General features: G+C 36.6%; 5 protein-coding genes across 11 annotated transcripts; 3 read left to right on the forward strand and 2 right to left on the reverse strand.

The window, feature by feature from the left end:
- The first annotated feature begins 17,481 nt into the window (after positions 1 to 17,481).
- LOC107781478 (condensin-1 complex subunit CAP-D2-like) lies at positions 17,482 to 26,241 on the forward strand. Its single transcript, XM_016602184.2, has 16 exons — positions 17,482 to 17,764; positions 18,217 to 18,566; positions 18,947 to 19,107; positions 19,204 to 20,392; positions 20,502 to 20,693; positions 21,632 to 22,273; positions 22,369 to 22,545; positions 23,025 to 23,092; positions 23,184 to 23,406; positions 23,489 to 23,588; positions 23,760 to 23,875; positions 23,952 to 24,009; positions 24,728 to 24,879; positions 24,988 to 25,189; positions 25,717 to 25,875; positions 25,950 to 26,241. The coding sequence occupies exons 1-16, from the start codon at positions 17,617 to 17,619 to the stop codon at positions 26,048 to 26,050; spliced, it is 4,038 nt and encodes a 1,345-aa protein (XP_016457670.2). The 5' UTR covers positions 17,482 to 17,616; the 3' UTR covers positions 26,051 to 26,241.
- Positions 26,242 to 27,395: 1,154 nt separating this feature from the next.
- Positions 27,396 to 35,992, forward strand: LOC107781475 (cystathionine beta-lyase, chloroplastic-like). 2 transcript variants are annotated; one of them, XM_016602175.2, is made up of 13 exons: positions 27,396 to 27,551; positions 28,257 to 28,419; positions 28,517 to 28,665; positions 29,136 to 29,206; positions 29,292 to 29,383; positions 29,643 to 29,730; positions 29,807 to 29,918; positions 30,039 to 30,135; positions 30,222 to 30,303; positions 30,923 to 31,040; positions 32,483 to 32,590; positions 32,708 to 32,810; positions 35,569 to 35,992. In XM_016602175.2, exons 1-13 carry the CDS (start codon positions 27,483 to 27,485, stop codon positions 35,742 to 35,744), a joined length of 1,428 nt encoding a protein of 475 aa, XP_016457661.1. In that variant the 5' UTR covers positions 27,396 to 27,482; the 3' UTR covers positions 35,745 to 35,992. The 2 variants fall into 2 exon arrangements, with proteins under 2 accessions (XP_016457661.1, XP_016457662.1); XM_016602176.2 differs by having other exon boundaries at positions 27,530 to 27,649.
- A 101-nt stretch (positions 35,993 to 36,093) lies between these two features.
- LOC107781476 (uncharacterized) lies at positions 36,094 to 42,469 on the reverse strand. Of its 6 annotated transcripts, none has more exons than XM_016602180.2 (8): positions 42,333 to 42,469; positions 41,492 to 41,611; positions 39,688 to 39,793; positions 39,017 to 39,190; positions 36,954 to 37,442; positions 36,806 to 36,874; positions 36,636 to 36,712; positions 36,094 to 36,448 (listed from the first exon to the last, which is right to left on the reverse strand). In XM_016602180.2, the coding sequence occupies exons 2-7, from the start codon at positions 41,537 to 41,539 to the stop codon at positions 36,651 to 36,653; spliced, it is 948 nt and encodes a 315-aa protein (XP_016457666.1). In that variant the 5' UTR covers positions 41,540 to 41,611; positions 42,333 to 42,469; the 3' UTR covers positions 36,094 to 36,448; positions 36,636 to 36,650. The 6 variants fall into 6 exon arrangements, with proteins under 6 accessions (XP_016457666.1, XP_016457665.1, XP_016457663.1 ...); XM_016602179.2 differs by having other exon boundaries at positions 36,788 to 36,874; XM_016602177.2 differs by having other exon boundaries at positions 36,636 to 36,715; positions 36,788 to 36,874.
- A 5,131-nt stretch (positions 42,470 to 47,600) lies between these two features.
- Positions 47,601 to 49,573, reverse strand: LOC107781474 (two-component response regulator ORR9-like). The gene is made up of 5 exons (XM_016602174.2): positions 49,115 to 49,573; positions 48,914 to 49,002; positions 48,727 to 48,804; positions 48,357 to 48,427; positions 47,601 to 48,246 (listed from the first exon to the last, which is right to left on the reverse strand). Exons 1-5 carry the CDS (start codon positions 49,218 to 49,220, stop codon positions 47,919 to 47,921), a joined length of 672 nt encoding a protein of 223 aa, XP_016457660.1. The 5' UTR covers positions 49,221 to 49,573; the 3' UTR covers positions 47,601 to 47,918.
- Positions 49,574 to 54,997: 5,424 nt separating this feature from the next.
- On the forward strand, positions 54,998 to 55,750 carry LOC142178405 (uncharacterized). Its single transcript, XM_075247745.1, has one exon. It carries the CDS (start codon positions 54,998 to 55,000, stop codon positions 55,748 to 55,750), a length of 753 nt encoding a protein of 250 aa, XP_075103846.1.
- The last annotated feature ends 88,429 nt before the right edge of the window (positions 55,751 to 144,179 follow it).

Consider the following 144,179-nt stretch of genomic DNA (forward strand, 5'->3'; position numbering starts at 1 on the left):
GACCCCACTCACGAATATACGTGTGAGTTATGAAATTTAAGGAAGCTTTTTGATGAAAACGCACAACGCTGGAGAAATTCGTAGGGGAAGTACACTTATTTTGCGGCTAATCAAGTAGCCCGTCAATTCTCTACAGTAGCGAGTCTATCACTCTACGCAAGCCTAGTCTCGGGTCATAACGCGAAATCAAGCAACTAAGCAGGCAATAATAACTTAACTAGTACAAATAAGGCATGGCGTGAATCCTAGTCTACCCGGACATACTCATGAATTCTAGCATGCGCACAGACACTCGTCATATCATTCGTGCGCATCTCCCACAACATGTAGCATATAATAAGAAATAACACCCATGGGATAATTTTTCCCTCACAAGGTTAGACAGGAGACTTATTGTCACGACCCTAAACCAACCTGTCGTGATGACGCCTATCATGATACTAGGCAAGCTGACTATTCAAATATTTCCAACACTTTAAATCTTTGAAAGATACTAAAACAATTTAAATTAAGAAAAATCTCTTAAAACATGATAGGAAATCATAATTCAATACATAATTCTTTCCAAAACCGGAGTGTCACTAAGTACATGAGCATCTACGAATTTACAAGGTCTAGTACACTGTCTCGAAGTAAAGATGGAATAAATAAACTGAAAGATAAGGGAGGAGAATCAAGGTCTGCGAACGCGAAGCAACTACATCGATGATCTCCGAAGGTTTGGCCTCTGCAAATCAACAACCGCTGAAACCGGAAGTACCTAGATATGCACACGAGGTGCAGGGTATAGCGTGAGTATAACCAACTTATTAAGTAACAAATATAACTTTGGACTGGAAGTAGTGACAAGTCCAATTATTACGGTCCACTTTCAATATTTAACGGTACGAAAGTTATAGAAAACATAACAATGATATCTCAGATATTTATATTCTACAAGTGAAGGTACACGAAATTTAGACATGCTTTCAACAAGGACCTAGACATGCTTTCAGATTTCACAGCAAAACTTAACAAATAACAGGGTAGATCCAGGCCACATACAAATAAAACAAGGCAGATCCATCGTAAATGCAAGTAAACAAGGCACATCTAGTCCAAATGTCATGACTGCTAGTATTGCACCCACTGTGGGTGTGCAGACTTCGGAGGGGTTGATCCAGCCCAAGCGCTATAATAAGCCAAATTCTGGCATCAATTAATAAAGCTTGTTACGACATGCAACCCGATCCATAAATATCACTCACAACAAGCCCTCAAACCCACTCAGCCAATAACCTCTCAAGTCTCTTGGGCTCACCATAATCATGATAATCAGCCCACAATAATGATATGATATAATATGTAAAGACATCAGAGGCTGAGACATAATATGCAAGTTATAACTGTGACTGAGTACAAATTGACAAATTAAGCAATTAGTTCTACATATAAGAATGACTATTGTGGGTCCCAATAGTACCACCATATAGCCTAAACAAGGTTTCTAACATGATTGGTTGTTCAATAGATCTAGCACATGGTGAAAATACGGGTAACAACAAGATTTAACAACTATTCAGTTCCATGGAATCGACCAAGTCATAATTCTTATGGTACACGCCTACATGCCCGTCACTTCGCACGTGTGTCACCTCAACACCAATCACATAATGCAAAATTCGGGGTTTCACACCTTCATAACTAAGCTTAGAAGTGTTACTTACCTCAAACCATGCAAATCTCTACTCAAACACGCCATTGTCTCGCGAATCGAACTTCAAAATGCCTCTAATTTAGCCACAAATAGTTTGATACAATCAACACGAGCAAAAGGAATAAGTTCCATATGAATTTACTAAGCATCTAATTAAAAGTCAAAAAGTCCGCTCAAAAGCCGACCCTTGGGCCTACGTCTCGGAATCCAATAAAAGTTACAAAACGTGGAAGCCCATTCAACCACGAGTCCAGCCATACTAAATTTACCAAAATCCAACACCAAATCGACACTAAAATCCCCAATTTAAACTTTTCAAATCTCTAACCTCAAATTCCTAAATTCCACCTTAAATACACACAAATTAGGTGGGAATTTCAATGGGAAAATATAATTATTGAATAAATTTAACCACAAGTGATTACATCAAGAAACCCCTTGAAAATCCTCTCAAATATCGCCAAATACTAAGCTTGAAATGTTTTAAATGAAGAAAATCTCGGAAACCCTCGAATTTAAACAATGCCTAGGCATTTTCGCACTTGCGGAGCCTAGGCTCGCACATGCGCTCCCGCTTTTGCGGAGAAAAACTTACTTATGTGAAACTCACTTCACATCCGACCAAGCGTACCTACGATCCAGCTTCGCACCTGCAGGACTGCATCTGCGAACTATTCATTGCTTCCGCGACTCCCATGATGTCCGTCCAAATCCGCTTCTGCGGTCGACCCCGCAAAGATGCACATCCGCATCTGCGAAAACTTTTCCGCGCCTGCGACCCCCAGTGTCTTTCCTCCTCTTCGCAACTGCACAAGCTTAGCCGTTTCTGCGGCCAATCCCACCGCAGGTGCGATGACACCGCATCTACAACACCTCAGTATAACACTTAAGCCAAATTCGATCTGTTAAGTATTTGAACTCCACCCAAGGCCCCCGAGAACTCAACCAACACGTACCAACAAGTCCTAAAACACGATACGCACTTAGTCGAGCCCATAAATCACATTAAACAACATCAAAACATGAATCACACCCCAATTCAAGTATATTAAAACCAAGGAAATTCCAACTTCTACAAACGACGTCGAAACCTATCAAATCACGTTCGATTGACCTCAAATTTTGCACACAAGTCACAAATGATACCACAGATCTACTCCAACTCCCGGAACCCCAATACAAGCCCGGTAACCACAAAGTCCACTCTCGGTCAAACTTCCAAATTTCTAACTTTTGTCATTTCAAGTCTAATCCAACTATAGACCTCCAAATCACAATTCGGACACGCTCCTAAGTCCATAATCACCCAACGGGGCTAACAAAACCATCATGACTCCAATCCGAAATCGTTTACACGTAAGTCAACATCCGGTTAACCTTTTCAACTTAACCTTCCAACCTTGAGACTAAGTATCTCAATTCATCTTGAAACCTCTCCGGACCCGAACCAACTGCCCGGGAAAGTCACACAACCAAAATTAAGCATGGAATAAATAGTAAATAGGGGAACAAGGCTACAACTCTCAAAACTATCGGCCGAGTCGTTACCCCCCCCCCCCCTCTTAAACAAATGTATGTCCTCAAATGGGGTATAGAAATGTACATGGAGTCTCAAATAGGCATGGATATCTGCTCAGCATCTCCCGCTCGGTCTCCCAAGTAGACTCTTCAACTGGCTGACCTCTCCAGTGCACCTTCACTTAAGCTGTATCCTTTGACCTCAACTTTCGAACTTGCCGATCCAAAATGGCCACCGGCTCCACATCATAAGTCAAATCACCATCCAACTAAACCATGTTGAAATCCAAAACATGAGACGGATCACCGACATACTTCCAGAGCATAGAAACATGAAATACTGGATGCACACTCGACAAACTAGGTTACAAGGCAAGCTTGTAAGCCACATTTATGATCCTTTAAAGTACCTCAAATGGACCAATATACCGAGGGCTCAACTTGCCTCTTTTTACGAACCTCATAACACCCTTCATGGGTGAAACCTTGAGTAGTACCTTCTCCCCCAACCACGAAAGCAATATCCCGAACCTTCCTATCGGCATAACTCTTCTGTCTGAATTGCGTCGTGCGAAGCCGATCCTGAATCAATTTAACCTTGTGCAAACATCCTGAACCAAGTCAGTACCCAATAGCCTAGCCTCGTCGGGATCAAACTAACCCACTAGAGATCAATACCATATCTCATACAAAGTCTCATACGGAGCCATATGAATGCTCAACTAGTAGTTGTTGTAGGCGAACTCCGCGAGTGGCAGAAACTGATCCCCCCACCTCCCAAAAAAAAATCTATGACACAAGCGCGTAGCATATCCTCCAATATTTGAATATTGTGCTCGGACTGTCTGTCCGTCTGAGGGTGAAATGTTGTACTTAACTTAATCTGGGTGCCCAACTCTCGCTGCATGGCTCTCCAAAACTGCGATGTAAACTGTGTGCCCCGATCTGAAAATGATCGACACAGGCACACCGTGAAGGCGAACAATCTCGCGCATGTAAACCTCAGCCAACCGCTCCGAAGAATAAGTAGTCCCAACTGGAATGAAGTGCGCGGACTTGGTCAGTCGATCCACAATTACCCAAATAGCATCGAACTTCCTCGAAGTTCATGGGAGACCAGCTACAAAATCCATGGTGATATGCTCCCATTTCCACTCTGGAATCTCTAGCCTCTGAAGCAATTCACTCGGCCTCTGATGCTCATACTTCACCTGCTGACAGTTAAGGCACCAAGCTACAAACCCCACTATATCCTTCTTCATTCTCCTCCACCAATAATGCTGCCTCAAGTCCTGGTACATCTTCGTGACACCTGGATTAATGGAATACCGCGAACTGTGGGCCTCCTCAAGAATCAACTCACGTAGCCCATCTACATTAGGTATACAAATATGACCATGCATCCTCAACACCCCATCATCCCCAATAGTAGCATCCCTAACATTACCGTCCTGAACCGTATCCTTAAGGACAAGCAAATGAGGATCATCATACTGGCGCTCTCTGATGCGATCATATAAAAAAGACCGAGAAACCACAAAATCTAGAACCCGGTTGGGCTCTGAAACATCTAATCTCACGAATTGGTTGGCCAAGTCATGAACATAAACTGCAAGTGGTCTCTCACTAACATAAATGAATGCACGGCTACCCATACTCACCGCCTTTCTACTCAAGGAATCGGCCACCACATTGGCCTTCTCGAAATGATACAGATTAGTGATATCATAGTCCTTTAGCAGCTCCAACCATCTCCGCTGCCTCAAATTTAGATCCTTTTGTTTGAACAAGTGTTGAAGACTCTGATGATCCGTAAATACCTCACAAGACACATCGTATATATAATGCCTCAAAATCTTCAATGCACGAATGATGGCAGCCAACTCCAAATCATGAACATGGTAGTTCTTCTCATGAGGCTTCAACTGACGTGAAGCATAAGCGATCACTCTACCCTTCTGCATCAAGACACACCCAATACCAATCCGAGAAATATCACAATACACTGTATAAGAAACTGAAGCTGAAGGCAAAACTAGAACTGGAGTTGTGGTCAAGGCAGTCTTGAGCTTCTGAAAGCTCACTTCACATTCATCCGACCAAGCCGAGAAAGCTCTGAATCTCCGTAGTTGAGGACGGTCCGGGCCAACTCTGAATCTCCTCAATCTTCTTCAGTTCCACCTAAATCCCCTTACTGGACACCACGTGCCCTAGGAACGCTACTAAACCAAGCCAGAACTCTCACTTGGAGAACTTGGCATAAAGTTTCTTTTCCCTCAACCGCTGTAACACAATCCTTAAATACTGGGCATGATCCTCCTATCTACGAGAGTACACCAGGATATCATGAATGGATACTGTGACAAACGAGTCGAGATAAGGCTGAAATACATTTTTCATCATATGCATGAATGTTGTTGGTGCGTTGGTCAGCCCAAAAGACATCACAAAGAAATCATAATGACCATAACGGGCCCTGACTACTGTCTTTAGAATATCCGAGTCCCGAATCTTTAGCTGGTGATACCCAGACCTAAAATCAATCTTAGAGAACACCTTCGCTCCCTGAAGCCGGTCAAATAGATCATCAATACGCGGCAAAGGATATTTGTTCTTGATTGTTACTTTGTTCAACTGCCTATAGTCGATGCACATCCGCATAGTGTCATCCTTCTTCTTCACAAACAGGACCGGTACACCCCAAGGTGACACACTAGGCCTAATAAACCCCTTATCGAGAAGTTCCTGAAGTTGCTCTTTCAATTCTTTCAACTCAACTAGTGCCATATGATACGGAGGAATAGAAATGGGCCGAGTGCCCGATACCAAGTCAATATCCATATCTGGCGACATGCCCGGCAAGTTTTTAGGAAACACATCCGGAAAATCTCGTATCACCGGAACAGAATCAATAGTATGGGTATCAGCATCATCATCCCTTACAATGGCCAAATAAGATAAACAACCCTTCCCAACCATCTGTTGGGACTTCAAATATGAAATCACTCTGCTGAGTAGTCTAGAGAACCTCTCCACTCGATCCTTGACAACCCCGACATCGCCAACGTCACGGTCTTAGTGTGGCAATCTAGCATAGCATGATATGGAGACAACCAATCCACACCTAAGATCACATCAAAATCAACCATACTAAGCAATAAGAGATCAACTATAGTCCCCAATCCCCCAATAGTCACTACACATGACCGATATACACGGCCCACAATAATAGTATCGCCCACTGGCGTAGATACATGAACATAAGAGACTAAATACTTACGGGGCATATCCAGAGAATGAGCAAAATACGATGATACACACGTATAAGTGGAACCATGGTCAAATAATACAGAAGTATCCTTGTGGCATACTGAGACAATACATGTGATCACTGTATATGAAGCAACTACATCTAGCCCGATATGAATAATATATAATAGGGCATGTCTGCCACATGATCGGCCTCCCCCTCCTGGGCGACCCCTAGCTGCCTGAGCCCCACCCCGAGTATGCTGGGCGGGTGATAAAGTAATGGGTATTAAAGTCGTGGCCTAACTCCTATGCTGAACTGGACATCCCGTAAGGCGGGGACAAAACCTCTTCACATAAACCAACTCTCCACACTCGAAACATCCCCTATCGGAAAATGGTGGCAAATACTGAGGCGGACCCCGAGAACCGGAATAACTACAAGAAGAACCTGGTGTAGATGAACCCTGAACTGAATGTGCACAAGATTAACTCTGAGCCGGAAGAGCATTGTGAGATGAATGGCCTGGGCGGTCATTGTATGAACCATGGCTAGATGATGTACCACGGTGAACTGGACGAGGCATCTGAGCGGGCCTATAAGGACAACCCCTACCGTAGTAGAACTGACCCTAGAAAGAACATCGCAGAAACTACCCAATCCACAAGGCTTCTTGGCCTCCCTCTCCTCGCACTCCTGACTACGGACCATCTCTAATCCCCGAGAAATATCAACCACCTCGTCAAACTGAACACCATATACACTCTCCCGAGTCATAGCAAAACCCAACTAATAGGTGAGGCCATAAATGAACCTCTTAATCCTCTCCCTCTCGGTGGGATCCAACCGAACTGCATGATGATTAAACTCTAAAACTCTCATCTCATACTGGATCACAGACAGGCCATCCTAGTGTAGCTGTTAGAATTGCTTGTGCAACTCCTCCATACGGATCGGTGGCACAAACTTCACCTAGAAGAGAATGGAGAACTCACGGCATAATAGTGGTGTAGCATCGACCAGCATACTCCTCTTATAGGCCTCCCACCATCTGAAGGCATTCCCAGTAAACTGGAAAGTAGTGAATGAGACCCTACTGGTCTTCAGAATACCCGTCGTGTGAATAATCCGCTGGAACCTATCCAAGAAATCATGGGCATCCTCAGACTCAGCCACACTGAATGATGGTGGCAGGAGTATCCCAAACCTCTCAAGTCTCTTCTACTCATCATCAGTCATAACAGGACCCACCTGGTCCTGAGCAGTTGTAACCGGCTGGGTTGGGAATACCCCGGGCGTCTGAAGTCCCTGCATCACATGCTACGGAGTACGATCTGCGGGAGTCTGAGTACCTCCCCCGACCTAAGAAGTGGCTGGCGCGGTATGAATAGAAACTGGCTGAGCAAGGCTAGTGCACACTGTCAAAATCTGAGCCAAAGCCTCGTGAAGTCTTGGAATCACAATGGGCGCAGCTAGTGCCTGGGGTGGCTCCACAACATCCGGGACCTGCTCTTGAGCTGGAGCAACTGGTGGATCTGCACGTGTCACTCTAGCTGTTGTACGAGCTGTATCTCTACCTCTACCGTGACCTCGGCCTCTCGTGACCCTGGCTGGTGGTACTGGTGGATATCTGTCCTGTCCAATAGCACGTGTCCTCACCATCTGTGAGAGAATAGAATAATATAAGTTTTAGTTTCCAGAATCAACAAATCCGCACGACAAGAATACAAGAATGTGAAATTTCCTAAGGGTTTGGCAACCTCTCGAAGATAAGTACAAACGTCTCTGTACCAATCCGCAAGACTCTACTAAACCTGCTCATGACTTGTGAGACCTATGTAACCTAGGCTATGATACCAACTTGTCACGACCCTAAACCAACCCGTCATGACGGCGCCTATCATGGTACTAGGCAAGCCGAGTATTCATACATTTCCAACACTTTAACTCTTTGAAAGATACTAAAACGGTTTAAATAAAGGAAAATCTCTTAAAATATGATAGGAAATTATAATTCAATACATAATTCTTCCCAAACAACCAGAGTGTCACTGAGTACATGAGCATCTACGAATTTACAAGGTCTAGTACACTGTTTGGAAGTAAAAACGGAATAAATAAACTGAAAGATAAGGGAGGAGAGTCAAGGTTTGTGAACGCCAAGTAGCTACCTTGATGATCTCCGAATGTCTGGCCTCTGCAAATTAACAACCGCCGAAACCGGAAGCATATGGATATGCACACGAGGTACATGGTGTAGCGTGAGTACAAACAACTCAATAAGTAACAGATCTAACCTTTGGACTGAAAGTAGTGACAAATCCAATTATTACGGTCCACTTTCAACTTTTAACAATACGGAAAGTTACAGAAAACATAACAATGATATGTGAGATATTTATATTCTACAAGTGAATGTACAAGAAATTTAGACATGCTTTCAACAAGGATGTAGACATGCTTTCAACGAGGATGTAGACATACTTTCGGATTTCACAACAAAACTTAACACATAACAAGGCAGATCCAGCCCACATGCAAATAAAATAGGGCAAATCCAGCCCAAATGCAATTAAACAGGGTAGATCCAACCCAAATGTCATGACTTCTAGCATTGCGCCCATTGTGGGTGTGCAGACTTCGGAGGGGCCGGTCCAGCCCAGGCGCTATAATAAGCCAAATCTTGGCATCAATAGATAAAGCTTGTTGCGACGTGCATCCTGATCCCATAAATATCACTCACAATAGGCCCTCAGTCCCACTCAGTCAATAACCTTTCAAGTCTCTCGGGCTCACCATAATCATGATAATCAACCCACAATGATGATATGATATAATATGTAAAGACATCAGAGACTGAGACATAATATGCAAGTTATAACTGTGACTGAGTACAAATTTACAAATTAAGCAATTAGTTCTACAGATAAGAACGACTATTGTGGGTCCCAATAGTACCACCATATAGCCTAAACAAGGTTTCTAACATGATTGGTTGTTCAATAGATCTAGCACATGGTGAAAATACGGGTAACAACAAGATTTAACAACTATTCAGTTCCATGGAATCGACCAAGTCATAATTCTTACGGTACACACCTACATGCCCGTCACTTAGCACGTGTGTCACCTCAACACCAATCACATAATGCGAAATTCGGGATTTCACACCCTTAGAACCAAGCTTAGAAGTGTTACTTACCTCAAACCGTGCAAATCTCTACTCCAACACGTCCTTGCCTCGCAAATCGACCTCCAAATGCCTTAAATCTTGCCACAAATAGTTCTATACAATCAACACGAGGTAAAGGAATAAGTTCCATATGAAATTACTAAACTTTTAATTAAAAGTCAAAAGGTCCACTCAAATAGCTGCCCCCCGAGCCCACGTCTCGGAATCCAATAAAAGTCATGAAACTCTAAAGACCATTCAACCACGAGTCCAGCCATACCAAATTTACCAAAATTCAACACCAAATCGACGCCCAAATCCCCAATTTAAACTCTCCAAATCCCTATCCTCAAATTTCTCAATTCCAACATAAATACACACAAACTATGTGGGAAATTCAACGGGGAAACATAAGTATTGAATAAATTTAATCAAAAGTGACTTACCTCAAGAAACCCCTTGAAAATCCTCTCAAATATCGCCTAATCCCGAGCTTGAAATGTTTAAAATGAAGAAAATCAGTGAAACCCTCTAATTTAAACATTGTATAGGCATTTCCGCACCTGCGGAACCTGGGCTCGCACCTGCGCTCCCTCTTTTGCGGAGAAAAACTCACTTCTGCGAAACTCACTTAACAATTGACCAAGCGCACCTACGGGACCGCATCTGCGACTCCCATATGGCTCGTCCAAATTCGCTTATGCGGTCGACCTCGCACAGATGCGCATCCGCATCTGCGAAAACCTTTCCGCGCCTGAGACCCCCGGTGTATTTCCTCATCTTCGCATCTGCACAAGCTTAGTCGCTTCTGCGGCTCCGCACCTGCGACCAATCCCACCGCAAGTGCGGCGACACCAGATCTGCAACACCTCAGTATAACACTTAAGCCAAATACGACCCGTTAACCATCTGAACTCCACCCGAGGCCCCCGGGACTTCAACCAAACATATCAACAAGTCCTAAAATATGATACAAACTTAGTCGAGCCCTCAAATCACATCAAACAACATCAAAACACGAATCACACACCAATTCAAGTCTATTGAAACCAAGAAAATTCCAACTTCTACAAATGACGCCGAAACATATCAAATCACGTCCGATTGACCTCAAATTTTGTACACAAGTCAAAAATGACACCATGGACCTACTCCAACTTCCGGAACCACAACTTTCATCATTTCTAGCATAATCCAACTATAGACCTCCAAATCACAATGTGGACACTCTCCTAAGTCCAAAATCACCTAACGGGGCTAACTGAACCATCACAACTCTAATACGGAGTCGTTTACACATAAGTCAACATCCTGTCAACTTTTTCTACTTAAGCTTCCAGCTTTGAGACTAATTATCTCAATTCATTCTGAAACCTCTCCGGACCCGAACCAACTGCCCCAGCAAGTCACATAACCACAATTAAGCAGGGAATGAACAGTAAATGTTGGAACGGGGCTACAACTCTCAAAACAACCGGCCGAATTGTTACACTTACCTCAATCTTAAACTCCATAACCGGCTCCAACACCTCTCTAGCACCTCAAACCAATGCCCATCGATCCGAAACTAGTCAAACAATCATGAAAACCAATAAAAATATACTCAATTATCATAATTAATTAATTTATAACACTTTCCAACTCCAAACATACGCCCAAGTCCGAAATCATCATACGAACCTATAGGAACCTTCAAATCCCGATTCTGAGGTCATTTACTCAAAAGTCAACCCCTTGGTCAACTCTTCCAACTTAAAGCTTATGAATTGAGAATTTACCTTCCAAAACAACTCTGAACTTTGCGAAATTCAATTCTGACCACACGTACAAGTCTTAATACATGAAGTGAAGCTACTAAAGGCCTCAAACCGCTGAACGATGCGCTAGAGCTCAAAACGACCGGTTGGGTCGTTACATTCTCCTCCACTTAAACATACGTTCGTCCTCGAACGTGATAAGAACTGCTCCAGAGTTGCCTCAAAATCACTACTCAACACCTTGTGCATCTACTCGTGCCACCAAAACATAGGTGAGCATATTAGCTCGAGCTAGACTGAAGATCCTCCCTTTTATTTTACCCAACAACCCTTAGGACCAAATTCCAACACCCAGAATTCTCTACTAGGTCTGATTCCAACATGTGATCATTGTATCAATCTCAACCAGTTGTACCAAATATGATCATACACCCATGCTGAAACTACTCGATGCAACGCATAATTTGTATGCCCATAATAACATCCTCAAACCGTGGAAGCTGCAAATTCACTAATTCGATGCCCGTAGTATACCTCATATGCGCATAATCCCTAATCCAACCCTCGTGATACCGTAACGATGAAAATGATGCATAGAAGCTCATAACCACCCGCCAAACCAATAAATCGTGGAGTCCTCCGTTTAACAAGAACTCTTGCCTCGTTCTGAAATGAATAATGATATTTTCCCTCTAATATACCTTATATAAATCTGATTGCATTGATTTCAGGTCAAATAATCTCGTCTCACCCAGAACAAGCTACTCAAGTAATAAGCCACTTCAAACATTGACCAAAATCTCATATGACTCCATCAATGCGCCAACAAGTTATAACTCGAATATGACATATAAGGAATAACAGACTTTAGGAAAAAAAACTACCCAATCTGCGTAACAAATAAAATGGCCAAATAGATGCTATAAACCTTTCTCAAGGATTAAGAAACAAAATACACAAAAGTAAGTATAGGGAATCGTACTCAACATCTCACTGTTGCGGCGTGCAACCCGATCCACACATGATATCGTTGCGGCGTGCAACCCGATCCAAGCATCATACCCGTGGCGGTGTGCCACCCGATCCATACATAAAAATAAATAAAGAAATACCCCTCGAGTCATAATGCTCATACCTACGGAATGCCCGAATATCGACCACAAGCACGCCAGGTGCATAATGCGACCCTGGGGAGAAGGATATCACCACGCGCTACAAAAACTCAAGCACGACTAAGGTGCAATAACGACAAGCTACACAAGACCACAACACATACATGCGAATAATCAAGCCTTCTCGCAACCCACATGGCATAATATAGTATTACATAGAATGGTCGAGGACATGTATAACATCCAACACCCGAAGACTCCTCCATAAGCAGTGATATGCTGAATAAACACATCTGACCTGATCTAATGCAGAGCACCGTTTACATTAAGTCTACTAGAAGACCTCAAGCCGATCCCGATCATCCCATACTGGGCCACTAACCTTCCAAGGATCCACAATGACCATATTCATGACACCTAAGAGCAGCCGTCAAATCTTGACATAACTCACATAGTCCGCAACCAAAGGAATAGGGCGCCTCTCTGTCATTACCTCTCCCATTAGCGACAGTACCCAAATCTGCATATCTGATTTAAATCTCTAACAATCGAATGACTAGCACGTCACACTTATACGATCTTCTCGTGGGATATACCCCCACAACCTTCTGCACCATGTAGTAAAATCTAAACATTAATGGTCATCAACCATGCTATTTCTATAGTGCTAGTCAATCATCCGCGTTTCAATACCCAACACTTCTTCCACAAAACAGACCATCCTCTGGTCTCTCGAAAATGTTGCCAGTACATTCCGAACATCTGAAATATTATCGTGCTCCTCCGAGCTCGTGGCATTATTATCAAAAGCAAACCGTAAACCTTGATCCTCACCTTCTAATTATTGTACCACTCACCGCACCTATCATGCCGATATGCGAGAGCACACAAATCTGATCATACTTATGAACCACCAATAGAATAAATACTTCATCATCTAGAACCCTTTCACTCAACACATCTCATGGGAAAAATTGCAACACGTAACCGAATTCCCATAACCGCGAAAAAGCAAACCTCAAGTCGTAGTTCAAACTGCCATAACTCTCCCGGGATCCATTTACACGTCACATAACCATCAGAATCAAATACCTCCAAATCAATCAAATCATGGAGGTTGTTAAGCTCGCACGTACAATCACAAATCACATGTATAGTCTTACCACATCGAAGGAACTGACCCTTCCCTCAACCATGCTGGTTCAACCCACTACTAACTCACTAAACTATTTCCAATTTACTCTTGACTTTCTCTTGAAATAATAATTACATTCAAACACATAAGGGACCTCAAACAACACTCATTCCGAGTGACCCAAATCACAAGACTACCTCGTCTTCATACCCATGAGTCATCTCATACCCTCCCCATGCACTAAATAGTATCTGCAATTGATAAACCTATTTTGAAAGAGCTCCTGCTAACCCGAAGTTGTTTCCTTCATCTCTCGAACATCACACCGTAGACCTGGTGACTTTCATGGAAATAATCCAAGTCTCTTTCACACTTCGCTGCAAACTAATTCCTTAGCCACACGACGAACTCGAAGGTCCTTTGGGAATTGCACTTTACTTCTTGAACCCACTAGAACCATTATTAAGAGTCACACACTCTGCCCTGGTGTGAATCTTAGTCTATTCGGACATACTTATAAATTCTAGCACGCACGCGGACACTCGTCACCTCATTCGCGCGCATCTCCCACAACATGTAGCATATAACAAGAATAACACATACGAGGTAATTTTTCCCTCACAAGGTTAGACATGAGACTTACTTCGCTTCGAAGTTCCATAACTGGCTCCAACACCTTCTTGCACCTCAGACCAATGCCCATCGATGCGGAAATTTTGAAGATAAACATTATCCATAATATTACGAACTCAAATATATAATTTATTCTAAATTCCATGTCTAATTTCGTGGTCAAAATTCAAAAATACCAAATTATAGGTTTTCTTCAAGAACCTCACAATTTTTACAAAATTTTATGAATTCACAAGCCTAAATTCATATATTTAACTCACAACTTGTAGAAATCACTTACCTCATGATTGACGATGAAAATGGCACTCCAAAGTCGCTTTAAGGTCGGCTCCCATGGAAGAAATAAAATAAAAATGAGCCAAATCCCCCGTTATTAAAAACATTCTGCCGAGGCTCTTCCCCTTCGTGATCGCGGAAATCCCCTCACGATCGCGAAATCCAACAACCAGCTGCCCAAAATTCCTCAATCGCAATCGCGAACCTCCAAACGCGATCGCAAAGCTTTACCTCCCATAACTACGCGTTCACAAACTAAACGTCACGTTCACATAAGGCAAAATCCCTAGCCCATCATTCCTTCTCCGCAATCACGGTTCCCAAGTCGCTATCGCGTAGTATACACCAACATCCCCCAAATTCCTTTTTTGCGATCACGTACATCACCTCACGATCGTGATGCATAACACCAGCACCAACAACCAACAACATCCAAAGCACCCAAACTTGGTCCGAAATCATCCCGAAACACACCCGAGGCCCCCGCCCAAATACACCAACTAGTTCCAAAATATAACACGAACCTGCTCGAGGCCTCAAATCGCACCAAACAATGTCAAAATTGCAAATCGACGTTCGAAACCTCTTTTTAAACTTTCAAACTTCCAAACTCCGGCGAACGTGTCCGAATCATATCAAAACATTCCAGAATGACGCCAAACTTTGCGTACAAGTCATAAATCACGATATGAACCTATTCCAAGACTTAGAACCCCAAACAGACATCGATAACATCAATAATCACTTCAAATCAAACTTAAGAAACCCTTAAACTTTTAAAATGCCAACCTTCCATAATAAGCGCCGAAATACTCCCGGGCGACCCGATACTCAACTCGAACATACGCCCAAGTCCGAAATCATTATACGAACCTATTGGAACCTTCAAATCCGGATTCCGAGGCCGTTTACTCAAATGTCAAACCCTTGGTCAACTCGTCCAACTTAAAGTTTCCGAATCGAGAATTTTCCTTCCGAAGCAACCCCGAACTTCTCGAAATTTAATTCCGACCATACGTACAAGTCATAATATGAATTGAAGCTACTCAAGTCTCAAATCGCCGAACGACACGCTAGAACTCAAAACGACCGGTCGGATCGTTACAATACCACTTCAAAGTAACATATTTACAAATCGTATGACATTAAGGGATCTGTTAAGAGAGGTATGAGATTATACTGATGAGGTGAGCCATACATTAATCAGATTCTCTGCCAGCTGATGTAATTGATCAACCATTATCTGATTCAGGCAACAACAAATCTAACTAAAAAAAAGGCGCAATGCTTTGTCGTCCAGAGAAATTTTTAGAAAAAAACAAACAAGAGGACTAACGTCTCTAAATTTATTTATGTGTAATATAGTTATTAACATCTATATTATATTTGTCTTACTGAATATTGTTTTTGGTGAATTTATGTACCTGCACTCACATTACGTACACATATTTAATGTGATGGAAAATTCTTTGACTTATTATGACCCAAAACGACGTACTTTTGACTAAAAATACGTTGTTTAATCCATTCCTGATAAACCATTTGGTGTACCAGATGGTAAATGTGTTTAAATCGAATCGGAAAGCCGTACCAAGTCGAAAAATCAAACAAAATCGATTAAAAAACTCGACTAAGTTTGGTACAAAGTAAAAAAATCGGAACCAAATCGACATATAAATATATAATATAATATATATATATATATATATATATATATATATATATATATATATATATATAAGACCTTATATTGAATTTTCTTTAAAAATTATAGAAATATTTGGGATCCTCTCATGTGTTAACCTTTAAAGCGTACATTGAAGGAAAATTATTGATAGACGAAAATAACTATCATGTGTTACTAACAAAATTCTCCCATTGAAATATTTTAATAGATCATATGTTTGTTAATTTTTTTAATATTTACTAAACATATATTCACTTATCAAAAATTTATCTATAACTTTAACAAAGTAAGATTCGAATAATATTCATATAACAAAAAAATCCGAAAAATTCGACAAAACCGAACCAATCCAAACTGATATAGTTAGTTAAAATCGAACTAAACCGGTCCATATACACCCCTACCAGATTGTATTGAATTTCGGGCCTTCGCATTGTCAAACTTGGCTCAATTTCACCTGAACCCTCGGACAAAACAGCCCTATCACCTTAATTTCTCTTCTACCACTAATTAATTCTAAAAATACACAAATAAAAAGAAAAATCTTTTGGTATATTATTACTATTAATTTTAAGATATAAGCTAAAATACATATGTAAAAGAAAATATTTTTTTGGACTTTTGTCAATTAATGATGCAACCAAAATACAATTAGTCAAGAAAAATAATGAAAAATAGCTAAAATTTGGCAACAAATATATACTTTAGGAGAAATTAATTATGTTCAAAATTAGATGTTTGCAATATAAATAACCAAACTGCGGATAAATACAATTCTGAATTTATGTAACCGAACGACCCCTAAAGGGTGGGGGAGGGCGAACATAAAAGACGTAAAATTATTTAGTTATAGAAGACTAGACGTAACACTTAGTTAGGAGTATTGCGGGAAAATAGAGATGTTTGGTCTGCGAAAATTATTAATTATAATGTAAACTTATAATTCGAGATTAAATAATAACGAAATTACGTGTTAAATATGACTTTCTATTTGATTGTTTTGTTCAAAGATAAGTTAATTCAAAAAATATTATTTCATGCTGAATATGATATGAAAATATTACAAAAAAAATTATGGTACAAATAATTTTAAAATTAATTATATCGAAAAAAGGTCAAAATGGTACACTAAACTCTCGTTATGCGTGAGATCCGGAGAAAGGCCGCAACACAAAATATGAACAAATAATTAGTCCATTTTGAGTAAAAGCTCAAATAATTTTGTGCCTTTCCTCTTCCCGCTCTCATACACTCACATTTTCCATTTCAAACTCCCCCACCCCTCTCTCATCTTTCAGTGTGAACTTTCTCAGTTCAAAAACAGATCAGGAAATCCCACCTTCTTTCTCTACTCAGAAATCTTCAAACCCTCACTCTTAAATGGCTCCATCTTTCATATTTCCCCAAAATTTACATTCTCTGGAAGAGGAAATGGAAGACTCCGACACTGATAGCAATCGCCTCATTGTTCAAAATCCCACTTCACTCACCACTTTCCCTCCTTCTCAATTAGAAGAGTTCGTCAAAGGTCAGTTTTTCCCCATATTGGATACTAAATTTTCGTTCGTTTTTCCAATTTTTCCTATTGTTTTTTTTTTTTTGAATTTTACAATTGAGGGTTCTCATTTCCTACTTCAATTTTTTTTAATTCAAATGGGTTCTCATTGGTTTCTCCATTCTTTCAACTCGTTTCTCATTCTTGTTTCAAATTTTCAACTGGATTCTCATCTTTTTTTAAAACTTTTTCAACTGGGTTCTCATGTTTTTTTTTTCTAACTGGGTTCTCATGTTTTTTTTTCTAACTGGGTTCTCATTCTTTTTCTATTTCCCGACTTGTTTCTCTAAATCTTCAATTTTTTAAAAAAGAAAATCAAATTGTTTTTGACATGACATGAGTTGCGCTTAAATGGAGAAGTGAGGAATTATATAGCCGACTCCAACTTGTTTGGGACTGAGTTGTTGTTGTTTTTGTGTAAACAGACGTCTCCTTCGACCTATCTGACAAAGAGCTATTCTGCGTGGAGGAGCAGGAAGTGTTTGATCGCGTGTATTCATTGGTGAAGGAGTTTGCTTGCCTTACTCCTGGTTGTAAGCTCAATCTGGTGGAGTCTCTTAGGTCCAATCTCAGCGTACTGCTCCCTACTGTGGATTCACTCTTGAGGGTGTCTCAGCAAAAGGATGGAAATGCTAATGAAATTGAGGAGGAGGATGAGCGTTCACTTGCTGATCGAGTGGCATCATATCGAAATGCTTTCAAGATTTACACTTTCTTCCTCATTCATATTTTGCTCATTGAAGAGTCCAACTCTAGTTCTAACAACAAAATAAAAGTAAACTCCTTTCTTTATCTTATTGTGTGTGTATGTTTGATGCATGTAGCATGTTCACGAGGGTGGACTATTTTGATTTAGTTGTGATGAATTTACTGATTTTACAACCGCATGTATGAGTGTCTCTTCTTGCTTGTAATGGAATATTGGAATTTGCATGTGTAGTTGATAGGAGTATAAATGATTGAAGTGAGGCTGTTATATTAATGGTTGTAACTTAGGTGATTTCTCAAGGGACTCTAGTAGAATTTGAGCATAGTTGATTTTGTGATGTCCTGTGTGTATTTATTTCCATTATAGCCCTTCTTTGGAAGTATATGTTCCTTTTTGTATTATACTGAAATTTGGAGGGCAATTGAGAGTACGGTTGGTTGGTTTAGGTTGTTGCTAGTAGTCGGAAGAAGCAACTTGTCAGTACGTGGAATTGGGAGCCACAAAGGGCAAGGATACTGAATTTGGTTGCAAATTCATTAGAGATCAACCTCTCATTGCTCTTTGGATCATCAGACCCTGATGAAAATTACTTGTCCTTCATTGTGAGGTAAGGGCTTTTGTTTTTGTTTTTGTTTTTGTTTTTTTGTGATTCTCTATTGGTGGATCAAATACTAACCAAATCTGATGATGTGGTTTGCTGTAGAAATGCTTTTTCGATATTTGAGAATGTGGCAGTCTTAAAAGATTCAGATGCAAAAGATGCCTTGACTCGCATAATTGGGACATGTGCTACCAAATACCACTATGCTGCACAATCATGTGCTTCAATTTTGCACCTGGTTCACAAATATGATTTTGCAGTTTCTCATTTGGCTGATGCAGTTGCTTGGGCTGAGAAGAAGTATGCTGATGGTAGCGTGGCTTCTTCTCTTATCAGAGAGATAGGGAGGACAAGCCCGAAAGATTATGTGAAGGATACTGTAGGGTCTGAAAATGTTGGGCGCTTTCTTGTAGAGCTCGCTGATAAAATGCCTAAGTTGGTCTCAACTAATATTGGCTTATTAATCCCACATTTTGGAGGTGAATCTTATAAAATAAGAAATGCTCTTGTTGGGGTGTTGGGTAAGTTGGTCATGAAGGCTTTTGATGACACTGAATTTGAAGTGAGTTCTAAATCCATTCGTCTCCGAACTAAACAGGCCATGTTAGAAATCTTGTTGGAACGTTGCAGGGATGTGTCAGCCTATACAAGGAGTCGAGTGCTTCAGGTCTGGGCTGAATTATGTGAAGAGCATTCAGTTTCGATAGGCATGTGGAATGAGGTTGCAGCAGTAGCAGCTGGGAGGTTAGAGGATAAGAGTGCAATTGTCAGAAAATCTGCACTCAATCTACTTATTATAATGTTGCAGCACAATCCCTTTGGACCCCAGCTTCGAGCAGCATCTTTTGAAGCAACCTTAAAACAATACAAGAAAAAGTTAGATGACCTAGGACCGAAGGCTCAGTCAACAAGTGTTTTGGATGGATTGCCTTCCTTTGATGAAACTAGTAATGGAGATGGCGAGGTCCACAATGTGGGTGAAGGGATGAACAAGGAACAGGATAATAGTCTGACCGACAGCTTCTTGCCTCCTGAGGAAGATCTGATAGGCCAGAAGGATGATGATTCTGTCCCAGATGTTGGGAATTTGGAGCAAACGAGGACCTTGGTTGCATCGCTGGAGGCAGGTTTGAGATTTTCCAATTGTGTGTCTGCCACAATGCCAACCCTTGTCCAATTAATGGCCTCATCTTCTGCCACTGATGTGGAGAACACAATTCTTCTGCTGATGAGATGCAGACAGTTCCAAATAGATGGTTCCGAAGCCTGCCTCCAGAAAATGTTGCCACTGGTAATGCTAACTTTGTATGATTGGAGCACGGCCAATTCCAATATCCTTTATTGTATGCTTTTTTAATGAGCTTTATTAAAATATTTGACCTAATAAAGCACACCTGCAGGTTTTTTCACAAGACAAAGCAATTTATGAAGCTGTTGAGAATGCTTTCATTACAATATATGTTAGGAAGCATCCAGAGGAAACTGCTAAGAATCTCTTGAATCTTGCTATAGATTCAAATATCGGAGATCTTGCTGCATTGGAATTCCTAATTGGAGCCTTAATGTCCAAGGGCGACTTAACGACTAGCGCAGTATGTAATCTCAAATCTGTAAAATCATTCCAATCTTTTTCATTTTTTGAATTTCTAAATCAGAAATCTAGTAAGGTGTGACTCAAGAAGTTGTAAGATTTGTTTTTTTAAGCATGGTAGAATGGTTGCCTTTATTACTTTGAGGAGCTTCTTTGGAGGGAAAATGCCATAATTTAATTCTCTTGAATTTTTTTTTTAGGAAATGGAAATCAAAATGTATATTTTACTGGATGATAATTGCTGATTTAGTAGCCTTAGAAATTGTTGTTAAATATAAGCTAGAGAGACATGGGTTAAGTTTTGTAATATGCATTCATGGGCTAAAGATTATCATTATTTTCCGAAAAGTGTTATTCCTTCTATCCAGGTTTAATAGATTTAATCACCTAAACAATGATCTGCTATTGGACTATACGTGGTTATTTCACACATTTAAACCGAAATCATTGCTGACTTGCTGGAACGGTTATGTCTTTTGTGGCAATGTGAGATTATTTGACGGTATAACAAATTAAGGATTTGAGAAGGAATCATCTTTTCATATAATTTGAAACTTGATACTGATAAAGAGCTCGGTTATCTAACAATTTATCATAGACTTGACAAAGGCTTTATAATTTATTGTATTAGAAAAATTTGCAACCTGACAAAAATGGCAAGTAAGTCATCTTTTCTCATTCATACAAGGAGTAGTTAATGTCTTAGAAGCTCCTTCATTTACCAACATGGTGCTATAAGCTTAATATCTCTGTGAAGTGTCAACTCTGTTGATTTCAATAAGCTATATTGCCTTTCCTCAACTCACTTTGATTTAATGTGAATTAACCCATCCTCATAATAAATGGATAAGCTTTACTTATCTGATACCTCACCCATTTATTTATTTTTTGCTTAAAGCTTAAGGGAAAAATTTAATAGTGATTCGTTTAATATTGCAGTTGTCAGCATTATGGGATTTCTTCTGTTTCAATATCGCTGGAACAACTGCAGAACAAAGTCGTGGTGCTTTATCTATTTTATGCATGGCAGCAAAAACATCAAATGCTGTTCTCAGCTCTCACTTACAAGACATCATTGACATAGGCTTTGGGCGTTGGGCAAAAGTGGAACCTTTACTTGCTAGGACAGCATGTCTTGCTATTCAGAGGCTGTCTGAAGAGGACAGGAAAAAATTGTTATCCACTAATGGAAGTCGTGTATTTAGTATCTTAGAAAGCTTAGTTACTGGCTTTTGGCTTCCTGAACATATATGGTATGCTGCTGCAGATAGAGCAATAGCTTCTATATATACTATCCATCCGTGTCCTGACAAAATGGCTGCTGATCTGGTGAAGAAATCTCTTAGTTCTGTATTTGATTCTAGTGGAGGGGATGAGCTGCAAAATGGTAGCTCCAATATGCTAACCGCAGTTCAAGTGACAAAACTCAGTAGGTTTCTTTTTGTCGTAAGCCATGTAGCTATGAACCAATTGGTTTACATTGAGTTTTCGGTCCGCAAGATTCAGAAAGAAAAAGCAAAAAGAGAGAAGATGGTTACTGAGGATAAGAGTGATTGCACAGATAATACTGGTGCACAGAAGGTGAAAAGGATCTTAAGGCACATTGATCTTTTTGATGAAGTCTGCAGCCATTTTCAACTTTAAATACATTATAATATTTCTTCTTCTTGTTGCAGGATAATGGTATCAATGCAGAGTTAGGTTTTGCAGCTTCTGAAGATGCATTCTTCGATACACTATCTGAAAGAGCAGAGAAAGAAATTGTATCTGGTGGTTCCTGTGAAAGAAACTTGATTGGCTATTGCGCACCTTTTCTTTCTAAACTCTGTAGGAATTACAGTATGATGCAGAAGGTGATTGTTACACCTACACTTTCTATGTTTTTATGCTTTCAAACACCGGAACAATATCAACCCTTTTGATTTTTGCTCCTTATTTAACTCACAAGAATCTCCATAATCAGATGGACCAGTATGAATCTTTAAGGTAGTTCGACTGACTGTGAAGCTATGTTGCTCGGAATTCCGCGCAACATAGCTGTGAAGGATGTACTTTTGTTCAGATTAAGTTAATAATCTTTAAGTCGCATTAGAGATCAAATGTGAAATGTTTGTTTCATGTACTATCAATGTGTTACTTGGATGCCTTGGCTTTGGATTTTATATGTTATCAAGCACTTAAAGAGCAGCACAAGTTTCAATAATCTAAGGAAAAAATAGAACCTTCCAAACTCTATTCATATATCCAAGGACAGTTTACTTCATTGTTTAATCAGTATTCTCAATCCAGCATCATTTAGTGGATACTGATATATCTTCTATATCTCTTCCAGTACCCTGAACTGCAAGCATCCGGAATGCTTGCATTATGTCGATTTATGATAATTGATGCAGCCTTCTGGTTAGCTTTTTTCTCAATTCCTGTTTTCTTGTTTTATTACTTAAGTTTGTGGAAAAGAAATTCTAAAACATGTGTCTATGTAACTTCCTAGTGATGCAAATCTCCAGCTTCTTTTCACTGTTGTGGAGAATGCACCTTCTGAAACTGTTCGATCAAATTGCACTGTTGCTCTTGGAGATCTGGCAGTTCGTTTTCCTAATCTGTTAGAGCCATGGACAGAGCACATGTATGCAAGATTAAGAGATCCATCAGTTTCTGTGAGAAAGAATGCTGTATTGGTTCTTTCTCATCTGATACTGAATGACATGATGAAGGTTTGGCTGGATTATCATACATGTGCATTTAGCTTTCTTGTTATAGTTTTTCAGCGCCTTGATTTGTGCGTATCATCTCTAGGTGAAAGGTTACATAAATGAAATGGCCATCTGTTTGGAAGATGAAGATGAAAGAATTTCAAATCTAGCCAAACTTTTCTTTCATGAGTTGTCAAAGAAAGGTAGTATATCCACCCAACTTTTCTATCATCAGTTGCTAACAAAGAAGTAAATCAGTCTAATCTCTTTTCTAGCCTTTCTACTGTTGAGCTTCTTTTGGTCTGCTGTAGCATGTTGTGTGTGTACACATCAAATAATACTGTTTTTTTTCTTTCTTTAACTTCTGTTTACAGGGAACAATCCTATTTATAACCTGCTTCCAGATATCCTTGGCAAGTTATCTAGTCAGAACTTGAAAGAAGAATCATTCTGCAACATCATGCAATTTTTAATTGGTTCAATTAAGAAGGTACCATGAATCTGACTTGCTTCTTTGGGCTCTTTTTCGTAATGGGATTGATTAAAATGTTCATTTGTATTTTTAGGACAAGCAAATGGAAGCTCTTGTCGAAAAGCTTTGCCATAGATTTAGTGGAGTTACGGGTATGTAATCTGAACATTGTTTTGACTTGTCACCAAGAATTTATGTACTTTGATCTGATATAAACTTGTCAATTATAGATCAACCATGTAGAAGAATAGAGAAAATGTAGTGGGTATTTGTATTTTGCAAGAATAGTGTTGTCTGCTCTCTAAATTTACATTGTTTACACTGTGCTAAACTGAAGAAGTTAGTTAGAATTAGTCTACTTCTACTTTCCGTTGTTTTCCATTGTACTTGCATATATATATATATATATATATATATATATATATATATATATAATCACGACCCGGAATTGCACTTGCTATTGCTAGGCAAGTCGTCCCATTGATTGTTAGAATTTACAGACTTTACTCGATAATCCCTGCTTGCTCTGCTTTTCAACGATAAGACGGTTGTCTAGTTTGAGTTGGGTTTCTGCGAGCTTCAAAGAGGCTGATATACTTATTTGAGATTGATTGAGGAGTTGCCAGTCATTCAGTATTTGGTACCACTACTTTGTGGGTGCGTCATTTGATATTTGCCTTCGTAATCAGCTCTCTATGCTGTTACAGCGGGCTTGCTTACTAAATTATGATTGCCTTTACAAGAACTTAAAAGAAAATTATAATTAGGAGAGCCTTAAAATGGAGAGATTTAGTGGATAGATAGCTTTTAATTACTATTTCAATTATCACTTGAGAAACTTTTGCATGCTGACATCCTTTTTTTATGCAGATGTTAGGCTATGCGAATACATCTCCTATTGCCTCTCTCAGCTATCATACACTGACAAGAGCATGCGAAAGCTGATAGAGTTGTTTAAGATGTATGAACATTCCTTATCTGAAGACTCTGTGATGGATAATTTTCGAACTATTATCAGCAAGGTAAGATTTGCTGTAGCATCACAAGGCTTAGACTAGTATTTGGCAGTTATTCGGAATGCATTTCACTGTGTTAAACCATTATTTGCCTGTTTGAATGTCTTCAATTAGGGGAAGAAGTTTGCTAAACCTGAACTCAAATCATGCATTGATGAGTTTGCGGAAAAGCTGAATAAGTTCCACATAGAGAGGAAGGAACAAGAACTTACTGCCAAAAATGCTCAAAGCCATCAACAGAAAGTGGAGAGCTTGGAGAGCATCGTGGTGACTGAAACCAAAGAAGATGAAATCGGTGAATCTGAAATTACTGAAGGTAGACTTCTTCAAGTCTATTTCCTGTTCATTCAGTTATTACTTTTTTTGTTTTATTTACAAGGTTCTTATTTCCAATTCAACTTTTTTACGGAGGAGGGCACCAGAGCTTCATGCTCGTCTCTTTAATTATATACAGGTCATTTATGTTTTTATTCCTCGAAAGAACTTAAAAACAATGTAGAGGAGGTAGTAGCTCTGAACAAAACCTTACGTGGTAGTACTTTATATAAATAGCTGATCCTTCACTTGTAACTTTTTACAATCTAATTAAAAATTTATGATGGGAGTTTCCAGAATTTGATATATCTATGATGTAGATGCTTGTGAAAAAGCTTTAAAGTAATTTTGGCAAGAAAGCTGGAGCTATAGGAGTGGGGAGGGGTATATGTAAAATGAACGAAGCTAACATGGTCCAGAATCGTCGTATCTGTTCCATTTCTGATGATCTATGATGGGAAGGGGCAACAATGCCTTATTTCATTCTCTTGAATTTTCTGTGACTTAGTTTTCTTAATCATGGAACAGATTCTGAAGTCACTGATCCATCAACGGAAGGGCAAACAGAATGTTCACCTTCGGAACCAATATCTGCTGAGTCGGAAGCAAATTCTCATGCTTCCAGTGAGGTGACTGATTCAGCAATTGATGAAAATGAAGTTCAATCTCCTATAAGTCGCCCCCGAGGTCCCTCACATGTCCTATGTCCTTTCACAACTTTTTTTCCGACGTGGTGAAAACTAACACTTGAATATTTGCAGGTGCCTATAGATCCAGGGCCAAAAACAGCAGTAAAAGTGATCAAAACCTTGAAACTTATACTTCCACTAGAAGAACCACGAGGTCCAGCCGTAGGAGCTAATCCACCCTCTTAGAATTAGACTCTTCTGTGCATTTTCATTTTATTCAGGGCAGTTGACATTCCTGACACATGTTCTTATGCTAACTTTGTTGATAGTAAATGTCTTTCTCTTTGCCCTTGTCTGTGAGCCTAACCATATTTTGGATCATTTTCCTGATAAATATGCAATATTCAGTTTGTGGCTTGTGTTCTATGGAGACTCTGAGGCAATTCTATGCATCATATGCAGACTCAATTCTCCATTGTTTGATAACTTGCTTTTCCACATATGTTAGTCATTTTTTTGCTTTCTCACTAAAAGAATAATAAGTAAAAGGACTTCCTTGCTCTAGCAAAGCGAAAACTTATTCACATGCGGTGTTTGTACCAAACGATATCAATTTATTATGGCTAGTGATAGAAGTAAGATGAGAATGTGCATTAATTGAGTTGGTGTAAACGTTCGGTGTTCAAATATTTTTTCTTCTGGAACTATGAACTTGAGCTCTGCCAGAAAACTTAAGACATTGAGCACAAAAAGAAATGGTCATTCTAAAGATACCTAATTGACATTTGGAAGACGTGTAGTGTAGTGTATTCATGCTTGAGTTAGATCTATTGAAGTGGAAGTTTTAAAGATATTCCTAATAGACCATCAAAAAGGTTAACGTTTACTCATAGAATATGAGAAATTATTTTTCTTTTTATCTTATAGAAAGAATTATGAAACCTGTTCAAAATTTCAAATTAGCGTGTCTTTTATCACGAGATAGTCAAGTGTAAAAAAAATAAAATTATTCCTACTAGTAGATCATAGTTAATAAAATAAAAAAAAGATCATTATCTAAATCATTTATTGTGCCAATAATATAGCATAGTATGACACAAGCATTGAAAAGTATTTATTTTCCATGTATAAATGGAAAAAAAATAGTAGAGAAGTATAATAATTTGTTCAAAATCAGGGCAGTTGCCTAGTATATCATCATTTATGTTCCGTGTAGAACAAAAGTAACTTAAGATCATGATCATCAATGATAAATTACAATAAATTTAAAACTTAATTGTAAGATCGAAAAATGAGAATCACGATATTTTCTTTAAAAATAAGTTTCACTAATGTGATTATACCCTTCTTTATTCGTACTTTTTCTTTGTGTGTGTGGGGTAATTTTACACATTAAACAAATAACTTACTACTCTATCTAACTCATTTGACACGAATTTTATCAATATTGAGTCAAACAAAGAAATTTATTTAAATTTTTAAATGCAAAAAGTTTATGATTTATAGTACTTCTCAAGTAAATATTAAATACAAAATTTTCTTTAAAACTAAAAATATTCACACACAAGAAGAAAAAATAGCTCCTGTAAAGACTAACAAAAGTTTTGGCATATATATTAGCAAAAATTACATTTTTTCAGTCCTTATTGAGAAAGAAGACAATTTATGAAAATGTCATATTCTGTGTCTCTCAAGCAGCCCTTCACCGCTCTGCCTACCTACCAAAACACCCATGTAAGTGCCTGCCCCTGCCCCTGTTACCCAAAATCTTTTTTCCATTTTTGGTGGACAAATCATTGGCAGAAAGAATAATTAGACAAATCTAGAACTGGGTTGTTTTCTACACTCAATTTAGGCTTCAGAAATTGAATAAAGTTATGATTTTTATAATTTTTTTATGCTTCTAGAGCTTCACAGAATTGTTTTGCTTATTGGGGCTCCATAATTTTCCTCCGGGAAGCATAAACAATGTATAAAGTAGAGAAATTTAACCCTGAGAAATTGAAAAGTTAATATCTTTATGATTCTATGAGCTTCACATAATTTTTTATGCTTATTGGGGCTCTCTAATTTTCTTGTGGGAACATAAAGAAGAGCAATTATAGCCTGAGAAAGTGAAAAGTTATTATCTTTATGCTTCTATGAGCTTCATACAACTGTTTTGCTTTTTTGGGCCTTTCTAATTTTTCTTCTGGGAAACATAAAGAATGTGTAATATAAAGTAATTTCAAAATATTTTCTTTCTCTTTTTCCTGAGATATTTTTGGGTCAAAGTAAAGCACTTGTTTAAGCTAAGGCATCATCTTCTTGTTGTTTTTGAACCTTTACCCCGCCAAACTTAGATGACGAAATGTAGTAGATTGCTCTTTCTCATATTTGTTGAGCAGCCAAGCAAGTGGCGAAATTTTGCTTCTTATGGAAGGTTGTGCTATTGTGTAGGGTAAATTACCTGGAAATTTTGAAGTGGCATTTGGGTGCAAAGCAATCTTCAATGTGAAGGGAACTCTAATGGAAAAGAAATTCGAATTGAATTGCTCGATAGACAAAGAGATGGATCTCACTTCATCAACTTTGGTTGACAGTGTTGCTGAATGCTTTGATGGTTTGTAACAAATCAATTTGTATACGAGGGTAAATGAGTTTTGTTTATTTGGTTAGTACAATTTTAGAACTAAATTGTGCATATTGATTTATGGCAGAGAATGGGGTAGTGGAACTGCCTCCTCGAGTGGAGGCTAGGGAAGCAAAAGAGCCAAGTGTTTCAACAATGTTGATGAACTTCAGTAACGAGTTTGATCCTTATGGTGCCTTAAGTACCCCCTTGTATCAAACGTCTACGTTTAAGCAAGTAAGTTTGAAGATACCTTGGTAGTGGAATGCAATTTCATACTACATTGTGAAGCTGCATTATTTTGTACAGCAACTTCCTTCGGAAGAATTTTGACAGTGCCATCTTGCTAACAATGTTCCTTAGTTACTTGTTTTAACTATCTTTATCTGATGTGTAATTATCGTCACAACATTTGGTGGTTTTGTCCGATATACTGGATCAAGACATGTAGCAATTTGCAAATATTATCACATGAAAATAAGAATGGAAAGCTAGTATTACATGCTTTGTGTTGCTTCCATTGTGTAGAATATCTGTCGCAAACTTCGTGTTGCTTCAATTGTCTCATCACATTGGTTAGTTGATTCAGCCTTCAGCAAGAGAGTTCAGCCTCTAATCAACAACCTTAAAGTTAAAGTTCTTTGCTTCATAGGCATAGGTAACAAAAAGCTTGTCTCAACCCTAATTATCTCTACATCCTTCTGCAGCCTTCGGCAACTGAAAATGGTCAATATGATTATACTCGGAGTGGAAATCCAACAAGGGATGTATTGGAAAAGTATGTCAAACTGTGTGCATACTGCTATTAATTGGAAGTTAACATTATTGTTATCATTACCATTACCACCTTTAAAAATTTTCAGGCTACTTGCAAAGCTTGAGAAAGCAGATCGAGCATTTTGCTTTACCAGTGGAATGGCCGCCTTGGCTGCTGTAACTCGTCTTCTTCAAACTGGTATACATAAAAATCATACACGCGAAGCATTTGCATAAAAATGACCGAGCATGTGTATGTCAGATAAATTATGCAACAAACTTCATTAGCACCTCTTCTTCTTCTTAGTTTGTTGTACTCATTGGATATGGTTATACTTTCTTGTTGGTTGAGACATTGTATCTTCATTTGTTTCATGCTAGTATTTTCTTTCTTGACATCTCTGCTAGCTAATGATAGTTTGCAAAAGAATATCTTGAAATCTGTTGATGTGTTATAGGTGAGGAGATTGTTGCCGGGGATGACATATATGGTGGTTCGGACCGGCTGCTGTCACAAGTAGTTCCAAGAGCCGGGATTCTGGTCAAGTTGGTATCTCTTTTCTTGAGGTAGCTTAGTTTTCAATTAGGTTGTTATAATTTTGATTGTCACCTTATTGTACAGGCGAGTGGATACAACTAATGTAGATGAGGTTGCCTCTGCAATTAAACCACAGACAAAGCTTGTTTGGCTGGAGAGTCCAACCAATCCCCGTCAACAAATTTGTGATATTCGTGTGGGTAATTGGCAGTGGCATATGTAGATTATGCACGTACAATTCTCTGTTTTTACCATAGCCGATCGATAGTGATATAATGACCTGTCTCATACTTTTCTTTCTTCTGATTATATCCAGAAAATAGCCAAGATAGCTCATGCTCACGGGGCTCTTGTGCTGGTAGATAACAGCATTATGTCCCCAGTATTGTCCCATCCTTTGGAGCTTGGAGCAGGTATCATTCAAATACTTCTTCCGCTAACTGGAACATTCTCCATCAACATGCATGTGATACTAGTTTACTTGTCCATGCTTTTGCAGATATTGTGATGCATTCAGCTACTAAGTTCATTTCTGGTCATAGTGATCTCATGGCTGGTGTACTTGCTGTCAGAGGAGAAAGGTTTAAACACTTCATATATGTTTCATATTTTGATTTATTCTAATATTATGGTTGTTTATCCTCAGTGTTCTTCTTCACTCGTTTTTCCTTGGCCAAAACCATTTATCACATTAGGAGCTTGACTGTAGTGAACCTCAGCTCATAAGTATCTATCGCATTAACGGTTTATATTGTGATGAATAAGTTACCCATAGTGAAACTCTAGAATTGTTCTACAATAGGTAGCAAATGCTGATAAATCATGCTTCCTTTTCCTTTCCCCTTATATAAATAAGGTTTCTATTCTCTTTGGACTGCTTTAAGAGGATGTAAAGGATAATAGTCTTGCATATTTTCCTTTTTTGAAATGGAATCTTGAAACTTTTCATCCTATACTTTGGACCTGGATTAAGGGCCTTCACTGAGGCCCGAGCGTGAGCCTTCATACTACTATAGGTAGCTGCTGTCCTTATAATTGAACATGAAGTTTAAAAGATTAGTTCTTTGACAAAACTATATCTGCAAATTTACAGTTATATGTATAAAGTATTGAAAGTAAATGATGTCTGATGCCTCGTTTCTCTTAGACATCTCAAGTGTCCCATTCGGTAATGTGCTTATAAATTTTCCTATAAACCAGCTTGGCGAAGAAGATATACTTCCTACAAAATTCTGAAGGTGCAGGGTTAGCACCATTTGATTGTTGGCTTTGTTTAAGAGGGATCAAAACAATGGCTCTTCGCGTTGAAAAACAACAGGTATAATTTTATTTTGCTTTTCTTTCTTTTGTGGTGTAACTAATCGTCCCCCCCACTCTTTCTAGAAACATTCTATGCCTTCCTGTGCTTTCTTAATCTCTTATTACTATGGCATGCACACTATTGCATCTTCAACTTTACATGGTTCAGAGAAGTTATGCTGGTTTGTAAAGTTCAGTTACCGTGTTCTCCTCTCTATTAAATTTAGCCATGATGAGGTGATGCAAACAGTAGTTTATCTTAATCAAGTGCTGAGATTGCAAAAATGGTTATTTCTGAACTTTTGTCAACTGTGAAATTAGAAAGCCTGACAAGTCTTTTTATTTTTCCATTTAGCTTTATTTTGTGTTTAATTGAAGACAGACGAGTAGTATGAGAATTAATTACTTTTCCCCTTCTGTCCCTTTCTTTGCCTAACTTAGTTGCTACCTGTAATTTACTTGTTACGACATAATCAATTGAACAAGAGTATCTCATCTATGGTAGATTAAGCTTTTAAATGTGGCGCTTTACAAAATTAAAAATGGTATCAAAGTAGATAAAGGTTCTGAGTTCGACTCTTGTCACTTTTTTCTTTTTCACGGGCCTGGCCTACCAAGAGATTTTGGCCTAGACGTGAGATGGCGTGCTATGATGCAATTAAACAAAGAAAAGTGTTACCTCTAATAGCTTAAACTTCTAGATGAGGTGATTCACATTCAGCATGGTATTAGAGGCAGGTAGAGTCTCACTCACACACTCACACCTATCAGAACATACCCAGTGCCTCTCTACCTTCTTAAAGGTAGGGGTAAGGTCTGCGTACACACTACCCTTCCCAGACCCCACTTGTGGGACTACACTGGGTATATTGTTGTTGTTGTTGTTGGTCAATGGAAAAGAACGACCCACAATGAGGGGCATGTTATGATATATATAAATAGAAGTGCTATTTCTCATCGTTAAACTTTTAGATGAGGTGGTTTATACAATTTCTTTGACGACGACAACTACGTCTTAGTCCCAAGCAAGTTGGGGCCAGCTATATGAATCCTCATTAATCACGTTTCTCCATTTGAATTGTCTCATTCCAATATTATGCAAATATAAATAAAAAGTATTTGAAGTACTGTACATTTTTCTAAATGTATAAATCTCATAAAGGCTCAACCTCTCCTAGAAAGCATATTACGTACCGTAAATGTGCTAATGTCTAAAACATACTCTCAACTAATATGCATCTTCTATGTAGATCTATTTCTTCTATTGTGTCCTATCTTTTGCTAAGTTCGTATGGATCCCCAAAAGCAACCACTTGCCGTTAAAAGCAAAATATGCTCAGTTTTTAAAAGATTCTGTTGGCGTTACATATGTATGCTTGGAGGTGCATGTTTGAAATCATCATCATTATTTCCTCAGTTTGGTGGTTTGAGTTTTAATAAAATAATTTCAATATCCGGCAGGAAAATGCTCAGAAAATTGCTGAATTTCTATCTTCCCATCCACGGGTGAAGAAGGTCAACTATGCAGGTCTTCCAGACCATCCGGGGAGATCTTTGCACTTTTCTCAGGTATTTAAACATGTGAATTTTGGGGGAATTTTGAACTGAAGCACTATGGTTGTCAGGTGTCCTGACCTGAAAGCTTCCCTTGAGAGATATATATCTGAAATGTTGATCAACTTACAGGCCAGGGGTGCAGGATCGGTGCTGAGCTTTCTGACAGGTTCTTTGGCGCTCTCTAAGCATGTGGCTGAAGCTACCAAATACTTCAGCATTACTGTCAGTTTCGGTTAGTTTCATCTTATATCAATTACTTCTTTCAATAGTACGATCACTTTTTTCCTATCAAAACATACAATTTCTTAAAGACGTCAGCTTTATGTCTCTTTTCCCTTTGGATAAAAGTATACATGCAAATTGTGTTGGTAAAACAGAAACCATGTTCCATTAGAGGCTGAAAACCTCATCCCAGAAATTGGGTATTCTCTGTTGTGTCTGCTCCTACTGTGTAGAATAGATGGATTAGTGAGAAGTACCAAAACAGTGTTGCCTTTTGACTACCACGTGAAATAATACACCGTAACAATGGGCTAGGTAAAAGTACCAAAACAATGTTCCCGGGTTCGTTTCTCGGAACACCCCCAATTATTTGTTATCAATTATTTTCTTCAAAAAAAAAAAGAAAAAAGAAAAAAGAAAAAAGAATGGGCTAGGCAGAAAGATGGGAACCATGGGTAATATGCCTTTGCACAACAGCAATAAAGGAGACATAATTACCAATAAGAAGCATAGGGAAAGACAAGGAGAAGGTACATTGGACTGCTTGATATCCAACTTGACTCAAGGATTTTTTGCTATCCGTAGAACTCTTCCAATGGAAAGAGAGATAAATGTATGAGAGCTTCAAGAAGAGTGAATTGAATTAGCCGCGGGTGACTGAACTGCAGGGATTTCTATTGTTGAGCTGGGTGAGCTACCTTAACGGCAGCCTGGCATTCCTTATTATTGATAGCAGAGGAAAGAGAACTCTGCCTTCTCAACTAATTAGGTCTTCTGGTTGTCTTTAGGAAAATAAGCTGGGAATCAAAATTCCAGCTTTAATCTGTATAGTCATAATTGTAAATAACTCATGCATGCGAACATCCGCATGGAAAACGAAAATGACTTTGTGCGCTTTTCACACTTGAACCTGCAGTCCACGGGATAATGGTGCAGAGTGACGTCAATGATTCATCAAATTGATGTTGCCTTCATGCTAGAAAAGATCTTTTTGTGTCATTTATAATTCCAGCCTACTTTTATTCATATTTGTCATAATTCCGGGAAAAACAATTCTTCATCAAAAAAATTCCGGGAAAAACAATTTGTTTTTTGTACATTTAACCCACTTGAACTTGCGATTCACAAGACAATGGTACAGAGTGACGCAAATGATTCATCAAATGACCTCTTGTGTTCTTGCTAGTCAAGATCCTTTGCTTCATCTTTAATTCAAAACTATGCGTACATTGATGCCATTTATTATACGGAAAAGGGCCATAAATGCCCCTAAGGTATTGAAAATGGCTCAATTTTGCCCTCCTTCCAGCTATTGCGCCATAATTGCTCTTCACGTTACTTTTTGTCTTAAAAATGCCCTTCACACTAACTGTTGACTTATTGACCATGTGAGGTTTTGTAAAAATAGATATGGCACTATTCTATTGGTTCATATTTAAGGCTAATTTTTCTTAAACCTGTGTCTGCCCTAAATATTTAACCCGCCCCATCAGACATTTATCTTCTTCTCAACAGCTCCAATGTCCAACTATTTCTCCTCCAAATCAACTCGTCGTCTGTATCTCTTTGTTTTTCTCCCAACTCTTTCTCATTAAAGTTTAAACCCATCAATCTCTTTTACCACAATCAACATGTATAGAACAAATCTTTTTGTTCTTTTGCTTGGTTCCTCCCTAGAACTCCAGAAGTTGATTAGTTATAGACTTGGTATATCAGCCATGGCTAAATTCTTGTTATACATAACGCTTACAAATCAACGGATTAATCAAGCTTTCAAATACATCAACTTAGTTCCTGAATAGTAAACAGGTATATTAACAAACAAAAATTCATCCTTTGATAGAACACCACACAAAGCTACAAAAAAAAAAGGAAACTTGAAGCCGAGAACTGATACTTGGAGCAGACCCAAGAAAAAAAAATTCTCAAAACTACAAGTTTTGTATACTTTAATTACACTACAAAACTTATTATTATACCCTCATAAAAATATATTATAAATGGGTTTAGAAAGTGAAGTCTCACTTGACAAATATAAATTAACTAAACTGAAGATAAAGATGAGCTTTGAATAAAGAATTCGAAAGATTGGCTATAGAGGGTTGAATCAGCATACTAATGACATGAAAAATTTTCGACACTTCCTTTAGTGACTTTGCTCTGTTTTTCTTTTTAGTCTACAACTCATATATGGTGCCACCCTTGAAGCTTTAAATTAACCAAGAAAAATTAGCAGGACACTGTAAAAATCCTAATTTTGGTATTCAAATATATTTACAAGTTCGGAAACTATGAAAAATCTGACGAAATTTGTGTCAAGAAAATCCGCAATGAATCAATCTCCCTGCAAGGTATTTGTAAAATTGTCTCAAAGGATAATGTCTTTCTTCTTGGCCTTGCCTGCGTATGGATTGTGGACAATCTGAGGCTGATGCGAAATTTGTGTTAATAATTAACAAGAGATGAAGATTTCTATCTTAGAAATCTGGGTTAAATCTACGGGACGGATCTAATAAAATTATCCTTAAATACAAACCAATAGAATAGTGCCACATGTATTTTAAAAATCTCACTTGGTCAAAAACTCAGCAGTTAGTGTAAAGGGCATTTCTATGACAAAAACTAACGTTAAGGGCATTTATGGCCCAATAGGTGGAAGGAGGACAAAATTGAGCCATTTTCAATACCTTAGGGGCATTTTTGATTCTCGCATTTACATTTTCCTTTGTCACTACTCAAACGTTGTTGTATTGTCCTCAAATTTGCAGGAAGTGTCAAGTCACTTATAAGCTTGCCTTGTTTCATGTCCCATGCGAGCATACCTGTTGAAGTACGAGAGGCTAGAGGTCTTACTGAGGATTTAGTTCGAATTTCTGTTGGGATTGAAGATGTCAATGATTTGATAGATGATTTAGACTATGCTCTCAGGACTGGGCCAGCATAAAAGATTAATTTAAGCTTGTGGAATCAATCCAACCTTAAACTGTACTTTCAATTGTAGTGCCTGTTGCATCAATTCTTCTCATGGATGAATTGCATATTGCAGGTTAGTCAAAATGTCATTGACATCGACCAATCCTGCTACTCGTGTAATCAATTTTGTTACTCTTTGGATTTTTTAAGTTTGATTTTTTGGCCAAAATTAAGAGTTGACAGCTAAAGGTAATGAATTAATGGCATGTTGTTAATCCATTTTGTTGTTTCTACACCTTTGGTTGGCAATTGGTGCAACTCTTGAAGCATACCATCTTTTTCGTCCGAAGTAGATTCTTTAATTTGAGATGGATAGTACGGACATAAAAATTTTCTCAGATGTTTAAGGAGAAACATAATTCATCCTTAGAGAAGATATTACATCAAACCTTTCTTTTGAAAAAAAAAAAGAAACTAAATACAAACATCAGATCTTATTAATCACGACCATATAAACAAAACTTGCAACAACGTTTTATTTTTAGGATTAAGCAGGAGAACCAACTTCCAAGAGCTTTTTGCTTAACTTATTTCCTGCTTATCCCAGAACAACAGGCATGTCAACCATAATGATTAAATAATTATCTTGAAAGTGACCAACTAATGCATTCAAAGGGGTCAAATCATTTTCTCTTTTCACAATCCTATTTACAAAACTTTTCTAAGCAATTGCACCTGCAACAAACAACCATAAAAAAGAGAAAATGTCAACAACGAGCGCGTGTTGGAATTGGTAACTGTAAGTATTTAACAACAAATACAGAACAAATCACAAATTTCTCAGCTATTGACATTAAGCTGGTGTAATCCTGCAAACTATACTTCCGAAATGGATAATTTTAAATTCGGGACAAAATAGTACCATCTGAATGTTCATTCAATCACTGGCAAAATCTTCGAAGCTCAAGCCTTCAGATATAGCATCCAACCTTTTAATGTCTGCTAAAATATGAGGCATTGGTTTAACTACTTGTTTACCAGGTTAATGGAACCAACAGATGCAACACAACTAACCATGATATTCTCTCCGACCTTGTGGATCCAGGAAATTGTTAACATCCGTTGCCAGGTAGGCTGATCCAGAATAGCTCTCCAAAATATCTACAAATAACAGAAATTCAAAGCATTAGAATGTGCATTTGAGACAAATATTAACCCAAAAGAGAGGGCAGGCACAAACCAGAACTGTTAGAAAAGTCAGCTGTTAAGTCTGACAAACTAAAGTTTCGAGGAATCTGCCCCAAGAAACCAAATGAAGATGTATCAGCATCCAATACAGTCTCATTTACTGGTTGTGAATTTGATTCTACACTGCTGAAAGATGAAACAGATGGATCCGTAATTCCAGGATGAGCTTCGAGGATATTTGTCTCGGTACCATACAGGAATGGTAAATTGCCTGAATAACCAGCTTCTGACTTGATCATCTCCCCTCTCACCCCTTGCAGCATTCCCGAATTTGAGCTCTGAGCCAATAGCATGTTTGAGGATGCATCAATTCTTCTTGCATGAGCAGACACATCAGCAGCAGTTTGCATACATGGTTGGAGCGAGGACGCACCGTTAGTATATACATGAGATAAATTGGCATTAACAGTCTGGTGCACATTCTCACGCTTCACATTAGGTCCAGTATGATCTGTTGTTTGACATGTTGAGTTCTGTGGGACTGTAAATGTGTAATAGCCATCAGATAACCTTCATTTACTTATTCAACAATTCACTAATGAAACGGTTGCATAATCAAGCATGAAATTATTTAATATCAGTGTTGCACCACACTTCAGAGAATAACATATTGATAAATATGCAAATTTGTACTACACTTCCTTCTGGCTGAATCCAAACAACATAAGTAGAAAAGCTAATGTAGTACAATCTATGAACTATGGGAAAGCAGGAAGCAGAAGTAAGCAAATAATCAACAAAGAAAATAGGGAACGACGGTTTAACTATTCTAAGAACCTGAAATTACTAAATAAAGTTGAGGTAGAATGATGTATGCATACTAGGATCTGCTTCTTCAGCCTAAGGAAAAAAGCAGGAACATAATACAAACACCTCACTTAGTTCAGAAAAAAAAAAACAGAATACAGAAACACTTCCCTTGGTACATTTAATATCAGAATGGAATTGGTCCTGTCCACATGAGTACACATCAAATTTCAACGGAATACCACATCCATCACTTACAACATCTCCTTTAAACTTCATAGGAGATTATAATGCTGCTGTTGACCATTTTTCGAAAAGAATAAGATGAACCACAGATTTCAACTTTATACACTTTGTGATCTGTTGGTTAGATTTCTTTGTAATCCATAATTAAAAGATTGAAGCTTGAGGACAAGCTACTCATATCTTTGCCGTGTGTGAAGTGAGGGATTAAAGCCACCTTAAGATGCAGTATTGTTAGAATTGAAGAGGAAAAAAAAAAAAACAATGCTCCTTTAAGCAAGAAGCAAAGCACATAAGGTCCACAGTTCAAAATGAAAACTAGATTTAGCATAAATATATAACTGACCCTGATCAAGGCAAACTTGAATTAAAGAGCCTAATTCTTGTTTGTGTAGGTTTTATTAAATGGAGAAAGAAGTATATGCAGAGGTTTATGACATTGCAAATAAATCCTAAGGCATCAAATGAAAACTTATGCTATGGTGAGGAGAAGCCTGCTTTTCATCTCTTGCTTCCACTATTTCTATCAGATTTCTATGTCATTTACGCATCAAAATCCGGCAATCAACTCCATCACATTTCCATACTCAACGAGTACTCAGTCTCAGAACAAGAAGACGTCCTCTTAGAATTTTCCTTTTTTCATTTGTAATATACACGCCCCACAACCATTTGCAAAATTCACATTTTTCTCAGCCATTTTCATGGCTTAAACCTTTCCCATAGATATTCATTCTAAAACTTGCGCACGGCACCTTGCGGCGCTACTTGCACGAGGCCTCGCCGTTCCGTTGCCAAAAGCCATCAGCCGCCACGAGCGATGCCAGACACAACTCACAACAACCGATGGCAGTCGGCACATAATGAGCCAATTATTTTTCTAAAAATTTAAAGACAGAATTCTAATAGAAAGCATGTAAACGCAAATAAAGAATTTTAAAAAAAATATATGTTGGGCTTGGTGGGAATCCATCATGAATTTTATTATGCAATTGAAAAGAAAAAGGCAGTAGAATAATTATCTCTAGGAAGATCAACATGGCAATCTAAGATATTATGCCTTACTTTGTCGAATCTGAGATCCATTAGACATGGGAACTGATCCAGTTGGATACATCTGCATTGCATCAACCTGTCTCTCAAGCAAAACATTGAATCTCTCTATTTGATCCTTCAACATCAACCTTAAATGATATGCCCGGAAAAATTCCGGGTTTTCTTCTTCAAGCTTCTGCCACACTGGAAAAACATCTAGATATCAGATTCATCTCTTCCGCGAGATACACATGGAGAATATAGATAACACACGTTGCTTACACATCTTGAGAAATGAAAGATTGACCAAGTGAATCAAACAAAAGAAATTCAGATATCTCATTTGTATCACACTTCAGCTTGAAAGTTGGTTCCTCTAGTTACTAATTCTTTCTTTGAAATAGAAGTAGGTGAAAGATTGCTTCTCAGTGAAAGAAAGAAATGATCTTCTAACAATTCTGTCATCTTCATTGGATCAATTCTGATAACAGGATGACATTTGTAGTTCTTTTTTTCGTGGTCATTGAATACTAGTTTAAGTATATATCAGGTCAGAATTTACCTTATTAAAAAAAAAAGTATATATCAGGTCAATCTGCACGTCATTGAATACCAAAATTATCTCTGTATAGATATGGTACTCTGCTAGCTTCTTATAGGCAAAACGTAGGAATAAGAAGTTGGGATGAGAAAGGACGAACCAAGCTCGGTGAAACCAGGCTCAATCTTTGCTTGATGTAAGAGGGTTTTGACAACTTCCTCCTGGTTCATGTAAAGCTGTAGACATCTTTCTATCAGATTTTGTACCTGAAATCAAAGAAGCTCAGTATTAGAAGAGACTAAGGCATGCGGAATTCCAGCAATTATACAAGAAGGAACAACAACAACAACAACAACAAACCCAGTGCAATTATACAACAAGGAAGAACTTCACAATTGTGCAAGTCCTACTCTTAACCTGTAAGAATGAACTTAAGGATGCAAAAGTTATGCCACACCACCAACAGTTAGCGTTCCAAATTTCTAATTATAACAACACAAACCTAATAGCAGAAGATCAGCTAAAAAGCAACCATAATTGCAAGTCATGAATGGTGACGCTGCAAACACAGAACTAGAAACCTATAACAGATTTGGAAGTATTAACTGCATCAGCACCTAACACATAGAACATCTAAGCTAGGCCTCAGAATTCCATCTCTGAGAAGAATTCCGCAAAAAAGTTACAAGCAATTGGCTAGGTCTATCAGAACATTGCAATACTGCTCTTTGATAGATTCCTCTGGAAATTCAAAAAAACGTTAACTAGCACTTGGTGGGTCCATAAGGAGATTACTGTTCTCTATCATAATTTAGCTTACGTGTGGGATTGCACTGGGTTTGTTGTTGTTGTATCATAATTTAGATTACATCTTCAAAAGGGAAGCAAAAGTCCACATTTCTTTTCTACCCTTTTAACTGGAATCATGTCTTCTAATTGTTGACTTGTATGATATATTACTTGAAATCATTCCTTTTATTTGGATAAGTTACATGAACATCTTCCTTATTATAACCATTGACAGTTAACAAGTTGTGCACTGAGACTACTGTGTTTTCTGAATCTAAAGTCTATATGTTCCAAGGGAGAAAAAAGAAAAGGAGCGGCATCTCCTCTATCGTAACAACTATCTAGAATCATTCATCAACGAGTCATGAATTTACAGGATCACAAACTTCATGATAGGAATCTCGAGCTGACAGAACATTATATGTTTCTACGGGATTATTAGGACTCCATACAACATCAAGTCCCTCTTGCTGCTCACATCATTAACCACAGTGCTTATCAACAACAACAAAAAAAGGGTCATCAAATACTTCCTTTCAAGCAGATGATTCAGGTTATCATTAACTGATCTAATTGTAGGTTTATCACAACTGACTGAAAGGGCGATGGTATGTGGCTTTTAAACAATAATCACAAGCACAACCTAGCATAGAGGCAGAGCCAGAAATCGAAGTTTATGAGTTTTGAACTTTCCACCGAACCCATAACTCCTTTTAGTACCGGGTATATTCACACATATTTAATGAATTTTCTAATACTAATACAGGATCTAAGCAAAAGCAAATGGGACCCGTACCTGATTTTGTAGCTCCGCCCCTGCCTAGGCATCCACATTAAACTAAGGAAGAAAGTTCCAATTAATAGCCTTGCTTACATATTCTGGCAGTCTCTTCAATTAAGAAGACGCAAGTTTATGGAAATGCACAGTTAGCAAAAGCTTCTCGAGGGATTGAAGTACCTTAATCCGAATTAACTGAAAGAGTTGCTACTACAAAGGGTGTTTCTATCTAAGCACTAAAGTGCAATCAAATACCTAACATATAAGCTCAAACATACAAATGCATGCTATATTTTCTTCCATTGTGTTCTACACTACTTCGTCTTAAACATGTTTCTCCATTTAAATGATTTATACAACCAATACGTAAAACCAATGATTTAAGCTCAATGCTTACCAGTTGTATATCTTGACGTGAGACCTTTTTAACCTCCCCCTCAGACATTTTCAATCTTTCAATACTGAAAAAGCTCTGATCCACTTCTTGCTATCAAATATACAAAATAATTGATATCACCTGATAACATAAAGTAAACTAAGTATTAAATACTCAAAATTACCAAATAACCATTTTTTTAAATAAAAAAAGACAGCTTTCCTAATCGCAGAATAATAGCCTGTTTGGTCAAGCTTGTAAAATTTACTTATTTTGAGAAGTGCTTTTTTCAAAAGTGCTTTTCAAAAAAATACTTTTTGTGAGAATCAGCTTGTGTTTGACTAATTAATTTGAAAAACACTTCTGAGCAGCAATTAGTGTTTGACCAAGCTTTAAAAAAATGCTTCGTATTTTTCTAGAAAATCTACATTTTTTCTGTTTCTCAAAAAATGCTTCTGCTTCTCCTCAAAAATACTTTTTTTTTTCCTTCTAAAAGCTGGCCAAACACCTCAATTTTTTTGGCCAAAATCACCTTTGGCCAAAAAAAAAAACTTTTAACCAAAAAAAAAAAACAAAAAACTATGAAGCTTTTAAAAGAGTCAAGAAGAAACTTACAAGCTTTTTCCACTATAACTATTTTATGATTTTTGGAATATTTGTTTGTTTCTATTTAGATAATTTCACTAAAAAAGCACAAGGTTTGTTCCAGAAGATTTACAACACAAATAATTTCAAGCAGCTGAAAATTAACTAAATCAATATAATTGAACCAATTCATGTTAATTACGCAGAGAAAAAAAACACAGAAACCTATTTCTTCAAAGAAAATAAATTTAAAAGAAGGAGTTATTGGTCAAATTACCTAAAATATATAATCAGCTCAGCGGTCATTCAATATCGTGCTTCGCAGTTGTCTCCCTCGCTTTTCTCTTTGTTTGAAGAGATCATGGAAAGACCAGAATCTTCAATTATTGTTGTCTTTTAACCCCCATTATTATAAAACATTCCTATTTAATACCCACTTGTTCTATTTTTTCCTTATTTGGTACCAAACTTGTTAAAATTTTCTATTATAAATCGACCCCGATATTCCAAATTATAAACAGTTGGAAACACATCAAAAGAAAATGAGGACAAAAGAGTCGAAGTATTCGGAGGACTATATGTCATAATTTTGATAGTCCATTAAGTTAGAAATTTGACAAGAGTGGGTTGCTCTAGTGGGGAACACTCTCTACTTCCAACCAAGAGGTTGTGAGTTCGAGTCACCCCAAGAGCAAGGTGGGGAATTCTTGGAGGGAGGGAGCCGAGCGTCTATTGGAAACAACTTCTCTATCCCTGGGTAGGGGTAAGGTCTGCGTACAAACTACCCTCCCCAGACCCCACTAGTGGTTTGCGTACAAACTACCCTCCCCAGACCCCACTAGTGGGATAGTACTGGGTTGTTGTTGTTGTTGTAACAAGGGAACAAAACAGAACGAGGTGTTGTCCTGGTCTGCGTACAAACTACCTTCCCCAGACCCCACTAGTGAGATTATACTGGATTGTTGTTGTTGTCGTAACAACGGAACGAAACAGCACAAGGTGCTGCCCCTCCCCAGACCCCACTAGTGGGATAGTACTGGGTTGTTGTTGTTGTTGTTGTTGTAACAAGGGAACGAAACAGAACGAAGTGCTGTCCTGGTATGCGTACAAACTACCTTCCCCAGACCCCATTAGTGAGATTATACTGGATTATTGTTGTTGTCGTAACAACGGAACGAAACAGCACAAGGTGCTGCCCCGAAGGGTAGTATGATGTGTTTGTTTCACATTAACTTTATAATTATTACTTTAAAAAAATTCTCATTACTATTTACTAAAGAGCAAGCTTAATTGGAGTATCCCGCTTCAACGGAAACAACTATATACAAGTCAAACAAATACTACTATTTTTTTTCTTGAAAATAGCACGTACTAGCCAGTTTTTGGACTGGTAATTGAAAAATAGCCAATCGTTTGCAAAGTCATTATTTTGCTCCAATACTGAAAATTCCAGCATAATATACCGGAGATTGGTGCACATATGTATGAACTTCCAGCATATTATGCTGGAACTCCAATACACGAAAAGTTACAGCATAATATAATGGAGATTGGAGCACATGTGTATGAACTTCCAGCATATTATGTTGGACCAGTATATTGTGTTGGAACTCCAGTATATTATGCTGGAATATTTTCCGGATTTTGAACAGTATTTTCGTTCAGATTTATCTTTACATGAAAAATGGCTAAATTTTGATTACTTTTTAAAACTGTGGCTATTTTTCAATTACCACTTGTAAATCTGACTATTTTTTAATTTCGCCCCTTTTTTCTCAATCAAATATGTGGCATGTAAAAACAGAGAGGTTAATGTCATTTTTTTGTGACCAAAATTCTAGCTTTTAATTTGGTGACGAAATGATCTCATTAAAACTCATTATACCTAGACTTAAAACAAGTTCCAGTTCAATCTAGTTTGATTAGTCCTAATTAAATGGGCAGACTAGAGTAACATGGTAACAAAATAAGTACCCTCGGAGTGTCAATGAATATTTAAAAATCGATTAAATCGATCAAATCATACCGTACCGAATCGATTTTTAGGCTTCTTTTAATAAAATCGTAGTTTTTATATAAATCTATAGATGTACCGATAATTAGGGTAGGTTTTTATTTTATGGAAATAAACCGAAAAAATACCGAACCGTACCGAATAAATTTATATGTGAAAAATATATTTATATATTAAGTTTAAAAATAATAAATAATTAATTTTTTCTTTGGGTTTGGGAATTATAAAAACAGTTACAAGCCAATAAGTAATTAAACTCAAAATCCTAATTCTCAAACCTATTATGCTACTCTTATTGAAGCTAAATTATTTTCAGTATATTCACTAGCAAGACACAAGATATTGTAACGATTATGAGTAGCAAACTACACTGTATTAAATATGTTTCCTTTCGTATGATTTAGATTTATCTTTTTGAATATCTAATCTTTTATAGATTTTATTCTTGAGTTCCTTCTTGGTTAATATCTTTCCACTCGTGTGATTTATATTTTTTAATATTAATTTGCTTAGTTTCTTTTACGCTGTTATAGAATAGTTGATGGATCTATACTCTAGCCATCTTTCATATTTTCTTAATTCATCGCCCTTTAAAATGTAAAAATATCTAGAGAGTTTTACTAAGTCCTATAAAAATACGTATGCTGCTGAATTCTACTTCTACTAATGACTTTTACATGATATTTTAAAAAAATGCCGAAAATTAACCGAACCGAACTGTACCGATATGATTGGGACGGTGTCAAAAAGTCTAATTTTGGTTATATATAATAGAATAACAATAAAATCAGTATGGTACAAATTTTACAAAATAACTGACCGAACCGAACCGAACCATTCACACCCCTAGTACACCATAAATTTTACCTAGACTTACCTATAAAAACGGTAAATATGTCTAACTAAGAAGAAATGTCTTGAAATATTTGACATGCCTGGATAAATACACCAGTATTCAAATGTTGTAAGCTAGTCAAATAAAATTGGGGTTCTTTCACAATCTAATTAAATTTACAAACATTATATAATTCATTTTAACCAAGTTTAGTGCCAGATAAAATTGTGCTACGCATGGAATAATAAAAGTACCTAATTCAACATGTAACGAAATTGTTCCAAAGAAGATTATCAACGATCAATATATGATAATTCAAAATTATTTTATTACTACTTAGTAATTTTTTTTAATTATCTCTGTCAATTATATAATGTGTGCGAAGACTAAAAGCATTTGGAAGATTTTAAGTTGACATACTCAGATTCAACTTGCTGTAAGATCTATTAATATCTTGCTTTTTTCTACTTTAAAGGCAATAACGACATCAGCAAGCATATAATGACTTTTGTTGATATGCTATAAAGTACTTTTATTTTGTCAAAAAGATAAAGAGAAAACAGAAAAAAGATATAAGTGCACTAAAAAGAAAATAGTGTTTTCTCTATTTTTCTCATCCTTCATCGTTTAATTAAGGATCCTCTAGTAAACTAATTAAATAATGGAAATAACATACTACGGAGTGATTAAGTTATTGTCAAAATACTCACCATAAAAGTCAAGAACTCACTAGAACGAATTCAGAGGACCAAATCCTAATTTTGTATTTTAGTAAACTGACGTTAAATGAAAAATTTAATATGAGGTTTGAATACCAATAGCCACTTCTCCTTCACTATCAATTGTATCTAGCGGGACCCAAAATTGTATATTCAGAAATTTCCTTGCTAAATAAGTTATTATTTCCGTCTCAAATTATCTATTATAGTTTTTAAAAATAAATATCTTAAATTATATATGTCATTTTAGAAGTTCAAGACAACTAATTTTTTTTTCTTCTATTTTACCCTTATTAGTTTGTTCTTGAAGATTGAGATGACACATAAATAGAGTAAATATTCAACAAAGAGAGATTATATCTTAAGGTATAAATAAGGATAAAAAATTCAAAAACCTTAATTAATGCTTTCTTAAGAGGTCTGTAAAAAAAAAATACGGCAAATAATTTGAGACGGGAGTATAACCGTAGAAGAGAGTATTCTTCAAGGTCAAGCAAACAAATTTGCAATATTGACAAGAAAGATATTTAAAACGTACATTTAGTGTGATAGTGTCCTTCCTTTGAATGATCAGGACAGCAAAATCTGTTCGTTTCATAATTAATAAATTTCAAAAGGTAGATCAGATTCAACCATCTCGAATAAGAGGGAGATATAATTTCATTTATACAAAGTTTCTTAAGTAAACTGATTGGACGTAAGTTATTGACTAGAAAAAGTAAATAGCAAATTTGGCCAGCTATTCGCGTAAAGATTCCGAAGAAAAACAAAAGTTTGGAAGATAAGTCATAAAGTAAGGCGAAAAAAAAAAATGGAAAATAAATAGGCATTTGGACATCAGAATTGTAAAATTCGAAAAAATGGTGAATTTTTTTTTCAAGTGAAAATGATATTTGAAATTTAAAGTTGTGTTTGGACATAAATTTTAGTTTTTGTTGTTTTTGATGTTTTGTGAGTGATTTGAGTGAAAATTTTGAAAAATAGCTTTTTGGAGTTTTTCAAATTTTTGAAAATTTCCAAAATGTATCTTCAAGTAAAAATTGGAAATTTTATGAACAAACGATGATTTCGAAAAAAATAAATTTATTTTGAAAAAACTTCAACCAAAATTTATGTCCAAACGGGCCCTAAGTCACAAAGTAAGATAAAAATTTCATTCGTGCCAACTTTCCTTAACATTCAGGAAAACAGATTGAAACTTTCTTCTTTAAGGTGAATTGGAGAGTAATAGCCTGTTTAGCCTACGGTTTATTTTGGGCCAAAATTGTTTTTGGCTAAAAATTGAGGTGTTTGGCCAAGTTTTTAGATAGAAAAAAATGATTTTGAGGCGATGCAGAAGCAGTTTTTGAGAAACAGAAAAAAATAGCTTCTCTTCAAAATTACTTTTCTGAGGAGCACTTTTGAAAAAAATATACTTAAAAGTAATTTTCAAAAACTTGATCCAACACTAATTACTGCTACAAATTAATTAGCCAACCAAAACCACTTTTTTGAAAAATACTTTTTCATAAAAGCAAGCGTGGTCAAACACTCACCAATCGGCTGTAGAAAACATTTACCCAAATCTTTCAATCAAAGAGAAGATTCGGCAAAAAGAACTTTTAAACATAAAGTCATGAAATTAAAAGTCAATCTTGCTCTCATCAAAATTTTCATGAATTCTTGACAACAATGAAAACTGCAGTTCAAAATTGCACTAAAATTGAACTGAGAGAATACCATTTCTAAATTAAATGCTTGTCTATTTACAAGACGTAAGTTTCAGCACATTTCTATCTACATTGGCAATACTGGTGTTCCCTTCTTAGATTAGCAAAACAAAACTGTATGAAAACTTTTCCGATGTAAAATTTACATTGAGGTCATTTTAAGATGGATCATTTTCTCTCACTCCTCTACATTTTCTACACTGGATTCATCTAGTATTATCCTAACTCTGTTAACTAAAAAAAAGTGAAGAAAGGAAATAAAAAGGGGTTATCTGAAGTAATTTCCAAATTGGGAAAGAAAAAAAAAAGTTAACATATTTGCACTCCTGATTAGACTGCAGTGAGGCTAAGGGAAGAGGACTGAGACGTGCCACTGAAAGACTCTACTGAGACAAAGATGGGCCGTCAAAAAAATTGAGGCAGGGCCCAAGGCATAAGGAGCATGATGACGTCATCCTCAACTTCGTCCGGCATATCACCGGCAGTCTTTTCAGGGTTCCAAACTCAACGATGGCAACTAAACACGAGGGTTGCACTCGTTGAGGGACTTAACCCAACACCTTATGACACGAGCTGACAATCCTGATTAGACTGCAGTGAGGCTACTGTATCTTTGTCTTGTTCTATCTGGTGATAGATTTTCTTCCATGGCCTTTCTCTTGTTGTTATTATTATTATTATTATTGGCTTGTGATTTTTGCTGCTGTTGTACTGTCTCTGATTGTGTTTGTGGTGCTTGTGATGGAACATTTGCAATTTCAATTGATTCTTGTTTTGGTTCTGTGACCATTTTCTCAGCTTCTTGTTGGGACAGGCTTTTACATTTGGTTTTCATCATATGGGGTCTAAGCTTATTAACATCTGATAATCTCACTGGCTTCAGGAAAAATTCTTCTGCCCCTTCTTCTAAGCATCTGTAAATCAATTAAAACAATAAAACCATTAGTTTTCATCACTGAAACTTCAAGAATTAAAAATTGATTTGTTTGTGTAAGGAAAGAAAATATTTTTCTTATGTTCTTACCTACTAATTCTTGAAGGAACATTTTCAGATGACATAATGACTACAGGTATATTTCTCAGAGATGAAGATTCCTGTCAGAGAAGAAAAATAAAAATAAAAATAAATTGTAAAACCATAGGGTAAAAGTAAATGCCCTTTCAATATCTATTATGCAGTATATAGATATGCAATATTTTTTAATTAGATTCTCAATTGATCTGAAAATTGAAAGGTGAGAAAAGGACTCCAAGTGGGGGAGAGCATTTGACAGAAATAAAAGATTAAATTTTTATAATGACATAAGCAACTTGATGGGGAAAATTTTGTCCTAAAGTATTTCCCAAGAAAGTAAAGGGGAATATGGCAGCAAAAAATAAAAATAAAAGCACACCTTAATTTTCTTTAGCAAATCATAGCCTGTCATCCCAGGCATACAATAATCTGTGATAATAAGATTAACTTCCACTTCCTGCAATTCCAATGAAAAAAATATATGAATTTTTGCTGTCAAATTTTCTTGGAAAAATCAGTAGGAAAGTCCAAGAAAAATATATAGAAGGGAAAATCATTATTATTACCTGTTGGTTGCTAGGAGAAACACAAGGCTGATTTTGGTCTTGTAAACCAAGAAATTCCAAAGCTTTACTTCCAGAATCTACAGTGGTGACTGCCATTAACAAATGCAAAATGCCCCACAAAAAAGAAAATTAATACCAAGATAACAACAACACTTTAAAAGACAGAGAAATTGTATGTGAATGAGTTGAATTAAGAGTTACCTTGGCAAGAAGAGATTCTAAAGAGCCTTTCAATAAGCTTCCTATCTATCAAGCTATCATCAACAGCTAAAACATGAAACTGTAGATCTGCAGCTGCCATTCCCATTTCTCAAACTCTTTTTCAACACAAAACAGAGAGTACAGAGGAAAGGAAAAATGGACAAAAGTTGGGTTTATTTTCTTTCTATGGTTTGCCTTAGGAATGAATAAAAACCCAAGAAAATCCACAACCCACAAAGCAAGATCTGACCAAAATCTCTCCAAATTTTTCAAGCTGGTTTTGAGTTATAAGGCAAGCAATAGAAAAGACCAATCAAATAATAGAAAGTGGAAATATATAAAAAGAATTCAGATTACCAAAAAGATTACAAATCTAGAACATGGGGTTGGCTGCTTTTACTATATTGCTTCATAATGATGATGATTCTTGGAGGTTGTGGCTTTTACATGTACATAAAATGAAAAGAGAAAAATATAGACATATATATAACTTTTAATTTATACTACGCTCTTTGTGTATTTTTAGAATATTTCAAATTTTTTGCACTATTCCATTTTTATATAGCTTTCACAATTTCAAGAATTAATATATATTAGATCAATAAACCAATATTTCAATTAAACTTTATTAGTTTCGTTTTATGTGATATTTTTCTTTTAATCCGTTAAAAATATTATCTTTATATATCGAAAGTAAGTTAAGGTTAAATATTTTATTTTACGCTTACTAAATTAAGTTTATAGCCATAAAGTGTCATGACGTATTTAAAATTATACGCACCCACTAGGGGCAAAGCTAAAGGAAGGAAACAGGGTTCAATTCAATGTCTTTAACATAAAATTATATTGTGCAAATAAGATGATTTTTTTTAAATTATATATTCCTTCCGTTTTAATTTATGTCAACCTATTTGACTGGACACGGAGTTTAAGAAAAGAGAGAAGACTTTTGAACTTGTGGTGTAAAATGAGGTACATATATTTTGTGTGGCTATAAATCATTGCATAAAGGTAAATGATTTCTAAATAGGGGAATGGGTCATTTTTTTGGCACAGACTAAAAAGGAAATAGGTTCACATAAATTGAAATGGAGAGAGTATAAACTATCAAATACTTTTGATAGGAAGGTATTCGATACCGAGGACATGACCCTTAATAGGAATATAGGGAGGTCGAGAATTAGGGTAGTAGAGTAGGTAGTCTAGAGTGTTCATAATAGTAGTATTGGCACGCAATCTCGCTTTCTATTGGTAGTAGGTTTTTATGACTAACCATTGTTTTCTTTTATTGTTGATCATCTTACTATCCGGTTGTTTTTATTCTGCTTTTATATGATTTCTTGGTACTGTCCCTTCTTGTCTATATTTTCAATAATGTGATGCTAATGTTTTCCTAAGCCGAAGGTCTATTGGAAACAACATTTCTATCCTCACAAGTTAAGAATAAGATCTGTGTACACACTACCCTCCCCAAACCCTACGATATGTGATATTACTCGGTATATTGTTGTTGTAAGCTATCGAATACTTTTGACATGAGGGAAGATTTTAGTATAATGGCAAAGCCGTTTAAAAACTAATGATCGTAATTTTTTGGGGGGATTGAAAAGAGCAAGTGGGAGTTGGGTGTTTTGGAGGAAGAAGGGGGGTGGGTGGGTAGTGGGTTGTGGGGACCCACAAAAATCCACCAAGAGATATAGGTTATGTAAGCAGTGGTATGAAATTATCATATCTTGAGCAGGTGAGAGGAGTGGTGCAAAGACATGGCAATTTCTTTTGATCCCTTTTTGAGATTTGTTTCCCATGGCCATTCATTGTGTGCTCCCATACATATATGTTTCTTATGATCCATTATTTTTTTTATTTGATGTCCGATATTCACGTTAAAATTCGATCAAATTTAAATTTATGTCAAATGTTTTAAATGACTTGAACTCGAAATCTTTAATTAAAAATAAATGAGTGTACCTATGATACCATAATCCTTATTAGTGTGACTCATTGTTATTCATGCATCTATCGTGTTTTACATCATTTAATTACCCACAAAATTTGATATGCTAAATCAATTGATTTGTATATTACATTATTGAGAAATGAAAAATATTAGAGTCGTAATTAAAACACTAATCCAATTAAAAAAAGAGTACGTCAAATATTAAATTTTAGATAGTTAAATGAATTTGAGTTCCTTAATATTGTGAAATCATTAGTATATAGTAATGTATATTAGAAGAATTATGCAAATATTTTGTAACGTCTCAAAATGGAGTTCACACTTATGTTTTCTTTTTGAATTAACACTATTAATCAATAACGTATAACTAATAAGCATTAAATCCTAATTAGCTTAGTTTATTTCATTGAGCTTTATTTATGAGGATGCTGTATTTAATTTGTTATAATGAGATGAAGTGACTGAAGTCACATGACCGGTAGATCATGGAATCTTCCAACAATTTGACTTAAAAGAGAATAAAATTACCACGTTATTTAATTATTCGTCACGTTATATCTTTTACTTCTTCCTTTGAATTTTGATAATACAATAGGAGAAAAAACAGATAAATAACCTCTTCCTTACTGTCTATATCTATCGAGTATTCGAGTTACTAAAACAGGTGCAGTTATTTATCAATACTGAAATGATTTCCGTATTAAGCTAAAATCATATTTAATAAACATACATTAAAACCGAGAAACAAAACATACAAAATGAAACAAACAAAAGTGTATAGGGATTAAGTTTTAATCATGTAATTAGTACGTTTACTTCAGGGGCAATGTTTTTCTAGAAATCTATTAGAATTGTTAGAGATATATATAATGATAGAAAATATAAAGGACTTCTAGTGTTAGAGATAATAATTTATAAAAATATTAAATTGAGACAAGCTTATTTGAAACAACATGGACAATAAAAATTTATATAGTCGGCCTTAACTTATATAGAATTAAGAGGTAGCTATATATTGTATTCTGTATTTTTTAATGACATAGTTTCTTTTTAAATCCAAAATAAATATTTGCCTTTCTAGAAATGAAAGAGCATAGCAAGAAAGCATAGGTTATTATGTGGATGTATGTGAATCTATGGCTCCATTTTCACTTCGTTCAACTTGTAGTAATTGGATTGAGAGGACAATTTTCTTGACCTTTACAAACAATAGAATATGTTATATGCTTGTGCAAAAAGATTTTCAAGATAGGAAAAAACGAGAGAAAAAACATCAAATAGGACCCCACAAAGATTCTGTCAAATAAGTAGTTCCATAACTGTCGATATTAACCGTTGCTTATTTCTTCTTTTGAAAACTCTGTAAACGAAAGACTGTAGAAATTTGAAGGTGATTTACAGACTGTTCTCTACTTTTATAAAAAAAATTATACTTCCTCCGGTCCACAATAAGTGATTTTTTGAATGTTTTCATGCAGATTAAGAAATTCACCTTTTAGCATTAATTAACAATAAAATTGATCATATTAACTTTTACTATCTCTTCACATAAACACTCCTAACACATACTCCAACATTATTTACTCTAAGAGTAGTGTAAAAAAATAATAATTAATTCATTCTTGAAATCTGAAAAAATCTCTTATTTTGAACCACAAAAAAGGTCAAAAAAACACTTATTGTAGAATAGAGGGAGTAATAATTACTATGGTACCGAATTAGGGAATCCATTACTCAAATGGTCACTCAAACATCCCAAATTATCTGTTAAAGTCACTTTTCTTTCTTTTTGTAATAACAAAGTCACTTAACTATGCTTGTAGCACTCAGAAGGTCACTCAACTAGATTTTTCAAATTTTGAATTGTTAAATACCTATTTTACCCTCCAAATTATAAACATTTGTCCTCTTTTTATTTTTTTTTAACTTTTTAATATTATGATTTTTCCCTTTTTAATTTATATTATGGGCTTACCTATATAATAAATAAATTTTATTTATAAATTAAAAAAATAAAAGTATTTAAGCATATATAATGCTGGAATAAACAAATAATGAGCATAGTAAAAAAATTAACTAGAATAATTTGTTCGTAATAATTTTAGTATTAACAACATAAATTTAAAATTTTATTTACACAATTGAGAATGAAAGAAAATAAAGGTTGTAAAATATATATTCCATGCACGTAATATAAAAATAATTATTTACATAAAGCTATTTTTATAATATACATTATATATGGTTGAAATTTATGCTTATATTAATATTCTGTCATTATATGAGCTGAAAACTAAATTTTTATTTTTTATTTTATAAATAAAATATATTTTTCTATAGGTAAGTCCACAATGTAGATTAAAAAGAGAAAAAACTTATAATATTTAAAAAGTTTAAAAAAATGATAATTTAGAGGGTAAAATAGGTATTTGACAATCAAAATTTTGGAAAATCTAGTTGAGTGACCTTCTGAGTGTTATATGTATAGTTAAGTGACTTTGTTGTTACAAACGAAAGAAAAATGACTTTAGCAGATAATTTGGGATAGTTGAGTGACCATTTGAGTAATGAACTCCCGGATTAGGTTACGCATACCTAAACTAATTTCATGTTGATTTCACTTAATTCAATTTTGTTTTTGTTTTTGTTTTCTGAGAGAGGAGTAATATTTGTAAAGACATTGTTCATAGAAGAAAGATTCCCGACATACTATAATGTCTGGTACAACCTGTCACACTTAATCTACACTCCAAATATTATAAAAATGAATTGTAGGGGGCCAAAATGGATCTAACAGCAGAAATATGTCAAATCGTCTTTCTACTCTACGAAGATCAACAATCGGAACCTTATTTCATATTTACTAATGTTAAGAATTTGAACCAAAAAAACCAACAAAATAACTGAATATCTTTAATATTGAGAATAAATAATTAAGAATTTAAATTAACCAATTACAAATTAAAATGTATCATATAAGTAAAATTATTTTTAAGTTAGCAAAACTATCAAAATATATAAAGTTATTTCTAAACGAATAGCACTGCGGTGAAAGAAATCATATGTAAAGTCACTTATACTATAATATTAAGAGTCAAAATTATTAAAAAGCAAGCTCGAAGAAATGCATAATGGTGCCCCATCGAAGTAATATTGTCTTATTGTTGTGGCTATCATGTTGTGGAAAATTATATTAATTTGATTATTTAGGTATACAATAGTATTTTCTTTACCCTTTAAATCAAACATTCCTTCTCTTACAAAAATGTAAACGCATATTTAAATAATACTATTATAGATATAAATTTTTGATACCTACCACCATTATAATATCAAAGAAAACATTAAATTCTAGAAATATTTTTGAAATGACATGACAATTGCACGTCAAATATATATCATTTAGTTATATTTAAATGATTTTTAAAAGAAAATTATATTTATTGATATAGGTACACGCACAAAGCGTGTACCCTAAGACTAGTAAAATCAATACACCTAGAAAAAAAACGTAGCTCAACCTTATCTCTCTCTATGCTCTCGGCGTAAGGTAGTTAACCTACGCCGGTGTGTCCATGGCAGGGGCGAGAGGACGAGGTCGCCCAAAGAAAGTACCGATCATCACCTTCGGTAGCTCAGTAGGAACATCAAGCACAGAACCCAGGGACACAGATGAGGAACTACCAACCCCCCCCCCCCTCCCCCCCTCATGCAGCTGAACAAAGGGATCTAAAGAGGGGAGCCAAGGAGAATCATCAACTGGAGCGGTGAAAAAGCTTCAATTGAGCCCAGCAACACCATGGGAACGAGCAGATCTGGAAGTAGAGAAAATAAAGGTAATTGCATCTCCACTAGTGAAGCAGACCAATGGAACAGTACCAACAGAAGGGGAGGAAAACAAGCAGACAGAGAAAGAAGGAACTCAGATGTGGGTTAACCTATTTGCTAAAAATAGGGTTGCTAAAAATGGTATGGCTCTAACCTATATCCCACCACCGATTGTGAATGGTCAAATGATTGTCAACCTGGATAAGGATCAAGTAGATAGAGAAAATGAGAAATGGAAAGGGGCCTTAACTGCATATGTAATTGGTGATATGCCGGTGTATAATGCTATGAAGAGGTATATAGAACTTAATTGGAATGCAATCTCAGAACCATATCTGTATATGCAAGAGGGGGGCTACTACATAATCAAATTCAAAACGAGAGATGACATGCAAGAGATTTTGTACTCAGGCCCATATACTATTAGTAATAGACATATTATCCTTAAGCAATGGACAACGTATTTTGATTTTGAGAAGGAGTTTACAATAGAGATTCCTTTATGGATTAAGCTCCCTAAACTTCCATTGAACTGTTGGGGGAATAATTCACTTAGCAGGATAGCCAGCTCAATTAGAACACCAATGTATGCAGATGAATGTACTGCTAAACAAATTAGAGTGTCATATGCAAGGATGTTAATTGAAGTAGATGTGACTAAACCAAGGTTGGATGAGATAAATGTGGAGGATCCTAATGGGAGAGTATTTCGACAACCAATCATATATGATTGGAAGCCAATATTCTGTGAAAAGTGCCAAGTCATTGGGCATAAATACCAACAGGAAGGAAGAAGACAAGAGCATCAGCATAAGGATCAAGTGAAAGACAAGAAGGGACCAAAGAAATAAATGCAACAATGGGTTACCAAAGACAAAACCAAACCAAAGCAACAAGAGGCAGATGATCAGCTGACAAAGCCTAGCCAAGGTAACCAGCAACAAGAGGAAACAAATAAAATGTCAAGTGTCACAGAAGCATGACAGAATTCAGGGGTGGTGAAGAGCAATATACAAATACAAAAGAAGGATACAACCCTTGTGGCAGCAATTATGAATAAGAGTGATGACAGTGCAAGCCCAGAACTAAACTATATCAACTTTCGAGTGCTAGGATCAGTGCTAGTGAAGAATGGGTTTGAAGCTTTGAATAAAGGTGGAAAATTGCCTCAATCAGAACCTCCAGATATAGGAGGTAGAACAAAATGAATACTATGACTTGGCTTGTTTGGAACATACGAGGGTTGAATAAGAGATATAAGCATAAGGAAGTAAGAAATATATTGAAAACCAAAAAAATAGGAATAGCTGCACTAATAAAAACCATCAAGGAGCAAAAAGGGTGGGGCTATAAGTAAGAATATAGCCCAAGGACAGGGATGTATGCATAACTATTCAACAACTAGCAATGGTTGAATATGGGTGATATGGGACAATAATAGATATAAAGTGAACAAGAAATCAGAGGGATCACAAATGATACACTATGAAGCAAGAGAAAGTACTACAGAAATGAAGTGTGAGCGTACTGTCATTTATGTCTTTAACACTAATGAGCAGAGAAAAGAGTTATGTGAGTCTTTAAAAATACTAGCTCAAGGCATTACAGTACCTTGGCTAGTGATAGGTGATTTTAATGCATTGCTTTATCCATCGGATAGACTGTATGAAAATTAGGTTCATCAATATAATATACAAGATTTTGTTGAATGTATTCAATCAACCAAACTGAGTGAACTACCATGGAGAGGATATTACTATCCTTGGACTAACAAACAATAAGTAGAGGATAAAATTTTCAGTCGAATAGACAAAGCATTTGGCAATTATGAATGGACGATGAAATGGAGCAATGTAACAGTGGAGTATAGCATGCCAGGGATATCTGATCATGCTCCTATATTTCTTCCTATGGAATCTGATCAGGTAACTATAAAGTGTTCATTTAGATTCTTCAATGTCTGGGCAGAACATCAAGAGTTTGAGCAACTGGTAGCAGAAACTTGAAAACAAATAAGTGATCCTTTGGTGATGAGAAGCATCTGAAAAAAATTAAAAGCACTTAGACCAAGGCAAAGACAGTTGAACAAAAGAGAATTTAGAGTTGTAACTCGGAAGATAGAGGATACAAGGAATGAACTCTATGCAATTCAGAGTAAGCTGCAGCAGGCATAAAATGATGATATGCTTGAACAAGAAAAGATTACATTGCAGAATCTAGAAAACTGGTTAATGGTGGAAGAAAGTATTCTGAAGAAAAAATCTAGAGCTAAATGGATATAATTGGGAGACGCAAACACAAAATATTTTTCAGTGGTAATGAAGGAAAGAACCCACAGAAAACAGATAAAAGAGCTGACAACTTTAGATGGAAGAAAGATTAAGGAGCCAACAGAGATCAAGGAAGAGGTCATCCAGTTCTATAAGAGTTTAATGGGAACAACTGCAACAAACCTCCCAGCAGTTAGCAGGACTATAATGAAAAAAGGCGCAATGCTGAATCAATAACAAAAGTTGATGCTATGTGCCGAGGTGACTAATAAGGAAGTAGTAGAAGGATTGCAATCCACAGGGGGATAATAAATCTCCAAGAGTTGATGGATATAATGTTGTCTTCAAAAACAAATATGGCACATCATTGGAGAAGAAGTGACTGAAGCAGTAAGGGATTTTTTCTCAACTAGGAGAATGCATCGAGCCATTAATTTCACAACCATAACACTGATCCCAAAGAATAAAAATCCAGCAACAATCAAGGAATACATGCCAATAGCATGTTGCACAGTGTTGTATAAATTAATCTCCAAGATACTAGCAGCAAGACTACAGAAGGTAATTGACAGTATCATTTGTGATTCCCAAGCTGGCTTTATCCCAAGGAGAAAAATTAGAGATAATATCAGCATGACTCATGAATTAATCACAGCATATACAAGGAAACATGTGTCACCAAGATGTATGATCAAAATAGACTGACATAAGTCCTATGACTCGGTTGAATAGAGCTATTTGGAGCAAATTATGAATCAACTGGGATTCCTTGGTAAGTTCATAGAATGAGTGATGGAATGTGTAAGAACTGTGAACTACACTATAATGGTTAATGGTGAACCAACTGATCCTTTCAATGCTACAAAAGGATTCAGGCAAGGAGAACCTATATCTGCCTTCATGTTCACAACTGTAATGGAATATTTGAGTCGCAACTTAAAGGCCATGACTCAGAAGAAAGCATTTCATTACCACTCTAGGTGTGCAAAGTTGGATATAACTCATCTCTATTTTGTTGATGGATTATTGATGTTTTCAAGAGGTGATATCTCTTCAATAATTGAACTATAACATGGTTTCAACCAGTTCTCAAAGGCATCAAGATTTCAAGATAACTTAGGGAAGAGCTCCATTTATTTTGGAGGTATACCACAGGCTGAACAAGAATTTATATTGCAACAACTGGGGTTCATAAAGGGTGCATTGCCATTTAAATATTTGGGGGTCCCTCTGTCTACAAAGAAGCTGACACTAATACAATGGCAACCCCTCATTGAGAAAATAGTGGCAAGAATTACATCATGGACAACCAAAAAACTATCCTATGCATGAAGAGCTCAATTGATACAAAGTGTGCTATTTGGGGTTCAATCCTATTTGGAACAACTGTTTGTACTTTCAGTAAAGGTGATGAAAATAGTGAAAGGTTTTTGCAGAAGTTATTTATGGTCGGGCAACAATGTAATAACAAGGAAAACATTGGTCTCTTGGGAAAAATTTTGCACCCCAAAAAGTAGTGGAGGATGGAATCTGATAAATACAAAACTATGGAACAAGACTGCTATGATAAAGTTGTACTGGGACCTTGCAAATAAGAAAGCTAAACTTTGGATAAAATAGATACATACATACTATATAAAGGGGCAGCAGATGGAGTGTGTAACAGTGCCAAAGCAAGCAAGTTGGATGGTGAGGAAAATCATGGAAGCAAAGAATAATCTAGAGCTGGCAACACTACGTATATGCCCAGGAAAGAGTGTCATTAGCCAAATCTTCCTAAATTTGCTGGGAGAACAATCCAGGATTCCATGGAAATGCAGGAAGACCAAAATCACGTTTTACAGTTTGGCTACAAATGCAAAATAGACTACTAACTTCAGATAGACTGATTAGATGGGGTATGTATATAAAAAGCAAATGCAGTCTTTGCCAGCAAGCAGAGGAATCTAGAGATCACCTATATGTGAAATGTGAATACATGAAGGCAGTGATAAAAAAGCTAATGCAATGGACACACAGCCAAAACATAACAGCAAGGGACTGGGAGCAACATGTACATGAGGTGATTAGGAAAGCTAAAGGGAAGTCACGAGAAGCCCAACTTTTCAAGATGATATACACAAAAGTAGTACATTGTATATGAATTGAGAGAAACAAGAGAATATTTGAGAAGGTAAGCGTAGGATAGGAAAAAATAGGAAAGAAAATAGTTTGTGTATGTTGCGTCCGAGCCCCTCCTAGAATAGGTGAGATAGTACATAGGTATAGATTCTAGGGGGATTCGTAGAAAGTCTTTTTTCCTGAGATTCAGTTGTAAATATGGTAGCTAGCTGAGGTAGCTAGCTATGACTCTTGTACATTTATTATTGGTGATTAATACAAAAAGTTAGTTACCAAAAAAAAATCAATACACCTAAAGGGAATTTAATACATAGCCACATTCCATGAAGGGTACTATGAGAGTTATGTAAAGCTTCTGCGTCAGGTAAAGTTTATTTTCCATCATCCTCTTTATATGCAAGGTTTTCAATTTTTCTCACATGCATTTGGCTGTAATTTCTGCAGAAACTTCACGTAAAACCTCAATTGAGATATTTAAGATGATACCTGATTTTTCTTTCTTGTCTATATATGACGAATTCCTCGTCCATCATTTTATCTGATTTCTTCTCCTTTCCTTGCAACACCAAGTCTAAGACATTCTGAATTAAGATAACTTTCATATTTAATTTCCACATTCCGAATTTTTCACTTCGATCAAATTTCTCAACATAAGTCTTTGTTAGTGTAATATTGACTATTAAAACTAACTCTGTTAGATCCGACTCTGATATCAATATGTTAGGATCATGAATTCGGGTAGTACGAAAATTAGCCAAACAACTCTATAATAACAATAACAATGATAATAATAATGGCAATTAAAACATATAAAAGCGGCACAATATTTAGCGTGGTTCGATCAAGATTACCTACGTCCATAAGCGGAGAGAAGCAGTTTTTATTATAACAACAAAAGTACAAAATTAGAGATGAAACTCTAATTATCCCAAAATATATCCTCAAGAGAATAACTTCACTACAATCACTCACAAACAAGAGGTTCACTCAAAGTATTTCCCATCACTAACTCTATGGAATATAACAAAATTCTCTATTACAAGAATACTTAAATGAGTTTCTAATCAAAATTTGGGATTATGCAAATAGAGAAGGAGAGTCGTATTTATAAGGCAAAATTCTTGGTCCCCAAGTAAAAAAAAAAAGAATAAAAGAAAATACTTTTATTCTTTGGCTCCAACCAAGAATGCTTGAGCTCTAAGTTTGAATACTTTGACTCCAAGATTAACCATGGATAAATTTAGGCAATGTCTTACATATCCGAACCGATTATCAAAGTTGGCCTAACTAGGTCATCAATGCTTTTCAAATCTGACCCGTATATTTTCTCCTTCAGTTTTCCTCTACTATTACTTTGAAAGCGGATTGCAGGTTCCTCAATCTTAATCTCTAACCCTGGATCTTACTATTGTTTTTCTTCGGTCGCCCCTCTGATACACCATGTCGGATAAAACACAAATTAGCAAGTTTTACCTAACATCAAAGAGAGAGAGAGAGAGAGAGAGAGAGAGAGAGAGAGAGAGAGAGAGGTACATTCGAGGCTTTAATGAAGTGAGGGGATGAGAGTTCGAATCTCAAAAAGGTTACACGGTTGCCTGGGATCGAATCTGGGTCACCCATATGACAGGGGAGAATCTCGATATTAATCCATAGTGAATTTTGTGAATTATCTGGTCTAAAATTTAAATTGTTAAATAGCACATATTTTATATCTATTCTTTTAGTTTTTCAATATATCTATAGGCAAAACGTTAATCGATGTAATTGAGCAATTGTAAGTAATATTTTACCCTTTTTCTCCTAGTTAATTAACTGTGCTTAAATATTTTCTTCAGCACTTCCTTGGAAATTAAAGGGATACTGATGTTTTCTAGGAAAATAGGGATTAAGGGGTTATTTACACTAACCAACAATAAAATGAACTTGTTCGTCTCTTTTCCTTCTATTGCGTTATACCCAAAATATTCATAAAGATTAAGGTGAAAATAGCATGGGTTAACCAGTTTTCGGACTGGTAATTGAAAAGTAGCTAGCTTTTGTAAAGTCAATGAAAAATAGCCACTATTTTGCTGAAACATGAAAAGTTCCAGTATAATATGTTGGATTATGGAGCTCCTGCGTATAAACTTCCAGCATGTTATGTTGGAACTCTAGCACACGGAATGTTTCAGCATAATATGATGGATTATGAAGCTCCTGCGTATAAACTCCAGAATATTATGTTGGAACTTCAGCACATGAGAATGGTATTCTCAGGATTTGTATTTTATTTAATGTCACCTGAGAATGGTGTTATGTGGAAGGGGCATTGTGTATTGATTTGCAGGTTCTTGAATTGCTTTACAGAATAGTACAGTTGGTGGTATGGAGGTGAAAACTTTGCTACCTGGTGCGTAAGGTCGCGGGAGCGTACCCCACGGGGAGATTTGTATAAATGTGACATTTTAGTCACTTGATTGTTAAAGACTGAAACCAAGTACGAAGATGTTTGGTACTATCATTAATGTGAGAGTTTATGCCTAGAAGGCGCTCTATTCATTGGTTGTGAACTGTGGGAGTTTGGTCCGGAGTGGACGGCTGCTCGTGTGTGTCATGAATAGGGCCATTGTGGATCCTTGGAAGGTTATTGGCCCAGTTTGGTATGATCAGAATCGGTTTGAGGTCCTTTGGTGGGTCTAATGTGAGTGAGTGCTCTAGGTCAGGTCGGATGTGTTCGTTCTTCATAGCATTGCCTACGGAGGAGTCGTCGGGCATTGGATGTTACTCTCGTTGTTAGCTATTTCGTGTAATCTTTATTGTGCCATGTGGGTTGTGAGACGGCTTGATTATTCGCACACGTGTTGAGGTCTTGTGTACCTTGTGGTGTTATGTGAGCATGATGGCTCTCGAGATGCATGTCATTCATTGCACCTTATTTGTGCTTGGGTTCAAAGTGTGTGGCGCTAACCGTCTCCCCAAGATTTGTATTATGCATTTGGCGTGCTTGTGGTCGATATTCGGGCATTTCGTAAGCATAAGTGTTGCAACTTGATGTGTGTTTTCTTTTTGATTGTTATGTGCGGATCGGCTGGCACGCCGCCACGGGTATATTGTTTGGATTGGGTGGCACGCCACCATGTGCATATTGTGTGGATCGGGTTGCATGCCGCAATAGTGTCATGTTGGATCGGATTACACGCCGCAACAACGAGATGTTGAGCATAGTTTCTTACACTTATTTCGTGTGCCTTGTTTTTCATCCATGAGGTAGGTTAACAGCATCTATTCGACCGTTTTATTCATTACGTGGGCTGGGTAGTTCTTTTCCAGAGTTGGCTCTTCCTTATATGTCATATTCAAGTTGTATCTAGTTAGCGTATTGATGGCGTCCTATAAAATTCTGGGCAGTGTTTGAGATGTCTAATTGACTGCGCAGCTTGTACTGGGTGAGACGAGGTTATTGGACCTTGGATCAGTGCGATCGGAGTCATATATGTTATATTAAAGAGCAAATATCATTATTCAGTTCAGAATGAGGTAATGGTTCTTGTCAGCAAGATAAACTTTATGATATATTGATTCGGCAAGTGGTTATTAGTTTCTACACATCTCTTCCATCGTGGCAGTATTGCGAGATTTGGGACATGGCTTATATGTGTTATGAGGTGTATTGCGGGCACCTGGTTTGTGAAATTACAGCTATTGTGATCGGATGATGATATTATGGTCAAGCGACTTATGTGGTGCAGGGTGGTATTTCAACATAGGTGCATGATGATGTTTTGGTACAGTGTGTGGTGATTGATACGATGTTCGTGTGTTAGAATCAAGTCTTGTAGAGAAATTTGGAAGTTGGAATTTGGTTTCTAAAGCTTGTTAGCTAAGGTTATAGGGATGATCTTCAGTCTGGATCGAGCTAATGTGCTCAACAGGGTTGTGCTAGCAGGGGTAGGTGCACGAGGTGTTAAACAGTGATTCTGGACAACTCCGGAGCAGTCCTTAGCACGTTCGAGGACGAACGTATGCTTAAGTGGGGAAGAATGTAACGACCCGACCGGTCGGTTTGAGATATAGCGCGTCGTTCGGTGGTTTGAGGCCTTGAGTAGATTCACTTCAGGTATTATGACTTGTACACATGGTCGCAATTGAATTTCGGGAAGTTTGAAGTTGATTTGGAATGAAAATTCTAATTTCGGAAGCTTTAAGTTGAAAGAATTGACTAAGGTTTGACTTTTGAGTAAATGGCCCCAGAATAGGGATTTGAAGGTTTCAATAGGTTCGTATGATGATTTCGAACTTGGGCGTATGTTCGGGTTGAATATTGGATCACCCAAGAGCATTTCGGCGCGTATTATGGAAAGTTAGCATTTTGAAGGTTTAAGAATTTCTTAAGTTTGCTTTGAAGTAGACTTTGGAGATATCGATGTCCGATTGAGGTTTCGAGCCTTGGAATAGGTTCGTAGCATGATTTGTGACTTGTACATAAAGTTTGGCGTCATTCCGGAATATTTTGATATGATTCAGACGCGTTTGTCAAAGTTTGGAAGTTTCAAAGTTGAAAGAAAGATTTCTATCGTTGATTCGTAGTTTTGATGTTGTTTGGTGTGATTTGAGGCCTCGCACAGGTTCGTATCATGTTTTGGGACTTGTTGGTTTGATTGGACGGGGTCCCGGGGGCCTCGGGTGTGTTTCGGAATGGTTTCGGGTCATTTCCCCATGTTTTGCGGCTGCTGATGCTGGTTCTGGTGTCGTTCATCGCGAACGAGTGGTGGTTATCGCGTTCGCGAAGAAGGATTTTTGGGGCTGGTGGAATTTCTCATCACGAACGCGACACAGAGGTCGCGAACACGTAGAAGAGCCTAAGGAACCTAAGCGAACGCGACAGGGAGGTCGCGAACGCGGAGAAGAGCCTGAGGAACCTACGCGAACGCAACAGGAAGGTCGCGAACGCGGAGAAGGATCGAGAGCTGGGCCTAGAGCCATTTAGCCTTCGCGAACGCGATGCTTCCTACGCGAACGCGAATGGCAGGGGTCAGTAGGCTTCACGAACGCAACATGGAGGTCGCGAATGCGTAAAGTAAATTTGGGGTCAGTGACTTTTTGCCTTCGCGATCGCGAAGAAGGATGGGCTTGGGCAGATTGTTTAAAATAGAGTATTAGTTATGGATTTGCACATTGTTTGACTAGTTTTGGAGAGACGGACACTGGTTTGAGGTGTTAAAGTGGCGTTGGAGCCGGCTATGAAACTTCGGAGCGAGGTAAGTCTCCCGCCTAACCTTGTAAGGAGGAAACTACCCCTTAGGTGATATTTATTGTTATGTGCAACTAGTTGTGGGTGCTACGTACACACTAGGTGACGTGAGTCCGTACGTAGCTAAAGCATGTTTATGTCCGGGTAGACTTAGGACCTTATTATGAAATAATTGGATTATTTGAACTCGTTCTGCTGGCTTAACTAATTGAACTTATAATTAAAATTGATTTAGAAATAAATATATGCATGCTAGACCGGGCCTTATCACCTTGAGTTGATGGCTAGTCATTTGAGAAACGATATAGATTATATACCCTTTGTGCTCATGTACTATATTGTAGGCACGTGTCTCGTAATTCGGTTACTTTCTTCCTTTCTTGTGGAGCGGGCCGAATGCCTCGACAGTATAATAGATGCATCTATGGTTCGTGCCGCTCGACCCTCGGCAGTGTACACATTCTTCTGGATCGGGCCGAATGACCCCGACAGAATCGTATACTATATCGCTAGTGGTCCGAATGTTTACGAGATAATCTTTCCACTGATGCCCGGTATTATTTTATGGTATTCATTATTTATTTGATATTGGCACTTGGCATTTTTGGAGCTGTTAAGGTAGAATATAAGATTGAGAAATTCATACTTAAAAGAAATATTTGGAAGATTATGTTACTTACAGATTTACCCCACTATAGTTGTGCGCTTCATATCTGTGATGAATTATTATATTATTTTATTGAACCTCTAGTAAGTGTCGATGTCGGCCCCTCGTCACTACGTCTCCGGGGTTAGGCTACATACTTACTGGGTACGCATTGATTTACGTACTAATGATGCACATCTGCACTAAATGTTCAGGATATGACAGGTTCATTGGTGATCATCTTGGCGCGTGGATGCACCTGCTGAGGAAACTTTGTGTGAGTTGCATTCCAAGCTACGTATCGCAGTCAACTGAGTCCCCATCATACTATTTATTTTATCCTGTCTTATTTATATTCTAGACAGATGTTGTATTATTATTGTACTCCTTAGAGAATGCTCATGCACTTGTGACACCGAGTCTTGGGGTTATAGTAGTTGATGCTTATGATTTAGTTCATCATTAACGCCTTTCAATTCTTTTATAAACTACAAATGTTGTACGTCCCCGCGGATTTAGGAGTTTAAATCTCCTTCCTTATTAAAAACTATGATTTCGAAAGTAATAAAATGAGTAATTAAATGGATAAATCACTGATGGTTTGCCTGACGGCGGCGTTAGGCGCTATCACGACCTATAGTGGATTTTGGGCCGTGACACACACACACACTCTCTCTCTCTCTCTCTCTCTCTCTCTCTCTCTCTCTCTCTCTCTCTCTCTCTCTCTCTATCTCTCATTCTCTATTCTTTCTCCAATTTTTCTTCCTCTCATGTTCTCAACTTTTTATTCTTTCATGTTGTATATATTTTTAATGGAATTCATCAATGAATTTTAATTGTTTTTACTATAGAGTTTTAACCTAGCAATTTCCTTTCAAGTTACACAATTGGTGTTCAAATTTAAATTATCAATCGATAAATTTTAAAGGTGTTTAACTCTCCACCATTGACAACCATTAAAAAGCTCTGAAATTAAATTTGGGTTTTTAAAAATTATTATTTGTTTGGATTGGGTGTTGTTGCAAATAATTAAAAATATTATTTGGAGTTTATATCTCAATTTTGAGGGTGTTTGGTGAAGAAGAAGAAGAAGAAGAAGAAGAAGAAGAAGAAGAAGAAGAAGAAGAAGAAGAAGAAGAAGAAGAAGAACACATGACATACAATATACATACGAATTTGTAGTAAAGTTGTATTATAATTATATGTAAATTGTATTATGTTATAGTTATATTTTTTTTATTTGAATATTGTATGAACGTTGAAAAATAGTTGTATAATGTATGAATCGTTGTATAAAATTTGTATTTAAGTTATCAATACTATCTTTTTTACATAAAGTTATTGATATGTATCAAAATTGTATTAAGAGAGTAAGTTTTGATTGGAATTTTAGAGAGGAAGAAGCACACACCACATACAAAATATATACGAATCAGATACAAAATATACAAAAAATATATTGTATAAAATTTGTATGAAAATTATATTTAAGTTGTATGATGTTGTAGTTGTATTTAACTGAGTAAGAAGGATGTATGAAAGTTGTAGATAAGTTGTAAATAAGTTGTATATTGTATAATTAGTTATATAAAATTTATTTTTATTATGTATGTTGTTGTAGATATATCAAATTTTGTATTAAATTTGTATGAAATTTATTTTTAATTTATATGATATTGTACCATGCATTATTCTTTTCTTAAAATAGGTAATTATGACAAAGAGAGAGAAGAGTATAATGTATTCAACAACTCCTCAATTTGGAGCTTTTTCCTTTCAAGGTTGTTGAAGTTAATATTACTTATCATTCTTTCACACATTTAAGATCTCATCAGCTGCCGCAGTCACAATATTGAGGGGTTGTCCTCCACATAAAAGGTACTGAATTATAGAGAGCATGGCTTCATAAGCAACCCTAGTTACCTTTGTTTTTGGCTGGTAAACTCCTCCTCCTTCCTCTGTTTCCAAAGTAAGAACACTTTCTTCATGAATCCTCCGTCTCTTCTCAGTGGGCTCAGAGATAAGTGGATATTTCCGTTCCTTCTTCTGAATTTTCTTGGGAGGCTTACTCGTGTAAACGCGATCCCCCAAAGTTTTGGGGTCAATTATTCCATACAGAGACTCTGCTTCACTAGAGATTGAATTGTCCAATATGTAATTGTAGGTTTTCATTTGCTTCTTCGGGCCTACACTTTTCCGATGACGGGAGCTGCTATTGCCACCATCAGATACTCAAACGTGGTTAACACCATTGTTCCCTTCAGTTATGCCTTTTTCTAAGCAAAGAATTCCCTAATTTAAGTCACTAATAATGGATTGTATATCATTTGTAAGCAATCCTTATTTAGGGCGGGTAATATACAAAATTAGGACAATTTTGGTAAATAAGTTTCAAATATTATATACAAAGGAAAAAATCCCATAAAAAATATTCTTCTTTTCACAAATCCAAAGGGGGAAAAAGTAAAATAAAAGAAAATAAAACCATTACTAGACAAGCCAATCAAAAGGTTTTTTTTCCAAGAACTTAAAAGATGAAACAAACATGCAGTAAAGGTTGTAACTTGCTAGTTCTTTACTTCTTTTTTTTTAGCTAGGTTGGTCAATGGTGGGTTGTTGGGCGGGGGGTGGGTGGGGGAGGGATGGAATTTTCTAGGTAGGTAATATTGAGTGTTTATATAACACTAATTAACTGTCATGACCCAAAATCCACTAAAGGTCGTGATGGCGCCTACACCGCCGTCAGGCAAGCCAACGGTAATTGATCAACTTAATTACTCATTTTAATATTTTGAAATCATAAGTTTCCTTAATTAAATAGTATGAAATAGAATTTAAAGGGTAAATGATAATATTTACACAACTACAATAACGAACAACCCGTAGGAACCTCCAAAATCCGGTGTCACAAGTACATGAGTGTTTTCTAAGGAGTACAACAATAATACAATATCTGTCCAGAATGTAAATAAGACATGATAAAATAAATAGTACGATGAAGACTCGGTAGACTGCGGTGTGTAGCCTGGTTGCAGCTCACATAAAGTCTCCTCAACAGATGCGCCTACGGGCCAATATGATCACCAAATGAACCTGTCAGATCCTGCACATTTAGTGCAGAAGTGCAGCATGGGTACGTAAATCAACCCGTACCCAATAAGTATCTAGCCTAACCCCGGAGAAGTAGTGATGAGGGGTCGACATCGATACTTACTAGAGGTCCAATAAAATAATATAATCATTCATAACCGATATGAAGTGCACAACAATAGTGGAGTAAATCTGTAATTTCATAATTTTTCTATTATTTCTTTTAAAGTATAAATTTCTCGATCTCGTATTCTACCTTAATAGCTCAGAAAATGCCAAGTATAAATACCAAATAAATAAGGAATACCATAAAACGCCGGGCATCAAGGGAAGGTTTATCTCGTGAACATTCGGACTACTAGCAATATAGAGCACGATATTGCTGAGGTCGTTCGACCCGATCCAAAATAATGTATACACTGCCGAAAGTCGTGCGGCATGAACCATAGATGCATCTATATACTGCCGAGGCGTTCGGCCCGCTCCACAAGAAAAGGAAGGAAGTTACCGAATTACGAGATACGTGTTTACAATATAGCACATGAGCACAAAATGAATATAATTTTTTCCGTTCCTCAAGGTGTTAAGGCTCGGCCTACCATACATATGTTTATTTCTAAATCAAATTCAGTTATAACTTTAATTAATTAAGCCAGCAGAAAGAGTTCAAATAATTTCATTATTACATGATAAAGCCCTAAGTCTACCCGGACATAAACATGTTTTAGCTACGTACGGACTCTCGTCACCTCGTGCGTACGTAGCACCCACAACTAGTTGCACATAATCATAAATATCACCTAGGGGGTAATTTCCCTCTCACAAGGTTAGACGTGAGACTTAACTCGCTTCGAAGTTCCAAAACCGGCTCCAACACCTCTCAAACACCTCAAATCGATGCTAGTCTCTCCAAAACTAGTCAAACAAATGTGTAAATCCATAAATATATACTTTATTACCCATAGCTAATAAATTAATAACAATCCCCAATTCCGCTCGAAAAGTCGATAAAGTCAACACTCGGGCCCACGTGCCCGGATTTCGAAAATATTTGAAGATAAACCTTACCCATAACACCACGAACTCAAATATATAATTTATTCCTAATTCCATGTCCAATTTTGTGGTCAAAATTCAAAAATACCAAATTCTAGGGTTTCTACCAAAATCTCAAATTTCTACTAATTTTCCTGTTTAAATCCATATACAAATCATTTATATAACTTGTAATAGGTGAGAATTACTTACCTTGTGTTGCTTGATAAAAATCTCCCCTTGAAACTCTCCAAAAATCGCCCCAACCAAGTGAAAATGAGAGAAAATGGGCCAAATCCTGCTTTTAAAAGAACACCTTTGCCCAGACAACCTTTTGGCACCTGCGAAACAGTAGCCGCTTCTGTGGAAGCCACCTCGCAGATGCGGCTTCCCCCAAGGTGCCACCTTTCCGCTTCTGCCGGCCCTCAACCGTAGATGCGCATCCGCTTCTGCGAAAATCACCTGCATCTGCGAACTCCCTAGCTCGAGCAGCCTTCCGCAACTGCGCGCCCACGACCGCACCTACGGCTCCGCATGTGTGCCAAGACACCCACACCTACGATTTTCCAACCCTAGCCATCTCCTCTTATGTGCTCCTTCGCCCGCATCTGCGTGCCTACAGGTGCGGTAAACTCCTCGCACCTGCGTCTTCAACCAACCTTAAGCCCAACCGCTTATGCGGTCTCACACCTGCGGCCCTTTCCACGCAGGTGCGATTGCACCAGATCCCAGCTACCTCAGCACTTCTCCCAAGTCCAAACTTGATCCGTTTTCAATCCGATTCGCACCCGAAGCCCCCGGGAGCCCGTCCAAATATACCAACACATCCTAAAACACGATACGGACTTAGTCGAAGCCTCGAATCACGCCAAACAACATCGAAACTACGAATCGACGATCGAAATCCTTCTTTAAACTTTCAAACTTCGATGAACGCGTCCGAACCATACCAAAACATTTCGGAATGACGCCAACTTTGCCTACAAGTCACAAATCACGATACGAACATATTCCAAGGCTCGAAACTCCAAACGGACATCGGTAACACCAAAATTCATTTCAAATCAAACTTAAGAATTTCTTAAACTTCCAAAATGCCAACCTTCTATAACATGCGCCGAAATGCTCCCGGGCTACCCGATACTCAACCCGAACATACGCCCAAGTCCAAAATCATCATATGAACTTATTGGAACCTTCAAATCTCGATTCCGATGTCTTTTACTCAAAAGTCAAATATTAGCCAATTCTTCCAACTTAAGGCTTCCAAAATTAGAATTTTTTTTTTAAATCAACTCCGAACTTCCCGAAATTCAATTCCGACTACACGTACAAGTCATAATACCCGAAGCGAAGTTACTCAAGGTCTCAAACCGCCGAACAACGCGCTAGAGCTCAAAACGACCAGTTAGGTCGTTACATTAACATTAAGAATCAATAAATTAAAGTAAAAATACATATTATTAAACTATATGGTAAATGTTAAAAAATACATATATAAATTTTATGTCATATATTTATTAATTTGACGTAAACATTCGAATAAATTTTTATTGTAATATTCCTCCGTCTTTCGGACAAGGATAGTATTAGTATCAGTTATTCAACAGTTTGATTCGCAGAGATTGTGTCTACCTCTCGAGGAACCTTGCATGTTTCCTCTTCATATTTTTCATCATTACTTTGACCCCACTTATGTTTTAAGGATATTCCCATATTTTATGGATCCACAAAATCCGCCTTACTGTCTACTAGCTCCTTCTATTACTTCATCCCTTTCTATTTACGTAAATTGCTGGATTCGACAAAAAGTTCATAACAACAAAGAAAAAGATTTTTTTGACTTTGTGGTGTTAAATTTATTACATTATGCGTTTCTATATATAAATATGTTTGACTAAGTTCAAAGTTTACAAAACTCACTATAGGTCGTTGAGCGTCATCACAGTCTATATTGAGTTTTGGATCGTGACAATGCAAATGTGATTTGTACTCATTCTATTCCCATTGTCACGATCCAAAACTCACTATAGGTCGTAATGGTGCTCAACGTCACCGTTAGGCAAGCCAGCGGTGAACTACCAACTTGATTATGTATTTTATTATTTTCAAATTCGTGAATTTTATTAGATAAAGGAATCAACGCACTAAAATCGTGAAAACTTACACTTTAAATAGAATAGATAATAAAAATGTGTAAATGTTAAGTAAAATCACAACGACATCTAGAACATCCCAAACCCGGGTGTCACAAGTGCATGAGCATTTACTAAGGAGTACAATAATAATACAACATTTGTCTGGAATGTAAATAAGACATAATAGAGTAAATGGTACGATGGAGACTCTGTGGGTTGCGATGTGTAGCCTGAAATGCAGCTCACCATAAAGTCTCCTCAACAGTTGCGCCTACGCGCCAAGATAACCACCAATTGAACCTGTAAGATCCTATACATTTAGTACAAAAGTATAGCATGAGTACGTAAATTAACGCGTACCCAGTAAGTATCTAGCCTAACCCCAGAGAATAGTAACAAGGGGTCGACATCGACACTTACTAGAGGTCCAATAAAGCAATATAATAAATCATAAGCAGATATGAAGCATACATCAATAATGGGGTAAATCTGTAAGTTACCTAATCTTCCAAAAATTTCTTTAAAGGGTATGAATTTCTCAGTCTTGTATTCTACCTCAACGACTCAGATATATCAGGTGCCAGTATCAAACGGATAACGAATACCATATAAAAGGCCATGCATCAGTGGAAGGATAATCTCGTAAATATTCAGGCTGCCAGCGATATAACGTATGATTATGCCCAGGTCGTTCGGCCCGATCCAGAATAATATGTACACTGCCGAGGGTCGAGCGTCACGAACCATAGATGCATCTATTATATTGTCGAGGCGTTCGACTCGCTCCACAAGAAAGGAAGGAAATCATCGAATTACGAGATACATGCTTACAATACAATATATGAGCACAAAGTGAATATAATCTTTACCGTTTCTCAAATAACTTGCCAACAACTCAAGGTGATAAGGCTTGACCTAATACATATATGTATTTTCTAAATCAATTTAAATTGTAAATTCAATTAATTAAGCCAGCACAATGAGTTCAAATAATTCAAATATTACATGATAAAGTCTTAAGTCTACCTGGACATAAACATGCTTTAGCTACGTACGGACTCTCGTCACCTCGTGCGTACGTAGCACCCACAACTAGTAGCACATAACAATTATATCACCTAGGAGTAGTTTTCCCCTCACAAGGTTAGACAAGAGACTTACTTCGCTCTGAAATTTCATAACCGACTCCAACGCCTATCTAACACCTCAATTTAAAGCCAAACGTTCTGAAACTAGTCAAATAACATTCAAATCAATCAAAATATACTCCAATGCTTACAATTTAATAATTTATAATGATTCCCAACTCCGTTCGAAAAGTCAACAAAGTCAACCCTCAGACCCACGTGCCCAAATTCCAAAAATATTTGAAGATAAACTTTACCCATAACATTACGAACTCAAATATATGATCTATTCACAATTCCATATCTAATTTCGTAGTCAAAAATTCAAAATTTCTAATTTCTTTCAAAATCCCACAATTTCTACTAATTTCCATGTTTAAATCCACATATAATCCATGTATTTCACTAACATTATGTGGGAATTACTTACCTTGACATAGATGATGAAAATCTTCCGTCCAAGAGCTTCAGAAATTGCCCAACCAAATGAAAATGTGAGAGAAATGGGCTAAGTCCCGAAATAAAAGCTCACTACCCAACAACTCCCTTCTTCGCAATCGCAGAAAACTCCACGCGGTCGCGAAGGACAACCAGACTCGCCCATGAATTTACCTTGTGCGAACGCAAGGTCCTACTCGCGATCGCGAAGCACAGCCTTCCCAGGCCTCCGCGAACGCGAGCCCATTAACGCGAACGCGAGCCCATTAACGCGAACGCGAAGGCCAAACTTAGCCTCCGAATATTCCTCTTCCGCGATCGCGTGAGTTCTTCCGCGATCGCATAGCTTAACTCTCCCAAACAGGCCTGCCTCCACAACCCATCGTGTTCGCGGCTCTGCCCACGCGAAGAACAACCTGCTCCATCTCTGTGATCGCGACTCCCTACGCGATCGTGATGAACAAAAATGCCATCAGTCCACTTAACCTTTCGCGATCGCGATCACGTTCCTAACTTCGCGATCGCAATGCATACCAAACGCACCAGAAACCAGCAGCTGCAAATCATCCAAGCTTGGTCCGAAACCATCCCGAAACACACTCGAGGTTCCCGTCCAATCACATCATCCAGTCCCAAAACATGATGCGAATCTGCTCGAGGCCTCAAATCATACCAGACAACATCAAAACTACGAATCGACGATTGAAACCTTTCTTTAAACTTTCAAACATTCAAACTTCGATGAACGCTTCCGAATTACACTTAAACATTCTGGAATGACGTCAAACTTTACGCATAAGTCATAAATCATAATACGAACATATTCCAAGGCTCAGAACCCCAAACGGATATCAATAACATCAAAATACACTTCAAAACAAACTTATTAAATTCTAAAACTTTCAAAATGCCAACTTTCCATAATAAGCACTGAAATGCTCACGGGTCACCCGATACTCGACCCGAACATATGCCTTAGTCCAAAATCATCATACGAACCTATTGTAACCTTCAAATCCCGATTCCGAGGTCGTTTACTCAAAAGTCATACCTTAGTCAACTCTTCCAACTTAAAGCTTCTGAAATGAGATGTTTTCCATCTGAATCAACGCCGAACTTCCCGAAATTCAATTCCGACCACACGTACAAGTCATAATACTTGAAGTGAAACTACTCAAGGTTTCAAACCGCCGAACGACGCGCTAGAGTTCAAAACGACCGGTCGGATCGTTACATGCTTGATCAATCTTAGTAAGTGTCATTAAACTAATTAATGACATTTTAATGATAATTAACAGAAGAAACATATCTATTAGTAATACAATTATTATTTTTATCCTTTTACTCGTTACTCTTTATTAAAATGTTTATATCTTCTTAGAGAAATATAAGATTAAGGGATGCATAATCATCACATAGATTTGTCAGTGTTGAATTTATTTGTTGGCCTTTTAACTTGGTCCCCTTCTGGATTGATCAGAATGTGTTGCTTGAATTTTCAGTTTTCTTTTCTTTTGTTTTTCTAATTGGTCCCATTTTATGATTTGAAAATCTTGGGTCCCTAAAGTCAAATGTGAGGACCTCCTTCACTTCACCTGTGAGGAGCTGAAGTTCTATCTTCTAGTAATTACCTTTTACTTCCTTAACTTGGTTTTATTACAGAGTAAATGCTTTGTCCACATTAATTTTAACTCAGGAAAAGTATTTTTTTAACTCAACGTTTACATTAAATTAAGTAATTTGATTAATTTTAAAAATTATACACTAATCTTGAATAGTACTCTAATACATATCATAACCATAATTAAGTGAGAAGAGTGTATATATAAGATATATCTTTTGACTTTATTAATTTAGTAGAAACATAAACTGTCAATAAAAAAATTTCTGAATGCGTTGAGTTAATTATTGCTATTTTCCCCCTTTAATGTCTTCTTTTCAAGGTTAAATTCATTTTCATGAAAAGCGCAAGACTACAGAGTACAGACATATATTTACTTGTGAGCAACGCCGGCTGAAGGGTAAAGCATCCCGGACAAAGGCTTTAGATCTCCGAATTTTGGGGGGCCCATTTATATTGACAGTAATTTTATGAATTAATTTTTTAATAAAAAATTAATTATCTTAAAGTTAAAAAGTATAACTTTTTTTACAAAAAGAAAAAGAATATTTTAATTTGTTACTAATATTGACCCTTGAGTTTGAATAATCCGAATTATTTAGTGAGTAAAAATTAATAAGATCTCTAGAGATAAAAATCTGAAAAAAATATTGACCTAGCCTTGATTAAAACATAATAGCCACTCTGACACGATAGTTTAGGCTTATTTTTCAAATTATGTAGCGTTAAAATGAAATATTACAAAGCAGAAGATAAAACTATAATCTTATACTTAATAAGGTAACAGGAGTTGATTTTTTTTGAACGCTTATATTCCTTATAGAATAAAATATACTATAACAATTGCATCTGGGGAAAGAAGTTTTTCAAATTAAAATTGATAAAATATTGTATAGGATCAACAATGTCTCACGAGAAGATAACATGATCAGATTAGCAGTATTATCAGTTGAAAAAAAATTATTAGAATAACTCGATTATAAGAAAATTATTAATAATTTTGCATCTAAAAAAGTTAGAAAAATATACTTCAAATAAAAATATACTCCATCCGTTTCAATTTATGTGAACATATTCCCTTTTTAGTCCGTGACAAAAAGAATGACATCTTTCCTTATTTGGAAATAATTTACGTTTACTCAATAATTTATAGGCACATAAAATATATGTGTCTCATACACCACAAGTTCAAAATTTTTTTCTCTTTTCTTAAACTCTGTGTCCACTCAAATGTGTTCACATAAATTGAAACGAAAGAAGCATAACTTTTTAAAAAATAATTAAGATCTCTCATCAAAATTTTGTTTTAGGCCACCAACAATGTTGAGCCGCCCTTGCTTGTGAGGAGAACATATATACTATTCCAAGAGTATTTATAAGTTATAATATAATACAATTATGTTTTAAATATACGAGAAGATAATATTAGCGAGTTCTATTGTGCTTTGTATTGAAAAATTAAAGTCAAACAGTTCCTCTTCGACTAAAGTCAGCTCGTATTTTAATTCTGAAAATCTCCACGGTGCCAATCCATTAAGCATTTTTTCCCCAAGGACTAACTGAAAGACTTAAAACAAAATTAGGGTTTATTCGCCAACCATATAAGAGCATAACTAATTAAATTACAATATTATAATATTTGACTTGTGGATGATATAAGGGGTTCAATGTCAACTAATTGACATTATTGATATGCCTAATCTCTTCTTTCTTTTATAATAAACATGTCATAATATAAGGTTGGTCAATATAATAGAACGTGACAAACTCACACTCCCTTTAAAGTAATTATTTCTGATCCACGTCCTTTCTCTTTTTAATTAATTAGTTCACAAATAAACAATCCAACTATGCAGTTTTCTGTCGAGGAAAAAAACCGCACATAGAAAACTTGTCTACTTGGAGCCATGCTTGAACAATTAATTAATAAATAATTCTCCATTTCTTAATAAATTAAAAAGAATAAAATAAGTACAAAAGCTAGAATTTAATAGTAGTAATGAGCTGGTGGAATTAGTTGCTATATGATTAAACTAACTCGGTACATTGAACCCTCCACCATTACTATTACGTTAATTTTTAAAGCGATAGGCTTATACTTTGAGATCTTATTTGCTGATCATGCACCATTAAAATACTTGGAGAACTAGTTTTTATTTATTTATATATATATATATATATATATATATATATATATATATATATATATATATATATATATATATATATATATATATATGTGTGTGTGTGTGTGTGTGTGTGTGTGTGTGTGTGTGTGTGTGTGTGTGTGTGTGTGTGTGTGTGTGTGTGTGTGTGTGTGTGTGTGTGTGTGTGTGTGTGTGTGTGTGTGTGTGTGTGTGTGACTTAACTATGGTAAATTAGTATAGTATATATGTACTCTCTAAGACTTTGGAATTCATAAAACGAATACAATACTATGTCAAAATATAAAAGAATTAACTTCTGAGAAATATTAGCATTTTCAGGAAAGAAATATAGGGGTAATTTTTAGTAAATTTAAGTTACAGTATATCTTTCTTCTTCCACTTGCTCTGTGAAAGTTTGGCTGTATGCACAGCCACAAAGTCCCTCGGAGATATTGTGAATGACTAGTTTTATAGGTTAAAATAGCAAGGGCTAGCCCGTTTTTGAATTGGTAATTGAAAAATAGTCAATGTTTGCAAAGTCATTGAAAAATAACCACTATTTTGCTGAAATACGGAAAGTTCCAGCATATAATCTGGATTATGAAACTTCTGCGTATAGACTTCCAGCATATTCTATTGGAACTTCAGCACACAGAAAGTTCCAGCATAATATGTTGGATTATGGAGCTCCTACGTATAATATTGGAACTCTAGCACATTATGACAATTTTCAATTACCAATTGTAAATCTAGGTATTTCTAATTTTTTCCCGTTTTATAGTACACTGCGATGCACATGTGTCACACCCCTTTTCTACCCCACAAAAAATAAGTATCATGGATTGTATGGTATGTAGGTAAAAGAGTTTTTCAATTAAAGTAATAATTTTTAAATAGGGATTATTTTATTATTCAGAGTCGCCACTTGGATTTGATTTTTGGGTGTTCCAAGTCACCTTTTATTTGAATCCCTATTCAAATGAAGATTTTACTCTTTTATTATTGGTCTGTGAAAATAAAGTCTGGGTAAGAAATTTTGTTGACTGGGGAGAAGGTGTAAGGCATTCCCCGAGTCCCGTGGTTCTAGCACGGTCGCTTTATTGACTACAACTTGACTTGAATTAATTTTGGATAAACTCTCATTTATTGGTTTTCATGTTTTATCTATCCACTTTTAATTATTAAAATATGGAATTATCTTTGAAACGAATCACGTGTGAAAATCCGTTTTGTTTATTGTGCCAAAATCATGTCACACGTAAGTGTACACAATTAATAACATTTATTATTTATTAGATTGTTTTGTCAAAGTTGCGTGAATGCATACCTTGCCTTTAATCTTTTTGAAATCGTAATTATGTCACGCGAATGTATACATAATCACGATAATTTATTTATTAATACGCGCCTAAAACATTCTAACGCATTTATAAATTATTTCCTAAACTACATTTGAGATGTATTGTGAAGCAAGGAGTTATGGAATAATCGAGAAAAATGGGTCAGCTTTTGTTCTTATTAAATTGGGCATGACAGATATTATTGTGGCCCAAAGCCTAGCGCGTATAATGTAGCTACTCAATAAATGGTCTGAAAACTCCTGCTTTTAAAATACTACTCACACATTGTCTAATTAACATGCAATTTTTAAGTTTTAACTACAAGTAAAAAAAACTAACCATGATCAGATATTCAAGAACTACGCCAGTAAAACAAAATCAAGATAATCGACAAAATCAGCTAACAAGATAACCAAGTGACAAAAATCTACATCACATTGAATAATCTTCACAAATTTCATGCTTCAAACGATATATTCACATTTGTAGAAATCAAAACTTTAAACAAGAGTAAAAGGATGAACCTCAACGGAGAAATTTTCTTTCATGTTACTAATGAATCTTTAACGTCGTTGTGAGCACCTAATTTTTGACTATATTTGAATTTTTATCACATTCTACTATGTAAATATTTTCAAAAATTTAATAAATATATTTTTTAGATTTGTTCTATTTTTTAGGGTAAAAATTAATAATAGTTTAAAAATTCAATTATTACTATTAGTATTATTTTTATTTTTATCTTTATTTTAAATAAAATAAATTAAAAAACCGAAAAAGAAAAGTTAATTAATTTTAAAAAAAATAAATTTCGGATGGGAATTTAAAAAATAGTAAAAGTAGAAATATAAAATTAAAAAGTAAAACTAAAAGTAGGTAGAAATTGTTTAATAAAAAAGTAAAAGAAAGTGAAAAATTAAAAAAATAAAAGTAAAAGAATGTGAAAATTTAAAAAATAAAAAGTAAAATAAAGTTGAAATTAAAAAATAAAAGTAAGGGTATCTGATTTTTTTAAAAATAAAAGTAAAAGTAAGTGGAAATTTAAAAAAAGAAAAGTAAAATAATTGGGAAATAAAAAAAGAAAAGTAAAAAAAGTGAAATTTTAAATATATTAAAAGTAAAAAAAAGTGAGAAATTAAAAAATAAAAGTAAAGGAAAGTGGGGAATTATTGTTTTAAAAAAATAAGAAAAATGGGAAGTGGAAAATTTTTTTATAAAAAAATAAAAAAATAAAATAATAAAACAAATCTGAAAATTCCGAAAATTTTCTGTAAATAGAAGAGAAATATGAGGAAAAAAGGGGGAGAGAAGGAGTAAAAAAAAGGGAGGAGGGAATTGAGAGAAATTTATTTTCTTCTTCTACGATAAGAGAATTTCTACTTGTGTCATTCTTTTTTCGTCTTTCTTTCAAAAATCCGGCCTAAAATTCCATCAAAAACCAACACCTAACACCTCATCTTCCTCCATGAACCACCAGCTGAAACTTACCCAAACACTAAAACAAAAGAGTTTCTGTCGAGGTTAGAAGCTCCGTCGAGGTTCTCGATACCGTTTCCGGTTATGGTTAGTTCGTACAAAAGTCCATCAGAGCTTTGTTCATGTTGTACCGAAGAATATTTAGCTATTGAAAGGTCCATTTCTTGTTCTCCAGTTTTCGGATTCCAATTCATATTATGTTTGCTATAAGTTTGAATGTTTCTTTTTCTGTTTTGCTTAAAGATTGATTCACGATTGGTTTACTGTTTCATTTGTTATTTTTAAGGATATTTTAGTCTAATTGCTTAATATTTTTAGTTTTAGTTAATTAACATGCCTTGAAGTCCTTGATTAATTCTTTTGGTGTTAAGACGTGAGTTTAGCTTCACCGGTGTCGTTATTTTGGAATGATTATTAGTGTTAAGAATATGAGCTCAAAGCTTAATTGGTAAATGAATTATTTCCTAATTGGGCCATACACTAATATCTTGAAAGATGAGTTGGACATTCACATGAAATGATTGGGCTTTAGGAATTACTTTTTAATGATAAGAACGATTGGATTAATTAATATATTACTATCACTTGGGGCATATTCTATAGATTATAAAATGAATTGAAAGAGACTTTTGGTCATCAAGTACTAAATGATCAATTAGCAATTAAGACATGTCATCCACAAATAAATTCCATAATCTATGGCCTTCACAATAATCTCAAATTAGTTTAGGAAGATAGACTCATAAACATTCGTAGCTTGCTTTAGGTGCGATTAATAAATCATCGTGACTATGGGTACGATTCCCGTGGCATAGTCACGATATGTAAACCCCAACTCAAGTGCGCGTTTCACGCGACTTGTCTTCAACTTCGAATAATAATAAAAATAAGCATGTTGTAAATTGCGGGTGCATTTCACGTGATGCGATTCGCAATATGTACAAAAACAAATGAGTGTGCGACATCGCGACTTGTTCAAATAAGTTTTATAAATAATTAGAACCAATTAAAAGTTAAAAATGCACAATAGGTTTTAAGCATGTATTAAATTAGATAATTAGGCCAATCATTAATAGTTGAGCGACCGTGCTAAAACCACGGAACTCGGGAGTGTCTCACACCTTATCCTGGGTTAACAAAATTCCTTACCCGATCTTCTGTGTTCGCAGACCACAAAAATAGAGTCAAATTTTCTCGATTTGGAATTTAAAATAAACCGGTGACTTGGGACACCATAAATTATTCCAAGTGGAGACTCTGAATAAATAAATAATCCCATTTCGAATAATGTCACTTAAATTGAAAAAACTCCCTATCCCCTATCCCCTCGGAAAAAAGGAGGTGTGACAGCTCTGGCGACTCTACTGGGAAAATAAACCCAGAACTTCTGATTCAGGGTTCAGAATTCGAGCTTAGATGACTTTTATACTTGGCTTTTGTTTATTATCTGATTTTTTACATGTTTGAGCCTAATGTGCTAATTGCCGCTCTTTACCGCTTTGATATTGCCGCGAACCGTATATAAACTGTTAGGAAAACCCTTCTTCTCTTTGAGTCTTCTAAATCTTATGGGAAGCGTGCGCTTCGCGTGGCTTCTTTTCTGTTAGAGTCATACCCTAATTTTAGAACGAGGATCTATATTTTCGGTACGCTGCCTCCCTCCTCACCGGTTCGAGTTGTCCGCTCGGGTAAGCCAGGTCTAGAACAATACACCCATGATTTAAACTTAAAATGACATAACCTCATGCTGGATCTCTAGTAGGTGACTTTGGGGACTCAACACAAAGGTTGGGTCCGTCTAGGACAGGTGTACCCAAATCAAAAGACCATCTTGATGCATTGTTACGTGCTACTTGTACATTTATTTATTTTGGCTTGCATGTTGACCGTCTTCTATAATAGGGAAAGAAAATCAAGAAAAAACAAGAGTGAGGCAAGAGAGAGAAATTTACCCGATTTTTAAAAATTCAGGTATTTGAAAATCCCAAAACTCTGGCGACATTTTAAAAAAAAATAAATCAAAATACGCCAAATATTTTTTTAAAAAATGTCATGCTTTTCTTACCGAACTACGTGGGTCTGATTCTCACCGGATGTGAGATACGTAGGAAAACCTCATCGGTTCCGGCCCCAATTTTTATAAATCCAAAAAATATTTTCCTTTAATTCATTCTTTAGGAGTCTTTTCTTAGAAAAATTCAAACAAATAAAAGATACGAAAATTTTTAAACCCAAAAATATTTTTTCTTTGTATAAATCTTTCATTCGAAAAATAAAAAAAGAAAACAAATCAAATCAATACCCAAAAAATTATTTTTCACCATTTTTAGAAGTCTTTTGCCCAGAAATTCAAAAAATAAAAAATCGTAAATCAAAAATCCAAAAATATTTTCTTTCTTCTTTAGAAGTCTTTATTTCGAAAATTTCAAAAAAAATAAATCAAAATCAAAAATTCAAAAATGTTTTCTTTCCTCTTTAAAAGCCTTTCCTTCGGAAATTCCAAAAGAAAAAAAATAAGAAAATGCAAAAATAAATAAACAAATATTTTCTTTCTTCTTTAGAAGTCTTTATTTCAAAAATTTCAAAAAAAATAAATCAAAACCAAAAATCCAAAAATATTTTCTTTCCTCTTTAAAAGCCTTTCCTTCGGAAATTCCAAAAGAAAAAAAAAAAGAAAATGCAAAAATAAATAAATAAATAAAATTATATTGTTTTTCTAAACGCTCTCATAGTCCGAGTGTTATAAAAAGTAAGTAAAAAAAAAGTTAGTTTATTTACAACATTCCTGATTTTTCCGAACTACGCGAGATCTGATTCGTGCGGCGTTATGATACGTCGGCAATCCTCATCGGTTTTGATCATAGCCATAAACAAATTGAGTGAATAAATAAACCGAAAAAAAATAAAGAGAGAAAAATTGAGTTAAAAAGAAAGTGGCAAAAATAACAGAAAAAACAAAGAGCAAAAAAAAAAAACAGTGAAAAAATCCAAAAAAAAATAGAAAAAAAAGAAAAGAAAAAGAAAAAAAAGAAAAGCGAGAGCGAGAAATTGAAATGATAGAGGTATAGAATGGAAAGAGACATTTAAAGGCGTGGATGAAACACGCAACCGTTCAAACACATGGTAGAAGCGTTTAACTGTTAGGTGCATTGCATCCTAACGTGTGATTTCCTATTTGTTAAATATCTCAAAACTAACAAGGTTGTAGGGTGTGCAAATTAGCCAGGTTCCGTTCAGGTGGTTGGTTTTGTTGGTAATCTAGCTTCCCATTCTTACTTCACAAGATTCAAAGACAGGGTTCATATGACCTCCGAAAGTCATCTACCAATTATCGATCCTGAGGATAGCCCAACACCGACTATTCCACAACCAGAATCAGCAGCTGCTGAAGAGAATAGGATATTGAGTCTTCGCATGTTGGAAATGTGGGACGCCTGGTCCAGTGGTATGGAATCGCCAAGTATAATCCATGGGTTCCCTGATTTGATCCCCAGGTCAGGGGAGACTACCAACGCCCCTGTGCCCAACCCGTTCATCCCATGTGGGTACCCTCCAATGCTGTTTAACGGTCTCGGAATGCCTTCTGTGGTTCGTCCCCATGATCAGGTTTCAAAGGCACCACCAGCAATGTTCTCTGCAGCGCCAGTCTGCACCACAACACTACCAACAATACCACGACCGTATGTTGAGCCTCCAATGTTCACCTTTCAGGGTCCACAGTTTCAACCAGAAATAACATATGTGACCCCGTACTCCTTTACTCAACCTCCGCAGTGTGATTTCTCGGTGGGGCAAGAAAAGGTTATCAAGAATCCCGAGCAAGAGGAAATGGCTCGGAAGATGGAGAGCCTGGAGCGAAGTCTAAAAAACATGCAAGGCCTAAGCGGCCAAAAGAGTGTCTCATACTCCGACCTATGTATGTTTTGCCATGTTCACTTGTCGACTAGCTTCAAGATGCCAAAATTTGAAAAGTACGACGGGCACGGAGACCCGATCGCTCATCTGAAACGATACTGTAACCAGTTGAGGGGTGCTGGTGGAAAAGAGGAGCTGCTAATGGCTTATTTTGGAGAAAGCCTCACTGGAATCACTTCTGAGTGGTATATGGATCAAGATATTACCCATTGGCATGTATGGGATGATATGGCCCGAGATTTTGTCCGCCAGTTCCAATAAAATGTGGACATCGCTCCCGCAGAAACACTTTGTCCGATTTTAAGAAGAAAACCGTGAAAAGTTTCCGCGAATATGCTATCAAATGGCGTGAGCAAACTGCTAGGGCAAAGCCTCCAATGGACGAAGACGAAATGGTTGCAGTCTTTCTACATGCCCAAGAGGAGGACTACTTCCATAATACGATGTCCGCTATGGGTAGGCCATTTGCTGAGGTTATCAAATTTGAGGAGCTGGTAGAAAATGGGTTAAACACGGGCCGAATCTTAAGTCATGCTGCCTTTAAGGCCACATCACAAGCTGTTCAGAATGGTTCGGAGAGTTTGATGAACAGCAATTAGAGAGATGGGGAATTTGATATGGCACTGAAGGCCCATACAGCCCTTGCCGAGAGAGAGCAAAAGCCAAAAACTGTCGCCAAGCCTAAAAGTTCCCTATCAGACGGGAGTCTCAGTAGCCAGTCTTGCTATTCTTTCTGCGTCCGGATTATCTCAGGGTGTGATCTGGATGTTTTATTTTATTGTCTTACTTTCCGATGTAAACCCATCTGTCTTTAAAATTCAAAAAGAAAAAAAAATCAATCGAAATAAAAAAAAGAACAAAAAAAAGAACAAAATCAAATGAAATTAATATTTCATTGTTCAGGAATATCTCTTTTCTTAATTTTGTCACTTCTCTTATTCTTTTTTCAGCTCTATTAAATGCAGATTTTGATAACATGGCATGCTTGTGAACTTCATGCCCCGATCCTAAAACGATGTCAGACTTCGAAATAATGAATCAAGAATCAGAATGCAATGAAGATAGGTTTAAGTAAATAAAATAAAGAATCGGAACAACTAAAGGAAAATTGGCTTCAGGTTGGAAAGGTCCATATATTGCACAAGAGTATTGCCAAAAGAGAGCGTTGTACTTGGGACACATCGAAGAAAATATCTCTGAAACAACTATCAATGCATGTCCAGTCAAAAGGTACTATGTTGCTCCTCTATATAGCATTAATGTTCTCCGATTGGGATGAAGAAGGCATTCTTTCTCACTATCCAAATATTTAACCCTTTGCAAACCCTTTTGAGCCCGCTCTCATTCTTTGATTACCCTCATTGGAACCCGGAAGTCATTATTGAAAAAATAAAATGAATGAAAAAAGAAAAAAATATAAAAAGAGAAGAAAAAGAAATATACAAAAAAAAGGAAGAAAAGACAAAGAAAATGAAATGAAAAATGAAAAAGAAAAGAGAAAAAAGGAAAGGAAAAAGAAAGAGAAGAAACCAAAACAGAAAAGAAAACCAAAACAAAAGAGAATCAAAAACAAAGTTCTCGTCCTTGAACTACGTTCGACTTGATTCCGAAAGGATACATAGGCAGCCTCTCTCTGGGGTTCAGTCATACCAAAATAAAAATTCACACTTTCCCAAAAGTGAAGCTGGGGCAGATGATACAATGGTTCGGCTATGTGGTCCGCCTGAAAGGTTCCAAGGTTGTAATTCAATCCAAATGCTTTTTACCTAAATCCTGTTCAAGTCCTTCCGATCAATCGGCAAAGAGATTCAAATGGGAGGATACAATTACTTGGATCTGATACAACAAAATGGAGAAATAAAATGAGAGAGTCTTATCGGTGAAAACTCTCACGGGCATCGTAAGGCGATGGTAAGCAGAGAAATTGAAAATGAGAGAGTCTTGTTAGTGAAAACTCGCAAAGAGCACTATAAGGAGATGGTGAGAAGAGAAATGAGAGTGGTCAATTGGTGAAAATACACAAAGGGCGCCACTGATCGAAAAGAGGATCCTCACAGCCATCGGCATCGACAGAGTCCTGGCAGGGTTTCTCGATTTTGAGGCAAAGGTTGTGATGAATTTCTGAGAGTGAGAAGGTTTACACAGGTCAGGCATCCAGTCCAAAAAGCATGTCATGTTCATTGAAGTCCGCATGTACTCCAGATAAGTCCTTCTTTCCTTTCCCCGAAAGGGATACCTGTTGTCCAAATTCATTTGTCCATTCCATTGTTTGCTTTTCTTTGAATCCCTTTCGGTCTAACTCTGTTTCGAAACTAAGACAAAGAAAGGATGGCAAGACTGATTTACAGGGTTCTCACTTGATACAAGCCAATATGCAAAAAAGGCACCCAGCCTCGGCAGAGGCATCAAGTTGACTTTGACAGGCCATGGTGGCCGATGCTTCAAAATGTAAATATTTTTAGAAATTTAATATATATATTTTTAGCTTTGTTACATTTTTTTATATATATATATATTTTTAGCTTTGTTACATTTTTTAGGGTAAAAATTAATAATAATTTAAAAAGTCAATTATTACTATTAGTATTATTTTTATTTTTATCTTTATTTTAAATAAAATGAATTAAAAAACGGAAAAAAAATTATTTTTTTTTAAAACAAATTTCGGATGGGAATTAAAAAAATAGTAAAAGTAGAAATATAAAATTAAAAAGTAAAAGTAAAAGTAGGTAGAAATTATTTAATAAAAAAAGTAAAAGGATGTGGAAAATTAAAAAAATAAAAGTAAAAGAATGTGAAAATTTAAAAAATGAAAAGTAAAATAAAGTTGGAATTAAAATATAAAAGTAATGGTATTTGTTTTTTTTAAATAAAAGTAAAATAAGTGAAAATTAAAAAAAAAGTAAAATAAGTGGGAAATAAAAAAAAGTGGGATTTTAAATATATTAAAAGTAAAAAAATGTGAGAAATTAAAAAATAAAAGGAAAAAAAAGTGGGGAATTATTTTTTTAAAAAAATAAGAAAAATGAGAAGTGAAAATTCTTTTTAATAAAAAATAAAAAAATAAAAACAATTTGAAAATTTTCTATAAATAGAAGAGAAATGTAAGGAAAAAAGGAGAAAAAAAAAAGGGAGCAGGGAATTGAAAGAAATTTATTTTCTTCTTTTAGGATAAAAGAATTTCTACTTGTGTCATTCTTTCTTCGTCTTTCTTTCGAAAATCCAGCCTAAAATTCCATAAAAAACCCAACACCTAACACTTCATCTTCCTCCATGAACCACCAGCTGAAACTTACCCAAACACTAAAACAAAAGAGTTTCAGTCGAGGTTAGAAGCTCCGTCGAGATTCTCGATACCGTTTCCGGTTGTGGTTAGTTCGTACAAAAGTCCATCAGAGCTTTGTTCATGTTGTACCGAAGAATATTTAGCTATTGAATTGTTCTCCAGTTTTCGGATTCCAATTCATATTATGTTTGCTATAAGTTTGAATCTTTTTTTTTCTATTTTGCTTAAAGATTGATTCACGATTGGTTTACTTTTTCACTTGTTATTTTTTAAGGATATTTTAGTCTAATTGCTTACTGTTTTTAATTTTAGTTAATTAACATGCCTTGAAGTCCTTGGTTAGTTCTTTTGGTGTTAAGACGTGAGTTTAGCTTCACCGGTGTCGTTATTTTGGAATGATTGTTAATGCTAAGAATATGTGCTTAAAGCTTAATTGGTAAATGAATTATTTCCTAATTGGGCCATACACTAATATCTTGAAAGATGAGTTGGACATTCACATGAAATGATTGGGCTTTAGGAATTACTTTTTAATGATAAGAACGATTGGATTAATTAATATATTACTATCACTTTGGGCATATTCTATAGATTATAAGATGAATTGAAAGAGCCTTTTGGTCATCAAGTGCTAAATGATCCATTAGCAATTAAGACATGTCATCCACAAATAAATTCCATAATCTATGGCCTTCACAATAATCTCAAATTAGTTTAGGAAGATAGACTCATAAACATTCGTAGCTTGCTTTAGGCGCGATTAATAAATCATCGTGACTATGGGTACGGTTCCCGTGGCATAGTCACGATATGTTAACCCCAACTCAAGTGCGCGTTTCACGCGACTTGACTTCAACTTCGAATAATAATAAAAATAAGCATGTTGTAAATTGCGGGTACGTTTCACGTGACGGAATTCGCAATATGTACAAAAATAAATGAGTGTGCGACATCGCGACTTGTTCAAATAAGTTCTATAAATAATTAAAAGAGTTTAAAAGTTAAAAATTCTCAATAGGTTTTAAGCATGTATTAAATCAGATAATTAGGCCAATCATTAATAGTTGAGCGACCGTGCTAAAACCACGGAACTCGGGAGTGCCTCACACCTTCTCCTGGGTTAACAGAATTCCTTACCCGATCTTCTGTGTTCGCAGACCACAAAAATAGAGTCAAATTTCCTCGATTTGGGATTTAAAATAAACCGGTGACTTGGGACACCATAAATTATTGCAAGTGGAGTCTCTGAATAAATAAATAATCCCATTTCGAATAATGTCACTTAAATTGGAAAAACTCCCTATCTCCTATCCTCTCGGAAAAAAGGAGGTGTGACAGTCGTATTAGAATGAAAAAATGCCTACAAGCTTGAAAGCTGGCAGGATGTTGACTGGAGCTCTACCACACGACCTCGCTAATTCGACCACAAAGCTACACCGGCGACTTCGACAGAACTCAAACTTGAAAAATATTGCTGCGTTATGTGAAAAAAGGTGGACTGTTTTAAGGTGCTTTCAATGGAATTTTTGGCTGGTTTTGGACTTATTCTTTGGCTGGGAAAAGGAACCTTTTTCTTTCTGATTTTCGTCACTTTTTTTGGCTATTTACGTAGATGATTTTGCTGGAAAAGGGGGTATTTTTCAGCAGAATCAAAGGGGCTGGTTTGGGCGTGTTTTTTATTATTTTTAGGGGGAGGGTTTCCATTTTTCTTGAAGGTGGGACATGTGGGGGGAGGGGGGAGATTGTTAGTAGGGACAAGCATGAGGGACAAAGGAAAGTAGAGTGGGGACAAAGTGTGGGGGGGAGGCAAGCATGGGAGATAAAGGAAAGTGGGGTGGGTACACCCATGTGAAGATGGGAGCGGGACAGATGGAGTGAGAAGTGAGGTATTGGTGAGATGAGTGGGAAAAATTCAAGCATTGTCAAAAATTAGGTGCTTATAGCATGCCTCTCTTTGCTTGGAAACATGAAGAGTTTTTAGGCAAAGAAAAGATGAGCGATATGACTAATTTTTGGCCTTACCATTATTCAAAAGGGAAGAGATAAGAGAAAAGAATGCGACCGAGTCTTGGTTATTGACAGCCTACATATCCCGGGTTATAAGAGAATCAGGTCGTGTGTAGCTTAAGAAGAGTGATAGAATGATGAGTTGGAGAATCGAGTGAGGTTCCGTCGAGGCTCCGGTCTATGGTCCTGTTATTACATCAAAATCAAAAGAAACTAAACAAACCTATCAGCTATGAGTTACAAGATTCTTATTTATAAGTCTTCTAAAACTTGATCTTGATTCTTGACTGATTATTCATGCAGACTCTGATCTGAACCTTGATGCTTGCTAGCTGCAGGTGCTAGTTCATCTACGACTTCTTCTGATCAAAACGGGAAATGTAAAGCTCGTAACTTCAGTCATGTCTTGAACAGTCCATATCTTTTCCATCTGCTTCTGCATTTAGATTCACTTCTTTTCCTTTTCTTTTCTTTATTCTGGATTGAGAATTCTTCTTTTGGTCATCTTGAACCTTATGGCTCGAGGTAAAACCTGCTCAGACACCAAAACAAACAAACGAACGAAATTTTTCTGCCCCAGTTTTTACTAGAAAAGTTTCGTGAGTTATTGTAACAAAATTCTAAACTACTTCTTTATTGAAAGCAATAAAAGATTGGGAATGGTGTACCCTGAAAAGATCATGATGATTTTTTTTGGATGGTGTTCCTTTATTGTCCAAAAGAATATCTCAACTAAGGATTGGTATACCAAATGTGGCCGGAGAATGGTATACCCTATATTGACAATGATATCAGGGAGTGGTGTACCCTGCATTTAAGATCAAATCAATTAGGGAGTGGTGTACCCTATACAGGTAAGGAGATCAGGGAGTAGTGACCATATGTCGGAAAATACAACTAGGAATTGGTGTACCATGTATTATAGAAAAAGAATGTAATCAGGGATTGGTACCCTGCATTACTGGGAAAAAAAAATATAATTAGGGGTTGGTACCCTATATTATTAAAAAGGAAATGTAACCAGGGGTTGGTACCCTGTATCAGTAAAAAGGAAATATAACTAGGGGTTGGTACCCTGTATTACTGAAAAGGAAATGTAACCAGGGGTTGGCGCTCTGTATTCACGAAAAGGAAATATAACTAGGGGTTGGCGCCCTGTATTACTGAAAAGGAAATATAATAAGGGGTTGGCACCCTGTATTACTGAAAAGGAAAATGTAATCAGGGGTTGGCGCCCTGTATTAGTGAAAGGATATGTAACCAGGGCTTGGCGCCCTATATTACTGAAAGGAAAATGTAACCAGGGGTTGGCGCCATATATTACTAAAAAGGATATATAACCAGGGGTTGGCGCCCTGTATTACTGAAAAGGAAATGTAACCAGGGGTTGACACCCTGTATTACTGAAAAGGAAATATAACAAGGGGTTGGCACCCTGTATTACTTAAAAGGAAATGTTACCAGGGGTTGACGCCTTGTATTACTGAAAAGGAAATGTAACCAGGGGTTGGCGCCCTGTATTACTGAAAAGGAAATGTAACTAGGGGTTGGTACCCTGTATTACTGAAAAGGAAATGTAACCAGGGGTTGGTGCCCTGTATTACTGAAAAGGAAATTTAACCAGGGGTTGGCGCCCTGTATTATTGAAAAATATTGAATCATCCTAGGCGAAAAAAGGTTCTAACCGGATTTAAACTACGGAAAACAAACTTGGGCGAATAATACTTATTCCCGGAGATATGAGCTGGATCCCCCTAGGCGAAAAGGTTCTACCTGGGTTAAGCTATGAAAAACAAGCTTGGGCAAAGAGTACTTCTACCCGAAAATATGAGCTGGATCTCCCCTAGGCGAATAGGTTTTACCTGGGTTAAGCTACGTAAAACAGCCTCAACGAAGAGTACTTCTACCCGAAAATATGAGCTGGATCTCCCTAGGCAAAATAGTTCTACCTGAGTTAAGATATGTATAAAAACCTGAGCGAAGAGTACTTCTACCCGAAAATATGAGCTAGATCCCCCTAGGCGAAATGGTTCTACCTGAGTTAAGCTATGTATAAACATCCTGAGCGAAGAGTACTTCTACCTGGAATTATGAGCTGGACCCCCTAGGTGAAAAGGTTCTACCTGGGTTAAGCTACGTAAAACATCCTGAGCGAAAAGTACTTCTACCTAGAATTATAAGATGGATCCCCCTAGGCGAAAAGGTTCTACCTGGGGTAAGCTACGTAAAACATCCTGAGTGAAGAGTACTTCTACCCGGAACTATGAGCTGGATCCCCCTGGGCGAAAAAGTTCTGCTTGGGTTAATCTACGTAAAGCAAGCCTGGGCGAAGAGTACTTCTACCCGGAACTATGAGCTGGATCCCCCTAGGCGAAAAGGTTCTACCTGGGTTAGGCTACGCGAAACATCATGAACGAAGAGTGCTTCTACCCGAAACTATGAGCTTGACCCCCTAGGCGAAAATATTCTTCCTGGGTTTAGCTACAAAAAGCAAGCCTGGGCGAAGAGTACTTCTACCCGAAAATATGAGCCGGATTCCCTAGGCGAAAAAGTTCTACCTGGGTTAAGCTACGAAAATGATCTGTATGAACAATAGTGATGCATGCTTAAAATAAAAGAAAATGGAGATTTTGTGGAAACCTACCTTTGGTGACATTCGTCCTTTAAGAATTATCATTCTACACTGCTTTGTTCCTACTTCAAAACAAAGAAAAATTGTGAGTTTTAAAAGTGGTGGTCGGTGTGTGGCCTTGATGTCTTTGGCAGCTTGGCTTTGTGCCCATCTTTCTTTTGATGATGATTTCAACCTACCACTAGATGTTTCTTGAATACCACTTGTATTTCTGGCCCCGGAGAGCCTTTGACTTCTCAAACTTTTACATGACGGTTGGTCGCGTAGGACTTAACCTTTTCAACTTTAGTTTGCCTTTGTGGCATCTCACTTTCGACTTCTTTCCTCCACAACTTTCAATTTCAGAGCATTGGGGAACCTTTGGCTTTTGAAACTTTGCCAAAATGGTTAGCCACTTGGGACTTAACCTACTCAACTTCATTTTGCCTCGTAGGCACTTTCAATTTGAATTTCTCCTTTCGAGAGTTTTTGATTTCAAAGCATCAACCATCATGGCCAGTCGGGTTTGACTTGATGCCCCTGCCAAGGCTGGGTGCCTCTTGAATATTAGCTTGTATCAAACGAAAGCCCTGTAAATCAGTCTTGCTATCCCTCTTTTGCCTTAGTTTTGGAATAGAGTTAGACCGAAAGGGATTCAAAGAAAAACAAACAATAGAATGGACAATAAATTTAGACAAGAGGTATCCCTTTCGGGGGAAGGAAAGAAGGACTTATCTGGAGTACATGCGTACTTCAATGAACATGACATGCCTTTTGGACTGGATGCCTGATCTGTGTAAATCGTCCGACTCTTAGAAATTCATCACAACTTTTGCCTCGAAACCGAGAAACCTTGCCCAGGACTGTCAATACCAATGGCTGTGAAGATCCTCTTTTCGATCAAAAGTGTCCTTTGCGGGTTTTCACCAGCTAATCTCTCTCATTTCTCTTCTCACCATCGCCTTATAGTGCCCTTTGCAGGTTTTCACTAACAAGACTCTTATTTTCATTTGCTCTGCTCGTCATCGCCCTATGGTGCCCGTGAGGATTTTCACCAATAAGACTCTCTCATTTTATTTCTCTCATTTTGGTGGCATCTGATCTAAGTGACTGTATCCTCCAATTCTTGAACATTCTCGTTGATTAATCGGAAGGACTTCAAAAAGATTTGGGTAAAAAGGATTTGGGTTGAATTACAACTTTGGAACCTCTTAGACGAGACCATCGCCGAACCATTGTAACATTTTTGCCCAGTTTCAACTTTTGGGGGAATGTGAATTTTTATTTTGGTGTGACTGAACCCTAGAGAGAAGATGCTTACGTATCCTTTCGGAATCAAGTCAAACGTAGTTCAATGAATATGAACTTGTTTGGATTTTTGTTTTGTTTTCTTTTTCTTTCTCTTTCTCTTTTTTTTTCTTTTCCTTATTTTTTTTTCTTCTTTATTATTTTTTTCCTTTTTCTTTCTTTTTTTTCTTTTTCTTTTCTTTTAATAGCATCTTCAGGTTCCAAAGAGGATAATCAAAGAAGGTAACCAACTCAAAAGGGTTAGCAAAGGGTTGATGGTATTTGGGTAGCAAGAATGAAAGCCTTCGTCATCCCAACCAGAGAACATTAATGCTACATAGAGGGTCAAACATAATACCTTTTGACCGCGTCTGTATTGACAGTTGTCTTGGAGTCACTTCCCTCGATGTCTCCCAAATACAACGCTCACTTCGGCCACACTCTTCTTATAATGTATGGACCTTTCCAATTTGGCGCAAATTTTCCTTTGGCTTCTTCATGATGCAGGAGAATACGTCTCAAAATGAGTTGGCCCACTTCGAATTTTCTGGGCCGCACTTTCTTATTGTAGGCACGAGACATTCTTTGTTGGCAACCATTTTTTGGCTTGGCTATCGAGACTCCCGTCTAACAGGGAATTTTCAGGTTTGGCAACCATTTTTTGGCTTTGTCTCGGCAATGATTACCATGGCCTTCAGTGCCGGATCAAATTCCTCATCATCACAGATCATTCCAATGATTGTCCCAGTGTTGTGAGTAGGCAACAGATTGTTCGTCACATCAAGAGCCTCTTTGTCCAGAATAATGATTCTTCCGGCTTCAATTAAGTCTTCAACTGCCCTCATGAGGGTCCAACAGTCCTCAATATCGTATCTCATTGCTTTAGAGTGGTATTCACATCTAGCATCAGCTTGGTGCGAGGGGGACTTGGGATTTGCCCGATTAGCTTTTGAAACAAACTTGAATATGATTCACCGATAGGGGTGAACTGATTCCTTCTGAGGGGTTCTCTTGAGCGAGGATTGTATTGGAGAATATTTGGTTGGGATTATATGGAGCTTGGTAAGGATGGGCATTTCTGGGAGGTGGAGCTCGGTTTTATGTATAATATTGTGGCCGCGTGTAAGGTTGCACGTTCATCACTGTATAGGGAGGCAGTGCCACGGTATAAGCAGTGTCTTGATGGAGATAATAGTGTTGTGGGACCTTAGGAAGCATATATGATTGGTTGAATGACCCGCGGGCCCACCTCGAGCTAGAAGTCATCATGGCTCCCTCTTCTCTCCCATTTTTGTTCATCAAAAACCCCCGAACCATTCTGATCGGTCTGTGATGTGCCCTTAAAGGTAGCATGGCTCAAGATTTTGCCCGTTTTAAAACTATTTTTGACCCTCTCCCCAATTTTGATAGCCTCGGCGAACGGATTACCCATAGCAGACATCATGTTCTGGAAGTAGTCCGCCTCTTGGGCCTCTAGGAAGACTATAACCATTTCTGCTTCGTCCGTTAGAGGCTTTACCTTGGCAGCTTGCTCGTACCATTTGATAGCATATTCACTGAAATTTTCCGCTGTTTTATGGTCAAGCTGGACATAGAGTTCTCTTTTGGATCTTTCACTCTTGCTTTTTTTTTCCGCTCTTTGTTTTCTTTATTATTTTTTGTCACTCTTTTTTTTCTTTTTTCTTTTTTTTTTTCACTCGATTTATTTAATCGGTATGATCGAATCCGATGGAGATTGCCTACGTATCATAACGCCGCATGAATCAGATCTTGCATAGTTCAGAAAAAAATAGGAATAAAGTAAAATACAGTAACTCTTTTTTTTAGATTTTGATTTTTTTTAATTCCGAAAGAAAGACTTATAAAGAAGAAAGAGAATATTTTTGGATTTCGATTTCTTTTTGTAGAATTTTTGAAAAGAAAGAAATATTTTTGAATTTTGATTTTTTTTTTGTAAATTTCAAAAGAAAGAAAATATTTTTTTGGGTTTTGATTTGATTTTCTTTTCAAATGAAAGACTTCTAAAAAGAAAGAAAATATTTTTAGTTTTAATTTTTTTTATTTGGGATTTTCTAAGAAACGACTTCTAAAGAAGGAATTAAAGGAAAATATTTTTGGTTTTTTGAAAATTGGGGTCGGAACCGATGAGGCTTGCCTACGTATCTCACATCCGGTGAGAATTAGACCCGCGTAGTTCGGTCAAAACCGACTATGTTCTTTTTATTTTTTGATTTTTATGAAAATTAATCTTTTTTATATTATTTTTTGAAACTTTTTGGCTTATTTTTGAAATGACTCTTTTTTTTTTCAAAATTTCGGCTGAGTTTCAGAAATTTTCAAATACCTGGATTTTTCAGAACCGGGTAAATTTCTCGCTCCTCACTCTTGATTTTTCTTGATTTTATTTCCTTATTCCAAAAGATGGTCAACATGCAAGCCAAAATAAATAAGTGCACAAGTAGCACGTTAAATGCATCAGAATGGTCTTTTAAATTGGGTACACATGTCCTAGACGGACCCAACCCTTGGGTTGAGTCCCCAAAGTCAAATGCACGTGATACAAACAAACGTACCTACTAGGGATCCGACATGAGGTTTGTTCATCTATGTTTAAATCTCGGTGGAGAAGGTATCTAGACTGGCTTACTTGAGCGGATAACTCGAGCAGAGGAGGGTCAGCGTACCGGTAGCATTGCTTTCCGGCTTAGCTGGTGGTGCTCCCCGCCTAAAATATGTGTGAGTAAAATCCTTCACCGGGTGACAAGCACCTCGGCTATCTCAAAGAAAGCGAGCTATGTCAAGCAAATGCCCAAGTTAATTTCAAGAAGACTCAGAGGGGTGCGTGAGAAGACAATTTATAAGTACATGTCAACAATATCAAAGCGGTAAAAAGCGAATTGGTAGCACATTAGGCACAAATAAATCACAATATATACAAAATTAATAAAGCCAAATAAAAGTCAACATGTACAAGTTCGAATTCTGGTTGTCCCCAGCAGAGTCGTCAGAGCTGTCACACCCTTTTTTTGCCCCACAAAAGATAAGTATCATGGATTGTATGGTATGTGGGTAAAAGTATTTTTCCAATTAAAGTGATAATTTTTAAATAGGGATTATTTTATTATTCAGAGTCGCCACTTGAAATATGATTTTTGGGTGTTCTAAGTCATCTTTTATTTGAATCACTATTCAAAGGAAGATTTGACTCTTTTATTATTGGAATGCGAAAATAAAGTCCGGATAAGGAATTCTGTTGACCCGGGAGAAAGTGTAAGGCATTCCCCTAGTCCCGTGGTTCTAGCACGGTCGCTTTATTGTCTACAATTTGGCTTGAATTAATTTTGGATAAACTCTGATTTATTGGTTTTCATATTTTATCTATTCGCTTTTAATTATTAAAATATAGAATTATCTTTAAAACGAATCACGTGTAAAAATCTGTTTTATTTATTATGCCAAAATCATGTCACACCTACGTGTACACAATTAATAACATTTATTATTTATTAGATTGTTTTGTCTAAGTTGCGTGAATGCATACCTTGCCTTTAATCTTTTTGAAATCGTAATTATGTCACGCGAATGTATACATAATCATGATAATTTATTTATTAATACGTGCCTAAAATATTCTAACACATTTATAAATTATTTCCTATACTACATTTGAGATGTATTGTGAAGCAAGGAGTTATGGAATAATCGAGGAAAATGGGTCAGCTTTTCTTCTTATTAAATTGGGCCTGATAGATATTATTGTGGCCCAAAGCCTAGCTTGTATAATGTAACTACTCAATAAATGGTCTGGAAACTCCTGGTTTTAAAATATTACCCACACATTGTCTAGTTAATATACAATTTTTAAGTTTTAACTACAAGTAAAAAAAAACTAACCATGATCAGATATTCAAGAACTACGCCAGTAAAACAAAATCAAGATAATCGATAAAACCAGCTAACAAGATAATCAAGTGACAAAAATCTATGTCACATTGAATAATCTTCACAAATTTCATGCTTCAAACGATATATTCACATATGTAGAAATCAAAACTTTAAACGAGAGTAGAAGGATGAACCTCAACGGAGAAATTTTCTTTCATGCTACTAATGAATCTTCAACGTCGTATTAGAATGATAAAACGCCTACAAGCTTGAAAGCGGGCAGGACGTTGATTGGAGCTCTACCACACGACCTCGCTTATTCGATCACGAAGCTACACCGGCGACTTCGACAGAACTCAAACTTGAAAAATGCTGATGCGTTATGTGGAAAAAAGTGGACTGTTTTAAGGTGCTTTCAATAGAATTTTTGGCTGGTTTTGGACTGATTCTTTGGCTGGGAAAAGGGACCTTTTTCTTACTGATTTTTGTTACTTTTTTTGGCTATTTTCGCAGCCGATTTTGCTGGAAAAGGGGGTATTTTTCAGCTGCTTTTGGAGCTATTTTGGAGGGTCTGATTATATCTGATTTTTTGACGTAGGGATGAGCTGGTTTGGAGCCGATTTTCGCAGTATTTTCTGGTGATTTTTACGGTTGCTTCAATGGAGTTTTACCTTCTTTTGGGGCTGGTTTGAGAGCTATTTGTGCTGCCCTTTTTTAGCAGAATCAAAGGGGCTGGTTTGGGCGTGTTTTTTTATTTTCTAGGGAGGGGGTTTTGTCCGTTTTTCTTGAAGGAGGGACATATGGGGGGTTGTGAGTTGGGACAAGCATGAGAGACAAAGGATAGTGGAGTGGGGACAAAGTGTGGGGACAAGCATGGGAGATAAAGAAAAGTGGGGTGGGGACACGCGTGGGAAGATTGGAGCGGAAAAGATGGAGTGAGGAGTGAGGTATTGGTGAGATGAGTGGGAAAAAATTCAAACATTGTAAAAAATTAGGTGTTCACAATATGTATACTTAATATTGGGATAAAACGGCTCAAAGATACTCTTAACATGATGATATTATTCTTTTTGGGTCAAACTCGCACGATTTTCCAACATTAAGAGTATCCAACTCATTATTAGTAGAATATTTTTCCTTTCTACTTTTCATGTAGGACTTTGTTCCCACACCCCAACATTTAATAGTGGATTTATTCCCTTCTTTTGATCGAGTCTTTTCTCATTTTTTGTCAAAATGACAAAGCATACAACAACAACAACAACAACAACAACAACCCAGTATAATCCCACTAGTGGGGTCTGGGGAGGGTAGTGTGTACGCAAACCTTACCCCTACCCTGGGATAGAGAGGCTGTTTCCGATAGACCCTCGACTCCCTCCTCCAAGAACTTCTCACATTGCTCTTGGGGTGACTCGAATTCACAACCTCTTGGTTGGAAGTGGAGGTTGCTTGCCGATAATATACTTGCAGCCAAATGACCCCTTAGTTTATGGTTTATGTAATTGTAAATGAGGAAAATATATATATATATATATGAAAAAGTTGTAGAAAAACATCAAGAAAAATACCTATAAGCAGCAAAAGATTTAAATTAATGGCAAAAATTTGGATCATATATGAATTACTAAAAGATAACTTCTGCATGCCAATAAACTTACGAAATATTTTTTGTTCTCTCTGGTGCGTGAGGAGATCGACTTCATAATTATAAATTTTCTTAAAAATCGTACACCAAAATAAAATAAAAGGTGGAAAACCAATGTATCAAAGTAAAATTTAATAATCTCTTTGGGATGGCCTAGTTGGTTTGGAGGGAGTTATCCATAGCGATGACCCATGATCGATCCACCCTCAATGTCTTCTGGGTCTGAGCCTGTCGCACAGGGCTTGCCTAGTGCGGTTTACATCCCCTATGTGATTTGCAAGCTATTACACAGTGGGGGGTTTACCTAGTGCATACAAAGTACTCACTACAAAGTCCTCATCCGAAGGGTAGAGATTGTGGCAGAGATTGTAACGACTGCGGGTTTTCGTGGGGTTCAAAAAAAAAAAGTAACAATTAATCTAAGTACTCAATGATAGGAGTTTCGCTCTTTAAATTCCTGTAACTTCAGATAATTCTTAGAAATATAATATGAAGCTGAGTTGGCAAAGAAATTCCTCAAATAGCTTCTACATTATTTTGCATTTATAATAAATCTTCAATTGGACTGCATGACAAAGTAAAACCACGCTAAAAAGAACTCTTTCCTCCTGCAATTTGTTTGGATGGTTGATACATATTGTTTCTTAATATATCATATTTTATTATATTATATTATATTTTTTTAATGAATATATAATATTTCAATAAATTGTATCTTTCTCGTTGTTTTATAATGTCATAACAAGCAATTTAAAAAATAAGCGTACAATATTACAAAAAAAATAGAGGATGAGGTAGAGTAATTATTTAAAAATGTAAGGTAAAGAGTAAAATAAAATTATAGTAAGGGCAACATGAGAAAAAATAATGTAGCGACACGACTACACCATATCTATCATTACATAAAAGGGTTTTTTTTTCGTCATGTAGCAATAAATTTAGCAATACGATATAATAAAATTTAAATAATAATCAAAACAAACATTGTATTTAAAGTTAGGTAATAACCATCCAAACAAGTTGTAGTCCAGTTCTAAAGAATCATATTGACAACATATTTATAGATAAATAATTATCCATACAAAAATATAAAAAAAGAAAAGAAAATTGGATGTACCTTTTTTCACCGCCAGCCTTGACATATTGTTTAGGGTTCAAATTGTCTCTCTTGTGTTTTATAAAAGCATACGTTGGGTTTCCATAGACTTTAAAATTTCTGTTTTATTCGTAAAAACTTTCTTTATTTGTTGAATGGAAATTGTAATTGTAAATACATTAATGATCTCAGTGTCCTAAATATTCGTAGTTCATTTATAAAAACTGACATAGTGCATTTATTATTGTCATACAAGGAACTATACATTGTTTAAATAAGGAAGGATAAATAACTAAAGTTTTAGCTGTTTTTATATGAAATAAGTAAATCACAATTTTATCTAAGTATGAAAATTATTTTGTAAATGGTAAAAAAAGTAAATGACGTTTCTCTAAGGACCTTCATATTTTTAATGTAATAATTAGTTATATTAAAGTAATAATAATGTTAATGTGAGTTTTTAGAATATGTCGGAGAATTAATTAGCTAAACTCTTTACAATAAGGGTAGCAGAAAATTATCTTTTTTGTTTCTGTTAAGAACAATTATGGGATTACACTGAGTTTGTTATTGTTATTGTTGTTCCGTTAAGAACAAATTTAGGTGCTGTTAGATATGGATTAAAACTCAAGCTGGGAGTCAAAGAATATCTGAAGATATGCTCACCTGCTGATACTGACTCATCTCTCTCAATATAATGAGTAAAATAAGTGTCCGGATCTATAAGGCTTGATATATATATATATATATATATATATATAAAGGTGCTCTCCCTTTATATTTTACTAGTTTTAGTGTGTGTGCGTTGTACGTATTTTTGCGTCGATTAATAAAAAATATATAAAATTTAGAATAAAAATAAACTATGTGTGATAACAATTGACATCAAGATAAATGTAATATTTATTTAAATTAAAAAATAAATGTTACATTGATGAAATAGTTGAATGCATAGTTATTGGTTATCTTTTGAATTTGCAAGGATTAAGAATTTAGGTAGGTTATTTATACATTTCTTATGAAGATACGCATAATATATTATGTTTTTGTATCTGACTAATGTCTTTTATAGACGATATTCTTGGTGTAAGGAAAATTTCTCTATTTTTTTTTTATTAAGATACTAAAATTATATACAATTAAGACATTAGTTCATTGAAAATTTAGAAAATCAATTGTAATATCCAACATATAAAATGTTAATGGTAGTTATCATTATATCTAACATGGAAAGTATATTTATGTTGATATATTTATTTCTCATAATTGTTTAAATATTTACCACTAACAAATTTATTCTAATAGAATTTAAATGATTAATTATATTTAAGCAAAAAAGAAAAAATAGACAAACCTAACGTGTACTGTGTGCATATGGAGAAGTTTACCATAAATTGATACAATTCTTTTATTAATTAAAAAGGTCATAAAATTTCGAAAATGTTAAGGACTTCTTGCCTAATTCAAATAAGGTTTGAATTATTAAACAAAAATTTGATTTGATTTTAAAGTCCTTAATATTAGCAAAGTAATTTAAATTATAATTTTATCTAATGTAAAACTGATTTCTAATGTCGGAAGCCTTAAGTTGGAGGAATTGACTAAAGTGTATTTTTGAATAAACGACCTTGGAATCGGGATTTGAAGGTTCCGACAGGTTCGTATGATGATTTTCGACTTGGGCGTATGTCCGGATCGAGTTTTGGATGACCCGGGAGCGTTTCAGCGCCTAGTGTGGAAGATTGGCATTTTGGAAGAATTTCATAAATTTGGATTGAAGTGCATTTCAATGCTATTGATGTCCGTTTGGGATTTCGAGTATGAGAATAGCTCCATATGGTGATTCAGTTATTGGGAGCGCGTCCGGATGTGGATTTGGAGGTCCGTAGGTCATTTCGGGGCCATCTGGCGAAAGTTAAGAATTTGAAGGTTTTTGAAAGTTTGACCGGGAGTGGACTTTTTGATATCGGGGTCGGATTCCAAATCCAAAAGTTGGAGTGGGTCCGTAATGTCAATTATGACTTGTGTGCAAAATTTGAGGTCAATCGGACGTGATTTGATAGGTTTCGGCATCGAATGTAAAAGTTTGAAGTTCTAAAGTTCATTAAGCTTGAATTGGGTGCGATTCATGAATTCGACATTATTTGATGTGATTTAAGGCCTCGAGCAAGTTCGTGTTATATTTTTAGACTTGTGTGGATATTTGGTTGGGGTCCCGGGAGCCTCGGGTGAGTTTCGGATGCTAAACAGATCGTAAGAAAGCTGGTATCTGGTGTAACCGCACATGCGAGGTTTTAGCCGCAGGTGCGGAGCCACAGAAGCGGCCAAGAGGGTCGCAGAAGCGGTTCTATCTAGGGAAGGCTGGGATCGCAAATGCGGTCAAGTTCCGCAGAAACGGGACCGCACCTGCGCACGAAGAGCCGCAGAAATGGAAGTGCAGATGCGCTGCACGGGGCGCAGATGCGGGGGCTATTGGGCCGAGCTTGAACCACAGCTGCGATGAAATTTCCATAGGTGCGGAGCCGCATGAGCGGCTGTTGGACCGCAGAAGCGAAAGTCGGGCTGGGCAGTGTCATTTTAAAGACCAGATTTGGCCTTTTTCCTCCATTTTTTCTTTTGGATGGGCGATTTTTGGAGCTCTTGGAAGGGGGATGTTCGTCATCTATGTCAAGGTAAGTGGTTCCCACCTATTACAAGTTAAATACATGGTTTATATAAGGATTTAAGTGTGAAAATTAGTAAAATTTGTGGTATTTTTGGTAGAAAATCTAGAAATTTTATTTTTGGATTTTGACCACGAATTTGGATATGGAATTGAGAACAAATTATATATTTTGGTTCGTAATTCTGTGGGTAGTGTTTATCTTCGAAAAGTTTCGGAATTCGGGCATGTGGGCCCGAGGGTTGCTTTATCGATTTTTCGAGCGGAGTTGGAAATTATTATAAATTGATTTATTATGAGTATTAGAGTATATTTTGATTGGGTTGCATCATATTTGACTAGTTTTGGATCGGCGGTCATCGGTTTGTGGTGTTAGGGCGGTGTTGGAGCCAATTTTAGAACGTCGGAGTGAAGTAAGTCTCCTGTCTAACTCTATGAGGGGAAAACTACCCCTAAGTGGTATATTTGATGTGTACAACTTGTTGTGGGGACTACGTACGCACGAGGTGACGAGAGTCCATACGTAGTTAGATTCATGTTATTGTCCGGGTAGACTTAGATTCACACCATGCTGTACATGTACTATAGGGATTATCCTTGATTGTTTAATTTCTTATTTTACATTTCTACTTGAGATTAGACTTGCTATTGTAGAGACTTCACGATTTCACGATTTGTCACCGAATAACTTTACTCCTCCTACGGCATATTTTATATATATATACACACACACACACACACACACTCTTATACACACACACATACACACACACACACACACACAAACACACACTTCATTGAAAGATTTCTGTTAAAGAAATTACAACTCACACGTTTATTCGTTAGTGGGGTCAAGGACCCGTCAAACCTTCTTATTCTAATGGGATCGGGCCGTTCGCCTCGGCAGAAATTTGTATTTCACTCTTATGGGATCCGGCCGTTCGCCTCGACAGGAATTTGTATTTCACTCTTATGGGATGAGGCCATTCGCCTCAAAAGAATTTATGTACCACACTCTCATGGGAGCGGATCGTTCGCCTCGGCAGTTTAATAGATGTATCAATGGTTCGCGCCGTTCGACCCTCGGTAGTGCACAATTTAAATTTTATATTGGATCGGGCCGTACGCCTCGGAATTTCCTATATCATATACTCATGAAATCGTGCGTAATATTTGGCAAGAAGCCAGAATATCTGTGTGTTTTCCCGATTTGGGTTATGAAAATCTGTCTGATGAGATCCACTATATTCATATATATGATCCGGTTAAGGAGGGAATTTCTAATGGAGAGCTTGCGTTCCTCGTAAAGAGGGGGAATTTGTACCATGTGAATTATTACTTGTTTACCTCATTTATTTACTCTACCTCATATTTACTTATCCTTTTACTGTACATGATGTTATTGGACCACTAGTGAGTGTCTATGTCGACCTTTCGTCACTACTCCTCCGGAGTTAGGCTAGATACTTACTGGGTACGTGTTGATTTACGTACTCATGCTACACTTGCTGCACATTTTTGTGCAGGTACATATCAGTCTAGTGGCCTTGTGGGCGCACAGACACGGTTATTGCAGGGATTTAGGAGAGCTGCACTCTATACCACGATCCGCAGCCAACAGAGTCTCCTTCAGAGTATTTATATTATTCCTGTCCAATTTGTATTCCGGACATAGACTGTATTTTATTTTATATTCTTAGTTGATGCTCACGCACTTGTGACACCGGATTTTGGGGTGATTATGGATTTTTCAGTATTGAAATTGTTAAAAATATTATTATTTACTCGGTAAAGTTCATCTTTTATTATTTAATTGAAGAAAATTATGATTTCAAAAATATTAAATGAGAACTAAATTAAATATTTAGTGTTGGCTTGCCTGAAAGCGGTGTCCGGCGCCATCACGACCTTAAATGAATTTTGGGTCGTGACAACATGGTATCAGAGTGCTAGGTTCACTTAGGTCTCATGAGTCATGAGCGAGTCTAGTAGAGTCTTGCGGATCGGTACGGAGACGTCTATACTTATCTTCGAGAGGCTACAAGGCTGTTAGGAGCACTTCCATTCTTGATTCCTCATCGTGCGAATTGATTCTTTTGAGGCTTGTACCTTTATTTCTTTCCTATTCAATCTTATGCGGCGTGGAGCGCTTGTTATAGATTGGGAATCGAGGAATATTCATGGTACTACAGAGGTGGTGCAGGATGTCTTTGCTTGCGTGTTTGATTGGGCTATTACCGTCGCCTTGCGCAAGGCCGTCCTGTCGTTTCAGCTCAGCATCAGTATTTTCTATGGTTTTGAGATTTGGCATTTGATTATTATGACAATTCGTGTATTGCTATCGCACAATATTTGTGTAATAGTAGGATACTTGCCTATGCGTCGCTGCAGTGAATAACTTGAAAAGAGGTTTTACTCAGTGCATGATTCAGAGATTCATTATTTTATTTCCGGCGGAGGAAAGGCAATCGGACTGAGAATGTTCAGGTTTGGGTTGATGGAGTGACGAGAATTGGTATTTTGAGTGTGGTGGAATTTTCATCTGTGATGTGGTGTCGTTGTTCTTGATTGAACGTGTTAAACTTGCCGGTGTTATGGTCTTCTTCAAATTGCCTTCGGGGTAGGGTGTTGTGAAATGGCGCCTGAGATGCAGTTGTCAAAGATAACAGAGTGTAGCGATTTCGGAATCGAAGGGGTATTTCTAATATTGATGGCTCGATAAGGATGATCTTCTAGGAGGCTTGGGGTTGGTGGCAATTTATTATCTCAAGCGTTACTGAGATGGATTTTTATTTAAGGCAACAACTGGGCAGCGAAGGATGAGGAAGGGCATGTGGGAGGTGTCTTACGGTGGTTAAACCTCTAGAAGGCCAAGTGTGAAAAGTAGAAGCCGAGGAGTTGCTTAAAGGAGGGGGTTTGATCAAAGTGGCAGAGTAGCATATGGGTTCTGTGGTAGGATAGCCACACGCCTTGAGGGAAGCTTAGAGCAATTTGGGAATCGTGATGGGCAGTGACTAGGACCATGGATTTTATTTGGATGCAACATGACTTCGAGTTTGGAATGCGTTGTTAGACTTTTAGCTAATGTCAATAGGGAAGAAGGAATCTTAGGTCCCAGGGTTATGTAATTGTAGGTTCAAGCTAAGTAGGAGAGCTCCATCGTCTATGATTGGATTGCGTAGTTGTCAACTTGTGCGGTTTCTAGTTATTAGTATATTGGTGGGTTATTACGACTAAGGAAAAAAAACACAAGTGGTGAATTGGAGAAAAGAATTTGGGGGAATGTGTGCTATATTTTGCCTTGTCGATTCGTGTTCAGGCTTTGGGAAGACTCAGAGTTTATGCTTCGTATAGATGTGATGTACAAGGAAATTAATTCAGCCGGTTACTTCTTTGAGAAATTGTTTATGTGCTAGCAGGGCCTCAGAGTTTGATCATAATTAGGAACAAGTCAGAATGGGTGACTCTCAATAATGATTTTAGTGGGTTCAAAAATTCAAAGTGTGGTGCCTAAGGATTTCGAGTCCGTGGTATGGTTAAGTATCGAGTTTTGGCAGCGGATTATGGAAAAGGGGACTTGGAATATTCTACGTTGTCTACAGTCTGCGGTGCAACATAGGAGGAACGAGAGAAAATAACTTCGGATTCATGGAAGAATTTTCAGAATGGGTGTACCAGTTAAAGATGCGAATATGCGCATAAGGAGGGTATGAGATAGTTCATGGGTTTATACAACGTGGTCTCGTGAAATAAGGTCACTCAGAATGAGTGCAGATTTGGGTTCATGATGTTTTTGAATGGAGCTATCATTATTTCTAGGGCAACTCCCGAGTAAATTAGAAGAAGTGTCTCGGTTGGTAATGGTTGAATCTGCACGGTTATGGCAGTGGCCAGTTTCTCCAGCGTGAAGTTATACATGTAGTTTGTGGTTGTACACTTGGGCTTGAGTGCCACCACAACTTGGTTGATTTGGTAGGTATTCGATTCGTATGGCTTTGTTATGTAAAGGGATTTCCGGATGAGTTATGGCAGTTTAGATTACGACATAAGGTTGTATTTTCTGCGGTTTGGGAATTAGGTTGCGTGTTGCATTGGTTCTTCCGAAATGAGCTAAGTAAAAGGTTTCTATATGATGAAGTGGTTATCCTATTAGTGGATCAGGGGTTATTATGGAATTCTGGTACTCTCACGTATTGGCATGTTACGTGCAGTGAGCGACATGGGAAATTGGAAGTTGAGGATCAAGGTTGTGGTTCGATGTTGACAAGAATATCATGAGTTCGGATGATCAGGGAAGAATTTAGATGTTTAGAGTAAGCTGGTATTGTCTTTAGCGTCACCTGAGATCGGTGTCCTGTGTAAGAGGTTTTGTGTACTGATTTGCGGCTTCTTCATTTGCTTTACATCATTAGTGTGGCCGGTGGTATGGATGTGCAAACTTGTTACCTGGTGCGGAGGGTCGTGGGAGTGTATCCCACGGGAAGATTGTATAAGTGTGACATGTAGTCACTTTATTGGTTAAAGATTTAAAACCAAGTATGGAGATTGTGGTACTATCGCTAATATGAGAATTTATGCCTCAAGGGCGCTCGGTTCATTTGGTTGTGGAATGTGGAAGTTTGTTCCGGATTTGACGGTTGTTCTTATGTGTCGTGAATAGGTCATTGTGGGTCCTTGAGGGGCTATTTAGCCAAACATATATGATCAGAATCGGTTTGAGGTCCGTGGATGGATCTAAATGTGAATGTGGGCTCTATATCAAGCCGGATGTGCTCATCTCAGCATAGCGTTGTTTTCGGAAGGGTCTTCGGGCCTTGGATGTTATTCCTGTCATCAACTATTTCATGTAATCTATATTATACCAAGTAGGTTGTGAGGTGGTTTAATTATTCGCTCTCGTACTGAGGTCCTGTATGGTTTGTGGTATTATGTGAGCAGGATGGCTCTCGAGATGCAGATGATATATCGCACCTTAGTTGTGCTTGAGTTTTGTAGCACGTGATGCTACCCGTCTCCCCAGGATTTGTATTATGCACTTGACGTGCTTATGGTTGAAATTCGGGCATTTCGTGAGTATAAGCGTTACGGCTCGATGTGTGTTTCCTTTAGATTAGTATGTGTGGATCGGGTGGCATGCTGCCACGGGTATATAGTTGGATCGGGTGGCACGCCGCCACGGATATATTATTTGGATCGGGTGGCATGCCACCACGGGTATCATGGGTGGATCGGGTTGCACGCCGCAACGGTATCATGTGTGGATCGGGTTGCACGCCGCAACAATTTAATATTGAGTACAGTTTCCCATATCTATCATTGTGTGTTTTGCTTCTCATTTCCTGATGAAGGTTCATAACATCTTTCCGGTTGTTTAAATTAGTTACGTGGGTTGAGTAGATCTTTCCAGAGTTCATTTCCTTATGTATCACCTTCGAGTTTGTAGCTTGTTGGCACATTATGGCACCATATGAGACCTTTGGCAGTGTCTGAGGTGGCATACTACCTAAGCAGCTTGTACTGGGTGAGACGGGATTATTGGACCTGAGATCAGTGCGATCAGATTTATATGAGGCACATTAAAGAGTAAATACTGATATTCAGTCCAGAATGAGGTAATGGTTCTTGTCGGGAGGAGAGACTCTATGAGTTGTGATTCAGCAGGTGGTTATGAGTTTCTACACATCTCTTCTATTGCGGCAGTATTACGAGAACTGAAACGGGACTTATATGCTTCATGAGATATGTTGTGGGCATCATCTGATTCGTGGGATTTCGGCTATTGTTGTCAGGGGATGTCATTATGGTCATGTGAATAATGCGGTGCATGGTGTGAATTTGGTACGAGTATACAATCGGGTATAGGTACATCATGTAGTGATGGATACGATGTTCGTATGTTGGGAACAGACCTGGTAGAGGATTTCAAATGTTGGAATTTGGCTCTAAGGCTAACTTGACTGAGTAAAAGGTAAGATTTTCAGGTTTGCTCTAGCAAATGTGGTCAACTGGGTTGTGGTAGCATGGGTAGGTGCACGAGGTGTTAAATAAGGAGTTCGGACGAACTCCAGAGCAGTTTTTAGCACGTTCGAGGACGAACGTATGTTTAAGTGGGAGAGAATGTAACGACCCGACCGGTCGTTTTGAGCTTTAGCGCATTGTTCGGCGGTTTGAGGCCTTGAGTAGCTTCACTTCAGGTATTATAACTTGTACGCGTGGTCGGAATTTAATTTCGGGAAGCCTAGAGTTGATTTGGAAAGAAAATTCTAATGTCGGAAGCCTTAAGTTGGAGGAATTGACAAAAGTGTGTTTTTGAATAAACGACCTCGAAATCGGGATTTGAAGGTTCCGACAGGTTCGTATGATGATTTTGGACTTGGGCATATATCCGGATCGAGTTTTGGATGACCCGGGAGCGTTTCAACGCCTATTGTGGAAGATTGGCATTTTGGAAGAATTTCATAAATTTGGATAGAAGTGCATTTCAATGCTATTGATGTCCGTTTGGGATTCCGAGTCTGGGAATAGCTCCATATGGTGATTCTGGTATTGGGAGCGCGTCCGGATGTGGATTTGGAGGTCCGTATGTCATTTCGGGGTCATTTGGCGAAAGTTAGGAATTTGAAGGTTTTTGGAAGTTTGACCGGGAGTGGACTTTTTGATATCGGGGTCGGATTCTGATTCCGGAAGTTGGAGTGGGTCCGTAATGTTAATTATTACTTGTGTGCAAAATTTGATGTCAATCGGACGTGATTTGATAGGTTTCGGCATCGAATGTAGAAGTTTGAAGTTTTAAAATTCATTAAGCTTGAATTGGGGTGCGATTAATGAATTCGACATTGTTTGATGTGATTTAAGGTCTCGAGCAAGTTCGTGTTATGTTTTTAGATTTGTGTGGATGTTTGGTTGGGGTCCCGGGAGCCTCGAGTGAGTTTCAGATACTTAACGAATCGATTTTGGACTAAGGAAAATGCTAAGGCAGCTGGTATCTGGTGTAACCGCACCTGCGAGGTTTTGGCCATAGGTGCAGAGCCGCAGAAGCGGCCAAGAGGGTCGCAGAAGTGGTTCTGGCTGGGGAAGGTTGGGACCGCAGATGCGGTAAAGTTCCGCATAAGCGGGATCTCACCTGAGCACGAAGAGTTGTAGAAGCGGAAGCGTAGATGCGCTGCATGGGGTGCAGATGCGGGGCTATTGGGCCGAGCTTGAACCGCAGCTGCGATGGAATTTCCGCAGGTGTGGAGTCGCAGGAGTGGCTGTTGGACCGCAAAAGCGAAAGTCGGGCTGGGCAGTGTTATTTTAAAGACGAGATTTGACCATTTTCCTCCATTTTTTCTTTTGGATGGGCGATTTTTGGAGCTCTTGAAAGGGGGAGTTTCGTCATCTATGTCAAGGTAAGTGGTTCCCACCTATTGCAAGTTAAATACATGGTTTGTATAAGGATTTAAGCATGGAAATTAGTAGAAATTGTGAGATTTTTAGTAGAAAACCTAGAAATTCTATTTTTGAATTTTGGCCACGAATTTGGGTATGGAATTGAGAACACATTATATATTTTGGTTCGTAATGCTATGGGTAGTGTTTATCTTCGAAAATTTTTGGAATTCGGGCATGTGGGACCGAGGGTTGCTTTATCGATTTTTCGAGCGGAGTTGAAAATTGTTATAAATGATTAATTATGAGTATTAGAGTATATTTTGATTGGGTTGCATCTTATTTGACTAGTTTTGGATCGGCGGTCACCGGTTTGAGGTGTTAGGGCAGTGTTGGAGCCGGTTTTGGAACGTCAGAGTGAGGTAAGTCTCCTGTCTAACTCTGTGAGGGGAAAACTACCCCTAGGTGGTATATTTGATGTGTACAACTTATTGCGGGGACTATGTACGCACGAGATGAAGAGAGTCCGTACGTAGTTAGATTCATGTTATTGTCCGGGTAGACTTAGGTTCACACCATGCTGTACTTATACTATAGGGATTATCCTTGCTTGTTTAATTCCTTATTTTACATTTCTACTTGAGACTAGACTTGCTATTGTAGAGACTTCACGATTTCACGATTCGTCACCGAATAACTTCACTCCTCCTACGACATATTTTCGTGATTTATATATATATATATACTATATATATATATATACACACACACACACACACACACACACAAGGTTTTGTTAAAGAAATTACAACTCATACGTTTATTCGTGAGTGGGATCTAGGACCCATCAAAGCTTCTTATTCTAATGGGATCGGGCCGTTCGCGTCGGCAGGCATTTATATTTCACTTTTATGGGATCGGGCCGTTCGCCTCGGTAGGAATTTGTATTTCATTCTTATGGGATTAGGTCGTTCGCCTCGGCAGGATTTATGTACCACATTCTCATTGGAGCATGCCATTCGCCTCGGCAGTTTGATAGATGTATCTATGGTTCGCGTCGTTCGACCCTCGGCAATGTATAATTTAAATTTTATGTTGGACCGGGCCGTACACTCTGACATTTCTTATATCATATCCTCATGGAATCGTGCGTAATATTTGGCAAGAAGCCAGAATATCTGTTAGTTTTCCCGATTTGGGTTATGAAAATTTGTCTGATGAGATCCACTATATTCATATATATGCTCCGGTTAAGGAGGGAATTTCTAATAGAGAGCTTGAGTTCCTCGTAAAGAGGGGGAATTTGTACCACGTGAATTATTACTTGTTTACCTCATTTATTTACTCGGCCTCATATTTACTTATCCTTTTATTGTGCGTGATGTTATTGGACCACTAGTGAGTGTCTATGTCGACCATTCGTCACTACTCCTCCGGGGTTAGGCTAAATACTTACTGGGTACATGTTGATTACGTACTCATGCTGCACTTGATGCACATTTTTTATGCAGGTACATATGTGACTAGTGGCCTTGTGAGAGCAGAGGCGTGTATGCATGCGGGGACCTACGTGAGTTGCATTCCATATGACGACCCGCAGCCGGCAGAGTCTCCTTCAGAGTATTTATATTTCTCATGTCCAAATTTGTATTCCGGAGATAGACTGTATTTTATTTTATATTCTTAGTTGATGCTCACGCACTTGTGACACCGGATTTTGGGGTGATTATGGATTTTTCAGTATTGAAATTGTTAAAAATATTATTATTTACTCGGTAAAGTTAATCTTTTATTATTTAATTGAAGAAAATTATGATTTCAAAAATATTAAATGATAACTAAATTAAATATTTAGTGTTGGCTTGCCTGAAAGCGGTGTCCGGTGTCATCACGACCTTTAATGGATTTTGGATCGTGACATCATCCCTTTTGAGATTATCCAAATCCATATCAAGCTAAATGACACATTAATTTATTTTCCTGAGCTGTTAACCAACTAAATCCAGTTGTTAATTAGGTCATAGAATATTTGAAACTTTATTATGTTCCCTACTCAATTTTTAATTAATTATATAGGCATATACAATTTACCAATTATATACATTTTAGGATTTAAATGAGTATCCTTTTATATTAGGAATTGAATAATGAATCAATTATTTCTCATTCTTATTCTTTGTCTCTCTCTCTCTCTCTCTCTCTCTCTCTCTCTCTCTCTCTCTCTCTCTCTCTCTCTCTCTCTCTCTCTCTCTCTCTCTCTCTCTCTCTCTCTCTCTCCGTCACTCTCTATCTCTCAATCTCTCATTCTCTTCTCTCAATCTCTCGTTCTCTGTTCTTTCTTCAATTTTACTTCCTCTGATGTCCTTTATTTTTTATCCTTTCATGTTGTATATATTTTTAATGGAATTCATCAATGAATTTCAATCGTTTTACTATACAGTTTTAACTTAGCAATTTTCTTTCATGTTGCACAATTGGTGTTCAAATTGAAATTATCAATCAACAAATTTTGAAAGTGTTTGACTTTCCACCATTGACAACCATTAAAAAGCTTTGAAACTTTGAATTCGAATTTAGGTTTTCAAAAACCATTATTTGTTTGGATTGGGTATTGTTGCAAATAATTGGGAATATTGTTTGGAGTTTATATCTCAATTTTGAGGGTGTTTGATGAAGATTAGACTTGATTTTGGCTGAATTTCAGATTGAAACTTAAAAAAGAAGAAGAAGAACACATGACATACAATATACTTATGAAATTGTAGTAAAGTTGTAGTATAATTGTATGTAAATTGTATTTTGTTGTAGTTATATATATATTTTTTATGTATTTAAATTATATTCTGTAGTAGTTATATATATATTTTATTTGAATGTTGTATGAAAGTTGAAAAATAGTTGTATAATGTATGAATCGTTGTATAAATTTGTATTTAAGTTATCAATACAATCTTTTTACATAAAATTGTTGATATGTATCAAAATTGTATTAAGAGAGAAAGTTTTGATTGCAATTTTAAAGAGGAAGAAGCAAACACCACATACAAAATATATACAAATCAGATACAAAATATACAAAAAGATATATTGTATAAAATTTATATGAAAATTGTATTTAAGTTGTATGATGTTGTAGATGTATTTTAACTGGGTAAAAAGTAATGTATGAAAGTTGTAGATAAGCTGTAAATAAGTGTATACTATATAATTAGTTGTATGAAATTTATTTTTAGTATGTAGTTGTAGATATATCAATTTATATTAAATTTATAAATTTATTTTTAAATTTGTATGTTATTGTACCATCAAATTGTATAATATTAATTGTAAGTACGATGTATCCATTTTAGTGCTGATTTAAATAGGTTTCGTTAATTTATGATAGATTAGTGTATTGGATAAGTTAACCAATCAAGTGAAGCAGAATACTTTACTAGTCCCGCACGATAGTTATTAACCTCGTAAAATCATTGGACAAATTTTGATACATATTAACAACTTTATGCAAAAAGATAGTATTGATAACTTAAATACAAAATTTCATACGACGATTCATACATTATACAACTATTTTTTAACTTTCATACAACATTCAAATAAAATAACATATATAACTACAACAGAATACAATTTACATACAATTATACTACAACTTTACTACAATTTCGTTATTATATTGTATGTCATGTGTTCTTTTTCTTCTTATTCGAGTTTCAATATGAAATTTTGCCAAAATCAAGTCTAATCTTTACCAAGCACCCTCAAAATTGAGATATAAACTCCAAACAATATTCTCAATTATTTGCAATAACACCCAATCTAAACAAATAATGATTTTTAAAAATCTAAATTCGAATTCAAAGTTTCAAAGCTTTTTAATGGCTGTCAATGGTGGATAGTCAAACACCCGAATACTAAAAACTCTTTACTGCTCATCATTGAGGAGGATTTTCATCCAACTCATTTCATCGAACTTTCCACAGTAGTATAATGTTTCAACAGAGCCATTCAATGGCAAAGCCAATCACCTTCAAAGAGTTCAATACCAAATTTCGCTTATCACTTGTACAATCAATTGCTTGAAATATTTGGAGATGTGGCAAATATTCTCATCAATGTCTTTACGTGTTCTAATATTTCTTCTTCTTCTTCTTCTTTTTCAATTTTTCCTTTATTTTTTGAAAGGGGAACAAACTGCTGGTCAAAATCTATTAGTAGATTTTATCTCATATAGTTTTCGCGGTCCTCTGTTTGATTGAATTTGGAAAGGAAAATGCTTATTAAAAGAGGTGTGGAGAGAAAATAGGAAAATGATATAACTAAATCCCCTAATTTAAAGTATTAATAGTGGATTGTATATAGTTTGTAAGTAATCCTTGTTTAGGGCGGGTAATATACAAAATTAGGACAATTTTGATAAATAAATTTCAAATATTGTATAGGAAGAAAAAAAATCCCTTATTAGATTCCTGACAAATCTTGTGGGCTAATTAGTTGGTAAATAAACTCTCTATTGTTAGAAGAAATACGCATAAATTTCACTTAATTTAGGGTAAAGTTCAAAAATAATTATTTTCGGTCTTCTAATTGAAAAAATAGTCACATATTTAAAAGTCATTAAAAGTAGGTAATTTGTGGAATTCATGAGCCTTACGAATTTCAAACGTAGAAAGGTGAAATTCCATGCCCGTCTCACGGACAAAATCCACATTCTCATGGAATTTCATATTTTCTTATGTTCGAAATCTATAACACTATAATGAATTTTAAAATCAGGATTTTCGCATGTTTAAGCAAAATGTTTGGCAGTGTCATAGTGTTTTTACATTAAAAGTGGCTGCCTTTCTAGGGATTTCTAAACAATGGCGATTTTTAAAAATCGATCCGAAACCTGGCTAGCCCGTAGAGTTTTTACCTTAATTTGCCTCTTAAAACTTTAGGGTGAAGGACAACACACCCTCACAACTTTATATTAAGGACAACTTTTCCTCTTGGCTAGAGCAAATTCTAAAAATAAAAACAAAATACAAGAACTTCTAAATTGGCGTATTGAAAAGGTAACAAGAATATTGTCCTTGTAGTTAATGGTTTATTTTGTTTGTTTCAGTTAAGATCCTCAAAGAATTGGCTCAAGGTAGTATAAGAATAGGAAAAATTATATAAAATACCTATTTAACTTAAAATAATTACTCGCCCTATCCATTTATCCTTAAAAACTGGAAGTTTAGCTTGGCTTAACTTGATTTGATTTGACTTGATTTGGCATAAGAGTTAATGAGCATACTAATGGGTAGGAGGCTAATACTTACTTTTGAGTCTTACGGGTATTTGTGATTTGGGATTGTTACAATAATAGCTGGCCAGATTTAATGTTTATCTTTTCTATCAGTATACATTGATTATACACAGTTATACATATATAATACATAGATTATATACATATTATACCTTCGCCGGCTATTTTTAGTTTAAAAGATTAAGTGAACGTCTATTTGGGTTAAATTTTGTTGTGATTTTATCCCTAAAGAATAATAATGGGCTTTTGCAATCTATAGGGCCTCAGAAACTTCAGTATATATGTCCTGTATTGAAATTTGGAAAATATTTAGACGAATTAATCTAAATAGCCGTGCATCTAATTGTTTAAACTAAATATTATCGGTAGATGTATAATATGTGTATAATTCATATACAATTTGTATATAATTATATATAATCAGTGTATAATTTATATATATCGGCTAGAAAGTAAACAATGAATCCGATTGGTTATTTGTGTAAAGACCCAAAAAGTTAAAATCCTGATTGCTCATTGAAAATTAGTATTTTTTCATGCAGAAAAAAATCTGAACAAAAATACTCTTAATTAACATTCGAATAATATGTTGTATTTTAATTTTTTTACATATGAAATTCTAGTATATTATGCTGGAATTCATAAGTGATGAATTTCCAACATATTATATTATAATTTTATAAGCACGAGCTCCATAATCCAGCATATTATGCTGAATTTTTTTATATTTCAGCAAAGGATATTCTTGTCCAATTTCTCTCTGCATTGAATAGTAGCTATTTTTCAGTTACTTTACAAATATAATTATTTTTTAATTATTAGTTCATTAATTGGCCCATTCAAGCTATTTTGACTAAAAACTGAGCACCTTGGCCCTGGGCTACTTGGGCTTGTTTAAGGCAAGTCTACAGGGATAAAGTTCACAAATAATCACTCTTCAGCTCTTGTAATTGGTAATAGCCATTGTCATGGAATTTCAAATTTCAGCTATTTTTCAATTACTTGACTAAAAATAGGTTAGCCCATACTATTACTACGATTTAGAGGTAGAATTTTGGGGTACTTGTATCCATAGGCGGACCTGTAGCTTACGTTGAGAGGTCACCGGACCCCGTAAACTTCAACAGAAATTTTGAATATGTATATTATACCTTGAAAATAGTTAATTTAAATCACTTGACACCCTTAACATTAAAAACGTTTGGGGGTACTGATTGAACAAAATATAGCGCCCCGTCGCATTAAATTTCTGGGTCCGTCTCTGCTTGTACCTGTTGTTAACGTGGTGCAACTTGGTTTGATCCGAAAATCTACGCTCCCCACCTCCTAAAGTTTATCATGTGTTTAGGAAATATTTCGTGGCACTGCAATTAATTTTATTATATACTCGTCCTGTTATAATTATTTTCATTTATAAAAGTAGTGTTTGAACTAATTTGAGCCCATCTTGACCAACTCACAAAAGCAGCCCTCTACAATTCACAAGCAAGTGCACCAGGCCAAGGCTTGGATAAATAGGCTCTTATCTTACCTAGTGTTGTAACTAGAATTCAATTTTGAATCTTCAGATTGTTATTTCTAATATCTCAAACATTAGACCACCCTTTTGGACATTACACCTTCTCATAAATACTATGTATGTGAAACAGTACAGATGATAACAAGGAAAAGGCATTTCTTAAAATTCTAAACAGAGGTATCTATAACTATTGTATTGAAGATGGTGGTGTTCGCGCTAGCCTATGCACTGTACATCTCGGTTATTCTACTAGGTACCTGCTATCTCTCACTAATACAAGTATCGAGTAACTCTGCCCGTCAAGACTTAGAGAAACGAGAAAGTATCACCAAGTGCTTTTTGTTTCTCAGTTGGAATTTGAACTTGAGAATTCATGGTTCACCTCCTACTTCAACGACCACTTGGCCACTCCGTTGGTGCGAGGTATCTCTAATTATCTCAAAAGAATGAAAAAAACAAGGTTATCGAATAGATCTAAGTCGGGATGGATTCTTTAGATTGACTTTTGGGTTTGGGTGGGGGTGGGGTGGGGGGGTCAACAATCTGGCCTTTTTCCCATAAAACTGACTAACTGTTTGGTTCAGTTGGCTAAATTAAGTTGATTTGGGCAAACAAAGCTGACAACACTGGAAGATGATATGAAAAACAAAGAAATCTAATATCAATTCCCTAATGTAGTGCATTGAACATATATGGTGACCTCCTCTTTATTCCAGTTTTGACACAAAATAACAGAATAATTTGGTTAAACAGTCTGATATTATCAAATAGCCACAACCAACATGTTTGAATGAAGAAGCTAATTACATACTGAACAAATGAAAAAAATGTGTAGAAAGTTACCTCTTGTGCTTCCCACTCAGAAGCTCCCTATATTTCTTGAAAAAAATCAAAGGAGATTTGCAACAATTTCAACTTTTCAAGTTGATGAAATTCAGAGACAAATCTTGTATATTTGCGTTAGATTCAAGAGGTATATCATGTAGTTCTTGAATATCAACCTCATCCAAATAGATTTCAATAAGAGAGAGTAAGTTGTTCGTTATCTTTTGTAGTCGACGTCAGATATAAGTGAGACACGTGTTGTAAGAACACATAAGAATCTAAATTTTGAGATAAGCTTGATAGTTTTGTCAAAATAGATAAACAAAATGTAAATTTAAAGATCAATTTGATACTTTTCTCACAATCGATATTCAGAATTCATCACATATAGAACTATGTCACATTTAAACTTAAAAGAAATACTAATAAAAATCCAAGTCTATAGTAGTACCGACATTAGGCATAAGATTCTTGTTCTAAGGATCACATTGTTACAATATTTTAAAGAATAACGTTTGAATAACATCACTTGGCATTTATTCGAAAAGCTGAACAGGATGAGTATAAGTTTTAATCATGACTAGGACTTTTAGCAAAGTTTGAATGAAGAAGCTAAGTACTATTCAATTGAATAGTCATTTTACGAGAATTGTTGGAGGTTGTGAATTAGGGTAGAACGTTAGTAGGTGGTCAAACGTTTTTTCGTAACGGGGATTTCAGACATAGGTGGATCCAGGATTTCAAAATAATGAGTGCACTATTGTGAAGAGGTAGATCTAGAGTTTATATTTGACGGGTTTAACTTTAGTCTTTTATCATGAACCCACTAAACTTTCAAAATTATATGTTCAAAATTATATTCTTTTTGAAATTTTAGTGATTTTCATGTATAAATCTATATTCTGTGCCGAAAACAAGACCTTCCGAAGTAGGAATGAACGGTCAATTTCACCTGTAGAGGTGCACCCAATAATTATTGTACCATAGGAGTCTTTAAGCATAAGTACATACACATATATTTAAATAGTTTTTAAGAAACATAACATCGCTATGCATAATTTAAGGAGAGGAGTATCGGTTCACTGAACCCATACCCTTTAATTTAAATAGACCTCTGGTTTCGGGGTTAGTATGATAGTGTCTTATTCTTAGACTACTAGTATTACATGTTGCTATTGTCGTTGGTTTCCAAAAAAGAAAAAAACAAGATTTTTTTAAAGCAAAGACAAGATAATGACAAATGAGAAAAATGTCTAAAAAGTTTACCTCAAAATCAACATAACTTGAAGAACAAGAAAGTGGATTTTGCCCACAATTTTCCTCTCGTGCTTCCCCGCTGAGAAGCTCCCTATGTTTGTTGAAAAACTCAAAGGACATTTGCAACAATTTCAATTTATCAAGTTGATGAAATTCAGAAACAAATCTTGTATATTTTCCTTAGATTGAAGAGGGTATTTCATGTACTTCTTGAACATCAACCTCATCTAAATATTTTTCAATTAGGGAGAGTAAGTTATTCATAATCTTCTGTCGTCAACGTCAAATATAAGTGAGACACGTATTGTAAAAGTACGTCATAATAAAAAATTTGAGACAAATTTGATAGTTTTGTCAAAATAGATACTCAAAATGTAAATCATTGAAGATTAACTTGATACTTTTCTCACTATAGATATTGAAAATTCATCACAAATTGAACTATGTCTCACATATAAGTTCTAAAATATTAATAAACTCTTGTTTATAGTTCGGACATTGAGGAGTAAATTTCATGATCCTTCTAAGGATCACATCGTTACATTTCCTTTTAGCTGAATAAAATTAACAGTTCCTCCGTTTGTGAATCAATTTTCTGTAAGATTGACAAGCAAAAAATAATTTCAAAATGAAAAAAAAAAGAAGAGAAAGAAACGTTCTCTATTTTTGCGTTTCCCAGTGACAATTTTACAGGACTAATTTCATGAACAATTTTTTTCTTTTTTTAAATAAGAGAACCAATAGACAGTCGAATATGAAATTAGAACAGAGGAAAAGAAAAACTAAAAAAATAAAAGGACCTGAATAAGGAGGGCATCCTTATAAGCTCCGGGAGCGGCAAACGGCGGCTCGCCGGTGCCGATAATGGCTCGAAATCCCGGCGGTAACCAGAAGAAATTGGTAATGAATCTCCATTTTCTCAAGCTCTATATGAATAAGCTTATAACTAGTATTATACTCTTCAAACGAAAGTTCAGGGTATTCATTTATTTTTCTCCTCACTGATATTATCCATTTTACATGCTTTTTTGTTTTTCCTGGCTAATGTTTTAATGAATATTGAAGCAAAAAAGATGGGAAAGAGTAGTGCTTTTTCACACAAGATTGGAAAGAGATTTTACTATTGTAATTTGCACAGGTTATGTGTGAAGATGAAGGTTTTGCGTTTTTGAGATGAATTAATGGGAAAAAAAAGAAAGAAATTTTAGGAGAGTGACAGCTTGTTTGACTAAGCTTCTAAAATCTGTTTATTACTTTTTTTTCAAAAATATTTTTAAAAAAAGTACTTTTTTGTGAGAATTTATTTAAATAATTAATTTGAAAAATACTTTCGAGCAATAATTAGTGTTTGATCAAACTTTTAAAAATTGCTTTTAAGTATTTTTCTCAAAAGTGCTTCTCAGAAAAATATTTTTTAAAAAGAAGCTATATTTTTCTGATTCTCAAAAACTGCTTCTGTTTCTCGTCAAAAAATACTTTTTTCCTTCTAAAAACTTGGTCAAAACCCCTAATTTTTTGCCCCAAAAAAAAGAAAAAATTTGGTCAAACATACTATTAGAACGGCAAAGGACAGACAGAGGCAGTAAGGGAGTACAAACAACACGTGCGAAAAATAAGGACAATAAATGAGAGTGTAGTTACAAAAAGAGTAGGATTGACTGATTTTTAAGTCACGTGGTGGAATTCACTGGCTAGGCATGTATATGTTGATAGATCAAATGGGCTTCCGATATCTAGGTTTTTATGGGTCGAAATGGCTCGGACCGGCGTTAAATTCACCTGTCCGCCAGTTTTGACCATGCTATTTATGTTATATTTATTTTAGGGATTTTTTCGTTCTTATACAATATTTGAAATTTATTTATCAAAATTATTCTAAATTAATATATTACTTGCCCTAAACAAGGATTGCTTATCATTTATATACAATCTATTATTAGTGTATTAAATTAAGGGATTCAGTTATACCCTTTTCCTTTTTTCTCTCATATTTTCTTTCTTTATTCTCCCGCCTCTCTCCATGTACAATCCATTATTAATACTTTAAATCAAGAGATTTTGTTACACCCGAATTTATAATCCAAAAATATTCAGTTGTGATCACAAGCAAATTAAAACGAGATCAAATGAGAAAGTCACAAATAAAACGATACAAGAGATTACGTTTCGAATTAGTACTAGTCAATCGCGACTGTCAAAAAATAAAAACAGAAAAAAAGGAGAAAACACAATACTATCATTCAATCAATATATGGCCTTTAATTGTTAAGTTTACTTGACGGTAATTTACCTCTCAAAATCTAGATAGGGATAATATGCCATGTAATCTTGCATTTTCCTTTTCGAACTTTGAAGCTGACACTATTCCAACGAGAGATTAAGTAAAAAGGGCCAAAAATCGTCAATATAAGAGAAGGTTAGTGTAATACTAATCCTTAAACGAAAATTAATTTGGTAAATGTGAAAGTCACAAATAAAACGATACAAGAGAGCAAGAAATGCTAATCATGATCAGATGATATTAAACTATAATTTCTATATTAGTCAGTTTAATTAGTATGAAGAAATTGTGATTAATGTACTATCCAGTTAAATACAACTACAACAACATACAATTTAAATTCGGTATTTTTCATCATTGACAGTCATTAAAAGTTGAAAACTTTGGATTCAAATTCGGCATCTCGAACAATATATGGTACAACAACATACAAATTTAAAAATAAATTTAGTACAAATTTAATACAAATTGATATATCTACAATAACATACATACTAAAAATAAATTTCAAACAACTAATTATATAATATACACTTATTTACGATTTATCTACAACTTTCATACATTATTTTTACCCAGTTAAATATATTTACAACATCATACAACTTAAATATAATTTTCATACAAATTTTATACAATATGTCTTTTGTATATGATTTGTATATATTTTGTATGTGGTGTGTTCTTCTTCCTCTCTGAAATTCCAATCAAAACTTCCTCTCTTAATACAATTTTGATACATATCAATAAATTTATGTAAAAAGATAGTACTTATAACTTAAATACAAATTTTATACAATGATTCATACATTATACAACTATTTTTCAACTTTCACACAACATTCAAATAAAATAAATCTTATTCATTCAGCCAAAATCAAGTCTAATATTCACCAACACCCTCAAAATTGAGATATAAACTCCAAACAATATTCCCAATTGTTTGCAACAATACCCAATCCAAACAAATAATGATTTTTGAAAACCCAAATTCGAATTCAAATCTTCAAATTATTTTAATGGTTGTCAATGGTGAAGAGTCAAACACCTTCAAAATTTACTGATTGACAATTTTAATTTTAACACCAATTGTACAACATGAAAAAAAATTGCTAAATTAAAACTTTATAGTAAAATGATTGAAATCCATTGATGAATTCCATTAAAAATATATACAACATGAAAGGATAAAAAGTAGAGAACATAAGAGGAAGAAAAATTGGAGAAAGAACAGAGAACGAGAGATAGAGAGACAGGGAGAGACGGAGAGAGCGCGCGCGCATGAGAGAGAGAGCGTAGGAGAGAGAGAGAACAATGATGTGAAATAACTGATTCCTTATTCAATTTCTAATATAAATGCATACTCATTTAAAACTAATTTGTATATAATTGGTAAATTGTATATGGCCAAAACTTGATTAAGGAGGGTAATAAAGTTTTGATATGTAGTATAGGAAGGTAAACGTCCCTTTTATTTTATTCAAAATATTTAAATGATTCTCCCTACGGTCTGCTTTATTTGATTTTTTTTGGCTATTTTCACACATATTAAGGAATTTATGTTTTAGCATTAATTAACAATGAAATTGACCATATTAACTTTAATTTGTTCATTAAAAATATATATAAAAAATACTCCTAGGCTCTTTACTCCAAGGGGAACTTTAAAAAAAAAGTTAATTTTTGATATCTGAAAAAATCAAAATATTCAGAAAAAAAAAAAGAAAAAAAAAGCTAAACTGCATCAATTAAAGTAGACCCTAACTTCAGACGGAACTTCTCCGCTTCTTCTTTTTCTTAGTGCCATGTGACATTAAATTGAATATGTTTTAAATATGTATTTGATTTCCGATGATGTTTAATGAATTTTGTGCTTATTCGCCCCCCCCCCCCCCCCTTCTTGAACTCTCATAATTTTTGTACTTTTTCGTGTAATCAAAGTGAAAAAGTCAAAAAGACTAAAGAAGAGGCTTTGCTGTAAAAGAAGATAACGCCATTAGTCAAGGTAGGCTACTAGATCCTATAATATCTGTCAGTAATGCGCTGGTGAAAACCCAAGTCATGGCATGGATAGATTATATTATACACAATAAACTTGATGCATGGATACCTAAAGTTCAAGCAAAAATACTTGAAGTTATGTCATATATGTCTAAAATTTCATGCATATATGCCTGAGATTTAGTCATATATGTTTGAAGTTAAGGTATAAATCATGTTTGAAGTTCAGTTATATATGCCTGAAGTACAGTCATATATGCTTGAAGTCCAGATAAAAATGTTTGAACTTCGTTTGAACAAGCAATATGCCAAACGTTAGGCAAATTTTGTAAATTAGGACGCGAATTTTTGCAACTTCAATTGCGTATATAAAAAATTGATTCTAAAGTGGCTACACTTACAAAAACTTATAAACTCTGGCTATGACTTAAATGGGGTCCTGTAATCGACTATCTATGCACTTGCCCCCTTGGTCTCATAATACAATGAATTTTAAAGCGTCGGAGTAAAAGGTTCAATTAAAATTGTGTATATATTGAGATTTAGCCACATATTCAAGACCTTAAGTCCACCACAATCATGTCGAACTAGGGGTTGAAGATCATGAGTTCGCTGGTACGACATTTTTAAGACAACTTAGGACATGTGTTTGATGTGAGGGAAAGTATTTTTTTCAATAAGTACTTTCATGATTTAATTTAATTTTTTTTTCAATACATCGACTATAGAGTGCAAGCAAGTTAAGTAATATAGGCTTGTGTTACAACCAAATTAAAGGAATAAAAGCTACTACCACTTTATGTCATTAATGACGTTAAAATTTAGTTTTGAGAACATCTGCAGACACTTGTGCGAGGTGCGCAAAATCCTTATTTAACTGACTTAACTGTGACTGCCCACATGAATCTTCACAAGTGAGAGCTCTATCTCCAGCTTGCAAAATAGATGCAGTTGCTTGTGCAAATTGACCAGATTCCATTTCGTGAATTGAATTAGGAATATAAGTATTGATACAAAAAATATAGTTGTCTGTGCAACTCTTTTGGCATTTGGTAGGAGCTAGTTTCTCGACTTGATCTGAATTAACTCTGGCCTTTTTTAAACATAGTTGAAGAATAGTATTTGCAAGCCCTTTAAAATCATCAGAAGGTCCCCTAGGATCTGTTCTAAGAGAATTTTTACAGAGATTGGGATCAAGATTCTTATTGCAAATATCATCTATTTGATCCCCATAAGATTGATTCACAAAACAAAAGATGACAAGAAGAAGAAGAAAAAGAAGAAGCCCTTTGTTTTCCATTTTTTGTTGTTGTATATTTCTGAGTAAATCAAGGTGAATTCGTTATGGTTTACTTTAAGTCAATCTCTTTAGTTTTTTTGTATATATAAATGCATTGATTTAATTTTCTTTCTTTTTAATGGTAGCGGATGTTACTAAAAGGATTTGGTGAACCAAGATTTGCTACTATATTAAAAGCAGTCACATGATTAAATGCTTAGAGATGGGTTACTAATTAATATAACTATCCTTTTTATAAGAAACAATATTAATTTCTTAAAGCATCTCATTTGTTCCAAGATCCATTCCACTTTAACGATTAACTAGTTTTTGCTTCTCACAATAAGAGTTGATTACTTGATTGTTTCTTTACCCAATATGTTGTAAAAGGGAATTGGGTGATTTGTAATCCAGATGTCAATTTTAAGTGCTGGGTCCCATGCCACGTGGACCTCCGTTAGGGTTGGGGTAAATTTGTTTACTTTATTGACGGTAGATACTTACTTAGACGCAAAGAAAACTAAAAGTAAATGTGAACTATATACTAAAGTAGATATTTAAATTTAAACGTTTTTTCTTTGTAAATTTATGCACGTGATAACTTAAGTGGTAGTATTCCCATTCTTTCAAAATTATCTAGGAGCAGAATGTTATTCAATAGGTTTGTTTTCTCTGAGAAAACTCGGACGAACAAATGAAGAAAATAAAATAAATAATAAAACGATAGTTTTTATGGTTAAGTTCACACTTTCAGAAATTTTCGTGGAGTATAGTTTAATCTCGATACAAATATATGGTCGCAATAATTAGGAATCATTAGTTGATGAATAACTAGTTACTTCCTTCCTTCAATTGATTAAGCTCAGCTGAATCAGAAAGTTTCGTTGATTATATATTTGCATTACATAAAATTCAAATTATAAATTAAATATACGTTGAGTGGAGATAAGCAATCACGTGAAAAGAGTAAGCACTTATCGCAATCAATCAAACTATTCAACTTCAACTAATAAAGTAAATTCTATATTTTCAGTATTTGAAACTCTAAGTCTAAGGGGCCCGTTTACATCACTTGAGAGTTGAGAACATTGTATATTCAAATTAAATAAGATTACTTTAGCATAATAAAAACAATTTCTATATTGGTGGGCGTAGGTCACTTGAAAAAAATAAAGACGTAACACTCTCAATCAAACTAACTAATCAAATGTACACTAGTATATACTTTATATTCAAAACTGATCGAAGGGATCTATTTACAACGGTTAAAGCAACCGAAAATTAAAGGAAAAGTGTCAAATTTGTTCTTCATTTAACTTTTTGTTTAATATTCTCCCTCCTAAGGGAAAGTCTTTCTTAGCACAGTTCCAAAAGTTAAGGGGTAAATTTGAAATTTTCTTTTTCGAAGAATTAGGACTCGTATAATCCCATTCATTTATACTAGAGCTTCACTAATAGAAAGAATAAATATGACACCATTTGTTAGCGCCAAGTATATGAGGCCAAATAGTACAGGAATAAAGCTAGACCTTTTTCCTACACTATTATAATTATAACTAATAAGATTAAGCAAGCATACAATAATTTGTAAAATGAGTGGACGTCGTACTCGTAGGTAATAGGTAAATAGCAAAGACTTGATGTAACCAATAAAACTAATGACGCATATAAACTAGGAAAATTATTTTTAGTAGTCCAAACTCTTGAGTGTCCCGTTTAGAGCAACTTGACGAGATTGTGAATATTTAAATAAGGGAACGTGCCACCACATGGAAAACTTAATCAAGGTTCGTAATCCATGTTGCAAACCACACGCAGCGAATCTAACGTGTCAACTTTATATATAGCTGGTAAGAATGGCTTTGGTTTTTCTTTTTTGTTTTGTTTTTTGTTTAATTACTTTTGTTGTTTTTTAAACTTCTCCAAGGCACCAGATCCCAGGACTCCTGAACACAGTGACAGAGCTATACGTATCCAACGGGTGTTGGTCGACATCCATTCGTCGAGAAATTATACTGTGTAACTAGATAAATATTTTTGATATATATATACTACGTATTGTTATTCATTGGCTTCTTCATAGTTTTACTTTTAAATATTTTGACACCTTTTAATAAAAATCATAATTTCACCACTGCATGAACTTGGGACTATTTGTTCGATGAATATTTGAACTTATTTTTATTCTAATTATCCTTGTACTTGTCAAATTGATAGTCTTTACCTAGCTGTGCGATCTCAGTTCAAGGAGGTTTGATGTGCTTGCTATCACGTGAATATCTTTGTCCATGTGTGTGTATATATATATATATATATTCACTAATTCTCTTAAATTATTTTTTTATGCCAAGTTTTGTAAAAAACATGCTTGGAACTCCAATATTCTCTATAATTTTTTATTTGGCTAAACATTATTCAGTTGTGTTGAGAAAGGTGTGACTTACGTAGTTAAGGGCAAGTCTGTAAATACTAACCTTAACGATTATCAGTTATTTAGTTAGGTTAGTTGGGGCTAGTGCTATTAAGCTCGGTTAATTAGCAGCTAAAATCAGTAGATTCAATAGGCTCTATATAAAGAGCATTTGCACTCATTTCCAGCTCAACAGATGAATACAATAGTTTCTTTCTTCCTTCTCTACAATACTCGGCTATAATTTTATGGTATCAGAGCTTTCAAGCTAAGAAATTCTAGATTGCGATCGATCCTAATTCTGCAAATTCACAATAATTTCTACTAAATTTTTGAGATTCTTGGTAAAATGGCGATTAACGAACAACCAATTCCAGTAAAAAAAACCAATCCCCTGTTGTTAATCCTAATGTTACAACGAGTCAAGCACGTGGAATCGACTACAACCATCCTTTGTTCTTGAGTCCGTCAGATGTTTATGGAATCCAGATTATTCCCTTCCAATTAACAGGTATTGAAAACTACTCCTCTAGTATAGATCTATGATAGTAGTTTTGTTAGGAAGAAATAAACTAGGGTTAGTTGATGGTTCATGTGCTAAGGAGAATTTTTCAGAAATCATGTGAAACCACTGTCAATACAATAATCTTATCTTGGATTATGAATTCAGTTACTAGTGGCTTCTTGGATATATAATGTATGCCTTGAGTGTACAGGCTGTGTGGAATGATTTGCATGAAAGGTTTGACAAGATAAATGGTTCATGATTTTACAATCTGCATAAGAAAATTATAACTCTAAGTCAGGAAACAACCTCAATATCTACTTCTCAAAATTTAAAGATTTGTAGGAAGAATTTGAGGCACTAGTACCTGCACCTAGTTGTGATTGTGCAAAATCGAAGGATTTTGTTGTTCACCTACAGAAATTGAAGCGTTTCTAGTTCTTGATGGTGCTAAATGATTCTTATAGTCAGGCGAGAAGTCAAATTCTACTTATGAGCCCAATGCCTATAGTAAACCAAGCATATGCTATGATCATAAGTGATGAAAGTTAGAAGTCAGTAGCAGCCACTTCAGGTCTACTAGGGGATAATCCAACCATAGTTGCAGGGCATTTTGATGTGGCAATGTATACTAAGGCAGGTGGTAATCAAAGGTTCAAGAGGAACTTCAATTTGTACTGTGATTTTTGCAAAATGAAATGCCACAACAAAGAGAATTGCTACAAAATTATAGGCTATCCTCCAAACTATAAGTCAAAAAAGAAGACTGGAAATTCAGCAGCATACAATGTGTTATCTGAAGTGAATGTCTAGAATAATCAAATGCAACCTGGTTATTGGACTGAAAATGCCCTACAAAATAGCCAACTAACAGGAAACAATGTGGGGTACCTGACAGTGGCCTCGACACCTGGACATTCTGTCTAAGTCTAGGATCTGCGCAAGGTCCGGGATCAAATTCCTCTATATTTCAAAGTGGTGGTTATTCAACTCAAGGAAGTCAACCAAATCAATTTGCAAGTTACATGTTCATAAAGGAACAATATGATCATATCCTGCAACTCTTGAATAAATACAACAACTCAGCTCCTCCAGCATAATTTGCAGCCAATATAGCAGGTATAAGTACTACATTAATTGCCTCTGTGTCACGACCCAAACTGATGATCCACGAAGGGCACACGGTACCTTACTCAACCAAGTACCAGCGTAACATATCTTTCGTATTATACTATCATAGGTAATTGAACCACAGAAGCTGTCGTAAGATAAGTAGAATAAAACATGAGGGAATTACTCAATATAGGGTGACCCAACTTGATATACTGACTTATACATATGACGTACTGGCCTATAATGCCATACCAGTATCCGTATACATGACATATGTCTACAAGCCTCTAAGAGTACATAAATATCATAAAGTTTGGGACAGAGCCCCGCCATACCAATCAATACATATTCAAATCATACTGACCAAATAGGCAACTCCGGAGCAAGTGGAGTGCACAAACACCTTCTGCTAAACTGATAGCCTACTAGGAAAACTCTCAACCTGTCTATCGGGACCTGCGGGCATAAAACGCAGCGTCCCCAGGCAAAATGGACGTCAGTACAAATAATGTACCGAGTAGGTAAGGAATGAAAATCAGTAAACAATAGACATGAGAGAAACATGGAGTAAAAGACTCAACATGTATAGATCTGTGAATCATTTATATTTATAATTCCATGCATATCCGTATAAATGTCATACCATGCATACGTATATGCGTTCATAACATCATCAAGCCTCTGAGGGCATCCCATCATATCATCTCGGCCACTGTGGGTAAAATCATCAACGTATACCAGCTGATCAGGTGGTGGTGCATATTATAACGCCGTAACCTTTTCCCATATCTCATATACATATAATATACGCATATATAATGCCATCTGGTCATGGGTCAATGTACATGTATAAATGCATGAAATGCATAAGAAATACATTAATAAGATTTTCTCGGAATGTCATAAAATCAATATGCCTTTCGGATAAACTTTATCAAATACCTATTTTTCTGAGACCCATGAATAGAAGATATAATAATAATTCACATTAGGAATCAAGAATATAGACACCCTTAGTATTTCTATGAATAGAGTTATGTATGAAAGTTGCGTATTTTGCTCGTTTCGTTTGTATTATTTGGATCATGCCAAAAGAAAGAAGGGATAGCCTTAACATACCAGTATGATCTCTTCCTTATTAATCAACCAAGATCAACACAACTTCTTTTATCTACAACAAGTAAAATGATATTGCCGTTAACATATAATGTCATACCATCGTATTTGGCTAGTCGTATGGCTTAAGAAAAATCGGACAACAACTCCCCTATTTTTAATATATCCCAAAGACCACTAAGGGTCATCAACAACCCAACAAAAACTATAACCAACAATAGCAACAACAATAATATAATCCAATATGAGTTTCTCCAATTATCTTAACAACCAAATTGAGCGACAAGCTCATTTTTACTCACAACAAGATATAAATTGAATCCAAATCTTATTCCATAAATTAGTTTATAACCTTAAGAACATCATACTTATATGTACTATATTATTTCTAGTTCAAAACATCCACAAAATGCCTTCCAAAACACCTCCATACGTCCAGTACCTTACATTTTATCGCCAATCACTTGTTTTTCATATTTTCTTCTTCAATAAACTTAATTAATAAATAGAAAAACTTAACAACAGCAGCCAAAACATTATCAAATTATTTCTTACAATTTTCAGCCACCACAAACCATCTAATTAGCCACAAAACAGTCCAACCAAAGACAACTATATCCCATATTCTTTCAAGTGCTATCTTATGGTTTCTCACTCAAACAACACAACCAACACAAGATTAACCTTAGACATAATCAATAAGATGTTATACATACCTTGGACAATAGCTAAAACTCGAAACCCTGTCTCAACTTAGCTCACAATAGCCCTCAATCACACCACAACATCATAGAAGCATCCTCTTGTAGTCCTTAACACCTTCGATGATGATTTGAGTTGATTTCCCTTGAGTCTGGTTCTTGAGATCTTGGGATATGTTAGGGAGGGTTTTGGGGAGCTATTAGATGAATTTTGGGTGAAAAATGACCCTCAATGAGTCTGAAACACCTTTAAAAAAACGTAAGGTCGAAGGTCATCTCAAGTGGGTCCCAACCGAACTACTTGCGCAGTCTTACAAAAATATAGATATCTCACTACTCCGATGTCGTATCAATGAACGGTTTAATGCGTTGAAAACTAGACTCGTAGACCTTCAATTTGGTATATAATATATCCCAAAAGACCTCATATAGCACACGAAATATATTTCTCAAAAAGCTTTATTACAAAAAAAGTCCTTAGTCGGTTCTTTTTCTGTAACTTAAATCCAATTTTCCCCAAACTTTATATATTATATCCAAATATCATATATAGTCATATCATGACTTTAAACTCATTTAAATCATGATTAACAAGTATCATATTCATTACGTCACTTTGGGGCGCACATGGTGTAACACTCTGATAGTTCAAAAGATTGGATAGTAGACACTGGAGCCACCAATCATATGGCAGCTGATATAGGAATCTTAAACAAATATACAATTGTCCAACAGAAACAACCTAAGAGAGTCTATCTACCTAATGGTGGCATAAGTCTTGTTACACATACTGGCACTAGTACACTACCACGTAAAAACATAATAACTAATATGTTTCATATACCTCAGTTCAATGCCATCAATAACACCAATGGCCTCACACGGCTAATAACAATAACTAACATAAGAATCAAGTACCATATACGTACCTAAAGGCTGTGATGTCTCAGTCTGATCCTCCTCCGTAAGTGGAAACAAGTGAGGATACCTAGTCTTCATTTCTTCTTCAGCTTCCCAAGTCATCTCCTCCACATTATTGTTAATCCAAAGTACTTTAACCGAAGCTACATCCTTAGTTCTTAATCTCTGAACTTGTCTATCTAGTATAGTAATGGGAGCTTCCTCTTATGATAGCTGCTTTGTAACCTAAACATCATCAACTGGAATGACTTTAGAGGGATCTCCAATACACCTATGAAGCATAGACACATGAAATACTGGATGTACAAACTCAAATTTGGAAGGCAAGTCTAACTCATATGCTACTTTGCCTTCTATGCGTATAATCTTATAAGGTCCAATGTACCGAGGTCTAAGCTTTCCTTTCTTACCGAATCTCATAACGCCTTTCATTGGTGATACCTTTAGGAAACCCAGTCATCTACCTGAAACTCCAAGTCTCGTTGTCGATTATCTGCATAGGACTTCTGATGACTTTGAGCTGCTAATAGCCTTTCTCGTATAAGCTTAATCTTCTCAACTGCCTATTGTACCAACTTTGGTCCTACTAACTTAGTTTCCCCAACCTCGAACCATCTGATAGGTGACCTACACTTCCGTCTGTAAAGAGCTTCGTATGGAGCTATCTGAATGCTGGAATGATAACTATTATTATATGCGAACTCAATAAGTGGAAGATGATCATCCTAGTTAATCCTGAGGTTCATCACATAAGCCCGTAGCATATCCTCCAGTGTCTGAATAGTACGTTCAACCTGACCATCTGTCTGGGGATGAAATGTTGTACTAAGACTTACCTGAGTCCCTAATCCTTTTGGAAGGACCTCCAAAAATTAGCTGTAAAATGAGCACCTCTATCTGAGATAATAGATATAGGGACACCATGAAGTCGTACTATCTCCCTAATGTAAAGCCTTGCATAATCCTCTACTGAGTAAGTAGTCCTAACAGACAGAAAATGAGCTGCTTTTATAAGTCTATCGACAATAACCCATATAGCATCGAGCTTACGTTGGGTACGAGGTATGCCTATGATGAAATCCATATTAATCACTTCCCATTTCCAAGTCGAAATCTCTATAGCCTATAATAATCCACCGAGTTTCTGGTGCTCAATATTAACCTGCTGACAATTAGTGCACTGAGAAACAAACTATGCTATATCCTTCTTCATTCCGTCCCACTGATATATTCCCTTGATATCATTATACATCTTCGTCGCTCCTGGATAAATAGTATAACGAGAATAGTGAGCTTCTCCCATAACCTGCTGGCGCAACCCTGCCACATTAGAACACATAATCGACCTCGATATATGAGGACTCCATCTCTGTAATCTCAAATGGTGTATTCTTCTTTTGAGGGGATATATCTCTGTAATGAACTAGCACATGATCCTCATATTGGTGTTCCTTCACTTCGGTTACTAAAGAGGATGTTGTCATGTCCCGAATAGACTCCGGTATCACCTGAGTCCAGTAATCGAACTCCAAGACTAGATAGATGATGAATCTCATGGTCTATCCCACACTTCTCTGGCTGTAAATATGACAGGATACTCTTAGATCTACGACTGAGTGCGTCGGCTACTACATTCGCCTTCCCCGGATGGTATAAAATATCAACATCATAGCCTTTTAGTAGCTCCAATCATCGCATTTGGCGTAAATTCAATTCCTTTTGATGAAGATATATTGAAGGCTTTTATATATATATATATATATATATATATATATATATTAAAAAAATGTAAGATCGAAGGTCGTCTCAAGTGGGTCCCAGCCGAACTGCTTGTGCAGTCTCACGAAAACATGGATATCTCATTACTCCGACGTCGTATCAATAAAAAGTTTAATGCGTTAGAAACTAGACTCGTAGACCTTCAATTTGGTATATAATATATCCCAAAAAGACCTCATATAGCACACAGAAATTATTTCTCAAAAAGCTTTATTACTAAAAAAATTCTTAGTCGGTTCTTTTTCTGTAACTTAAATCCGATTTTTTCCAAACTTTATATATTATATCCAAATATCATATATAGTCATATCATGATTTTAAACTCATTTAAATCATGATTAACAAGTATCATATTAATTACGTCACCTTGGGGCGCACAGGATGTAACACTCTGATACTTCAAAAGATTGGATAGTAGACACTGGAGCCACCAATCATATTGCACCTGATATAGGACTCTTAAACAAATATACAATTGTCCAACAGAAACAACCTAAGAAAGTCTATCTACCTAATGGTAGCATAAGTCTTGTTACACATACTGGCACTAGTACACTACCAAGTAAAAACATAATAACTAATATGTTTCATATACCTCAGTTCAAGTACAATTTACTATCAGTCTCTAAGGTAACCAGAGATTTGGGTGTGTAGTTGCCTTTTACCCTGACTTCTTTATCTTTCAGGATCTTTACAATGGGAGGATGAAGAAGATTGGTAGAGAACACAGTGGATTATATCTTTTGGATGGACAAGGAATAAAGAACACTAATGCAGTCACATTAGCAGCAAAAGGAAGCGAAGCTGTCAATAAACTCAATTCCAATGACATAGATCTCTGGCACAGAAGGTTTGGTCATGTATCTACTACAGTACTAAAGAAACTATTGCCTGCTAGCTTAGATATTATTATTGAAAGGATAAACAAATGTGTAGTATGTCCCTGTGCAAAGCAAACCAGATTACATTTTCCTATTAGTAGTATCAACACCTCTGCTTGTTTTGAGTTAGGTCATGTAGATTTATGGGGACCCTATAAAGTACCTACTGTGGATGGCAACAAATATTTCTTAACATTGGTTGATGATTTTTCTAGAATGACATTGGTTTTCTCGCTCAAGTTTAAATTTGATGTTCGCACTATTTTACAACAGTTCTTTATTCTTGTCAGAACACAGTTTGATAAAATAGTTAAAGTTATAAGGATTAACAATGGAACTGAGTTTGTGAACTCAGTGTGTAATAGCTTATTCACAAATTTAGGCATTATTCATCTGAAAACATGTCCTTACACCCCTCAGCAAAATGGAGTTGCTGAAAGAAAACACAGGCACATCCTAGAAATAACAAGAGCAATTAGATTTCAGGTTGGTATACCTATCAAATTCTGGGGTTACTGTGTGTTAGCTGCAGTGTTCTTAATAAACGGTATGCCAAGCTTTGTAATTGGTAACATGTCTCCTTATGAGAGGTTTTATGGTAGAAAACCATCTTTACAACATTTGAAAGTCATAGGATGTCTGTGCTATGCAAAAGACGTGCAGTAACATGATAAGTTGATGCCCAGATCTAGAGTAGTTTTCATATGGGCTATACAACAACTCAAAATAGGTACTTGTTATATGACATAGTGGATAAAATATTCTTTGTGAACAGAAATGTCTTATTCAGATAAGACACTTTCCCCTTCAAAAAACATACAGAACAACAATTTTGTTTCCCTAAATGTTCATCAAGAGATACGTCATGCTCTGTCTAAATTCCTAAGTTATGACAACTTGTCACCAACCTATCAGGCCTATATAGCAGCTTCTTTAGTTGATACTGAACCTTCAAATTATGCATAAACCATTAAGATCCTAGGTGGGCGAATGTTATGAAGGCAAAAATTGATGCATTAGAAAATAACCAAACCTGGGACATAGTAACTCTACCAGAAGGAAAGAGACCCATAAGATACAAATAAATCTACAAGATCAAATAGAAAGTATCAGGGGAAGTAGAAAGATTTAAAGCGAGACTTAAAGCAAAAGTTTTCAGCTAACAAGAATGAATTGATTATTAAGAAACTTTTAGTCTAATTGTTAAAATGAAGACAATTTGAACAGTACTAGCTGTAGCTTCCACAAAATACTGGCATATATATCAAATGGATATATATAATTCCTTCATTCAGAGGGATCTATTTGATGAAATCTACATGCATTTGCCTCAAGGATTCATAAGTCAGGGGAGACAAATTCAGTATGCAGACTTGTTAAATCCTTGTATGGATTAAAACAAGCTCCTAGATAGTGGAATGCTAAACTAACTGAGGCTCTCCTGAAGTTTAAATTTCAGCAAAATCAATATGATCACTATCTTTTCTTCAGAAACACATCAGAAGGCATCACCATAGTATTGTTATATGTAGATGACATGCTTATAACAGGAGACAGTCTACAATTGATTGAAGATACTAAGGCAACTCTACAACAAACCTTCAAAATGAAAGACTTGGGAGAACTCAATACTTTCTAGGCATTAAGTTTGCTAGATCCAAACAAGGCATACTAATGCACCAAAGAAATTATTGTAACGATCCGGCCGATCGATTCGAGAGTTATAACCCCATTTTCTCCATTCCTACTTTTTTTTTATGTTATTAAGCTATATTATGTTATATCGGATAAGTTGGTTTGAGTCCGGAAGGAACTCCGAGTGAAATGAGACACTTAGTCTCATAATTAAAAATTTTAAGTTAGAAAAGTGGACCGGATATGGACCTATATGTAAACGACCTCAGATTTGAATTTTGATAATTTCAATAGCTCCGTATGGTGATTTTGGGCTTAGAAGCGTGTCCGAAATATTATTTGAAAGTCCGTAGAGGAATTAGGCTTGAAATGCCGAAAGTTTTATTTTTGAGAAGTTTGACCGGGGGGTTGACTGTTTGATATCGGGGTTGGAATCCGATTCTGAAAATTGAAATACCTCTGTTATGTTATTTAGGACTTGTGTGAAAAATTTGAGGTCAATCGGACGTGATTTGATAGGTTCCGGAGTTATTTGTAGAAGTTACAAATTTCAAAGTTCATTAGGCTTGAATTAGGGCATAATTCATGATTTTAGAGTTGTTTGAGGTGATTTGAGGATTCGACTAAGTTTGTATGATGTTTTAGGACTTGTTGGTATATTTGGTTGAGGTCCCGCGGGTCTCGGGTGAGTTTTGAATGGTTAACGGATCAAAAATTGAACTACAACGGGCTGCTGCAATTTCCTTCTGTTGGAAGTTTCTTCTGCCAGATTCGAGCCCAGAAATCTCTCAGAATCGAGCCCAGAAATCGAGCCCAGATGTGAGCCCAGGGTCGAGGGCCACGATCGAAGGCCAGGATCGAAGGATAAGATCGAAGGCCAATATCGAGGTAGAACCAAGGTTGTCAGAGCAGAATTATAAAAACAGGGACTTCGTCCCATTTGCCATTTTTGACAAATTAGAGCTTGAGGAGAGGCGATTTTTGATATATTTTCAAGAAAAACTTAAGGTAAGTCCCTTGTGATCATTTCTACTCCATAATATTGAATTATCATCGAATAATCCGACTAGATTACATGATTTTGAGGTGTTAATCGGAGATTGGAACTTAGAAATTTGGAAATAAGATTTGTAGATTTGAGGGTTGAGTTGAGGTCGGATTTTGGTAAAATTGGTATGGGTAGACTCGTAGTTGAATGGGCTTTCGGATTTTGTAACTTTCATCGAGTTCCGGGACATGGGCCCCACATGCAATTTTTGAACTAAATTTTGGATTTTTATGAAAAATTAGTATTTTCTTATGGAATTACTTCAAATATATTTTATTGACTGAAATGAATTATTCGTGATTATATTCGAGGCATTCGGAGGCCGATTTGCGAGGCAAAGTCATAACAAAGTAAAAAGTTTCACGTTTGAGGTAAGTAACGATTGTAAATCTAGTACTGAGGGTATGAAACCCCGGATTTTGTATCATTCTACTATTTTGAACGTGATGCACATGCTAGGTGACGGGCGTGTGGGCATGCACTGTTGGGGTTTTGTGACTTAGTCCGCCCCGTAGCAACTGTAAAGTTGCATACTTTGTTGAAACCATATGATACTTATATGTTTTAGAAAGAATTTCTGTAAATTGGGCTGAATGCCATGTTTGGGCCTTGCGCCAAAGCTGTTTGGACCCTTAGGGGCTGTTTCTTACCATCCTCTCATTGTTTTCGATTGAAAATCTATACTTAGTCATGTTTATACTTATTTACTGCATAACTCAGTTTTATGACTCTATTTTGATGCATATAAATGTTTTGGGTCGAATGCCCTGTTTTACTGAAATGCCCGAGTGTCTTGAGAGGTTTATGACTGAGTGAGGCCGGGGGCCTGATTTGTGAGGATGAGTGTGGATCGGAGCTGTTCGCCTGCAACATACTTTATTATTATAGCACGTGAGTTGTCCGTGCAGATTATAGCGTTTGGGCTGAAGGAGTCCCTCCGGAGTCTGTACACACCCCCGGTGAGCACAAGTACCTACTGAGTGCAAGTGCCGAGTGCCGAGTGTCGAGTGCTGAGTGACTGGGAGGCATGAGTGATTGTGAGGTATGACCGAGTGACAAAAGTGATTGTGAGGTATGCTCGAGTGGCATGAGTGACTGTGAGGTTTGCCCGAGGGGCTGTATATGAGTGATGTTTTGCCCGAGGGGCTGTTTATGATTTCATCATTTTTGCTCACCTTTGCATTGATCCTTTGTTTAAAAACTATTGGAAAAATGTCTTTAAATGATTTTTACTGGAACTGGGTTTAAACTAGATAATTTGATTCAAATCCTGATTTTTAAAAGCATGTGGAATTTTACTGAGATTTCCTGATATGAACGTTATATGCTTTATTGCTCGTTACTACTACTCAGTCTTTATTTATTATTGTTACTTACTGAGTTGGCGTACTCATGTTACTCTATGCACCTTGTGTGCAGATTGAGGTGTAGCTGGACACGGTAGCGGTTATTAAGTGTTCTGGTTGCAGATTTTTCTTGGAGATAGCAAAGTAGCTGTTTGGCGATCGCAGCCCCTGCTCTTCTCCCTCTTATCTTCCTCTAGTTGTATTTAGCTATTTTCCGGGCTGAGTTAGCCTTGATATTGTTAGACAGATTGTAGTATATGCTCATGACTAGTGACACCCCGATGTCGGGCTTTTCTTTTCCGCACTTCTGTTTTTCTTTGATTTGAACTCTTTAAATGGATATTTTATGTTAAATAACCTTGAAATAATCTTTAAAATGAAAATATCGGGTTGTTTAGGAAATGAGTCGGCTTGCCTAGTTCCACGATAGGCGCCATCACGACAGGGGTTAGTTTTGGGTCGTGACAGATTGGTACCAGAACCTAGGTTACATAGGTCTCACGGTTCATGAGCGGATTTAGTAGAGTCTTGCGGATCGGTACGGAGACGTCTGTACTTATCTTCAGGAGGCTGTAGAACCTTTAGGAAACTCCACATTCTTGAATTCTTGTCATGCGAATCTATTGATTCTAGTAACTAAACATCTATTGTTTCATTCTCTCACAAATGGTGAGGACTCGTGCTACCAGTCAGGAGGGCCAACTAACAGCACCACCAACCAAGACCGCGAGAGGCCAAGGCCGCGGTAGAGGCTGTGGTAGGGGCAGAAGTGCAGCCCGTAAAACAGTTGGGGAAGTACCTACAGATCCACCGGTTGTCCCAGATCAGGACCAAGTTCCAGTTGTTGATGCACCAGCTCCGGCACCACCTGTGCCTATTGTAATTCCAGGCCTTCAGGAGGCCCTAGCTCAGATTCTGACAGCATGTACTAGCCTTGCTCAGGCGGTCTCTATTTCGATGGCCGCAACCACTTCTCAGGCCAGGGGAGGCACTCAAACTCCCATTGCTCGTACACCCGAGCAGGTTATTCAGGGACTTCAGACACCAGAGGCACCACCAGCCCAACCGGTTGCTGTTGTTCAGGATTATGTTGTTCCAGCTATGCCTGAGGATGATCAGCGTAGGTTGGAGAGGTTTGGGAGACTTCAGCCACCACCTTTCAGTGGCACAGAGAGAGAGGATGCTCAGGACTTTTTGGACAGGTGTCAGAGGATACTCCGTACTGCTGGTATTTTGGAGACTTGTGGGGTCTCATTCACTACCTTTCTATTTTTTGGGGCTACACTCAGATGGTGGGAGACTTACGAGAGGCGTAGGCTTGTTGGCGCAGCACCCCTTACTTAGCAGCAGTTCTCCGTGGTCTTTTTGGAGAAGTTCATGTCTCGATCCCGCAGAGAGGAGCTGTGTAGATAGTTTGAGCGGCTCCGCCAGGGTGATATATTTGTGACACAGTATGAGATGCGGTTCTCTTAGTTGGCCCGTCATGCTATCTGGTTGGTTCCCACGGACAGAGAGAGGATCATGAGGTTTATTGATGGCCTCACTTATCAGCTACAGTTGCTCATGACCAGAGAGAGGGTTTCGGGTGCTACTTTTGATGAGGTTGTTGACATTGCTCGGCAGATTGAGATGGTTCGCGGTTAGGAGAGAGTTGAGAGGGAGGCCAAGAGGACTCGTGGTCAGGGTGGATTCAACGGTGCTCCTTTTGGGGGTCAGTTCTAGCACGGTAGAGGTCGTTATTTCAGACAGGCTCAGTTAACTCGGCCATTTCATCGGGGTGCATCATCTGGCCATAGTTCTCACAGTTCTCATCAGGGCCACTCATCACTTAGTGCCCTTCCAGTTCAGAGTTCGTCCCGTGCTCCACCTGTTCAGGGCTCTTCCATGCCAGGTTCTTCTACCAGTCATCCCGGTGCTAGGGGTTCCCTTCAGTTTCCGCCGCCAGCACCAGGGAGTTGTTTTGAGTGTGGGGAGCTTGGGTATATGTGGAGGCAGTGTCCTCATCGTCGTGAAGGTCTATCTCAGCAGAGGAGTCAGCCTCCGACTACAGCACCAGCTACCTCACCACCCGCCCAGTCAGCTCGGGGTGTAGGTCAGTCAACTAGGGGTCGCCCTAGAGGGGGAGGCAGATCAGGGGGTGGTCAGGCCCGTTTCTATGCTCTCCCTGCTAGACCGGACGCTATTGCTTCAAATGCTATGATTACAGGTATTATCTCAGTTTGTCACCGAGATGCCTCAGTATTATTTGACCCTGATTCCACGTATTCATATGTTTTCTCGTATTTCGCCCATTTTTTGGATATGCCCCGTGAGTCCTTAGTTTTATCTGTACATGTATCTACTCCTGTGGGCGATACTATTATGGTGGATCGCGTATATCGGTCATGTGTGGTGACTATTGGGGGTCTGGAGACCCGAGTGGGTCTATTGTTGCTCAGTATGGTTGACTTTGATGTGATATTGTGTATGGATTGGTTATCTCCATGTCATGCTGTTCTAGATTATCACGCTAAGATGGTGACGTTGGATATGCCAGAAATTTTGAGGGTTGAGTGGAGCGGTTCTGTAGATTATGTACCAAGTAGGGTAATTTCATATTTGAAGGCTCAGCGCATGGTTGAGAAGGGTTGCCTATCTTATTTGGCTTTTGTGAGGGATGTCAGTGCAGAGACTCCTGTCATTGATTCTGTTCCGGTGGTATATGATTTTCCGGATGTGTTTCCTACAGACCTGCATGGCATGCCGCCTGACAGGGATATTGACTTTGGTATTGATTTGGTGCCGGGAACTCAGCCCATTTCTATTCCACCGTATCGTATGGCACCGGCGGAGTTGAAGGAATTGAAAGAACAGCTTCAGGAACTCCTTGATAAGGGGTTTATTCGGCCTAGTGTGTCACCTTGGGGTTCACCGGTTCTATTTGTGAAGAAGAAGGATGGTTCCATGAGAATGTGTATTGATTATAGGCAGTTGAACAAGGTTACAATCAAGAATAAGTATCCTTTGCCTCGCATTGATGATTTATTCGACCAGCTTCAGGGAGCGCGGGTGTTCTTCAAGATTGATTTGAGGTCCGGTTATCACCAGCTGAAGATTCAGGATTCAAATATTCTTAAAACAGCTTTCAGGACCCGATATGGCCATTATGAGTTCTTAGTGATGTCTTTTGGGCTGACCAATGCCCCAGCAGCGTTCATGCATTTGATGAACAGTGTATTCCAGCCCTATTTGGACTCATTCATTATTGTATTCATTGATGACATACTGGTGTACTCTCGTAGCCAGGAGGAGCACGCTCAGTATCTGAGGATTGTATTACAGAAATTAAGGGAGGAGAAGCTTTATGCAAAGTTCTCCAAATGTGAGTTTTGGCTCAGTTCAGTAGCATTCCTGGGGCACGTGGTGTCCAGTGAGGGTATTCAGGTGGATCCGAAGAAGATAAAGGCGGTGCAGAGTTGGCCTAGACCGTCCTCAGCCACGGAGATTATGAGCTTTCTTGGTTTGGCGGGTCACTACCGTCACTTTGTGGAAGGATTTTCATCTATTGCATCGCCCTTGACCAAATTGACCCAAAAGGGTGCTCCATTCAGGTGGTCGGATGACTGTGAGGAGAGCTTTCAGAAGCTCAAGACTGCTTTAACCATAACTCCAGTGTTAGTTCTGCCATCAGCTTCAGGTTCTTACACCATGTATTGTGATGTCTCGAGGATAGGCATTGGTTGTGTTTTGATGCAGGAGGGTAGGGTGATCGCCTATGCCTCGCGCCAGTTGAAAACCCATGAGAAGAACTATCCTGTCCATGATCTTGAGTTAGCAGCCATTGTTCACGCCTTGAAGATTTGGCGTCATTATTTGTATGGGGTGCATTGTGAGATCTATTCTGATCACCGGAGTCTACAGTATCTGTTAAAGCATAAGGATCTTAATTTGCGTCAACGGAGATGGTTGGAGCTTCTTAAGGACTATGATATCACTATTTTGTACCATCCGGGGAAGGCCAATGTAGTGGCCGATGCTTTGAGTCGTCGGGAAGAGAGTTTGGGGAGTTTAGCACATCTTCTAGCAGCAGAGAGACCTTTGGCATTGGATGTTCAGATCTTAGCAGGCCAGCTTGTCAGATTGGATATTTCGGAGCCTAGTCGGGTATTGGCTTCTGTGGTCTCCAGGTCTTCTCTTTATGACCGTATCAGGGAGCGTCAGAATGATGACCCTCACTTGCTCGTTCTTCAGGATAGGGTTCGGAGAGGTGATGCTAGGGATGTGACTATTGGTGATGACGGCGTGCTGAGAATACAAGGCCGGATATGTGTGCCTAATGTAGATGGGCTTCGAGAGTTGATTCTTGAGGAGGCCCACAGATCGCGGTATTCCATCCATCCGGGTGCCACGAAGATGTACCAGGATTTGAGGCAGCACTATTGGTGGAGGCGGATGAAGAAGAATATAGTTGGGTTTGTGGCTCGATGTCTAAACTGTCAGCAGGTTAAGTATGAGCATCAGAGACCGGGTGGCTTGCTTTAGAGGTTAGAGATCCCAGAGTGGAAGTGGGAGTGGAACACCATGGACTTTATAGTTGGGCTCCCATGGACTTCGAGGAAGTTCGATGCTATTTGGGTTATTGTGGATCGGCTGACCAAGTCCGCGCACTTCATTCCAGTTGGTACTACTTACTCTTCAGAGCGGTTGGCTGAGATTTACATCTGAGAGATCGTTCGCCTGCATGGGTGTCCCAGTTTCCATCATTTCAGATAGGGGTACTCAGTTCACATCGCAGTTTTGGAGGGCCATGCAGTGAGAGTTGGGTACTCAGGTTGAGTTAAGCACAACTTTTCACCCTCAGACGGATGGGCAGTCCGAGCGCACTATTCAGATATTGGAGGACATGTGTCATTGACTTTGGGGGTTCATGGGACCAGTTTCTGCCACTCGCAGAGTTTGCATATAACAACAGTTATCAGTCGAGTATTCAGATGGCTCCGTACGAGGCTTTGTATGAGAGGAGGTGTAGATCTCCGGTGGGATGGTTTGAGCCGGGTGAGGCTATGCTCTTAGGTACAGACTTGGTCCAGGACGCATTAGATAAGGTGAAATTGATTCAGGAGCGACTTCGCACGGCCCAGTCTAGGCAGAAGAGCTACGCAGATAGGAAGGTCCGTGATGTGTCTTTTATAGTTGGGGAGAAGGTTTTGCTAAAGGTATCACCCATGAAGGGTGTTATGAGGTTTGGGAAGAGGGGCAAGTTGAGCCCCCGGTTCATTGGGCCTTTTGAGGTGCTTCAGAGGATAGGAGAGGTGGCTTATAAGCTTGCCTTGCTACCCAGCTTGTCGAGTGTGCATCCAGTGTTTCATGTTTCCATGCTCCAGAAGTATATTGGAGATCCGTCCCATGTTTTGGATTTCAGCACGGTTCAGTTGGAGGGTGATATGACTTATGATGTGGAGCCGGTGGCTATTTTAGATCGGCAGGTTCGAAGGTTGAGGTCAAAGGATATAGCTTCAGTGAAGGTGCAATGGAGAGGTCAGCCTGTGGAGGAGGCCACCTGGGAGACCGAGCGGGAGATGCGGAGCAGATATCCACGCCTATTTGAGATTCCAGGTATGTTTCTAGACTCGTTCGAGGACGAACATATGTTTAAGAGGGGGAGGATGTAATGACCCTGTTTTCCCCATTCCTACTTCTTTTTGTGTTATTCAGCTATATTATGTTATATTGGGTTAGTTGGTTCGAGTCCGGAAGGAACTCGGAGTGAAATGAGACACTTAGTCTCATAATTAAAAATTTTAAGTTAGAAAAGTGGACCAGATATGGACATATGGGTAAACGAACTCGGATTTGAATTTTGATGATTCCAATAGCTCCGTATGGTGATTTTGGATTTAGAAGCGTGTCCGGAATATTATTTGGAAGTTCGTAGAGGAATTAGGCTTGAAATGCCGAAAGTTTTATTTTTGAGAATTTTGACCGAGGGGTTGACTTTTTGATATCGGGGTCCGAATCCGATTCTGAAAATTGGAATACCTCTATTATGTCATTTAGGACTTGTGTACAAAATTTGAGGTCAATCGGACGTGATTTGATAGGTTCCGGAGTTGTTTGTAGAAATTAGAAATTTTAAAGTTCATTAGGCTTGAATTGGGGCGTAATTCATGGTTTTAGCGTTGTTTGAGGTGATTTGAGGATTCGACTAAGTTCGTATGATATTTTAGGACTTGTTGGTATATTTGGTTGAGGTCCCGAGGGCCTCGGGTGAGTTTCGGATGGTTAACTGATCAAAAATTGAACTACAACAGCTGCTACAATTTCCTTATGTTGGAAATTTCTTCTGACAGATTTGAGCCCAGAAATCTCTCAGAATCGAGCCTAGATGTGAGCCTAGGGTCAAGGGCCACGATCGAAGGCCAAGATCGAGGCAGAACCGAGGTTGTCTGGGCAGAATTATAAAAACAGGGACTTCGTCCCATTTGCCATTTTTTAAATATATTTTCAAGGAAAACTTGAGGTAAGTCCCTTGTGATCATTTCTACTCCATAATATTGAATTATCATCGAATAATCCGACTAGATTACATGATTTTGAGGTGTAAATCGGAGATTGAAACTTAGAAATTTGAAAATAAGATTTATAGATTTGAGGGTCGAGTTGAGGTCGGATTTTGGTAAAATTAGTATGGGTAGACTCGTGGTTGAATGGGCTTTCGGATTTTGTAACTTTCGTCGAGTTCCTAGATGTGGGCCCCACAGGCAATTTTTGAGCTAAATTTCGGATTTTTATGAAAAATTAGTATTTTCTTATGGAATTACTTCCAATAAATTTTATTGACTGAAATGAATTATTTGTGACTAGATTCGAGGCATTCAGAGGCCGATTTGTGAGGCAAAGACATAGCAGAGTAAAAAGTTTCACGTTTTGAGGTAAGTAACGAT

This window comes from Nicotiana tabacum, chromosome 24, assembly GCF_000715075.1.
Source record: "Nicotiana tabacum cultivar K326 chromosome 24, ASM71507v2, whole genome shotgun sequence".
NCBI lineage: Eukaryota > Viridiplantae > Streptophyta > Magnoliopsida > Solanales > Solanaceae > Nicotiana > Nicotiana tabacum.

Coding starts and splice junctions, on each gene's coding strand:
- LOC107781478 (XM_016602184.2), top strand. CDS start 17,617: ATGGCTCCATCTTTCATATTTCCCCAAAATTTACATTCTCTGGAAGAG. Junction 20,694..21,631: donor GCGACTTAACGACTAGCGCA/GTATGTAATCTC, acceptor TTAATATTGCAG/TTGTCAGCATTATGGGATTT. Junction 23,876..23,951: donor TAATTGGTTCAATTAAGAAG/GTACCATGAATC, acceptor TTGTATTTTTAG/GACAAGCAAATGGAAGCTCT.
- LOC107781475 (XM_016602175.2), top strand. CDS start 27,483: ATGAAAATGTCATATTCTGTGTCTCTCAAGCAGCCCTTCACCGCTCTG. Junction 29,384..29,642: donor AACTCGTCTTCTTCAAACTG/GTATACATAAAA, acceptor GATGTGTTATAG/GTGAGGAGATTGTTGCCGGG. Junction 29,731..29,806: donor AGAGCCGGGATTCTGGTCAA/GTTGGTATCTCT, acceptor CTTATTGTACAG/GCGAGTGGATACAACTAATG.
- LOC107781476 (XM_016602177.2), bottom strand. CDS start 41,539: ATGTCTGAGGGGGAGGTTAAAAAGGTCTCACGTCAAGATATACAACTG. Junction 39,191..39,687: donor GCCTGGTTTCACCGAGCTTG/GTTCGTCCTTTC, acceptor ATGTTTTTCCAG/TGTGGCAGAAGCTTGAAGAA. Junction 36,716..36,787: donor AGGTCGGAGAGAATATCATG/GTTAGTTGTGTT, acceptor CTCATATTTTAG/CAGACATTAAAAGGTTGGAT.
- LOC107781474 (XM_016602174.2), bottom strand. CDS start 49,220: ATGGGAATGGCAGCTGCAGATCTACAGTTTCATGTTTTAGCTGTTGAT. Junction 48,805..48,913: donor TTTCTCCTAGCAACCAACAG/GTAATAATAATG, acceptor TTGGAATTGCAG/GAAGTGGAAGTTAATCTTAT. Junction 48,428..48,726: donor ATTTGCTAAAGAAAATTAAG/GTGTGCTTTTAT, acceptor CTTCTCTGACAG/GAATCTTCATCTCTGAGAAA.
- LOC142178405 (XM_075247745.1), top strand. CDS start 54,998: ATGTGGGTTAACCTATTTGCTAAAAATAGGGTTGCTAAAAATGGTATG.